At 40.3% G+C, this 137,570-nt stretch overlaps 2 protein-coding genes and 1 pseudogene across 14 annotated transcripts; all 3 read left to right on the top strand.

The window, feature by feature from the left end:
- Positions 1-4,722: 4,722 nt before the first annotated feature.
- LOC148863881 (CDK inhibitor P21 binding protein) lies at positions 4,723-23,324 on the top strand. Of its 12 annotated transcripts, none has more exons than XM_088976031.1 (12): positions 5,292-5,737; positions 9,448-9,580; positions 9,753-9,810; positions 18,919-19,108; positions 19,402-19,475; positions 19,634-19,858; positions 19,971-20,177; positions 20,301-20,366; positions 20,470-20,562; positions 20,642-20,698; positions 22,768-22,895; positions 22,982-23,324. In XM_088976031.1, exons 4-11 carry the CDS (start codon positions 18,949-18,951, stop codon positions 22,864-22,866), a joined length of 981 nt encoding a protein of 326 aa, XP_088832157.1. In that variant the 5' UTR covers positions 5,292-5,737; positions 9,448-9,580; positions 9,753-9,810; positions 18,919-18,948; the 3' UTR covers positions 22,867-22,895; positions 22,982-23,324. The 12 variants fall into 12 exon arrangements, with proteins under 12 accessions (XP_088832149.1, XP_088832150.1, XP_088832156.1 ...); XM_088976028.1 differs by having other exon boundaries at positions 5,293-5,737; positions 22,768-22,880; XM_088976032.1 differs by lacking the exon at positions 9,448-9,580.
- A 16,602-nt stretch (positions 23,325-39,926) lies between these two features.
- Positions 39,927-41,469, top strand: LOC148863880 (geranylgeranyl pyrophosphate synthase 7, chloroplastic pseudogene; annotated as a pseudogene). The gene has a single exon (XR_016109179.1). The product of XR_016109179.1 is annotated as a geranylgeranyl pyrophosphate synthase 7, chloroplastic pseudogene (transcript).
- Positions 41,470-43,128: 1,659 nt separating this feature from the next.
- Positions 43,129-134,416, top strand: LOC148863879 (translocon at the outer membrane of chloroplasts 64-like). The gene is made up of 13 exons (XM_088976022.1): positions 43,129-43,647; positions 49,357-49,509; positions 50,021-50,145; positions 57,747-57,872; positions 58,811-58,993; positions 59,104-59,248; positions 70,309-70,477; positions 108,669-108,800; positions 108,958-109,158; positions 112,584-112,711; positions 112,790-112,841; positions 133,662-133,731; positions 134,017-134,416. The coding sequence occupies exons 1-13, from the start codon at positions 43,445-43,447 to the stop codon at positions 134,097-134,099; spliced, it is 1,770 nt and encodes a 589-aa protein (XP_088832148.1). The 5' UTR covers positions 43,129-43,444; the 3' UTR covers positions 134,100-134,416.
- The last annotated feature ends 3,154 nt before the right edge of the window (positions 134,417-137,570 follow it).

The following is a 137,570-nucleotide window of genomic DNA, read 5'->3' as shown; positions in this document are numbered from 1 at the left end:
ATCAATGCACACATAATAAGAATATAATATTAGTAAATAATAGTAATAATAATATACTTATTATTATTACTGATTTCGTAATTATTAATATAGTATTAATCTATGTTACACAATAAAGACATGGAATAAAAAAATATATTCAAATTACCACTAAATAAATGCACTAAAAATCTATGAGTATTCTAATTGACTTGAATTTGAGACATCAACATACCCAAAATTATAATTTCAACCTACATTTACTATTTCTATCTCCCAATTCTCATAATTCAAACATACCATTAGATTATGCACATGTTTCCCTACCTTTTTCCTAAAGATAAATTATAGCTTGTGCGTGCATTGTGGGGAGCATAGATTTAAAATCCATAACCACGATTGACCAAAAGCAGTGTTGCCACCTAACATGGAGGTGACTTCCATACTCAGGATGGTCCCATTATTCTCCTTTCTTTCATGTTTATTCTGTTGTATGGTCTTTGGAGTCTTGATTATACTATCGATTGGTTGTAGCCATATATGATGATTTGATTGTAGTCATATATTTTTTGTCTTTTACTTCAAAGGATGGATGCATCTACAAATGTTGTTTGGCATGGATTGTTTTTTTATAGCAGCTCTTTGAATGATGTTCTTCATTCTTTGCCTCTTTGAATGGATATCGTTTAAATGTTTTTTATCTATTCATATGTCCCTAAATATTAAGCAGTATAAGTGATATTGTTGTAAGCATCCATATAATTTTACTATTTTATAAATAGATTAATGATTTCAAAGTTATTGATACATTTTTGGGGGTGGGTTGTTCAATTGGACATTTATTTTTTATTGTTAAATAGTAAATTTCAAATTAAATGATACTATAGTTGCCCCTTACTTAGTATGGGGTCATTGTCTAGATAAAACATGGTAAGCCTCTTAAATCAAATAAAGATACTACCCAAAATGTCTATTATAAATAATAAAAAAATGATATACTTCAAATTAAATAAAATATTTACTTGCTGGAAATTATTGGATTAAGTAAATAATAATAACAATCAATTATTTATTGAAATAAATAATAATAATAACAATCATCAAGTACTTAATTAAGTAAATAATAAAAAATAAAATAACAATCATTAGTTATCATCAGTGTTCATTCAAAGCATGCCCCATAATAATTACCGAATATAGTAATTAAACATTAAATAAGAATCAATATTTATTAACAATCATTAAAATTGTTAAGCCAAATCATCAATGTTTATTCTTAAATGCAAAATATGAATTAACAAATCTATTATATTATCATTATACTCGGTTAGAAAAATTATTTTAAATAAATATTTAAATAATTACAAATTTAGTTATTATTATTACTATATAACAAAAATTTTAAATTAAAATAATAAAATAAATTAATAATAATAATAATGTTTGAATTAAAATAAGAAATGGTTCAAGTTGAATTTAATGACCCGTATAATTTTACGGGTTTGACACATAAGGGTCAATTTATATGGACCCGTTGATTGTATGAATGTCTTAAAAATAACAGTTTATAAATAATAATAAAAATGGTGATAAAAACCATTAATGTTTAGATATATATATATTTGAGGGTATGTTTATATATAATTAACTTCCCCGTACTTAGTACGGGGTCAATCACTAGTTTATATACAATAGAAAAAAGCCAAGAGCTTGTTTTCTTTAACAAACAATTGAGGGTATTTTGGCCATCAAATGACAAAATGCAAGCAGCCTAAAACATTTCACTTACATTGCATATTTGTGACAAGTGAGGCCATGGAGAGGTGGTTTTAGAAAGCACATAGTTTATTCAAATTAAAGGATATATTTAAATAATTAATTTTAATAATAATTAAATTAATGGACCGAATTCGGACAATGAATACCATTTAAATCCCTAGTTTAGGTTTGAAATTTACCTGCACTACAACTCTCTTCAGCCACCTAGCACTGCAAATGGTATGTGATTATCTAAATTTGAATTCGAATTCATTCCTATTAAGGGTGGTCCTAATTTGATCCATTTATAATTTGTTCTGATATAATATGATTCCTTTCTATTTAAATATATATGCTCACATATATTTAAAAACTATATTATATTTATCATTGAAGTTGGTCCCAATGTTATATTTTCACTAATTTTTCATAGGGTTTTTGCAATAATTTTAAATTCATTTTATTTATAAAATACTATTAAAATTATTTTTAGCTCATTTTATTAATAATAAATAATGTTTTGATCATTTGTATTCTAATTTGCTTCGAATCTATTAGATAATGATCCCATTCAAATTCAAATATGAACTAAGACTAGCAATTTTGACCTTGACCCATTTGATCCACCCAAACCCATCAATTTCAATAGTGGGTCAATGTGGGTCGAGTGATCCATTAGGGTCAGGGAAAAGAGGGTTAAGGTGAGTTGGGTCGAGGGCACCTAGTGCGTGGTAAAGGGTCAAGGCAATGTTTTTCAACCCACCGTTGACCCTGCCAGTGGAATCGTTTGATCTATCACTTGACTAGGACTCCGGGTCCAGTTTAGTCGGTTAAAACTGTTGGCTTAGTCAAGAACCGCCTGACTCAGCCGGTTTGACCTTTGACTCGTTCGATATGGTGATTAAATCGTGGGTTGCACAGTAAATACATGCAAGCTTTTGGAGGCCATAACTTTGCACTCCGATTGTTTGATTGTGGTGTTTATTTATTTATTTATTTTGAATAATTTTTCGAGATTTATACATCCCAAGGGGCCATAGGCGCCCTGTTCCACTATTTTTGTAAAAAAAAACATTTTTTTTGCCTTGAATTGAACAGAAAAATAAAAAACATTTCAGACTCTTTCGCCATTTATATTTTCATCCTCACTCATTGTTTCTCTGTTCTACCAATTACTGTTTCCCTTCTCTTATCTATCTCTGCTATTTTTATGAAATGATCAATCTCCCTTCTGTTTCATTCCACGCATGTAGATTAATTAAATTGCTGGACTATGTTTTTTGAAAAAGTTGCAGGTTTTAAAATTACGGTTTGATTGTGTAAAAGAGACTCTTATCAGATTGGGTTGGGGATCGAGTATTGGACATTTGGTGTTTATTGAGAAGCTCGGGTATACGGATCAACCCCACTCATATCTGCCAAGTGACATTGTGGAGAGATATGATCTATTAAAAAAAAGTAAAGGGTAAAATACAAAAACTTTAATAAAAGTTTTTGACATCTTTTCTTATAATTTTATTGTAAGCTTCCCTTAATTTTTGAGAAACTCGATAAAACCCTCACTTTTGTCATTGACCTAGATGAAAAGCATTAGTTGATGCATCAATTTTTTTTAAATACGGATTTTAGCCTTTTACCACTAACGCAAACGGACAACAATAAGTTCCATTCAATAGCCTACCACCATGACTGAAGCAAAGCCTGTAAAGTCAAATTGAGCCCCGCTCTTGGCCTTCAATTAAAAGCAAAGTAAGCCAAGTGCTTGAATGCTGGTTTTCTTTTCTTTTGTATGTTATGCAACTTCAATCATCATGGTTTTCAAAACCGGACTGAACTGGAAAATTGGGAATCGATCATTTGGTCGGTTTTATTTTTTTTCAAAATCATCGATTTTGATCAATAAACCGTTGAACCGGCTGATTAAATGTTTGAATGATTTTGATTGTTCTTAAATTTTTTGTTAAAATGGACCAATCGTTTGGGTCAAATGATTTGACCATTCAAACCGATAACCAGACCCCTAACCGATTCAATCACCAAATAGGTTTTAAAAACCATGCCAATCATCCCATGGCAGGATGAGTTGCTTTTGTTTCTTTTTTCTTTTGGTACAGGAACTGTTTTTGTTTTGATTCCTTTTATAAATATCTAGGTGACTTGACAAAAAAAAAAAAAAAAGATGAAGAGAAATAAAAGAGATACCAGCCCTCTCTGTTTTGGGGCACGCCTGAGCCATTTATCAAAACCCAAGATTAGCACTCAGCGGTGTGGTTGCCTGAAGAGGCTGAGAAAATTTGACAGTGGCCAACTCCGAGTCGCCAGCATTACATGTTTTTTTGACGTTGCTGTGTCGTCTAGTTGTATCTTCCCTCCTCCTCATAAATGCCAAGCATTCCCAGTATAAGTTTCGATTTCAAGGTCTAAATTCTACACTCTAGCTATTTTGTGCGGTCCACAAACTTCGTAATAGGGCTACCAGAAGGCACTTTAGCTAGTGTGAGTGAATAAGACCATTTGATGAAAGTGAATTTGATATTATCTCAAAAAATCATTCAACCTAAAAATTTAAACTATTAAGTGAAGTCCTTGAATAGATTTATATTCTCTAATAGGAGTTATATTTAAAAATTTATTTCTTTTTGAAATGATATCGAGTGAAGGAAAAAAAAAAGGTTATATTTAGTTGTTAAGTTGAACAAAAGAGTTTGATTGAATTGGGGGTAGAGCCACACATATAACAGATAACAAACAAATTGCTTCAGTATGATGGATGCTTGCAAATTTGATAGTAATATCTTTGTCAACATTAATGCTCTCCATTCCATATTTCCATCCCAGTCAAAAACAATATGGCCTACCAGAGAAGAACACATGGGTTGTGGGGCCAACGGAGTAGGAGGGGTGACAGATGCCTACAAGGTGTTTGTGCAAAAGCGTTGGTGAACCTAATAACCTAACGTTTTGGACTCTTTTAGATCGAACTTTGTAGGAATTTTATTAAAATTTCAATAGGCCCAGTCCGAAACTCAAGCCCAAAACAGTGTAAACTATTAAATCGGGCCAATCCGACTTGTACCCTTACCTAATAATGGTTAATGGACATTGAAGTTGACTTTACAGGCTTTGTTTTAGTAATGGTGGTAGGTTATGGAATGGAACTTATTGTTGTCCGTCAATGTCAGTGGTAGAAGGGTAAAATCAATATTTAAAAAAAGTTGATGCATCAACTAATGTTTTTTGTTTGGGTTAAGACGAAAGGGAAGTTTTTGTTGAATTTCTCAAACGTTCATGGAAGTTATTTATTATAATAAAATCATAGGAAAGGGTTTTATAATTGTCATAAACTTTAGGAGAGATTTTTGTATTTTACTCAAAATTAAAAAATATTATTTTCAAATATATGAATTGACCCAACCCATTTATGCATTTATAGATGATGATAGGTTAGGTAATATGAGTGAGGATGGGTAAAGGTATTATAGATGGGTCAAGATGGGTTGTGACCCATTAAGAAAGATTGATGATGGGTTATGATGGATCGATATTAGTGAATTGGTATTCAACCTCAACCTTATTCACCCATTTGCCAATTACTAATTGTTAGGATGTCAATGGATCGATTTTGGGTTGGATTCCATCGATGTCGACGGTCCTTGAACTCGGGCCGGTCCGAACACAAATCGTCCATTCATAAAATGGATCGAAAATAGACCGACCCTAAAAGTTCGAACAGCCCACTGGTCCGTTCATTTTCGTTTTTCACTTTCTCAAAGTCTAGGGTTCGGCGCTCCATCTCAAAGTCTCGCCGGCGGTATTTCCCTCTCACTTTCTCCAACGGCAGCACTCCTTCTCTTAGCGCCTCTCACTTTCTCTAGCGAGCAGTACAACACTCTCTCTTCTCTCAGCGCCCTCTCACTTTCTTCAGGAGCGACAGCAGTCACAGCACTCCCTCTTCGGCGGCGACAGTCTCTCCTCTGACCTCTGCTATTTGTTCATTCAGGTATTTCATCTATCCTCTGTCATTAGAACCTAGCACAGAAATCACCATTCTCTCTTTCTTTGCTTGGATTTCAGGATGTTTCCAAAGGAAATGTTATGTGTTAGTTTGTGTTGAATAGATCACTTGTTATTTTATGTTTTAGAAATATAGCTTGGATTTTGTCTTCTACATTTGAAATAATTTATTTTTTCTCCTTTTTATTTGTGTAATTGAGTGATTAACCATTATGATTTGAATATGTTTAAGTTTGAAATCATACTATCATTTTGTTTTTCAAAGTAAAACTATATTTTAAATTCTATTTATCAAATTAGTAAGTTGATCCCAACAATGGGCAAGGGGTTGTTATTGCTATTGGTTTTCACAACAATGGTAAACTAAGAATTTTGAAACTGAGATTATATTTTTTATAAAATATGAAGTTTGGATTGGATTGTTTTTTAAATTTTTATAAATTTAAAATATTTTATAAACTGAGATTATAATTTTTTTATAAAATATAAAATATAAAACTAAGATTTTTTCACAACAATGCTATTGGTTTTTAAATTTTTCTTATATTTTTTTATTAAATATTTGCTCATAAAATTTGGATTGGATTGGATTGGACCTAGTCCATTTGTAATGGTTTATAGTGGTCTAGGTTGGGTTGAAGTTTTGAACCAATATCTAGTCTATTGATAGAAGATAAGAGTGGGGCTGTGAGGCTGTCAATGGACCAGGTTTGGGTTGGACACAATCTGAATTAAAACCAAATTGAACAAGTTGGAAAGTCCAATAGGACAGTGGATTGGATTAAACCAGTCCAATCCGGTCTAGGTTGAACATATTGAACAGTCCAATAAGTCAATGGATTGGATTGGAGTAGCCCTTTTTTTTTTCTATTTTGTATTGTTTTGTAATATTATCCACGTATGTAACAATTAAAAAAAATTTATCCACGCATTTGCATCTACTGGCATGTAATTGGAAAATCTGTTCAACCTTGACAAAAACATGCCAGTAGCAACTTTTAGTTTCTTATGGAATTTTGAAACTTAAATATACAACTGCAAATTGTCTTCTGTATTGTAATAGAAACTTCTTTCACTAGAGCCTAAGGTTAGAACTTTGAAGTGCAAGATGGTGTCACTTTTCTTTTGAAAATAGTCACACCCTTCCATATGTGCTGTGTTCTGTGTTTCATTTAAATCCATCTAATGCTGGAGATGGTTTGACGCTCCCTATATGCTCAATTTATACAAAAAGAATAATATCGAAATTTAGTTATCATTTTGATAAAGGAAATTACTATCTTGTTGACTATAGAATATAGATAGTTATGACATTTTCCTATCTACTGCTCTAAGTTTTATCAACTGTGCTAATTTAAGTAGCCATGCAACAAGCTTGTCCTAATCCCTTTCTACCTACGACAATGCTAACCATATCTAAGCATCAAGTTTCTTAAAGTTCTTCAAGCACATATTTCCCCTCAAGCTTTTGTTCTTCTTGAAGTTCTCTTAATCTTTTTTTTTTCCTGTGACATGCTCTCTCTGTTCTGAGTTTGAGAATCCTGGTGATATTTTCAATTTTCTCATATGAGATTTTGTTTCAGTTCAGGTAATTTGACTAATAGAAAGCTTGTGAATTGAATACACAATTAAAGTATAGTCTCTGGGCGTGACATTACAGTCACTAGTTTTATTTATTAGAAGTAATTTTGGGTTTGAGTTGTTGTACAAGCAATATACATTTGGCCCGGTCCGGGATATTTTTTCAGGTGAAGAGGACTTGCTCGATCGGATGTTGCTACAAGTAGCAAAGTTTCACTCTAAAATATTGTAATCTGTTGTTCAAATAACATTTGCAAGTGGAAAAAGGATGGGATATGATTTTTAACATTCTTCTAACCAATTGTGAGTTAAGGATTACTGAAAATAATAAATAAAATTGTGACTTAGGAGATAAGCCTAATCCTAGCTTCCAATTCTATGGGGCCGGGGGGGGGGAATCCTGGGAAAGAGAACAGCTGCTGAAGCAAACACCAGGTAATTTGGTCCAATTTTCTCATACAGGGTTTGGTTCTTCATAAGAGATTTGGGGGCATTTTGATTGAGAGAGGTTAATAAGGAAGTGGAATCAGTTCAGGTAAAACAGAGGTGTTCAAATCATTGAGGACATTTCTTGTTAAAAAGAGATAGTTGATGTTTCTAGTAGCTGAAATGGGATTTCTTGGTTTGCATTTTCATGTAGTTAAGTTCTGTTGTTAGCTTGTTTTGTGTTTTTCCAATTGGATTTGTTGGGTAGAATTTGTTAAACCTTGTGTTATCTTTTTCTCAGTATGGGGTAACACCAAGCCTTGTAATCTCTCTTTATTTTATATTTTAATGAAGTTTTCATTAGAGATCAGAAATCCAATGCTCTAGTAGATTTTGCTCTGGTTCTTATCTTGCATATTCAGCTTTTGTTCTTCTCATCTTCACCATTTTTTACAATATACTCTTCATTACAGTTATCAAACCATCTGTGGATGGAATAGAGTCAGCTCCAGCTCCTACTGTCTTCTTCCAACCATCCTATTTTGTTTTTTTGGTTTCTGGTTTTTTGGTTTTTGATGAACATCCCTGATTCCAATCATCCTATTTCTAGCTTACATACTTGTCTGAGTATTCTGGGCTATTCTGGGCTAAGCAGGTCTGACCAGACATTCAAACCATGTTTACCTATTAACACACCCGGCAGAGATAGTCAAACAAATGGATGCACGATTCCTGATTCATCTGGGTAAGTAACATATGGTCCAGAAACTGGGCTATTCAACTTACCGGACCAGGTTTACTGAGAATGTTCCAAGAACCAACCTTCATGCATCCCTGCTGCACCACTTATCTGGTCCTACAATGAGAACGAGTTGGCCAATATGAAGTCCTAAAGTCAAAAAACATGGCCGACTGAAAATGAGAAAGAGTTGTCCTTTCTGTTGTAAGTGTTGCAGAGGACTAAAGTCACAAGTGATGTTAATGGTAGTGACCCACAACTGAACCGACCCAGAAAACATAACTATAAAATTTGACCAACTGCTTTCACATGTAAGTGGCCCGGTCCAATTCAGACACTTCCTCTTTGTCGATGCTTTCAGATCAGATGATGCAGTAAACTGCTTGTGTGAAATGAAATCATATCCTTTTATGTTGACTTTTAAGTAGGGAAAACATTTTTTGAGGAAAACATTTAATTTGGACTGGATTGGGTCCACTCTGGTCCATTTGCATTTCAATTGGACTGGACTGGATCTGTTTTGTATGGGGTTTGGACCGGATTTGGTCCAGTCCAATTGTAAATGGACCAATGTTGGACTGGACCGGATTGGACCAAATCCTGTCCAATTGACAGCCCTACCAGTTGCCACCCCTATACGAACAAATCAAATTCGGATATGCCTGTATCGGATTCATTCCGATCCGTTTGCAGCCCTACCTCCACTTCCACTTCCACCTCCCCGCTTCGTCTTGTTTGAGAGAAAGACGGTAAGTTTGTTCAGAATTTAGATGCAACCCGTCGCCACCGCCCGACGATCCTTCTCTCCTCTAAGTTTCCACTAGGATGAACTCTTGAGTACCTGTTATATGGAATCTTGTCTAGTTTGAAAGAGATTTGATTTCTTAAGGTAAGCATTAGGCATCTTGAATTCAAACTTGTATACTAGTTAGGTTACGCAAGCGTTTTAGCCCAGGGAAGCTACTTTCTTCGTCTCTGCTTGTCGCCACACCGACTGGACGAGGGAGCTGTCGATTCAAGCTTGCGTGAACCAGCGTTCATTGTTCTTTCTTCTTTCCTTCACCTGTAACGATCTGGACTCAGGTGATATCACTTTTTTTTTTTTTTCCGTTTTCTTCCCTTTTTTCTCCTGGTATCAATTTTTCATGCCTGAAACCCAATGACTTTATCCGTAACAGAGTCTGGATTCCTCCATGTTTGGTCCCCATTTTCTCTATCGTTTTGTTTTATTTATTTATTTATTTATTCAGGTTAGGTCGATCTTCTCTTCCATTTGACCCTGTGAGCTCGACTATCCAAGCCCCTTTTCAAAGGTAAGGTTTTTTTACTCTGGTGGACTTTGTTATTTTTCATGCCTGAAACCACCATCGATTAATGTTACTGATATGCAAGCGCACCTATTTCCCTTATTGATTTATAAAAAAATGAAGTATCTCCTACCTGTTGCTTGAGTTGAGATCAATATAGTATAGATAGGGAGATTCAATCATATAGTAAACACTGTTCCTCAGGAACAATTTGCCCATCATGTCACTTGTTTCTCAAGAATAAGAAGCCAGATAATTGTTCTTGTACAGGAAATTCCTTAGGAATAGAAATACACAGGAACGGGACCAAATGGGGCTGCTATTGCTAGTATTAGTTGTTTCTCCAATCATTTTCGTTTCTTGCAGACAAGAAGTGTCACTTCAGATGAAATAGTAATGGAGAATTTTAAGTATTGATTTCTTGAGCTGTCCACATGTTGATATTTCTTTTTCCAAATGACAACATAGATATAGTTGTACATAGTGTTTGAAGGTTGGTCGAGGAATATACTGATAGGGGTAACATAGGAATGCCATTGCTAGATAGATCTGTCAAGACTGTTGGAACAGACCAACAGAAGGCAGTTAGTTAGTTTTACAAGAGGAGGCTACTAACCAGCCACTTGTAATAACCGCCATCCACTTGTAACAACTACCACCCAATTGGACTGTCAAGTCTGTTGGAACAGACCAACAGAAGGCAGTTAGTCAGTTACAAGAAGAGGCCACATAGGCAGCCACTTGTCACAACTGCCTTCCACTTGTAACAGCTGTAACAGTCAAGATTGTAACACTATAAGTAGTAGAGTCAAAAAGGAATAGAGGAGGACTCTTTCAGCATTAAACTCCCTCTCTCTCTCTCTCTCCTTCCCAAGAATTCAGGAGGTTGGCCCCTCGAAGAGCCTTGAGTTAGGCAGGTTCCTAACAATTTGTTATCAGAGCCAGCATGACCAACACAAGAAACACATCAATAGACACCCGAGTGGATCAGATGGAGGTCGAGATCCATCGAATGTCTTCAAATCTCAAAGAAATGAAGGAAAGCTTCACTGCTCTCCTCCATCGACTGGAGCACGGGGCAACAAACATTGACAGAGGAAGCCCCGAAGAGCGCATCAATGAAAACAGTCATAGAATAGGGGCGACAACACGAATAGCCAAAATCGACTAACCCCATATTCTCAGGCGGCGACCCAACCCCCTGGATTCTCAGAGCAGAAAGGTCTTTCGATTACCATGAAACACCGGTACAGGATAGGGTAGCTCTGTCTTCTACACATCCGGAAGGGAAGCTATCCTCTGGTTTCAATGGTACCAAAGGGGGCACCCTCGTCAAACCTAGGCAGACTTCATGGACGCCATGACTATCCGTTTTGGATCATCTGGGTTCAAAGATCTTGATGAAAACTTGGCAAAATTGCGGTAGGTGGGGTCAGTAAAAGAATACCAGATGGAGTTTGAAAGGCTGGCCGTGAGAGTCCAAGGATGGACTGAGAAGGCGCTAGTGGGAAGCTTCGTCGGCGGCCTAAAGGAAGAATTGCGACTGGAAGTGAAGGCGATGCAGTCCACTTCGGTCATCAATGCGACAACACTAGCAAGATTGTATGAGGACAAGTTCAGTCAAGCAAGAAAGGTGCAGCGACCATGGGGTTCAAAAGCAAGAAGGGAGCAAGAAAAGACAACAACACCAGACAAGGAGGAAGGAGTACTGGGCCCAGGCCCACTGGTTCCTTTCAAACGACTGACTTGGGCAGAGATGCAGGCCCGCAGAGACAAAGGTCTTTGTTACAACTGCGAAGAGAAATTTGGGCCGGGCCATCGCTGCAAGAAACAACAAGTGTTTCTCCTTCAAATAGATGCCGAAGAGGAAGACGACATCCCCGTGCGGAGAATCTAACCCAGGATGGGAAATACAATCCAATGGCATGCCTGAAATATCCTTACAAGCCCTTACGGGACTTGCGTCCCCTCAAACAATGAGAGTTGCAGGGCTGATTCTAGGATGCCAAGTGTCAATCCTCATAGATAGTGGCAACTCCCTTAACTTCATAACTCAAGTCTTGGTGGATAAAATGGGACTTCCGGTGCTACCGACAACGACCTTTACAGTTCATGTGGTTAGCGGTAACAGCCTCTCTTGCAATAGCATTTGCGTGGGCCTACCACTAAAGATTCAGGGTCATCAGTTTGCGGTGGACCTATATCCTCTCCATCTCAGTGGAGCAGACGTGGTGCTAGGCATTCAATGGTTAAGGCAGCTTGGACCCGTGGTCTGTGACTGGGCCCGTCTCACCATGGACTTCACATCAGGAAACTCTACAGTCCATCTACAAGGGCAGACATGCAAGGGCCCAAGGCCCATCAGTCTTGCAACACTAACAAAGCAAAGAGGAGACCCAGATCAGCCCATATTGATGCACATGGACTCAAACTTTCCTACTTAGATCTGCAATCAAATTTTCCTACATTAGACCTTGAGGGCAAGGTCACTCTAAAGGAAGGGGGGATTGTCAAGACTGTTGAAACAGACCAACAGAAGGCAGTTAGTCAGTTTTACAAGAGGAGGCCACTAACCAGCCACTTGTAATAACCGCCATCCACTTGTAACAACTGCCACCCAATTGGACTGTCAAGACTGTTGGAACAGACCAACAGAAGGCAGTTAGTCAGTTACAAGAAGAGGCCACATCAGCAGCCACTTGTCACAACTGCCATCCACTTGTAACAGCTGTAATAGTCAAGATTGTAACACTATAAGTAGTAGAGCCAAAAAGGAATAGAGGAGGACTCTTTCAGCATTAAACTCTCTCTCTCTCTCTCTCTCCCCCCCTCTCTCTCTCTCTCCTTCCCAAGAATTCAGGAGGTTGGCCCCTCAAAGAGCCCTGAGTTAGGCAGGTTCCTAACAAGATTCAAACATTCAGAGATGACATTCCTTCAAAGAATGCATTTGGCATCCTAATCTCAGATTTTATGCTTAATTGCATCTGGGGGTGGGGAGGGGGGGGCAATGCCGGATGGTGGTGGAGACATTCAAGGTTAATAAGTGGGGGTGAAATCCATGGCGGTGAAAATGTTGGAGGTCTACAACTAGGTATAGGTGGTCTATACATTAGTAGAATACTTACTAGACTTATTAGAGATGCATAAATTGGTGGATGGGAGAATTGGGGACAAAAGGAAGTGTTATAGGTAGAGGAGACTCATGTATTGGCGGTGGAGATGTTCCAAAAATGTATAAATTAGTGGAGGGAATTAGTTTTTCATCAACATTTGCTTATATATTGATTTTCAGACCATTGTTTCTTCTTATACTCGTTTTTGTTCCTCTTCTTTGTCTTTGTGTTTCATGGATTGATAGAAACAGTCTCTGAATGTGGGTTGGTTGTTTTCTACGATTCTATCATAAACTTTTGAAACTTTTCAATTGGTATTTTACATCAACAACAAGGTTCTCACCCAAAGTGATAGAGAACCACAATGTCCTCAGTTTTGTATACTCTAGAATATTAATTTCATTTAAGGCATGGAGCTTGTACCCCTGACCCATCCCCAATTCTAGCTAAGAACTTAAGAAGCACACTCCAATCAGTTTGATGGTTAAAAACCTTTATATTAATTTTTTATGGAATTGGAGGATGTGGCTTAAAAGTACTTTACCTCCCAAACAAGAAAAAACATGCCCTGCAATTGGCCACAAACATATTTTTTTTATTAATTCTTTAAGAAGACTTGGTACAACTGTCTTTACCTCCTTGCTTTAAGACTTAGTACAACGATAACTTTCATTTATGGCATGCAGCTTGAACCCTTGTCCCATCCCCAATTCTAGCTAAGAACTTAAGAAGCACACTCCACTCAGTTTGATGGTTAAAAAAACCTTTATATTAATTTTTTATGGAATTAGAGGATGTGGCTTAAAAGTACTTCTTTACCTCCCAGAACAAAAAAATATGCCCTGCAATTGGCCACAAACATATTTTTTTATGGGAAACGATAACTTTTATTAATTCTTTAAGAAGACTTAGTACAACTGTCACCTTCAAAAGCAAGGTGACCCCTCAATAAGATTACAAACACACCCCAAAAGGTTCTCCCTACTAACTCCTTGCTTTGCTAAAGTGTCAGCCATTGCATTGGCTGATCTCCTAGTCCATTTAAAACAGACTTAAAGCTCCCTTTTTAGTTGCATAATTTCCCTTACAAGTTGAGCCCCTGTAGGACTTCTACTCTAAGAGATCCCCCAAGCCTATTGGGCCAGGACTTTTCTTCCCCCATCTCTAAAGACACTCCCAATTCCAGAGGGACCTGGATTACCTACAGAGCTGCCATCAAAGTTCTGCTTTACTCCCATAGTTGAAGGTGGGGGGGGGGAGTCCTCTTGAATAGCTAAAGAGGGGCAGGAAGAACTTGCTACTGTGCTCCACCCTCTAATTAAGGCATCTAGAGATAAGTCTCTGAACAGGTCCAGTGATTTCAGCCAATGTATAACCTTGATGGTGATCCCTTCTATGACTTCATGTGCTGTTTTTTCTTGCCCTTGAAAGATTCTGTTATTTCTTTGTCCCCACACTGCCCAAATAATTGCTGCCCTTGTTGTTCTCCACATCACCCTTCCTCTTTTCTTTGGTTGACGGAAAAATCTAGATTCAAAAAGATCCACCACACTGGTAGGAGGAACCCACCTTCACAAAAAGATTAGTAAATGATTTACTGTCTCACCACTCTTCAAGCAAAGGCTACAAACATGAGGGGACAAACACCAATTTGGTCTTTTCCTCTGAAGTAAATCCAAAGTGTTGATTTTTTGGAGAACCACTTCCCAACAAAAAGCCCTCACCTTTGGAGGTACAGGAGCACACCACACTTCTTTTACAGGAAAAGAGTAAACTAAATTGGAAGAGTGCACTGAAGCACTGGAGAAAGAACAGAAAAAACAACTGCACTCTTTGGACCAAAATCTATTATTAGGATAAGATTGGTCCAAAAACACTGAGTTTAGAAGAGAGAGATGATCATTTGCCAACCCTATTTCTGACTCCCTAAACCCTCTCCTGAACCCTAGATCTCACGACTCTCCAGAAACATGCAAGGTAGAGATGACTTTAAATTTGTCCAAGGACAATGAGTAGAGGGCCGGGTACCTATCCTTAAGAGGCTGGTCCCCAATCCAAGTGTCCTCCAAAAAAAGGATCTTATTATCTAAACAAGCATCACACCTAATGAAAGGAGAAAAAGTGGGCAGGATACCAACAATGTCTTTCCACGGAGAGGAATGAGAAGCCCTTAGGTCGAGACCAGCATCCCATCCATTAGTTGCAAATTCGTGTATTTGTTTTTAATCACTCTATGCCACAAATCTTCTTGCTTCTTGGGAAACCCCCACAACTTACCTAAAAGTGTTATGTTTCTTAATCGAACATTTCCAAACCCTAATACCCCTTTGTCTTTGTCCTAGAGACCACTTCCCACTTCACTAGGTGATCCTTTTTTGACTCCCTAGGTTCCCAGAGGAAATCTCTCATTACTTTTTCCAACTAATTTGCAACCTTAGCAGGCACCTTGAAGGTAGACAAGAAGTACACTGGCAAGCTTGCTAGTGTTGACTTAATAAAAGTGATTCTACCTCCTAAAGAGATGTAATTCCTCTTCAATTCTGCTAGTCTCTTTGTGAATCTTTCCAAGGCTGGGTACCAGAAACTTTTTGACTTTGGTTTTCCTCCCAGAGGTAAACCTAAGTACTTTAAAGGTCACTCACTCAACTCACAACCTAAAATCCTAGCCAAGGAAAACACATCCTCATCTAACCTATTAATCCCAGCCTCACAACTTTAATTCCAATTCACTCTCAAGTTAGAGACCTTTTCAAAACCTTCTACCAATATTTTCAGATTGACCAGCTCCCTAAGCTCTCCCTTACAAAAAAGAATTAAATCATTTGCAAATTGTAAATGTGTGACAACTACTTCTTGCCTCCCTACTCTCCACCCACTAACAAGATTTCTGGAGTCAGCTCAGGAGATCATAACACTCAACACATCCACTATTAAGGTAAAATGGAAGGGAAAGAGTGGGTCCCCTTATCTTAGACCTCTCTTTGCAGGGAAAAAGTCCCTGGCTACCCTGTTCACCAAAATAGAGTAGTGGCACGAACACGAAGACACAACCTTTTACCCATCTACACCACCTTTCTCCAAAACCTTTGTTTTTCAAAACTTCCAGTAAAAAGCACCAATTTATCTACCAAGTCATAAGCCTTTTCCAAGTCAAGTTTTCAAATCATCCCCATTTCTCCTTTTCTCTTTCTATAATCTAGGCACTTATTTGGCCACAAACAATTTCCACCAAAAAAGAGATGATCAGAATTCAATTTGAGAACCTTTATTTTAAAACATCTCAGAAAAGGAAAGAGCCATTGAGGATGTAATGGAGTTGATACACTGGATATAAGGGTGGCTCACTGGCTGAAATCTCTTAACCCATTCAAAGTTTTCTTCTTGGATGACTTGCTGAGAAATTGGTTAGAGATAGCTAATTCTACTCAGAGAATTACGGTTTCTTCTCCCTCTTGGACCTCCCTCCCCCCTGGATTCGTGAAGCCGAATTTTGATGGCAGTAGTTTAAGGAACCCAGGGCTCTCTGGTATAGGGGGAATGTTCAGGAATGAAGAAGGGCTTATTATAACCATGTTCTCAGGCCCTATTGGAGAAGGAGACTCTCTTAGGGATGGGATCCTTGTGGCTCTGGAAGGTGCCCAAAGAACAAGGGAGTTGAACCTAAGAAAAGTGGTTTTTGAACGTGACTCAGAGGTGGTGGTGAGATGGCTAAAGGAAGATAACTCTGGTATCTGGAACTACAGCAATGAAAAGAAAAAAGTTAAGCGGCTGACTAGGGACATTGAAGTGAAATGCAGTTGGGTAAAGAGAACTGCTAACTCACTTGCCGATGGGTTAACCAAGCAAGGGGTGAATAGGGGATCTTTCTTTTGGGCTCATTTCTAATTTTGCATCTTTTGTTTTGCTAAAATGAGGGAGTTAAGAAAGTTTACCTCCCCCTCTCTTGTAATTGTAGTTTCTTATTCTTAATAAATTCTGCCATTACTGATAAAAAACCTTTATTTTAAACATTCTTCAGCATATTAGGTTTGGTTTCCTTGCTAGCTCAGAACAATTTGCAATTGCACTTTCAAATTATACCAAACAAAAAACTTCAGGGTAAGAAATTTTATTATCTGATTGTATCACACCATGTAACTTGTTAGTATAATCATATGAAATTTGTTGATGAAAGTATTTCATTTGTGCACGTATAATTAAATGTATAAAAAGAAAGATATGCCACTCAGACCGCATGGATTCCTGTTTTCCTAGAAAATCATCATGACAATTTGCATTGGGAAATTGTAAAGCATGGATTCTAGACTAATTTGAAAACTTGCATTGTTACAAGGGATCCCGCCACTATAAATGCACTTTCTCTTTATTTCTGCCCAGGCCCAGCATTTGTTCTCTAAGTAAGGACCAAGAAATAAATGGTAAATGTACCTATGGTTATTGTTAAAAAATGTACTATTTACGAATCTTATAATTAGATATTTCTTTCTCTCTCAAAGGAAAGATCCTACTGATCTTTCTATTCTTGTTGTTATTTCATAATTAATTAAAATTGATATATATATATATATATATATATTAAGTGTATTTTAAATCCATAGTTCATATTTATTGTTTATATTTTCATGCATGAAGATATATATATCTAAATATCACAACTGCATATAGACAAATATATATAATATATGTAGGCTGGGCATGGGCTTATATTTCCAGCATGGTTCAAAGCATTAATACTCTGAAAATGCAAAAATTATGTATCTAGAGTTTTCAACATTTGATATTACATTTTTTATTTTGTTTTTAATTTTATATGATCATAAATTAGGAGGATGCCTATTAGTGTTTATATATGCATGCATGTAGGTAGTCATAAGTTTTATGTATTTTCGGTTTTGGCATACTTGCACTTTCACTCCCATTCTCACTTTCTTTCCACGGTTTGGTTACGTAGTGCCACTGTTTCCATTCATAATAGAATTTCCAATTAGCTACTAAGTTCTTCTGCAAAGGCCTGTATGGTTCTTCATGGAAAACACGCAATCCTTCAAGAGGCCACTAAAATTCGTGCACTGATGGTTAGAAGAGTCAGAAGACCTTTACCTGCCCTTCAACATCTTAAATTTCTTACTTTCCAAACTGACCATATTATTGCAAAATGAATCATGCTCCAACCCCAAATGATAGAACTCTTTCCACTCAAAGGGAATGAAGGCCAAGAGAGAAGAGCTACAATAATAACCAAGGGAACATGCAGTCAATCTGAAAATGGAGCATGAACTTCCATATATCTAAAATCTTGGGATTTAAAGAGGAAAAGATTATTCATCAGTTCTTCTCACTTACGGGGCTGTTTGGTAACAGCTTAAATGGTTAAACCGAATGGCTTATTGGTTTGGCTTTAGTGGATAAGTTGTCAAGTAATAAGTGTCAGAGGGTATAGTGTTTTAGTAATCAATCCAACTTCATCTCCATCCATTAAGTCATGCAATTGACCCACTTCAGCTGTTATCAAATGGCTCCTTAGACACAATGCAAGTATTCTAGATTTATTCCATGGATTAAGATGGTCAATGGTGTGCTATTTGCCAAGAAAGAGCCGCATGAATGCATCCACACTGGGAAGGATTTAATAACCACAATGCATTTAGAATCAGTCATGTGAACCACTACATTAGCCAGGAAATTGTAGAATAATCTTGCCATTTTCCCCTACACTCTAACTATATATTTAGGCCTTTGGCAGCAGTAGCAGCAAGAAACCATCTTCATACACACAAATGCATGTCTGCACACCCAGATACATACTGATGGTACTATTTCCGATCTTTGTTTGTTCATCACATCATAGATTGAGAATTCCAAAGCTGTTCTTTGTGGTTTCTGGGTCCATGATGCTTAAGGTCACTACTTCATAAATCCATGATCTAAACGCAGGGAAATGCTTTTTCAGAATATGAGGAGCTCAAACGTCATAGTTCTAATGGTCTTAAATGTTCTGTAGATCGTTTTATTAGGCACCAGAAAAGGAGCCATGCCAAGACAGCCAGGGAGGCATAGTAACTTTTTAAAAACCAGGCCTTTGACTTTCTCTCCCTTTGCTCGTTGTGTTGCTCAACTTGCATCCACCTGCAAGCTCAAGCGCCTTATCCAGGAATCCAAGTCCCATCGAAAACTTTCCTTTACACCCTCAGGTATCAACTAAGCAACACATATTCTTTCTTCTAGGATGCCTCTTTTTTTTGTATGTTTTCATGTTTTATAATCTTGGAAGCAGCCTCTCTGTATGTGCAGGGGTTTGGCTGCATACATCTGTCCCTCCCCAGACACCATATTGGTGGGGAGCCTCATGCACTGGGCTGCCCTTTTTTCATGTTTTATAATGTGGAATGATTCTACTTAATGTTATCTACTGTTTTGCATCCTTGTTTTTTTTTTATGTTAAATTTCAATTAAAAATTCTGTCTTCCTATTAATATGTTCTTAGATAATCAGTACATCAAGCATCATTTGAAAGAGAAGATTGAACAATCTGAATCTTCTGATGATGAAGATAATGAAGTAAGTGCATTTTGTGGTTCTCAAATTTACCAACTAATTCATGTCCTTTTTTCCTTAATGTGGGAATTTTTTCTTTGTTTTCCCCTCTCTCGCTGTACTGTTAATCTGTTTTTTTGGAAGGAAATTGTCCATTTATATTAATCTTATGTTTTTGGAAGGAATTTGTTCAAGCAGATTTCGCTTTCTTTGATCCCAAACCGGATGACTTTCATGGAGTGAAGATCTTGCTACAGACATACCTTGATGACAAGCAATGGGATCTAAGTGGATTTGTAGACTTGATACTTGCACAGACTACAGTGGGGACAGTGGTAAAAGTAGAGGATTCAGAAGATGATGGACTCTTCTCTGTCATTACAGCTCTTAATCTAGGGAGATACAAGGCAAGCAATTTTCCCTATGAACTATTTTTTAATATTTTTGTTTCTTTTGCACTTACACAGTATAGAATTTCATTCGTATTGTTTTAGATGGTGTGTCTTTTAACCTTTTCAGGATCAAAGATGTATCATGGAGCTGAAGGAGTTCCTGCTTAAAGTATGTGAGGAGGGAACATTTAGTAACCTGAAATTGCTTTTGGGAGAGGAAGCATGGAATGCTGGTCTCTTGGTCTCCCAGCGTGTGGTCAATCTACCTCCCCAACTTTTGCCTCCACTTTATGATGCGCTCTTTGATGAAGTCTCATGGGCAACTGAAGATGAGGTTAGAAGAGAACATAGTTTCTGATGGGTGGGTTGATGTGGCTTGGGAGATATTTCTGTTTTTGCCTATTGAAAGAATGACATCCACAAAGGCTCTTATTTATCATTGTTCCATTTCTTAAAGCCAACAGTGGACCTCCGGAATTCCTTCCGCTTTAAATTTTATCTACTGATCACTAAGATATACAAGGTATATCATGTATCTTTCTCTTGTCTCTTTACCTTTATATTACTCTTGAATTGGCATTGACATTTTTTCCTTTTTCTTTGGTTTATTGGTACAAAAATATTAGCATAAGAACATTGGCCAACAAAACCATGCATCAAGAAGTAGCAATGAGGAGCCAATTATATATATTAAGCCTGAAGATGAAATTTTTCATAAGGTACCAGCTATTTGAAGTTCTTAAATTATTGCCATCTCTTAAAAGTATTTTCTTATTGATTCATCAAATTTTGTTATAGCTTAGCAGATGGTCCTTCAATTTTCCCTTGCGGACTCAGCAGCTGGCAACTCATGAGGTAAGTAAAAACTTTCAACCTTTCCCATTTATCTTTAAAAGGTTAGCTCCAGATAAACTGGAAGGTATATTATTGAAGTTGAAGCTTTCCAAAAAGATCAGAAACAAACCGGGTAGGCTTATTGATGGCTTGATCAATGGTAAAATAAGTTTCCAATTTGTTAGGATTAGAAAGAGAAAATTGATGGGGTTTTATGAACTAAAATACGTAGGAGATGCTGCTTAGTTACTTACCAGCACCAATTACAACTTAATCTAATTTCATAATTCAACTACAATATCGGAGTGCCTGTGAATATTCTTAAAGGCTTGGGTTGGATGGCTCTTAGAACTTATTTATGGAAAAAAATAGTAATTAAAAGGAATGCTAAATGTCTAATTCTTTTTAACGTAAGATACTTTCCTGTCACCAACTAATGCCCTGCCAATAGAATGGCCACAGTTTTCCCAAATCAGCTTAGATTCTCATGATTTTGATCTTTTAGGATAGGTAACTGAACTTTTGTAATGACACCAATGTCCAGTCAAATTAAGAAGTTTTAAACCTGAGAACTTATGTTACAAGTGATGCGATTACAACTGTTTTTTTTTTTTCTAAAAAAACTGAAAGCTCACTATGTTGCTAAATTGGTATAGTCTTTTTACTTGTCAAAATATTTGGTATAATATCTTTATCAGTCTAAATTGGTCTAATATTTTTTCTGTTTTTTATTTGCCTTTTGCTTTGAGCTTCAATGAAGCCTGTATCTACCCTGTCCCAATAAATAAATGAAGGCCATTTTCCAGGCTATCTGGGGTCTTGGCAGGGGTTGACTGGATACTATTCTTAATCTTTGCCATTTTTTGCACAAAGTGACTGCTATGTGACTCAAATCCATGTTCTCACGCTTGCCAGTCCAAGATTTTACCATCAAGCCGGCAGTAGCCCCATGTCCCAATAAATAAATATGTATATAAATAATGAATTGCTCACTTGCTGTTGTGAATAATTTTATTGTAAGGTTCTTTGACAAGTTGACTAAAATCTTCCTGCTCAATCAAGTAAAATACAACTAGAAGCCATGGGTGCTGACATATGATGCCCATAGTTGTCATGGCACCATGGTGAATCTAGACAACCAGGGAGCGCACATGGAGTTTTGAAAATCAAACCCCCTAAATTCTAGGTTGACTTCTTATTTTGCATGGTAACCCACAATCAAATCATCTACATTCTTCAATAACAATCAGTAAGAATATCGTTAAAACTACAAATTTCATATCAAGAACATAGAAAATCATCATATTTATGGAATATATATATATATATATATATATATATATATATATTTAAATGTTAATTTCAATTTGTCAAGTATATTGCATTATAATAATGAGAATTAAATAAAGCACCTAATATTTTGTATTAATAATAACACAACCACATTAAAGAGGCAAAGTAGGAAATTCACCAAGAAGGGGGTGGAGCACCGGTTTCAGTCCAAGAAGTAGGGAAAACTAAACTCAGAAAAAGACAATATATAGTGCTTGCTTATGAAAAAAGAAAAATAAAAATTATACACTGCACCTGCACCTAAGTCTTTACTTGTTGCCATTGAAGCCTTATTTCAATCAGTTGAGTCCAAGTGAGTTGAATTGGACAATGATAAAAAATATGATTAGGTTACAAGTGGTAGTAGTAATAACGAATTTCTGTACTTGGATCCATTTTACCTTGTGCAAATCTCCTTGGCATTTGAGCAAGGCAAGCTCCCATTTGCAGCTAGTCACCTTGACATCCAGTGGATTTTTTAGTCTATAACCAAATCCTAAGTATAAAAAAGGGCAAATTATAACAAATTTAGTCACTTTAGACTTCAAAAAATGACTACATGCCATGTCTTGATGAAACCTTAATCTCCATTTTACTGTTCATACTGTTCTATTAATGCAGTTGCTGTTCATTTTGTCAACTCAACTATTCTAATACCCATGGCTGAGGATGATTTCATTTTTCCTTGTTCAAAGAATTACTGTTAGTTACAGAGGCATTCACACGTGTTGCTTTGTTCTTGATAATTTTTATTGCAGCTAAGGAATTACAGGCTGGTGGGACTTACCATGGCTGTAGAGGCAGAAAAAATTTCAACTTTTCGACAGGAGTTGAAATCTCTAATAATGGAGTCCTGAGGTCATACATAAAGGTAGTGAACTACTAGGTATATTTTCTTCCAAGATTTTTTTTTTTTTTGGAAAAGTTTGCAACTTATTCATTATCATTTCTGATTTGTATACATGCTTTCAGGTTATGGTTCCTCGATTAATTTTCACATTGGGACTGGTGTATTGGAGATTTACACAATGATTTCTCAACCTTTCTTATTTTTCTTCACCCTGTAAAATGGGCCACTAATGATCAGCTCTGCATTCTATGTACTGAATTAGCCATATTTAATTTTGGAAGTATCGGAAAATTTTGTTTTTTATTTTTAATTCGACATTATAATGAAACATGCATCAAGTAGAAGTGTACCCAGGGATGTCTGCCTGAGTCTATGGACTCTAGATGCTGTGTGCCTGAGTCGAGTATGTGTGATCTGGTTTTCTTTGTTTTTATTAATTAGATTTTTCCAGTTTCATGGTTTAAAGTATTGATAAATATCAGTCTTTTAATTTACTGGAACATGACATGGGTAGGTAGAATGGTTTAAACTCCATTCCATTCCATTCCATTTGTATTCGTGGTATCTGCCAAATATGCTCACAGTATCAGCCTATATCGGCCAATACAGACTTGATAGGCCGAATACTGGCCAATACTATGGGCTTATCGGCTACTCTGTTAATCTCTTATTTTATTTGTATCAACTTTTGTCTCACATACTTAGCTCTCATTAACGTCTGTATTCAAGTTCAAATTACTCAAGTCATTAACACTTGTGTTTAAGCTTTTATTTTATTTTATGTTTTGATAAATAGTGTTTACTTTTGTATTCTCTATAACTACTTTATTCAAATTCAAATTTGGCATCACCTCGTAAACTTTGTCGCATCAACTCCCCATTAAATTTGATCCCTAATTAGCCCCATGGTTTTTATGATATGAAATTTGCTACTAAGAAGAATTGGTCTTAGTCTTATGATCACTAATACTATTCTTCACATGCTTGCCATAATTGCATGGGCTTTAAATTAAAATAGTAAAATAATTATTAAAGCTTATATGTTTATAACTGATGAGGGATAATTTGGCTTGTCCAATGATTTAATGACATGCTAAGTGGTGGAATGATGTGGGGACACCTTAGTGATACTGGTCACCTCACGTGCCTTGCGTTACCTAACCAGATTGAGGCTCGAGTGTCTCAATTGTATGCACTGACTTGTCGGGGTGCCATGTAACCTTTTAGAAGCAAGTCAATTGCCTCCAATCTCCTCAAGATCACAACTTATGCCAATGGATTTTATCTTTTTAATGCCCGATTTGGATGGATTTGAATTAGCCTTGTTAGTTTACATGGAGTCTATCTTCGGGTGTAAAACAAACTTTGGACTAGATAGGCTGATGATCTTGGACACTCATCCTGAGGCCCACAATAGCCTGCCTATATAAAGGCCTTGCCTCTAGCCTCACAAGGTACGCACGATTTAGCTCTCGAATTCCTTTATAAATAAGCTTTCAACTCTCTTAAATCTTTACATCGCTAATGTAAGTATTGGAGTGCTCACATCGAATTAAGCACATCGGACACTTTGATTGCCTTGTTTTGCATCTTGATCAGGTGATGTCACTAGCCCGACGTTCGAACTGTGCTCAGTGGGGAGCTACTAGATCGCGTTACATCAATTGGTGTTGCTTGTGGAAAATGCAACAAAAAGCTAAGTTCTCACTTTGCTTTACTTCCACAAATCTCAATACCTTCCTCAAGCAACCTAAACCAACCCACCTCCACCAACAATAGCCCTGTTATAGGGGGGCAAGACCAGTCTGTAGCACATCCGAAAGTACCCTCTTTAACCATTGGGCAGTTCACAGTGCCCTACCCTGCCAGGCTTACCAGCAATACTGAATCCAGCCTTTCCCCTTTACTAAGTGAATGCGCCTCTCCCATTAGTTGAGCCATCTGTGGTTCTTGTTGGATTTGATGTGCTCTAGTTCAACATATTTGTGCAGTACGTCCGTGACATGAACCTATAGATGAGGACATGGGAGGAGAGATTTGTTGCCCTGGTAGGAATTCAACAACAACCACAAAAGCAATAACCACCACCACAACAACAACAACAGAATCAGAATCAGCAACCAGGTAACCAATAGCTTGACAACCAGAACCAAGACAGGTTCCAAGCCCTCCTCGTCGTAATGACGACTAGAACTAGGTCTCGGTTGAAGAGCACAACCGAGTCTTGACACATCAGAACCGAAGGAAACAACTTGACCTAGGTGTAGAGGAGAAAGTGTCACTGATGTGCACGCCACAACACTAGGAGAAGCCACCTCGCTTCCACCAACAACGAGGAGGTAGAGAGAAAAGGAGAGGTGAGCCAGGTTGCCGTCCATCCAGAAACACAATAGGTGACCCGCACCTCCTCGTTAGCACCTGAGATCCTTACGACCCCATGACCTAAGGACTTAAAAGCCCCGAGCTTGAAATCTTATGACGGAACCATAGACCCAGTTGATCGCATAGATAGCTTCTAGACCAGGCCTTGATGCATTTACACGAGGTGAATTAGGCGAGCCTGTGTATGGCCTTCCTAACCACTTTTTGGGGTATAACTCAGATGTGGTACTTGGAGCTGGTCGTGGGCTTTATAAAAAGCTGGAACCAGTTCGCGAACCTCTTTACGATGCACTTCGCCATTAGCAAGAGATGTCTGAAGTCCGTGACTTGCCTATTGAATGTGGTCCAGCGACCAGATGAGACACTCCGGGATTACATTAAGAGATTCAACCCAAAGCGCCTCCAGATCCCAAACCTTGACCCGATAGTTCAGTTCACCACAACGGTCAATGGTGTCTGCCACCCCGACTTGCACTAGGAAGTAGAGTTGAACTCACCATCTTTTATGGAGGTGTTCCTCCACCAAACTGACAAATTCACTAAGGTGGAGGAGGCTCTCAGACCCCGGTTAGAGCTGAGCGGGAAGAGGAAGCGAGTAGAAATAGTGGGGAGCAACAGAGGCACAAGAGTAAGTCATCAAAGAGAAGCAGGTTACCCTGCAACAGGCAAAGCAAGTCGCCTAGAAGGAGAAGCAAATCCCCTCACTGGAGTTCCAGATTGTCAGGCCGACATCCACGGACCCCTTTAGTCCAGAATCAGAGCGATACCGCCCTCAATGCAAAAAGGAGCGACATTAATGCATATCAAGTCAACCGAGTATGTTAAGTTGCCACCTAGGATGAGAGGTGATCCCACCAATAGAAATCCAAACAAATACTACCACTTCCACTAGTTTGGTAGGGAACAAATCAGCTCGAGGAATCCATTATTCCCACGATGATGCCCTCGTTGTCAAAATGAATATTAATGACTTTGAGGTAAAGCGGATTCTGGTCGACTCTAAAAGCTCGACTGACATCCTATTTCTAGACACGTTGGAGAAGATGCAGCTTGAGAGGAAGGATTTGTAGCCATCCGACATCCCCCTCATCGGCTTTAGCAAAGATGTGGTGATACCTCTAGGCCATATCAAAGTCCCAGTCACAGTAGTCTCGTAGCCGAACTCAGCTCATTTCGAGCATAGCTTCCCACTAGTTGCGACTTCGTCCTCCTATAACACCATCTTAGGTCGGCTTATCCTGCATGCACTTCGAGCGGTAGTGTCAACCTACTACTTGTCGATAAAATTCCCGACAAGGTGACCAATTGGAATTGTACAAGTGCTACGTAGCGGTGCTAAAGGGCAAAGGAAAGCTCGTAGACAACATCGACCTAGAACTGCCCCCGGAGAATGTTGAGAAGCGAGCCCGCCCAATGGAGGACACCATCCTGGTCTTGGTCTCAAAAATTGAGTTCAAGAAGACGGTCTAGATCGAAGCTCGCCTTGTAGAACTACTACGGTCAAAACTGGTAAGTTTTTTACTTAATAACTTATATGTTTTTGCATGGTTGGCAATAGAAATGCTTGGCATCGACCCCTCTGTCATTACTCATAGGTTGAATGTCGACCCTTTAGTTAGACCAATCATGTAGGGAAAGAGGAACCTCACCCTACGAGGAGATCGGGAAGCTTCTCGTAGCAGACTTTGTTAGAGAGCTCTAGTATCTGAGTTGGGTAGCCATCCTAGTGCCCATGAAAATAGCAAACGGCAAGTGGCGCATGTGCGTCAACTACACCGATGTCAACAGAGCCTACCCAAAGGACACTTTCCTGCTCTCCAGAATAGACTGCCTAGTAGATGCGACCTCGAGGCATGAGTTACTGGGCTTCATGGACGGCTACTCCGGATTTAACCAGGTCCAAATGGACCCAACAGACCAAGAAAATTTTCATTTGTAACTAAATTATGCTTGTAATGTTATAAAGTAATGCCCTTTGGATTGAAAAACGCTGAAATAACTTTCTAGCGACTTGTAAATAAGATTTTTTCACCTTTAATTGGAAATAAAGTTGAAGCATATGTTGATGATATGGTTGTGAAGACCCAATTTTCTAGTTCTTTGAATTCTAATTTAATTTGTATTTTTGAAATTTTAAGAAAATATAACATGAATCTCAATCCGAACAAGTGTGTCTTTGGTGTCATGTTAGGCAAATTCCTTGGCTATATAGTGCACCAACGTGGCATTGAAGCCAACCCGGATAAAATCCAAGTAATCTTAGATATGAGACCACCTAGGTCAATTAAAGAAGTAGAAAAGTTAATAAGCCAGATAGCCGCCCTAAATCGATTTATGTCTAAGTTGTTTAGGCGATGTCTCTCATTTTTTAAGGCTATAAAGAAAAACAAAGACTTTGATTGGACCGAGGAGTGTCAGCTCATGTTCGACGAGCTCAAAAGGTACCTTAGTTCACCACCCTTATTGATCAGATCGAATCCAGGGGACGCGCTAAAACTCTATCTATTTGTGAGTGACGAGGTGGTTAGATCACTACTAATTATTATAATTCTCTTACAAATATATAAGAAAAAGTGGGGACATCAAGTTATATGTTGGGAACATCTCCCTATAAATTTGACATGTATGTTGTTGCCGCATGGATTGGTTAGGGGCAACGAGGTAAATTCACTCTCTAGGGTTTGAATGTTGGCCGAGGACTTCGAGGCCTCGGAGGAAGTGAGCCAAAGCCAAGGACCACAAGCTAAGGCGAGGTATTCCTTTCGAGAACCGTGGTAGCCAAGGACTGTAGGCCGAGGCGAGGTCCCTAGTGACCAGAGGTACTGCAAGACAAGGAATGTCAGAGGCCTCAGGCTGGTACCCGAGGCAGAGGCTCTGATGCTCAAGTTAGTACGAGGTTTAAAGTAGGAGAGGGTGGGGGCGAGGTCTTGGCAATAGTCCTCGGATGCACTAGATCTCATAGAGTAAATGTTAAGGAGGCAAAGTAGGTATAGGGAGTAAATGAGTAAGCTGTGTTAGGATTTTCTGTTCTAGATCCCATTTAAGGGGGAGTTACCTCTTATTTATACTTGAGCGTGCTAGAGGTAGGTGAAGATGAACGCCCCAAATGAGAGCCATACAAGGTTAGGCTGCAGGGTCTGGTAGGTACGTCTGACTGTCATGTGGTTGGCTTTGTATGAAGGCAGCAGGGCTCCCTTCTGCTATGGCTAACACTGTCAAATGTTAGTGGGTTGTGCCTCCCAGCCCGCAATGGGTTGGGCGAAGCTAACCCACACCATTTGCCCCCCACTCTCGAGGCCAAGGCGAAGCCTTGGCTTCGGTTGGCAACGAGGGTAGCAGTCGAGGTAAGGCATCGACTTCGGTCGTTGGGAATAGTGGTTGTTACACCTTTGGATTCGTTAATTGAGGGGTGTCCTGTAGTGGTGTCATTTTCACTGTGTGCATCGTCCCTCTTTGGTTTGGAAACACATGTGGTGTGGATGCCTCAGTTTGGTGGAGGTGTCCCGTATCATGCATGGGTAGGCCACATTAGGCGGCTACCACGTGGGGGACGATTATTACAATAGTTGTGTGTTTTCCAGGTTGAGCGGTCCGCCCAGTGGTTCGCAATGGGCGAGCCCTGTGGTTCGCTCAATGGGCTGTCGCGTGACATTTTCGCAGTTCATCCGGCGTCGTTTCGCCTTCCAAGGGAATGTGATAGGAGGTGCGGTGGAATTGGTTCGCAGAAATAGAGGTTTCCTACATCCATTGGATTCGCGTCAATTTGAAATGTTGCTTTAGGTGTCGTTTCGTCTTCCGAGGCCGAGCGTCAAGTGGCGCATCACAGTTGGATGGTGGGAGAAGATTCGTCTTATCCGTCGGATTTTGAGGGATCTAGGCCATCCATTTTCTTTTAAATAGGGACCCTGGCGGTGACTTTCTCCTTCATTTAAACTTAGATGTCCTTGCTCTCGAGTGAACGTAGCTCCCCAACTCTTAATTCTCCAGGACTTTCCTATTTCCTCCTCTCTTCAGGGCATTTCACCCCCTCTTAGGTAATCAAATATGTCATTTTTGGATTCCGGCCCTAAATGCCATGAACTCCCAAACATCTCGGGAGGGAGTTCTCCTGCAACCCCCTTTCCCCTGTCTTCCCTGGGTTCCTTAGCCATAGCACCCCTTCGTTGGGAGGTGGTCATCTTCAGGGAAAGGTTAACCTCGGGGAGGTTTCGAGGGCAGTCACCGGAGGAATGACTCTCCCCATGAAAGCGCCACCTAGGCATCGCCGAGAGAGCCTGAGGGATCTCCTCTCTCCAAGGATGATGTTGTGGAAGTCATCACCGGAACAATGGGAGGGAGTGCTACCCGAAGGATGGCTGACGATGGTGTCCCACGTTCAGAGTTTGACAGTTCCTTGGATGTGTGCCAGGTCAAATCTCTGGCGAGGAGGTTCCACATACCCCAGTCTTATGACCTGAGGGTCCTTGATGTGGGCGACCGGGCATGGACTCTTGAGGAGGGGGAAATCTGTGTCTACCAACATTTTTTGGAGTCTGGCCTTAGGTTTCCCCTCCCTCCTTAATCTCCGAGCTGCTGGAGTGGTATGGCATCACTATTTGCCAGCTCGTACCCAATGCCCTCAGGACCATCATGGTGATGATGGTATGGACTCGGCTCAAGGGTGTGGAGTTGACGTTGAGGCTGTTCCATGCCATGTTCACGCCGAGGAAGCACGCTTCCGAGGCCAACATGTATTACTTCCACCCGAGAAGAGGGAAGCCTGTGCATAACCCCTCATCTGTCCACTAGTGGAAGGATAGGTTCTTCTATGTCTCCTGCCCGAGGGCTAGTGATCCAGGTCCGATTGGGGGGAAGCCTGCATCATCGTTGAGAGATGTCCCCCACTGCTCTGAGACGAAGAGGCTACAACTGTAGCTCACCTGCTGGTGATGGGGACATTTCAGGTGAAACCATTGGTGGAGGAGGAGGTCGCCTTAGTTTTCGTTGGGATTAGCCCAGCCCCCCTCGATAGTAAAAGATTTTTCTAAGGCTCGACCCGAGCCCAGCCCGACCATTGGACCTACAACTTGGGCCCGAACCTGTCCCTCATAAAAAGCTGAAAGCTTGGGCCTGGGCCAGAGCCCGAAATTTAGCCCATGTTGTTACTACTACTGAAGCGACTGAATAGAGAGCGAGAAATTATAAAGAAAATAATAAAAAAATGTATACATTAATTTATAAATATATATATCAATAAATATTATATTATTTATATATTTTATATAATATATAAAATACACATTATGTATTTTATAAAATATATAATGCTAAATCGGGTTGGGTTGGGCTTTTTTGACAAATCCCGAGCCCAGCCTAAAACAAAGTTGGGCTTACTATGTTAGGCCCGAGGTCAAGCCCATGGGCCTAATTACATGACCAAGCCCAACCGGGGTGCGGGCCGGGCCATCGGGCTACCTGGCCCATGAATAGGTCTACTCGATAGGAGAGGTTCTATGGTTAGTGCGTCTTCCACGTTCTTTTCTTTTTTCACTTTAATGTACTAACGGTTTTCCTTTGTTGTTTCACCAAAGTGCCAATGGATGCCAAGCAGCGTTTGTTGGAGAAGGTCCAAGCAAAGCATGTCGGGAAGAAAAGCCGAAGGGCAAACGCTGAATAGGCCCGACGATGAAGCTACCCCCTGCCTTGTTGAAGGGAGGGAATCCATAGGTCCCTGCCAAGGGGAAGCAGCCAGTGGTGGCACCCCTGGAAGTCACTGGTGGGGTGAAGAAGCCCTCGGAGGGGGCCGAAAAGCTTACAGAGGCACCAAAGAAGCCCACCACCGGGACCGAGCGCCAAAGAAGCCCAGAAACAGGCCCGAGGCGGGTAAGAAGAGGCCCGCATCAGATACACCGAGTGAGGAGCCACCGCGGAAGGTGGTCAACACTAACAGGATGGCTGAGGAGGTGGTGCAAAGGTCCATGCCCGAGGAGTGCCCAACCGGGCCTTCATCAGCTCCTCCAACAGTACAGGGGCTCCCCGAGAGAGCCGAGGGGGCCGGGAAGCTCTTCCGCCCACAATGGCAGCTCTGGGAGGGGGACTCCATTCAAGACGAGGGAGTCAGCCAAGAGCTAGTAAGCGGGGCCATCCTGCCGAGGGATCATTACCGTCTACTGCAAAGCGACCCTAAGGCGTTCTACGACGAAGGTCTGTATCACTTGGATGAGGTAAAGTGTTCTTCGGCTTCACGTTTTCTTCTCTCCCTACCCTTTTGTTTGCTAATTGGTTTTGTTGCAAGCCTGTCTGCACTTCATCAGTTTGGGGGACCGAAAAAGATTGGCCATGTCTCACATTGACAAGGCAGAGAAGGAGAAGAAGTCTGCCGAGGAGAAGCTCCAAAAGGTAGCTGCTGCCACTGAGAACAAGTACTAGAAATTCTAAAAGGCGCTCATGGATGATCAATCAGTTCGGGAGCGCCTCGAGGCTCAACTAAAGGAGGTGCGACAAGGGCTCTCCAAAGAGCAGATGGAGTGGGTCGGCTGGAAAGCATCATCACAAATGCAGAGAGACGGGTAGTCGAGGCCAAGAAGAAGACTGTCGAGGTAGAGGCAAAAACTGCCAAAGCTGTAGCCTTGGCAGAACAATGAAAGAAGGCAGCAGCCGAGGTGGTGAGGTGTACAAGAAGTCCACTGACTACCTGGATGCGCTGACAGAGTATGCTTCGTCGTCCTACCTTGACGGTATTGAAGATACCAAGGAGGCACTCCTATCGGTGTTGCCATATTTTGACGTCGAGGGGCTGCAAGTGATCCCTGTTGCTCCCTCTGAGGTTTAGCCGACCGAAGACTCCGTTCCCCCTCTTGCCAACGATGAGGTGCATGCGTAGATTACCCCCCCCCCTTTTGTTCATTTGTTGTAATACTTTGGTGTTTGTTTTTTTTTTCTTCTTCTTCTTTTTCTTTTTCTTTTTGTGAAGGCAATACAAAATTTTTTGTAAAGGCTATACAAGACCAAAATTGAGTAATGAATGAAGCCATTTTTTGTATCTACTATGCTCTGTGCATGTTGTCTCTTACCCTTTCTTTCTCTTCTTCTTCCTCTTTCTTTTTTTTTTTGTGAGAGGTCCTTGTCCCTTCGAACAATGAAGACCACAATACACAAGGCACACACGATTCATTCGTAGTACTCGTTTACTTGCATGTTCGCCTCAAGTAATTAGGACATTGTGAGTCGAGGTGGGGTCACACGTCCGAAGCGGGGCTCACCTGGCTCCCGAATCCCATGTGTTAACTTAGGTAAGGCCGAAAGGACTTGGCACCATGTCCGAGGTATGCCGCCGAGGTGCTTGGGTAGACGAAGAGCCGAGGTGGAGCAGCACCATCGGGGTGTAGTTCCCCTGACTCGTTCTTACCAAGTATTTTCTCGGGGGAGGTCAAGGCATCCCATTGGCGAAGACAAGGGCTATGTCTTGCTATTTTTTTTACGCTAAGTGCGGGTAGCCGAGGGGGTCACCACACTCTGAGGTGATGAGGTGTAACAGGCTTTTGCCCTAGCGTGTATGTCATGGGTGAGGTGTTGTTTTCCCGCAATGGCCCGTGCTGAGGGTTCATCCTTCGAAAGCGGGCTTCCAGTAGGTCTAACTTCGTTCTGAGCGCCTCGTCATTCTCGACCTCAGTATACCGTTCGATCAGAAGCATTGGTTGGCTGATTTCTACTGGGATCACTACTTTCATACCGTAGGTCAGGCCAAAAGGGGTCTCTCCTATGGTTGTCCAAGGTGTAGTTTGGTACGCCTAGAGGATGCTATGTAGTTCATTGGCCCAAGGGCCTTTAACTCTATCCAACTTGGTCTTTAGTCCATTCAGGATGGTTCTATTCGTAACCTCGGCCAGGCCGTTCGTGTGGGGGTATCCCACCGAGGTGCACTGTTGTCTAATTTCGAGAGAGGTGCACCATTCTCGAAATTTATTGTCATCAAACTGTTTTGAATTGTATGTGATTAGCATGTGGGGGAGGCCGGAGCGACAAATAATGTTCTTCCAAAAGAAGTTCTGAATTGTTTGTGCTGTGATAGTGGCTAGGGGTTCAACTTTCACCCACTTGGTGAAGTAATACACTACAATGACGAGATACTTCCTGCCCCCCGTTGCTTGAGGGAAGGAGCCGAGGAGGTCCATCCCCCACTTGGTGAAGGGCTAGGTGGTTGCCGTAGATGCCTTAATTTCCCGAAGCATGTACTCGCCCTCTTCCCGGCAGTGGCATCAGAGGTAAGGCAAGGTGAAGGACCTCCTATACAATTTCCCTTCCAACAAGGTGTAGTGTGCTGCCTGTCGTCAGAGTCTTCTGGCTTCATTCCTGTTGTCGGGTAGCTTCCCCGTTAGTAGGAATTCGATGATAGGGTCCATTGAAGATGGTTTGGTCTCTACGGGGAGGATTTGGATGTCCCCTATGGAGGGCCAAGGTAACCTTTCCACGCGCATAGTGCGGTCAAGGGCCACGCCCGAGGTGCTTGTCAATTTGGACAGGGCGTCGGCTTGGGTGTTCTCGGCTTGCGGGACTTGTTGCAGGGAGAAACATTGGAAGTGGCGGCCTTCCTTATTCTTTCTTTTTAGCGCCGCCACATAGCATTGGCGAGCAATCTGTCGGTTCCCACGAACAATTTCGACGTCGTGCTCGGTGGGAAACTTGAGGGCCAGGTGATAGGAGGACATGGCTGCCCCTAGTGCATGAAGGTACTTAGCCATGGTTTGTTCTCTAGCCTCGTACTCACTGTTGACTTGATTCACCTTCAGCTGTGGGTCACTGAGGACTTCAATGTGCTTAGAGCCAAGATCTTTGGCGAGCTGTAACCCTGCCAAGAGGGCTTCATACTTGGCTTCATTGTTGGATGCAGGGAACTTGAATTTCAGTGCATACTCTATGACTACACCGTCGGGGGTGAGGAGAATGAGGCCTGCTCCATTCCCTTTGGCGTTGGATGAACCATCGATAAAAAGTCTTCACGCGGGGGGGGGGGGGGGGAAGGGGTTCCTCGACCAGGCGTGCTTCTTTCTAGTTCATCTTCGTGAAGCCAGCTGAGGGGCCTGTTGAAGGTGAATTCTACTACGAAGTCATCCAAGGCTTGCGCTTTATTTGTGGGCCTCGACTAGTATTGGATGTCAAACTCCGAAAGTTCGATCGCCCACTTAATCAGGCATCTTGAAGTCTCTGGCTTGGCGAGGACGGCCTTAAGGGGCTGATTCGTTAGGACTATGATGGTATGGGCTTGGAAATACAGCCTGAGCTTTTTGGCTGAGGTGATGAGGGTGTATGCTAGCTTTTCCATTTTGGGGTACTTGGTTTCGACGTCACATAGGTCCTTGCTGACATAGTATATTGGTCTCTGGACTCTGTCATCTTTCGTCAAGACTGAGCTGACTGACTCGTCTCCAGCTTAAAAGTACAAATATAAAGTTTCCCCTGATGCTGGCCGAGCAAGGAGCGGGGGTGAGATGATGTATAGCTTGAGCTCGTCGAAGGCACGTTGGCACTTCTCCATCCACTGATTTTTTTTACCTTCTTGATAGCGCGGAAGAAGGGAAGGCAGCGGTCTACCAACTTTGACATGAAAAGGTTGAGGGTGGCTATCCTACCGGTGAGTCTTTGGGTCTCCTTTACTGACCGAGGGGGTGCCATGTTTAGTATAGCCTGCACCTTGTCCGGGTTGGCTTCAATGCCTCTTTGAGTGGCAATGAAGCCTAAGAATTTTCCCGGGGTAACTCCGAAGGGACAGTTGCTCGGGTTGAGCTTTATGTTGAACTTGCGCAGAGTATCAAAGGTCTCATCCAAGTCTGAGGTGTGTGTTTCAGCCTTCAGGTTCTTCACCACCACGTCATCCACGTAGGCTTTAACGTTCCTCCCCATCTGATTCTTGAAAACCTTGTTAACAAGGCGCTGTTAGGTGGCCCCTGCATTTTTAAGGCCGAATGACAATACCTTGTAGCAGTACGTGCCATGCTCAGTGATGAACGAGGTCTTCTCCTTGTCGTCAAGGTGCATTTGGATATGGCTGTGTTCGAAGAAGGCATCCATAAAGCTGAATAGTTCATACCTTGTAGTGGCGTCGACGAGGTGGTCTATCCTCGGCAAGGGAAATTTGTTTTTCAGGTAGGCTTGGTTAAGGTCTATGAAGTCAATACGGATCTGCCATTTCCCATTAGTTTTCCTTACCAAAACCACGTTAGACAACCAATTAGGGTAATGTACCTTACAGATGAATCTGGCGTCGAGTATCTTATCAACCTCCTCTCATATGGCCTTCCATCATTCCGATGCAAATTTCCTCTTCTTTTGTCGGACTGGCCTAGAGCTCGGGTCGACGTTCAGCCTGTGAGTAATGACCGAAGGGTCAATTCTGGGCATGTCAGTGGTGGACCAAGTAAAGACATCGGCGTTAGTTCTAAGGAAGATTACTAGTTTAGATAGGCGTTCAGGGGGAAGGTTGAACCCGGCATGGATTGTCTTTTCTAGGGCTGACTCATTCAGGAGAACCGAGATGGGGTCCTCGGATGGCTAGCCTCGGCTTGCTAGCTCTTCCCAGAGGTCGAGGCCTTCCAGTGGTAGGGCCTCCTTATTCTTTCCTTTTAGCGCCACCATGTAGCATTGGCGGGCGATCTGCTGGTTCCCATGAACAACTCCGATGTCGTGCTCGGTGAGAAACTTGAGGGCCAGTTGATAGGAAGACATGGTTGCACCTAGTGCATGAAGAGTTGGTCTCCCCATTATTACGTTGTAGGGAGAGACAACCTTTACCACCAGGAACTCATGCATCTAGGTTACTTGGTGTGGTGCTGTCCCTACCATGATGGGTAGGTTAATTTTTCCTTTCTACTTGACAATGCTGCCGGAGAAGCCGATGGAGGGAATGTTGACAAGTTGGAGTCACTCTGTCATGAGCTTCATTCTCTCATAGGTGTCGTAAAAAAAGATATCGGCTGACGAGCCACTGCTACTGCTGATGCTACTGGGAGGACGAGGGGCCGACTTCTCCTTCGACGAACTGCTTGAGGTGCCTGTAGTGGATAAGGGAATCTATTTCGTTCTTTAGATCATAGCAGTCCTCGGTGTCATGCCCGGTGTTGCGGTGATACTTGCAATACTTTGTAGGGTTCCCCCTCTTGGGGTTCCGCTTTAGCTTTGTTGGCCACTTCACAAACCTCTCTTCCCCGATATGCATTAGTATTTGAGTGCGGGTGGAGTTGAGTGGTGTGTAGTCCTTGTAAGCCAAGGCCGGAACTGATGGCTACTTGTTGTCTTTGCCACTATGGTTGCCGGGGTGCACTGTCCCTACCTTTCCTCTTCTTCTTTGGGGGGCCCATCATGGCGCTTGGCTACCCTTTCTTGGTTGTCCCCAGCCAAAGCCTCTTCGACTGCGATGTATTTTTGGGCCTTCTTGAGGAATTTGGGTTTAGTCTTCGATGGGGTCTTAGCGACCGAGCACTTGAGGGTCGAGCCAAAGCGGAGTCCGTTAATGGTTGCATGCATGAGACCATAGGGTCGAGGTCTCAAACTTCGAGCTCTTCCTTTTTAAAGCAGTCAATATAAGACCGTAGGTTTTTATTCGACGTCTGTTTGAGTGACATCAGAGAGACTATGCTCTTCTGACATCGTCTACTGCTGATGAAGCGGGTGAGGAACAAGGTTGTAAATTGCTCCCACGGGCTGAGCCAAGCTAACCCACATGATATGTATAGGAGAAATTCTTATTGTACGTTGAGATTTCATGTGCACAAAGTTTTCCTAGCTCTTTGAACAATGATTTATTGCTTAGTTTTTTAATGAAATAAAATGTTCAAAGGCATTACAATCAACCCTCATTCACTTTCACTTTAAGCCAATTAAGAAACTTGTAACCTCCTTCCATGACTTACCGGAAGGCAAAGAAACAAGTTGAAGTTATTACAAATGTCCCTAACATTGAAGGCCCGTTTGGAAGCGCTGAGTTGAAGATTGAGCTAAATTGATTCAGCTGCCTTAAAGGGATTGGGATAAGTTATTCAAAGAGGCTTAAGTGGGTTATCAATCAAATGACCTACTGACAGCCGATTTGGCTCTCTGGAACATAACTTATAGGTTGTCTCATGTGTGTATAGGGTCCACCTTAGAAAGCCAGAAGCCGGTGCAATTCAACCCTTCCAAATGGACAAAAATGCTGGAGATTCTGGCTACCTCCAGTTGTCCAGACCAGCAATATGACTATACTGCTATATGGTGCCTAAGTATGTACTCATGGTCCTCAGGATTAAAAAATTCCAAAAGAGCAATGCAGCAGCTGAACACATATCAAGTGCTAGCCGTATCCACTGCTAGGCACATGTGCATCAGCTGAATAAATATCAAGTGTTAACTATAACCGTTGCCACGTGTATGGGACCATGCATGTGGAAATTGGAATGACATACACAAAAGTTACTTTCATCTCCATTCATTTTGATATTTCATCATTAAATATGATATGGTATTAAATATTAAATGCTAAAAAGTACAGTATTTATTGCATTGGTAACCAGAAATATTATATATGGATATCGCATCCGTGACCAAAAATATCATATCGATACTTAAATCTTGGTTTAGGTTGAATTGAGACAAACAATGTGATAGATGTATAGCATACGATGTACACATCCAGTTAAAAACAAAAGAAACTAATTCTTTAACATTTCTCGATGTCCCATTCTCAATGATACACTTTTATCATGTATGAATTGAAATTACCTTTTAGGACATGAACTGTTGGCCAGGAAGTAAGAAATTATACTTTCTTTTTCTAAAAAAGTATATTATACTAAAAAGATAAATAGTTTGATAGTCACTAGTCAGATACAGGAGGAAGGCATGAAGTCAATCTGGCGACGGGCAAACGATCCTTCAGTATGTTCAATAATGGTGAGCATTATTCGGTAAAAACTAAAAAATCGAACTAAAAATTTTGGTTTTGGTTTTTTTTTTTTCAATTTATTTATTTCGTTTTTCAGTTAATTTGGTTCAATTATTTTAATTTTAGAATATTTTGGTTTCATTTTGGATTTTTAGAATTAAAAATTTGGTTGACCGAAAAATTCAAAATAATTATATATTATAATATGTATCATATCATATAATATAATATATTATTTCACTACTATATATATATATATAATATTAGTATATATTTAAATGTACATATATAATACATATTAGTATAATATCGTTGAAATATTATTTTAATTGAAGTAATAAAAAACCAAACCAAAAATTTGGGTTTCGCTTTTTCAATAATTCAGTTTTGGTTCGATTTTATATTTTACAAATTCAATTTTTAAAACCGAATGCTCGCCCCCCTAATTTCAATATTCGAACATATTCGACCAACCTATGAGCTGGAACATTAAACCATCTACTTACATAAATAGTAAAAAGGAGACAGACCCAAAACCATGTAGTAAAGACTTGGTACTTGATAGTTTGAAATAAGTAGAAACATTGCCAAACAAGATGTAAATGCAATAAAAACACCGGTGCGTGAATAAATCAAATTTGTATTCATGGCTTCTACACCCACTCGCATTTATTACGTGCATCGGCGTTTGAATCACAAAAAAAACAGGAGAGACCAGATCTCTGTTCCTCAAACCTGCCGCCTCACCGCACGTCCTACTATCCATTGTGAACATCTCTTACACTTATTAATTATTATTCAAGTGAGATGTTCTCAATGCATGTTGGATGTGCATGTGAGGCGCCCATTTGTAAAGAATAGATCCCGTCTCACAGAAGGGCAAGATGTGAATGGCCAAAAGCAATATCTCATGAAGTAGGGTCCGGATCTGTTCTTCACACTAATCTCACAATGAGTCTCACTCGAAACATCTGTCATACTGGTGTATTTTTATGGGATTTTTGGACTGCAATCCCGTTTTTTTATTCATGGGATATATTTCCCATACACAATGAGACGTAGTATGAGCTGCGCTCTTGTGAAGAGCAAACCCTAATTCTATATAATGACTTTACAGAATTGGGATTTCCTGTTGTGCGCTTGAAAATGTTACAAGGTCGGTTGTGAATAGCGCTTTGTGAGAACAGATTTGAACTCATATAATCATCCGTTTAGAGATTTGCTCCTCACACCAATCGCACGGCACAGATGCTTGTATGTTATTATTCATGACAAATATTTCCAACGCACGGGAGAACGTGTTGTGTGATCCCGTGGAACACTAAGGAGCAAATCCCTATTTTCTATTGACTTTACAAGATGGACCCACATGCTGTGTGATCCCGTGGAACGCTCAGGAGCAAATCCCTATTTTCTATTGACTTTACAAGATGGACCCACGTGCTGTGTGATCCCGTGGAACGCTCAGGAGCAAATCCCTATTTTCTATTGACTTTACAAGATGGACCCACGTGCTGTGTGATCCCGTGGAACGCTCAGGAGCAAAAATCCCTATTTTCTATTGACTTTACAAGATAGACCGATGGGTCCTGTCCGGAGGACATCCAGACAAGATAATGAATGTTGGGTGGTTTTCACCGAGGTTTCTTTTGGTGGCTACTTTTAAAGTCTAAGCAGCTGTATCAAAGCCCTACCAAACGGGCCCCAAAACATGGTTGAGAAATGGGAGGGCTTAACTTGAAAGCTGCTGCTTACATCTGTTGCGAAGGTACAGCCATTAGATGATGGGTCAGTAACCATTGTAATTGTGCATTTATTGTGACTTAAATTCAAGTCATCACCGACCCGATGAATCAACACCCAGTTCAAGCTAAAATCCAAACGGCATTGAAAGGATAAACGTACACTATAGACGTAACTCACCAGAAAGGCAGAAAGTACTACCTTCAGGCTTTAGGCTTTGACAGACATTGATGCGTAGAAGTTGAGCACGACCTCCGAGGAACCACCCAAGAATCCCTCATTAACTCCATCTCACTCGACCACTCCGCCCCCATCAGTCTCTCCTCAAGACTCCCAACTTCCAACCCAAAGAGATTTTCTTTCACTTGTCACAGCCAATGGCCTCTTCTGCAACCTTATTCCCTCATGACACAATTGGTCGCAGAAGCTCCCAGAAGAAGAATAATCCCATTAACCATCTTGATGAACTTGATTCCTTCAAGTGTGCTCATATTGCAACCCATAAGGCGCGTTCTGTTTCTGTGCAATCAGTGCAGATGAATGAGCCCACAAGCATGCCACTGAATCACTCAGGCTCGGTGTTCCATTTTGAGGAATACATGGCCACAAAGGCTGAAAGGGTGAATAAGGCTCTGGACGAGGCTGTTCCTCTGAGACATCCACTCAAGGTACATGAGGCCATGAGGTATTCACTGCTGGCCGGCGGGAAGCGCATCCGCCCCATCCTGTGCATCGCATCCTGTGAGTTAGTGGGAGGGGATGAGTCGCTGGCTCTTCCCGTAGCGTGTGCAGTCGAGATGATTCATACCATGTCACTCATACACGATGACCTCCCTTGCATGGACAATGATGATCTGAGACGAGGCAAGCCCACCAACCATAAGGCTTTTGGGGAAGCCATAGCTGTTCTGGCCGGGGATGCACTGCTTTCCCTTGCCTTTGAGCATGTCGCGGCGGCTAGGACCATCGATCTGCCGCCGGAGCTTGTCGTCCGGGTAGTGGCCGAGCTGGGTGCAGCAGTTGGGTCTGACGGACTTGTGGCAGGCCAAATTGTTGACATTGCCTGTGAGGGACAGCAAATAGTGGATCTAAAGGAATTGGAGTACATTCATGTCCACAAGACTGCAAAGCTGCTCGAAGCTTCGGCCGTCTGTGGAATGATCATGGGCGGAGGAAGCATGGCCGAGGTGGAGAGGGTGAGAAGGTATGCCAGGTGCACTGGTTTGCTATTTCAGGTGGTGGATGATATTCTGGACATTACAAAGACTTCGAAGGAGTTGGGGAAGACGGCCGGCAAGGACTTAGTGAGCGACAAGGCCACTTATCCAAAGCTAATGGGGCTTGACAAAGCTAAGGAGTTTGCAGAGAAACTATTGGCTCAAGCCAAGGAGGAGCTCCTTTACTTTGATGGCTCTAAGGCTGCACCCTTGTATCATCTAGCTGATTATATTGCCCATCGGCAAAATTAGTAGTGCATTTGTGTATGGCTGTATGCAGTAGTGCTCATGTCTATGGCCTCTGAAGAAATGCCATTCACTTACATTAATTAAAAATAAAATAAAACTTTTTTTTTTCTTTTCTTTTGTCAAACAGGTTGAGGCTTCTTCCCTCTTCACTAATTCTAGTTTTTCCGAAGACAATGATGCATGAGATCACTTTGAATATGCAATGCATACAGTGGTCTTTGGACTTGGATTCCCCTTCATGGTTGCTTTCTTTTTTATGCAAGAAAATGTATCTATTTCTTGCTCTGCCTCATTGATGAATTCATGCTTTTCTACCAAAAAATAAAATCAAAGCAACAGTTATATACCATGTAGTTATATAACATTATACCTAAACATTTAATATGAAATTTAGCTGGTTAGTTATAACTCTTATTTGGGTGGTTAATGCGTAAACTGTTTTTTTACCCAAACATATGGAAGAAGGTTCATTATTTGGATCAAGTAATATGCGTGGAGTTTCCACCTTGTATGTATTTTGTATACCTTGAAATGTACATTGGCCCATCTTGTACTTTTTCCATGAGAGAGAGAGAGAGAGAGAGACTTGAGGCTTCTTTTGGATCCAAACTTATTAGCCATGGAGGCTTCTTTTGGATCAAAACTTATTTGCCATGTTTATTAAGATATTTTGGTAGTGTAGAGGGATCATATATACACACACAAACACATCTGGAAGACAATTTTGTTCTTCCAATTTTTGTCATTTTAAAAAGATAATAAATTAAGTTCCATCTTAGATCAGGTTGGAGTTTTGGGGCTCAGGCCTAGCCTGCCTGGAGTTCGAAAATTCAAGCCCATTCTTGCAAAAGCTGGGGGCGAATTGGGCCTACCCAAGTTGGAGCCCTGTATAAAGCCATTCTCAATTCAACTATTTACCGCAAAAGAACCCTAATAATCCATCAAATCCTAGTTAATGATTTCAATCTCTAATCATTGCCTATATTATCTTTTCTTTTTTTTTTTTTTTAAATACTTGTATACATGTCTCTCATTCACAAAAGATAACCATGAGTCCATGACATAAATTGATGACCAATTCCAAGCTTTTCCTATACAGTTTCTATACACTCTTTAATTTATGTTAGGTTAAGCTTCTTAATTAGCGAGTTGAATATTGTTCCCCTACACAATTTTTTGGACATTGTTGTTCCCTCCAGCATTGCTGATCTTGTTTTATAGAACTATATTTTTTTTAAAATGTTTTTTCCTTTTAACTCCATGGGACTACTCAACTTGGGGGTAGATCATCTCCTAAACCCACCTAACCTGGAGATTCACTCCTCACAAGATGGTGCTCACTGTGCTCATAGTCAATTGCAACTGTGTATTAGAAATATCTCCGTACTTATATGTTTTTGTTAATAGGAAGATATTCTCAATATACAGCTGCAAGTGACTGTGAGCAAACTGAATCCGAGTTCCCTAGCCTGGTGTAGGCGGGATTCAATCCCAAGTCTGAATACCTTAACAACCAACCAGTTGGCACTTTGCTATAGAGTTTTCTTTCTAACCTGAGTGGGTATTCGCCCATCACAAAGGTTATGGATGCATCTCTCTATTTTGCCCATCCTCCATATATCATATGGGTTAGGCCTGAAATATTGGGCCTTGGTCCCGCTTCACAAATTTACAGGTCTAATGTGGGCCTGGGACAGGACTAAACACAAACCCAGGCCCAAGCCCGAATGCTTACGGTCCATAACGAAGCCCTCTAATCAGACGACGAGCAAACCTTTGTCGTAACGTAAAAGAGCAATGCAAAATCCAGTACATCATTATCCCCACATAATTTCGTTTGCCTTCATTTGCATTTCCAAATCCAGCACACTCAGCTCTCGCCTTCCCGGCTTGGGCTTGGGTTTTCCCTCTCCTCTCTCTTTCTCTGCTTCTCTGCCTAGGTTTCGCGCTAGCTTTCACCAAAACCAGTGTTATCCTCTTTTCCCACAACACCCCAATCTCCAGAGACTCACCGCCCGAGCAAATTCTGATTGGTTTTTGAGCTCCCTGAGGCTCCGTCTCCACTTCACATAAGCGGAACGGAGGAATAACCCAGAACCATGGCATCAAACTCTACTAACTTGTGGGTGTTGCTGGGATTGGGATTGGCTGGAATCATTCTCATGACCAGAAAATTGAAGAAAGTTGTTAAAGAAGATTTTGGTGCTTTTGTCGAGAGGCTCCAGCTTCTGCCACCTCCTCAGCCTGCGCCTCCCAAGGCTCCCCATCCCCTCACGGGCCTCTCTTTTGCAGTCTCGGATGTGTAAGTAAATTGCGTGGCTTATCTCGAATGCTCTTCGGCACTCTTGTCTGTTTTTTTTGGTTGCTTTTCAATAAATTCGTTGTTTCTCATTTTTTGATCTTGAAAAATATTGTTCTGTTGCATAATTCATTCCAGTTTCTGTATGGGAAAATTGCAAAAGCACAATATTTGGAAGGGTAACATGTTCTTCACTCTTTGAAATCTAACTGAAGAAAATAAAGAAAAAAAAATTCTAATAGAAGCAATTGTATACAGGCTTGATGACTAGAATTAATAAAATCGAGGAGTTATTCTTGCAACAAAACAATTGTTTATAAAAAAAAAACAACAAAACAATTAACTAGTATTATTTAGTGTACTTTTTGTATGCCTTTTGGTTGTGTTTGGAGCCACATTTGTGTTTGTAGTGGTCCTGGCTCATGGCTTTTGTGTTTGTGCTCTATAAATTGTATTAATAGAGTAAAACTTGCCAAAAAGCAAATCTTGTTTAATCCATATACCACATTGGGTAATGGAAGGATTTGATTGTTGGAGAGATTGTAGAATGGTCGTTGGCTGGATAGTGATAGGTGATAGTCCTTGGATTGAGGGCTGTTAAATCTCTAGCCTCACGTCTAAACTGTTCTTTTAGGTGGGTATTGAGAACCGCCAATGACATTGCAGATTCCCTTGATAGGAAATTACAGGAAGGCATACTCTTTTTTTTTTTTTTTTTTTGAGCAGCAAGGAAGACATACTCTTTGAGCTAGTTGACTAACTTTACTCTTTTTCTCGTTTTGAGTTTCTGTTACCTCTTCTGGAAAAGGTCTTCTCCCCTTGGTTGCAGGGATTTATATCTCTTATTCATTTATAAGCATGAATCTTGAATTGTCCTTTTGTGCTCATGCTAGGGAATTCTCTAAAAGTGACGAGCTACACCAATGCCCAGTTGTGGTGATAAATAGGAAGGGGTTCTTGCATCTTTTGATATTATTGTAGAGGTAGGGCCAAGGGGGGCAAAGAAATTAGTCTAAGACTAAGAAATAAGAATTTGGTTAGCTACTTGGAATGTAGGGACTTGGGACATTAACAAGCAAAGTTGTGGAATTAATAGGCACAACACAGGGAAGAGATATCAATAAAAAAAGGACACAATGAAGAGGAGAATGATTATTTCTGGTCTTTTTATGTCCCCCCTCCCAGGCTTATTTCTGGTTTTATTTAATAAGATCTAACGGTGGGCCCCCTTCCACCGGGAGTACTTTAGGGTTAAAAAAAAAGAGAAGGATTAATACAGCATGCTTATAAGAAATTAAATGGAATGGAAAAAAAGCTAAAGAAATTGATGGCTAAATTGAGTAGTGATAATAGTATATAAGGATTTAAAAATCGAAATTGTAAATGCTAATGGAATTGAGGATAGAATGATTTTAATTAATTTTAATTAGACTTGTTTTAAGAGAGGAAATCATTAACATAGTTAGTGCTTATGCACCTCAAGTAGGTTTTGAAACACATCATTAAAGTGCAATTTTGGAAAAACATATAATGGTTAATTTAAGAAATTCTAAATGAAGATTTTTATAGGAGATCTAAATGGTCATGCAGAGAAAGGTAGTGTGAGATATAATAGGATTCATGGAGGATTTTAGGTTTAGGGAGAGGAATGAAGCATGGGACCTAATTTTAGAATTTGTGATAGCTTATGGTATTGGCAATGGTAAATGCATACTTTAAAAGCAGGATAAGCATTTAAAAGTGGATTGGGTTTTGATGTATTTGAGTAAGAAGGGGGTTTAGGTTTGGGCAGGTTGAGAAGCAGAAATGAGGCTCATTTTGGAATGTGGTTGTGGAGATTTCCTAGAGATTCAGACAAACTGTGGCATAAAACCAGCAAAAGCATTCACAGGGTGGCTGACAATTGCTGGGATGCCAGCTTAAACTCCAGAGCTTTTCTTTCCTCTCCTTGGAAAGCCATTCAGTCAGTTCTTCCTTCTTTCTTGCCTTTTGTCAGGATTGGTGTCCTCTCAAGGGATAAAACCAAAATTTGGAAGGACCTTTGGTGGGGGGATCAGACCCTATAAGATAAAATTCCCCCCTATTTCTCTTTTTCCGACCTTTTGGTATCTTATTGTGTCTCTTTCTCTCAAAACTGTCTGGTCAGGAATCTTGGTCTCAGAAGGGGTCTAAGGGATTTAGATTCCTTAGATCTGATATCTTTACTAAATTCTTTAGAAAGAGTGTTCCTTGATGCATCAAAGAGTGGTAACAGGGTTTGGACACTGAGTTCCTCTGGTTCCTTTTCATGTGTTTCCTTCTTCAATGAGTTAATCAGAAATTAAATCTTTTTCCTGTCCTGCCTGGTAAGTGCCATCTGGAATGGTCCTGTTCCACCAAAAATGAGAGCCTTCTGCTGGGAGGTCTATCATGATAAAATAAATATGTGTGAGAACTTACAACGAAGAAGATCTTTTGGTGCATCTCATCTCACTGTTGTCCCTTGTGCAAATCACGCGGTGAAAACTCTTTCCACTTGCTGATCTCCTGCACTTATGTATCTACTATTTGATTGTTTTTCTTTTTTCTTTTGATAAATATTTGGCTGTTTTTCTTTGGTCTCTTTGGATGTAGGTGGATTCCTCCATCTGACCAAAGAAGCTTATTCAAGCCCTCTTTTTTTCTGTCCAAGGAAGAGAAGAGGTAAGATTTTTATGGAGACACACAAGAGCAGTAGTGCTTTGGTGCCTTGGGGAGGACGGAAATGCAAGGCTGTTCAAGGATATAGAGAGAAGTGCAGAAGAAGTTTGGAAACATTTAAGTTGAAGTGGCACATTGGGTCAAAACAAGGGAGGAATTTAACTTGTTCACAACTGATGATATATTAAGAAACTGAAAATCAATTGCTGAATCTTCATCTTCAAGAAATTTACATGTGACAGTGCAGTGGGAGAGTCTGGTGGCAGATTTCATTGAATTGAACTTTGATGGGTGCAATGTGGGTAACCTGGGACAATCCGGAAATGAGGGTACCTTTAAAGATGAAATGGGGAATGCTATAGAACATTTTTATGGACCAGTTGGCTATGGAGATTCAACAACAGCAGAACTGTGGGCAGTTCTAGGAGCAAGAAGGGCTAAATCTATGGACCTAAGGCAAATCATTGTTGAAGGAGATTCAGAAGCGGTGACAGGGTGGCTTAAGCGAAATCAAGAAGACCCATGGAAGTATAAAAATCATTTATTTTGGGGACCTTAGAGATCAAGAACGGCCCTTATTGAAAGAGATTCATTGGTTATTGATGAATTTCTTCTTGGTTTGGAAATACTTAGTAATTATAGATTAAGCCCATCCTTTAGGTATTAGTTCTATACTCTCTATGCTCTAAATGGGGATATATGACTGTAGGTAATGATACGTTGAGATGGATGAGTGGTAAGAATAAGACTAGGAAGGAACATTTAAAAAAAGAATAAGACTAGAAGTAGAAAGGATATCATTAAAAGTGAGTGCAGCTGTATAGTAGAAGTGCACCATTGGGAGCCCAGGCAATGTTTTAAAAGTACAAGGGGCAATTTGTGCCTCAGGCACAAGGCATAAGGTGAGGCACACACCTTTTTGGAGCAAGGCAAGAAATACTAGAAGTACCAAAAAATTCAAAAAAGCAAAAAAATAAAATAATATTAATAAAAATATAAACTTGAATTTTAAAATAAATATTTTAGAAACCTATTATCTAAAATTAAAATACATAAACATAACATGTAAAGTGCATTCACGGTAAGCTCTTTAGCCAAAAGATTACCTAGTGGAGGACTGGATAACTTTCCTGCTACTAGAATTTGGACTCACATTCCTCCTCTCAAAGTGAATGCACTACTGTGGGTGGTGGTATTGGATAAAAATCTAACTAAACAGAATTTGACAAAAAGAGGAATTCTGATTCAAAACATGCTGTGTGAGCTGTGTGGGCAAGCAGAGGAGGACAATGATCATCTCTTCATCCATTGCCCTTTCGCGGCTGGAATTTGGAACCATTTTCCCTCTTCGGAAGGTATTTCCTGGGTCATGCCAAAACAGGTTTCAGATCTGCTAAGGAGTTGGATTTGTTAGGCCTTTCTAAGCTGGCTAGAAGCGTGTGGTGGCCTATCACTGCAGCTGTTATCAGTTCCATATGGGCAGAGAGAAACAAAAGAATCTTTCAGAATAAGAAAAAGGATGCGGACTGTCTTGTGTCTGGTGCAGTGGGAAAGCTAGTGTCCTGGACTGCAGGTGTAAATGGCATACAGCCTAGGGTCTTGGGGTCTCAGTTAAGATCTGTTAGTATATTTGAATTGTAATGTAAGCTGAGAGGCTGTTCTGGGTCCTTGCTCCCTTCTGGGAGGCCCTTTGTATGGTTCTGGTTTCTATTAATAAATTTACCTTACCTTTTTCAAAAAAAAAAAATGAAGCAAAACATTTAAACATTTTCAAGCATGTAAAACACAATTTCTTTTTTTCCTCAATGACATTACTTTAAATAGCTAATGTGATGTAAGAATCTTGCATTCTTGATTCTACAAGCCGCCTTTGTACCAAGCCCAAACAAGTCCATGTTAGGGTCTTAATTTCTCAATCTTTACAAAAAAATGATTTTATAATTTTAATTGCATTTTAGGAAGATATTTTACTATGATGAATGAATTTACAACATTAGCAAATAGGAGGTTCTTGGAGCTTCAGTGAATGAGTGAACGTCTAACATGGACTTGTTTGGGCTTTCTCGAGGGTCTTGGTTACAGCCCAACTGCTAGATTCAAAAAGAACAAAAAGAAAAAGAAAATAAAAAAGGCACATGCCTGCGCTGAAGCGCAAGGCGCACTGACCACTGGGTGCATGTCTTTTGAAAGTGTTGTGCCTAGAGCCTAGGTGAGGTGCATACCCTAAAATGTGCCTTGCCTGAGTGGCTAGGTGTGCCTTTTAAATCATTGAGCCTAGGTTGCCCAACAGGTGAAAGAATGAGGGAAAGTTGTCTACACACCAAGATGGTTTGGGTATCTTGTAGAATGCTACCAACTAGTAAAAAAAGTAATAAAATTTGAGGGTTCTAATGGATGTTGGTAAATCCTAAAGACAGGCTTTGAATTCCTGAGAAAAGATCTGGAGTTCATAAATTAATAGAGGAATGAAGATCATCTTTCACAAAATGGAATGGCAAGACAAGCTTCATGTGGTAAAGGCTCTATTTTCTTTTTTATTTATCTTCCAAAAAAAAAAAAAGACAGTATTCATGTAGCAGATGTAGGGACCCCAAGTAATTGAGGTAAGGTTTTACCCCAAATAGTAAAGGCTCTATCCCAAAATTTGAGATAAGGCTTCATTGAGTTGAGTTGAGCTCTATGCTTCTAAGGGGAAGAGCTTGCAACAGCTTGTTGTCAAGCAGACAGAAAGTTGTTTTAATCCAAACAAGCTCATTGCATGACTTGCTCAACCTACTACATCTCTTTTGGTGTAAAAGGTTTTCCCAATAATGCTTTAGTGTGCTTATTCATGAGTTGAAATTTTGAAGTTAATGGCACTTAATTTTGTTTCCTCTGTGGCAGGTCATGATCTGGTAAAAGTTGTGAATATCTTTGACTTTTTATTGATTGTTATATCCAATATTAATGCTTATGGATTTCTTTATGCTCGTGATCCCAAAATTATTTTCATTTTCTATCAATGTTAAATTCTGATTCTTTTGTGATTATCAGATTTGATATTGATGGATATGTGACTGGGTTTGGCAATCCAGACTGGGCAAAGACGCATGAGGCTGCAACTCGAACATCTCCTGTGGTTTCTCTTCTTGTAGAAGGTGGAGCCACTTGTGTTGGAAAAGCAGTTGTTGATGAAATGGCATATAGGTCAGGATTCAGGACTTGATTCATTTATTTTAATTTGTTTTTTTAATGCCATATATCATTTGTTGTGGACTTATGTACATTAGTCAGGGGATGATGATCCGTAACTAGTAGCCTTACAAGCACCACCTTCCTTGCTCCCACTGCCCCCTCCCCCAAACCTTACTTTGAGGCAAGACTCTGTGCTTACAATGATATTACCTCCTTACTGTTTTATCTCTAATTTCTATCCTCCTTTACTTTCTGATTTATATCACTTGTTTCTGAAATCTGAATTCCAATCCTGCAAGCACTTATAAAACAAACGAGCATTATGATACACCCACTAATCCATATATTTGGTTTAGTGGATTGCTGGGCCTTTTTTTTCCCATCAAACTTGGGACAAACTTTACTGCTTAAAAAGGTCTTAACCGTTTTTACCCAAAAAAATCTTAACCCTTTAACTGTCTTTCCCCATGTCCTAGTTTACGTTTGTTCTGATTTACATCATTTGTCTTTGATATATTACCAGTATCAATGGAGAAAACAAGCATTATGATACACCCACCAACCCTGCAGCTCCTGCACGAGTGCCAGGAGGGGCTTCTAGTGGATCTGCTGTTGCAGTTGCCGCAAAACTAGTTGACTTCTCTTTGGGTGAGTATCTAAACATTTCTTTACTTTGAATGCTGCTATAGTTTTACCATATCAATAGCTAATATTAAATGAAATCTAAAATAATAAGGTACTGATACTTTGATCCTCTCTAGCACTATAAAACCTGTCCTCTACATATACTATGATCCTTTTCCCTTGTCATGTATCTCCAGTGTTGTTGTTATTGTTATTGTTTTTATACAAAGTTTACATACATCCTTTAAGAAGGTAATCACCACTCATTACTACCTCTTTCCAATCATTCGACTTACACTATAGCCCAAAACAATTGATTTCTAACCACCCCTTGTTTTACTAATGCATAAACCATAGAGTTGCCAGACCTTTGTACCCATTGGGTTTTTACTTGAGTATTTTCCAGTGTTTTTAATTAACCTTATAGGCAAAATAGTTTACTTTGACACCATGGAGAGGGAATTACATGTATATGCTATCCTTCTAGATCCCTGTGTACTTTGGCTTAAAAAATCTTATGGTCTTTGTCTCCATCTAAAGACTCGTTAGTTTGGGGCATACCATGTCCAGGGGTCTGTCATGTATGACTGCTTTATTCTGTTTTTGTTGCATATAAACATATGCCTTAGTTTTATGTGATTGAACTGTCCTTATATTTAGTTTCTTTGTCTTATCTAAGAAGTGCTAGTTCTTGTATTGTTTTTCATTATGTATCTTACCAAATGACATACTCATTTCCTTTGATAGAAGAATTGTAGTCAGGATGTGGATATCAGTGGTTGCGATCCTTTAATGTATTGAAGTTCTAGTTTGCTTAGATTACAGTATTGAAGGTAGTTTAGATTTGATATTGAAGTTTCCTTGCCTGCACTAGGGACTGAATCACATGCTCTGGCTGATTAGTCTGGGGGTTACAATATTGAGACTATTGATTTGGTCTCAGTTTGTTCTTGTTGAGCAGGAGACCAAGAAAACGAAGAAAAGAAGGAGAAAAGAAGAAGAAAGAAGGAGAAGAGGAAGAAGAATAAGAGGCAACTGAGTTAAGGCCTCAACTAAACTTAGCTTCAGTCGAGTGAAGCTTTCTATTTATACTGTTTTGGATGTACATAACAATATATCTACAGAATTACGAAAATACTCCTGCGGGTACTAAGCCTGTGTACAGTACATATAATACACCAGTTAACACTCCCCCTCAAGTTGGGGCATAGATATCAATCATACCCAACTTGTCATAAAGACCTTGATGTTTGGAATAGTTTAGCCCTTTTGTAAATAAGTCTGCAAGTTGGTCTTCAGAGCTGATGTATGGAGTGTATACTTCGCCTGTGATGATTTTCTCTCTGATGAAATGCTTGTCAACTTCAATGTACTTTGTTCTATCATGTAGTACCGGGTTGGCAGCAATACTGATAGCTGCCTTGTTGTCACAAAGTAGAGTCATGGGTTTACCAATTGGAAAACCCAACTCCCCCAATAGATTCTTTATCCACATACCTTCGGCTACTCCGTGTGCCATTGCATGGTACTCAGCTTCAATACTGGATCTAACTACCACGATTTGCTTCTTATTCCTCCAAGTAACAAAGTTCCCTCCTACAAAGGTGCAATAACCACTAGTAGACCTTCTGTCACTTTGAGATCCAGTCTAATCCGCATCTGTGTAAATTTCAACCCTCAAGTGTCCATATTTCTGGAATAATAAACCAACACCCGGGAATTTCTTAAGATACCGTAGTACTCTCTCTGCTGTTTCAAGATGGGTGGACCTAGGTGCATGCATGAACTGACTGAGGACACCAACAACATATGCTATGTCTGGACGAGTCATAGAGAGGTACAACAATCTCCCTACAAGCCTTTGAAATTGCTTCACATCCTTAAGTGGTTCACCTTGACTGTCACTTAACTTATGGTTGGGATCAATGGGAAAGTCAGCTGGTTTAACGCCAATCTTTCCAGTGTCCTTAAGCAAATCTAGGACATATTTCCTTTGAGAGACGAAGATACCCCTTTTTGATCGAGTAAAACCTCAATCCCAAGGAAGTATTTGGCGGGACCTAGATCTTTCACCTCGAACTGAGTGGCAAGGAAGTCCTTCAAAATTTGAATTTCATCATTCCAGTCACTAGTAACAATTATGTCATCCACGTATACTATTAGGGCAGCCATTTTACCTTCTACTCTTTTTACAAACAGTGTGTGATCTGACTGACATTGCTTATATCCCCTCTTTTGGACTGCAATATGAAATCTACTGAACCAAGCCCTTGGTGATTGCTTCAGCCCATATAAAGACTCTTTCAACTTGCACACATTTTGTTCACTTCCTTGAGCCAAAAAACCAGGGGGTTGAACCATATAAACTTCCTCTTCAAGGTCACCATTCAAGAAGGCATTCTTGATGTCGAGCTGCTGTAGATCCCAATTCATATTGGCAACAAGAGAGAAAAGGACTTTAATAGAGTTCATTTTGGCAACAGGTGCAAAGGTTTCTGCATAATCAACCCCATATACTTTAGTGAAACCCTTTGCCACTAAACGAGCTTTATACCTCTCCACGGTTCCATCAGCCCCATACTTAACAATGAACACCCATTTACATCCAACTGGATCCTTTCCCTTAGGGAGATCAACAAGTTCCCATGTGCCATTCTTATGAAGAGCATCAATTTCTTCCTTCATGGCTTTCATCCATTCTGGTACTGAGCGAGCTTCTACCACATTCTTGGGAATGGGGATATTGTCAATGGAGGTAAGAAAAGCACGAAATGAAGGTGAGATGTTCTCATAGGAAACAAAGTTGGAAATTGGGTGTTTGGTGGTGCACGACCTAACACTTTTCCTGTGGGCAATGGGAAGGTCAAGATCATTAGCAACAGGGAGGTTGGGAGTCAAATTACCTGAGTGAGTATGATCTTCCCCCAAGGAATCTGATGGCATTTGAGATACGGCTTTTGGATTCTCCTCAGCTCTTGAGCCTGATTGGCCTTTACGACGACGAGAAAAAAACATGGAAAGGTGGAGGATCAGAAGGAGGAAGGGGAGAAGGAGAAGGAGTAGGAAGTTGAACCAGTTTCTCTTCATACCTACACTCCCCCTGAGGAGAAACAGGAAAGAAGGACTCATCCTCAAAGAAGGTAACATCCATGGAGACATAGAATTTCCGTGAAACATGATCAAAGCAACGATACCCTTTCTGAGAGAATGAGTAGCCAAGAAATATGCACGGGATAGCACGAGAGTCCAATTTTCCCCGGGTGGGGGAAAGGTTTTTGACAAAGCACTGACAACCAAAAACACGAGGAGGTATAGAAAGAAGAGGGGCCTTGGGAAAGAGAACCTGATGTGGAGCTTTGTACTCTAACCAACGAGAGGACATTCGGTTAATGAGGTATGTAGAACAAAGGACGGCCTCAAGCCAAAAACGTTTGGGAACATTCATGTGGTATGTAAACCCTGTGCCACTACAAGAAGGTGACGGTTCTTCCGTTCAGCCACACCATTTTGTTGTGGCGTGCGGGCACACGAGCTCCGGTGAAGTGAGCCATGTGAAGCAAAGAACTCCGTGAGGTCACTATGAAAAAAACTCTTTTGCATTGTCTGATTGAAATATTTGAATTTCGGTATGAAATTGGGTGAAGACCATCCGCTGAAAATCTTAGATAATTTTTGGTACTTCCTCACGGGTTTGCATTGGATATACCCAAGTGTATCTGGAACAATCGTCAATGAAGGTAATAAAGTACTTGTAGCCATTCTCAGAAGGTAAAGTAATAGGGCCCCACACATCCGAATGCACAATGTGAAAAGGAAACTCAGATTTACTATTTCTTTGAGGAAATTGAGTTCTACAATGCTTGCTTAATTGACACGTTTGACAAGAAAAATTGGAAACAGACACAGACTTATACAGTTTTGGGAAAATAACTTTCAACGACTCAAAAAGACAAGTGACCCAAACGACAATGCCATAAATACATTTTACTCTTTCTGAACTGACTCATAGACTCTGTAACAAGAAGGCCAGCCGTATTCTCCAGTATATAGAGTCCATCAACCATACGACCCCTACCAATCGTCCTCCTCGATGCCAGATCCTGAATCACACAATAGGAAGGAAAAAAAGTCACGGAACAGTTTAAGGAATTTGTAACACTATTGACTGAAAACAAATTCATAAGAAATTTTGGAACATGAAGAACATTAGGAAGAGTAAGGCCAAGGGGAAGAGAGAGAGTTCCTTGACCAGCTATGGGAGAGTATGATCCATCAGCTAGTCTCACTTTGTCTCTTCCGGAAAGAGGGCGATAAGTTTGGAAGAAAGAGGACATATCGGTCATGTGTTTTGACGCTCCAGAATCAATGATCCATGGAGAGTCAAGGTCGTGAGAAGCAACATGGAAAGCTGTGGTAGGATTACCTGATGTGGATGCAAAAGAGGTGGTGGGAGGAGCATCCATTTGGTGAATTGTTCTACCATAAAGCTCCAAATGGTCACGGAAGGAGTTGACAATATCCTCCATTGGGTCGGATTCATAGTAGTTATGTTGGCCATGTGGTGGTTGAGTCACAGTGGAGGTGGAGGGTTGATTCTCCCGAGTAACCATATTGGCCATGTGGTGTTTTTTGGTACCTTGCTGCCCGAGTCTTCTAATACCATTTGAGCCTTGCTTCTTAGGTAAATCCTGAGCCCACTTCGGTTTCCCATGGAGATCCCAACAAGTATCTTTGGTGTGCCGGGGCTTTTGACAATTAGTGCACCACAATTTTTCCTTATCTTCTGCTTTTTTTTGGAGATCCCCTCTCTTGAAAGAAGGCCCACCACTAGTAGAGGGACACCTTTTTGCCGCCAACACAATTGCATCCCCTCCGGTGCTGTTCATCAAGTTTCTTCTGCTCTCTTCAGACTTGACAAGTGCATAGACCTCCTGAATTGAAGGAAGATCCTTAGAACTTAGAATTTGTACTTTGATAGGTTCATAGATAGGATTGAGACCATGTAAAAAGGCAAACACCCTTTGCTGTGAGACAAGTTTTTTATACAATTTTGCATCTTCCTCACACTTCCACTCAATATTCTGGTAATGGTCCAGCTTCTTTCAAAAGTTGTCAGGTCAGAGTAATAAACTGATAAACTCCTCTCCCCCTGTTTACAAGTAGATGAAACTGCTTGTAGTTGATAAATTTTGGCATAGTGTCGAAGTTCAGAATATGTGGACTTTGCCTGATCCCATATCTCATGTGCAGTTTCAGCCCACATGAAGTTCTTCCTTATTTGCGATTGCATGGAGATCAAAAGCCATGACATAACCATAGTGTTCTCTTGATCCCATTTATCATGTTTTGCATTTCTAGAAGGTGGTTCTTTGATTCTTCCATTTATGTAGCCTACTTTTCCCCTTGCAGTTATGTATAGTTTGATCCCCCTTGACCACTCTAGGTAGTTTAACCCATCAAGAGGAACAACAGCCATAGGGAAGGATAAATCACTGTTCCCACTCATTCCATTCAGCATTGTGGAGATTTTGGATGTAGCTGAATCTTCACTATTCATGATTCTCAGTTAAAAAATACACAAAAACAAAGCACAGTCTTACAGAGCTACAACAGTCCACAACTAGACACTTGCTGATTTTCGTCCTCACAGAGAACCAAGCACAAACACTGCAACTGCAGTACTAGGGTTTATCACCTACACTGTGTAGGAGTCCACAGAACAATATATGAACTGCACATGTAGTGTAACCAGGTCTGAATGACCTATAGTTCACAACTTTGATACAGCTTCTCAGCCCCCAAAAAAAACACAGTAGGAGCAGCAATACAAGTTGTGAGTTACCACACCTAATCGGTTGATATTCACTTTCCAGGGCAGCCGAACAGTCACTCAAGTTCTAGGGTTCATCAACAACCTCTTAGAGTGCAGACTAGGGCAACATACAATCGGACGAAGGGGAACAGTCCCTACTCAGATTCTGGAACATTAACAGTCGTGCAAGAAGCCATAAACAGGGAAAAAAAATTCAGTACCAGCAATAGGCAGTACAGTCATGAACTCGAACTTCCCTTCAGGTCAGAAGCTTCCTTCGATCATCTGGGATGGATTTCTACAGTCCTCTTAGCCGAAGCAACCCAGTTACCAGCAAAAAATACATGTAGCCGAACCCTTTTTCTGTGCTAGGAAGTTGAATAGTCAGCATACTTGTAGCATAGCCCTACTTGGCAGTGGAGACTAACCGAAGCACTAGAAAAGCTTCATCTTCCTTGTCTTCAAGCATCAATACTATAGCTCCTTTGCAGCAGAGGAGAGAGACCTCAGCTAGTTGTTTTCTAGGCTTGGACGAACCTGCTCTGATACTATGTTGAGCAGGAGACCAAGAAGAAGAAGAAAAGGAGGAGAAAAGAAGAAAGAAGGAGAAGACGAAGAAGAATAAGAGGCAACTGAGTTAAGGCCTCAACTAAACTTAGCTTCAGTCGAGTGAAGCTTTCTATTTATGCTGTTCTGGCCGTACATAACAATATGTCTACAGAATTACGAAAATACCCCTGCGGGTACTAAGCCTGTGTACAATACATATAATACACCTGTTAACAGTTCTCAAATAAAACACCAACATTTCTTAAGCAGTTCAAGCTTGTCACTGAGAAGACTAAATAAATAATATTAGAGTGACAATATAAAGACTATTTATCCGTCCACCAAACATAAAGGTGAAGATGTGATTTCTAATTTTCCATCTCTGGTTTCTATAAAAAATTCAAATAAATTTCTTTTCATAAATGGAAAATTATGCAAGATACTCAAACGTTTTGAGTTAAAAATATTTGAGGTAGGTAATTGGACTGCTGGTCCCACACACAGATAAAGGAGAGTTGTCTCAGGTTGGTAGCTGGTGTAAAAACTTTTAGGCAATCCAGTAAATCGCGGATAGTTACATGGCTCTTGATAGTGCATGATGGTGGGAGTGGACAGGATTTGTATAGCTGACCACAAATAATTAGGATTATGGGTGAGCTGAGTTTAGTTGAGGCTTTGGACTCATTGCTTGGTTTGTGAGGGTATATGCATTGTGGTTATGAATCTTGTTTTATCCTTTCTAACACTGACTGATATAATATTAATACTTATTTGATGCAGACATGCCATATGCCATCTTCCCTTTGTTGTGGTGGTAGTGTCTCTGGGTGTTTTTATTTGGAGGTGTGATGGTTGAGATATTTCCAAGCATGACAGTTTTTGTATTTTGTTCACATTTTCATGTCAAAATTTTCAGGATGGGTTGATTATTCTGATAATCTCTTCCTCAAATTGATGAAGTTTGTCTGATAGCTTTTAAGAACAAACAATTTTTGTTTTGATACACAAATAAGAACAACAAATTAAGTCTGATGAAGTTTGTCTGATAGTTTTTGTATTTTGTTCATATTTTGATGCCAAATTTTTCAGGATGGGTTGACTATTCTGTTAATCTCTTCCTCAAATTGATCAAGTTTGTCTGATATCTTTTAAATAAGAACAACAAATTCTGTTTGTTTATATTCTTCCCTCATGGTTGTCGCAGAGGCTTATGCAGCTATTTTTGTTCTCAGACTTAATTCTTTCGACTGATGGTCTATGACAGGTACTGATACTGCTGGAGGTGTAAGAGTACCTGCTAGTTTTTGTGGCATAATAGGTTTCCGACCCTCATATGGGGCTATTTCTCACATGGGAGTCATTCCTGTTTCATCAAGCCTTGACACTGTAGGTATGTTAAGGAGAAATTCTTCTCTGTCAAGCCAGTCAAGTTGGCTTTGGTGTGTTAGCTTGTTAGTTGTAATTATTAAGTACATGTCACATTGCCACTTTCTTCCTGTTAAGGAAAATGTAAAGCTTATTGTTAGATCTGGAATTGATTGAGCTGTTGGTTTAGTGTAGACTTCTTGCTCTCTTTTTATATGATGAAACTATGACTTGATTTTTCTTGCACTGAATAAGAATGAATAAGCTAGCTGGATGTATTAAATAAAAAATGAGAGAAAAGGAGGAAAATGGGTATAAGTAAAAAAGAGGAAGATTAGAGGGTTGTTGATGTGAATAGAGTGATTTATTCTTTAGGCTCTGTTTTTCAATCCATATAATTTCATTTACATTTTTGGCTTGTTTAAGGCCATAACCTTATTTACCAAAAGAAGGCCATTACTTTGTTGTCCATACCTTTTACATGGACACAAATACAGTTAAAAAAAGAATTGCTAGTTTGATATGAAATTGCTCTATTAATATTTTTGAAAGTTTTGAAATTGATATATTTGAAATAATATTATAATATATATGATGATTTGCCATGTTTTGAGAGAAAATTTAATGTTCATAATAAAGAGAATTGCTAATTTCAATTACTGTGCATAGATGTATTTTGTGTGGTATAGAAGATTAGGGAGCTAGACAAAATTCAATTTTTTTACTCTTGTGAAATTTTGTTACCCAAAATTCCACTCATTTATAAAAAAAATTTGTTAACCAAAATGACCTGGATGCCTTGACCACTGTGGGCACCATTTCCCCTTCCCGTCTTCATGAAATCTGTATGGATAGTGCTGGATAAAATGTTTTTTTTTTTTTTTTTTTTTAATGCCTTAAGTAGTCTATTCCATATCCTTCTAACACTTTAATTTACCTGGTTTTCAATATTTTCTAATGCAGGATGGTTTGCAAAGGATCCTAGCATTTTGCGTCGTGTTGGTCATGTGTTGCTGCAACTTCCATTTGCAGATCAACGCATGCCAAGGCAGGTTTTAGTAGCTGATGACTGCTTTCAACAACTAAAGATTCCTGTGAGCCGGATTCTTCAAGTGGTTATTACATCTACGGAAAAGCTATTTGGAAGTATGTTCTTATTGCTTCTTGATCTGTATTTGTTCACCATGAACATTTTATTTCATTTTGTTGGTCATGTGAAATAACAGAGCCTTGTCTTTTATAAATGAGTACTTCAGGACAGGTGCTAAAGCATATAAACCTTGGAGAATATTTGGATTCCAAAGTTCCAAGCTTGAAGAAGTTTCATGACATGAACAGAAATGGTGAATTAAAAACTTCTACCTTAAGATCACTTGCAAATGCTATGCAGTTCCTTCAAAGGTTAGGTTATTTCCATGTAGTCAAATTGTTTGGAAATGGAAGTTGTCAAGTTTATTCTTTTTACATTTTAGCACAGATTTCTTAGTTTTTGTGCTGCATGGGATTGCATCCGCTATGCTATTCTTGCTTTTCATGAATTAGCATTTTTGGAGTAGCTTGTGTAAACTTTGGAACTGTAATGTATGGGTGTCTGATGGGGTTATGCAAGGACTCTTGGGTGATAATACAATGCTTCTTTGATAACTTAGGTGCTGTAATAGAACCAACATGACTTTTTTTTATTCAACAACGCTATTCTTTAGTTTCCCTACTTCCTTTTAAAAGTTATCTTAATGGCACACCCTTGAAATCACCATCTATGCTGCAAAATTTTCTGGTTAAATATACAAGAGATGGTCTAGGGATGATGAAATGGTTCGTTCCTTTTTGATTTTTTTTTTGTTGTATAGTTTTTGTATTTGTGATTGTATGCCTTTTAGCACTTCTTTGCCATAAAAGGAAAAAAATGCAAAAAAATCTAGCATGTTTGGACATGATAAATTGCATGTAAGAATATTGTGTTTAAAAGGTGAAGACATTGGGTGAACACTTCAAACTCCAATGTGGGAGGCAGAAATTTTGAGGCTCAGTGAGTGGTGATGAATATAATAGGAAATAAAAATTGAAAACGTGGGAAAAAATAGGAGCTTATACTTACAGAGGAACAATTTATAATGATGCAATCGTCACACCAAAATAAATTCTGAAGTGCAGAAAAGGCCTCAGTAAGGTTGGATGAAACACATCAGAACAACAGAACAATTGATTTGGAAAAAGTGGTGAACACAGAAGTTGGGGTTGTTCTTCTTGGGTGGGGAAGATTTTGCAAGGAAGAAGTTTATAGAATTGGAGAAGTATCTGTTGAAAGTTATTTCCCGGTAATGAAGTGATTGGTTTTAAGGGTAGGGGTGAAGAAGCATTAAACAAAAGGAGGCTAGAAGGAGAGAAAAAGATTGCTGACAAAGAGGGAGAGACAGATGCAGTTTTGACTTTTGAGAAGAAAACAGTTATGGAATTAGAGAAAATAACATTGTTCTCTAAATTCAAAAGAAGCTACTGGAATCCCTACTGCAGTTAGGCATTTTAGAAACCAGATGAATATCATTCTGTTAAGGTCTCAAAAGTCTTTGCCAGGTTAAGAGGGGGATTATTTGGGATTGCACCTAGCAAGAAGGTAAAGAAGCTGAAGAGAACTCTCAAAAAAAACAAGGAGATTCTGGATCAAGCCTCTTGAGATTTGGTTGTCAGTGTTTAGTTATGGTTCTGTAAATTGGGTTCTATGGGGTTTTAAATTGTTGGGAATGCATAATGGGTATTCAAATCTTTTTCGAGGCTTAAGGTTTCTTCAACTTGGAGGGTTTGGAATGAATGGGGCTAGGGGTTTTGTTTCCTCTTTTTTTTTTGGTCTGGGTATCATTTTTTGGATACGTTTTTCTTGTGAATTTATGGTGTAGGGTGGTAGGTTGGGTTTGGTTTTGTTTTCTTTCTCTCAGGTGATTACTGGTCACCTTTCTTGTATTTTCTTTTGAGCTTTTAACAAATTTTATTTTATTACCAAAAAATATGTTTCTCTTTGCCCATACTGATATTATGTGTCTGATAGGTAAACTAATGACAATTTATTCAAAAAAAAGGTAACCTAAAGACAAATTGGTAGATATGCATTGATTGAACCTTGAAAGAGTACAACAACAAGGTTTAGATGCTTGGGAGCTGGGAGAGGAGAGAAAGTTCAAGATGGCGGGGAAATGGCGTTTGGAGCTGACCATTGAAGCCTAATACTTCCTGTTCGAGCTGGGAAGGGCAATGGGGAAGTTTCACCTGAAAATCAGAGAAGGGAGCAGGGCAATGATTCTTCTTTCGGAGGAGGCGTGTTTGTGGTTGAAAGGTTTTGTGGATGGAACTGTTATTTCTTTATGGGAAGAAGGTTGGAGAAACTCAATGACTTGTGGGAGGACGAAATTTGAATCAGTGTTAAAGAGGAAAGGAAACGGGTGGTTTATAATGGTTACAGAACATTTTGGCATTAACAAAAGGCAAGTTATGTGTATTCCGGAAGGCCAGAAGAGGAGAGGGTGGGCTTCCTTCAGGCTTTTCTATTGGAGGTCGAAGGGAGAGTGGAAGAAGTTCCTGGTAGGAGTTTGAAGGGTTTGTAATCTGTCCTCTCCCTGTGCTCAGGTGCCCTGCTTTAAGCAAAGCAATGAAGTTGTGGTGGCTAGCTTGACTGAACTTCGGCGAGTTGCTATTGAAGAAGGGAGAGGGAGCTAGGAGCAGAGGTTGGTTCTATTGGCAGATAGGGCTATAGAAGATTGGACGGGGGTCTCAGAAGTAGTTGCCGAAAGGTTGGGCTTAGAAGAAGATGTTTTATTGCCCTTTGCTGAAAAGAAAGCTCTATTAGTTGCTGGCGATAAGAAACTGAATCTCGGCACATTCAGTGTAGAGGGAAGTTTGATACAGGTTCAGAGCTGGACTCCAGTTTGCAACGAAGTCGTACCAAGAGTTGGCAACTTCTTGATCAAACTTCTTGGTCTTCCTTTTCAACCTTTGGAATGAACAAATCCTAAAGAAAATTGTCAAAGCATTGGGTGGAGGTCTGCTGGAGGCTAACTTAAGAAACCTGCGAGCTGTGGAACTTAAGGTTGTAGGGATCTTGCCTGAAAACTTGCCTCGAGCCATTGAAGTTCTCTCAGATGCCTGGTATAAGGTCTGGCTAGCCTCAGAAGATGAAGCGTCGCTCTGGGGAAGACGAACAGAGGTTGAAGGAGCTGAAGAGTCTATAGGGTGGTGTACACGTGGCCTTTAGGGGATGGCAGTTAAGCCTGGTGCGTGTGGACGGGCTAAGGAGGAAGGGGAACAGTCGTAGGGGCGCCCCAATCCTCGAAGCTTTCCTTTTAAGGGTGTTAATTCAAATTTTTTAAGGTGGGTTATTTAAAGCGGGTGGCCCGTCCTATGCTGACGTGGCTAGAAGGGGTAAGGCCCAGGCGAACTCTTTTAAAACCTCTGTCTGAACCGGCCTTAATGAAGTCTGAGCCAACCGGTTCAGCGGGTGAGCCTCTCATTACGGGTAGCCTTTTAGCTTGCCCACGTGACAACTTAAGTCATCACGTGGGGCGGGGCAGGCCTAGGGTGATGGTAGATGAAATCTATCATCTATCATCGTCTAGGTCTCGATCTCTCGACTGTGGAGGGGGGCACAGGAGGCTAGAACGACAGAAGGTTGCCGTCCTCTGAGCTGGGTTCAACGGCTGGCCGGTGATGAACAAAAACACCACGTTTCTCATTGTTCAAACCCGCGTTATTTGAGACTTAGTACAGAAGAGAAGGAAGAGGCTGACCAAGGATGGATTAGCTGTGGTTTAGATTCTGACTTTGATGAAAGCTCGGAAACTTGTGAGAGTCTAGGCTGTGCAGAAGACGAAGATCGTTTTGAAGAATAGAACAGGGATGCTTCCAACCTAGATCATTTGTTCATAGGGGATACGGTGGGGGAGGAAAAGGAGGGGGAGAAGCAGGTGATTGAAACTTCAGTATGCAACAGACCCATTCTTGGCTAAGCCCCTCCCAGGTTCTAGTGCTTTGCAAGAGGCCGAAAAGAAGGTAGATCAGGTTGTTTTAGAGCTGAACAAGGGTACTTCACAGAGAGGTACATACTCGGGTACAGAAAGGAGTCTTTGTGTTGATACAGTGACAAGGAAAATTTCCCCCCAATTCGGGGAGACAGAGTGCTCCAATTTCTCAAAAAAAGGAAGTGACAACCACTTTTTCTCCTACGCTTTCTCCTCACATCCCAGCCTCAGGTAAATCCTTCAACTCTGTCAATTTAGTTTTTGTTACTGATGAGTGCTCTATGTCCCTTGTTCCAGATTCTCCTCTCTACCAAGAGTCGGAAGCCCATGGTTTGAAAGCCACAGTGAGTCTACAAGGGGAGGAAGTGGGTGAGAAAAATGGCAAAGAGACAATAATTTGGGAAATCATTGAGAGCTTTTTGGGTGAACTGGAGAGGAAGGAATTACAGAAAGGGACCTTAGAGAGGACAGAAAGGGCTGGTGAAGGAGGTAAGAGTAGGAACGAGTTGTTCCCTATGAGTAGGGAGTGTGCAACCTTAGAAAAAAAGGAAACTAGTGGGGAAGAGTCAGTTGTAGAGTTTGTGAAAAAGTTGGGGTGCAAATTGAAGAATCCGGATGACCTAAAAGCCTACTTGCAAAAAAAAAGAGGACAGCAAGATGAAGAAGAGAAAGATGATTGAAGTGGAGAGATTGAAAAGAGACATTGAGGGGGACAAGAAGTTTGAGGTGAAAGGGGATAGGAGAAAAGGGCTTAAATAGATCTTGGAGGAGTTAGGGTTCAGGCCAAGAGTTTAAAATGAGATTCTTAAGTTGGAATATGAGGGGTTTGGGCAGCATGAGGGAGAGAGCAACTATTAAAGAGGTAATTAAGAAGTTTAATCTGGATGTGGTAATGCTTCAGGAGTCCAAAAGAATGGACTTTGATTGCAGATGGGCTAGGAGTGTGTGAAGATCCATGGGAATAAAGTGGGTGGCTGCTCCCTCGTGGGGTTCCTCAAGAGGGATTGTGACCTTGTGGAAAGAAGAATTACTCATAGGAGCGGAGGAGCCAATCGGAGATCATTCTGCCTCCCTAAAGTTCAGACAGGTGGATGATGGGTATGAATGGGTACTAACAAACGTATATGGCCCCAATGACCATAGGTAGAGGGAGAAACTTTGGGAAGAATTGAGTGATATTAGAGGCCTTTGGGAAGGTCCTTGGTGTGTGGATGGGGATTTTAATGTAGTGAGATTTATAGAGGAAACTAACAACCCTAGATAGAGAGTGACAACAAGTATGAGGAAGTTCAACCAATTTGTGGACTCCTTTGAACTTAAAGAAATTCCTCTCCTAAATAATAACTTCACTTGGTCCAACCTTCAATCTAGGCCAATTTGCTCTAAGTTGGACATATTTTTGTTCTCAACAGATTGGGAGGAACATTGGGGTAATCTAACTTCTAGAGCTCTTCCAAGACTTACTTCAGACCACTGGCCTATAGTGTTGGTTAAGGAGGAAATGAAAGGAGATGGTCCTACCTCATTCAGGTTTGAAAATATGTGGTTGACTTTGACGTGTTAATGAAAGTGTTATTGATAAAAAAAATATGTGGTTGAAAGAGTGGTGGGAGCAAGCTAATCCGACAGTTGAATGGGAGGGAATGAGGTTCCACAAGAAACTCCAATACTTAAAATCACTATTGAAGGAGTGGAATAGGCTAGAGTTTGGAAGAATAGAAGAGAGAAAACAAGTGTTGATGGAGCAGATTGAGGATTTGGACATGAAGGAAGAGAGAGGCTCCTTTGGAGAGGAAGAAAGGAAGTTGAGATGGGTGTTGAGGAGGCAGATGGAGGACATTCTAGTTAAGAAGGAAATCAGCTGGAGGCAGAAATCTAGGTGTAAGTGGCTCAAGGAGGGAGACAAAAACACTAGGTTCTTCCATTCAGTGGCAATTGGGAGGAGAAAGAAGAATTTCATCTCTAGTTTGGAAGTTGAAGGAGTAGTGTTGTCCCACCAAGTAGAAATTGCAAAGGCTTTAGTTAACCACTTCAAATCTATTTTTAGAAGACCTCTGAACGGGAGAGTGGTTGGAGGGATTGGATTGGCCGAGTCTAAGCGCAAAGAAGAGAGAGTGGTTAGAAAGGAGTTTTGATCTGGAGGAGATAAAGGAAGCAATATTCTCAATGGATAGGACAAAAGCTTTGGGTCCAAATGGCTTCACAATGGCCTTTTATCAGGATTGTTGAGATATACTGGAGAATGACCTTAGATCAGTTTTTGAGGAGTTCCATAGAAGGGGAATAATAAATCCGGGTCTGAACTCAACTTTCACTGCTTTGGTCCCAAAGAAAAAGAAGGCTTCTCAACCAAAGGATTTTAGACCTATCAGTCTGGTTACTAGCTTGTACAAAATTATTGCTAAAGTGCTGTCTCTTAGGATAAAGAAGGTGCTTCCCTCCATTATTGCACCCAACCAAGGTGTTTTTGTGGAGGGAAGACAGATCACTGATCAGATTTTCATTGCAAATGAGAGCTTGGAGAGTTTTAGGAAGTCAAAGAAGAAGGGTGTGGTTCGTAAATTGGACTTGGAGAAGGCTTGTGACTTGGTTGATTGGTCTTTCTTGTTGGAGGTTTTGAGGAGCTTTGGTTTTGGAGGTGGATGGTGTAAGTGGATTTGGGGCTGTGTCAGGACCTGCCATTACTCTATCCTGGTAAACGACACTGTGGTTGACTTCTTTCCTGCGTTGAGAGGCCTAAGATAAGGAGATCCTCTTTCCCCTTTTCTTTTCACCCTGATTGCTGATTTTTTGGGAGATTGATCCATAGAGCAGACTCGAGGAATCTGATAAGAGGGTGGAGAGTAGGAAGGGAGGAGGTTCCTTTAACACATCTACAGTTTACAGATGACACAATTCTGTTATGTGAAGGAGGAAACCTTAATTGGATCCAGAATCTAAAGTTGGCAGTACATCTCTTTGAACAGATTTCTACCCTCAAGGTGAACTTTGATAAGAGCTGTGTGGTGGGAGTGAATGTGGATGTAAGGGACCTAAGGGAATAAGAGGGTGGAGAGTAGGAAGGGAGGAGGTTCCTTTAACACATCTACAGTTTGCAGATGACACAATTCTGTTCTGTGAAGGAGGAAACCTTAATTGGATCCGGAATCTAAAGTTGGCAGTACATCTCTTTGAACAGATTTCTACCCTCAAGGTGAACTTTGATAAGAGCTATGTGGTGGGAGTGAATGTGGATGTAAGGGACCTAAGGTAATATGAAGGTGAGCTAGGATGCACAATCTCGAACTGGCCCTTTGACATACTTGGGCCTCCTTTTAGGAGACAATCCTAAGAATGTAAGCTTTTGGAATCCGGTAGTGGAGAGGTTTGAGAAGAGGCTGGCGGATTGGAAGAGAAATTATCTTTCTCTAGGTGGGAGAGTCACTCTTATTAGGTATACCCTAGCTAAACCTACCTATCTACTATTTGCCAGTGTTTAAGATACCATCAAAGGTTTCCAATCTTTTGGAAAAATTAATACGAAATTTTTTGTGGGGGCTTGGAGAGGAGAAGAGAGATCATAGGGTGAGTTGGGAGGTGGTTACTAGGTGTAAAAAACTAGGTCTTGGGATTGGTAACTTCAAGAAAAGGAATAAGGCTCTACTGGGGAAATGGTTGTGGAGGTTTTCAGTGGAAAGGGATAAATTGTGGACTGAGATTGTGGTTAGCATACATGGGATGGAAGACAATGGTTGGGATCCTAGAATCATGACAAGGGCTACAACTGTTTCTCCTTGGAAATCCATTTGCAATCTGCTTCCCGTCTTCTCCCCTTGGATAAGGTATGGTCTAAACTCTGATAGTTGAATAAAATTCTGGGAACAACTTTGGGTTGGGGATTCTCCTCTGAAGGACCAATTTCTTTCCTTGTATGCTCTATTAGATTTGAAAAATGAACCTATCTCTTTTTTCTTGGTTCCTTCAGATTCCACTTCTGGCTTTAGGTGGAATCTAGGCCTGCGTAGGGAAATTTGGGATACAGACTTGGATAGCTTGGTATCTTTGCTTGCCTCCCTTGAGAATGTTTTCCTAAATCCTGCTAAGGAAGACACCAGATTTTGGACTCCTAGCTCTGGTACTTTTTCTTGTGCCTCGTTTTTTGAAACCTTAACTTAGCCTCCTATCCCCTTTGGGTTGTCCTTTCCGGCTAAAGAAATTTGGAGTAGGCCTATTCCTCCTCGGGTTGGGCTTTTTTTGTTGGAAAATTTTCTTGGAAAGAATTCACACATTTGACTTCAAAGAAAGAGACCCAACTATTGTCTACTTCCTAATTGATGTACTCTTTGTAAAGCCGATGGGGAATCCGGCTACCACCTCATGGTCTCTTGTAAGGTTGCTAAAACTGTTTGGGAGTGGGTTTTCTCCCGCTTTGGGTGTTCTTGGTTTCCTCTGGAGAGTGTCCAAAAGTTGTTCTCTCCTTTTTTCAGATGGTCTAAGAAGCGAGGGAAGACTATGTGGAGTATTAGGGCAGCAGTGTGTTGGTCATTGTGGGAAGAAAAAAATTCACGTATTTTTTTAGACAAGGAAAGAACCCTGGAAGAACTGTTAGACCTAATCCTTTTAAGGGCTGCCCATTGACTGAAATCTTTGGAGTTGTTTTCAGACTTTCCTGTGGATGACTTGCTAAGAAATTGGAAAGAGATTGCTTCCACTGCTAGATGCAAGATGACTCTTTGTCCCTCTTAGTCCCCTCCCCCCTCGGGTTTCAATAAGTTGAACTTTGATGGAAGCGATGTAAGGAATCCAGGACCCTCTGGGATTGGAGTTTTCAGGAATGAGGAAAGGCTTGTTATTGCTCTATTTTCTGGCCCTATTGGAGAAGGTGATTTTTTTAGGGCTGAGATCCTTGCAGCACTTGAAGGAATTCGAAGAGCAAAGGAATTAAATGTCAGATGATTGATCCTGGAAGGTGATTCGAAGGTGGTGATTAACTGGTTGAAGAAAGAGGACAGTAGTTTATGGAACTTTAACAATGAAAAGAAGCAGTTCTTATGGATGTGTAGGGACATTGAAATCCAATACAGCTGGGTGAAGAGGAGTGCCAACTCATTTGTGGATGGGTTGGCCAAGCAAGGAGTGAATAGGGAATCTGTATTTTGGGCTAGTTTTTAATTTTTTCTCTCAGTATTCTCTTTGTATTCTGTATTTAGGGAGCTAAGATATTTTATCTCCCCTCTTGTATACATACTCCCTCTTTTCTCTTAATTTAATGAAGCTGGTGTTATTGATAAAAAAAAAGGACAAATTGGTAGATATGCCTGTGCTTTTCATTTCGTTTACTATGGTTATAGCTTATGGTGATGTTTCATAATCCCTTTTTTCCAGTTTAATGTATCAATCATACTAACAGAGAAAAACTTTTACAAGTACACTAAAATTGGGCTGAAACAAAAAGGTCACCAAATAGATTTTCAGTGGCATAGAACTGGAACTCTATATTCTCTTTCTATCTACCCAATTGTCCTTTGCTAATGAATCAATATCATAAACTTCTCAATGAAGTTGGACGGACTGCCACTAAAACTTTATCTCCATAGTGTGTTGATTGGGTAATGATGGTCCTGGAAACACAATTAGGATTATGCATTTTTTTTTTGTGGAAAATTAAGTGGATAGCATATTGTTGAAAACTAATTATATATGTTAGTTAGTCATATTGATAATGATGAATTGTTGCGTTTTGTGATAGCAGCTCTTTGGCAAACCTGGGGCCTTCAGAAGATTGGGTTTTTATTTCAGAGAGAAGTTGGTGGTCCTATTGGGAAAGGCTGATTTTTTTTTTTCTGATCAATAACTGCAAATTTCATTAATAATTAAAAACAGGTTACATAAAAAGCAAAGAGCGTAGGAGAGGTAGTCTTTTAACTCTCCTCAAAGTTGAAATAATGTTACAATTGAGCCCAAAATAATTGATTTCTTCCCACCCCTTGTTTTTCTAAAGCATCAACAAAGGCATTAGCTGTTCTTTTAATCCAATTTAATGTCACATCCAAAGTCTAGCTTCTTCCTTTTGCAGCCATCCCATCACCGACTTCGAGTCACTTTCTATAACCAACTTGCTAATGTTCATGTCCCTTTCCCTTTGCACTAGTGTTTTAAAAGCGCAAGGCACAAAAAAGGCACATGGGTCAATTTGCGCCTGAGGTGCAAGGTGGGGCGTGCACCTTTTTAAGCAAGGCATAAAATTAAAAAAAAGGCTAAAAAATAAAAAAATAAAAAATGCAAGATAAAAAATTATTAAACATAATATTAATAAAAATATAAACTTTAATTTTAAAATAAACGTTTTAAAAAACCTATTGTCTAATATTAAAATACATAAATATAACATGTAAAGCATATTCAAATGAGAATTTAAAAAATAAAATCAAATATATAAAACGTTTTCAAGCATATAAAACCCACAATCTCTTTTTTTTTTTTTTTCTCTCAATTGCATTAATTCAAGTAGCTAATGTGATGTGAAACATATTACATTCCTGATTCTACTAGCCGCCTTTGTACCACACCCCTTATGGCAAGCCCAAACAAGTCCACATTAGGTCTTAAATTCTTAGTTCTCACACAAAAAATAATGATTTTATAGTTTTAATTGCTTTTTAAGAAGACATTTTATTAGGATGAATGAATGAATGAAGAACATTACCAAATAGGGGGTTCTCGAAGCTTCGGTGAGAGAGGGGTGTGGCACAGGGGTCCAGTGGCTGCGGAGCCCCTCGCAGCCCCTGGCCCAGCCACCAGACACAAAAAAAAGCAAAAAAGTGTCAAAGTTTCAAAAGGTGCACGCCTGGGTTGAGGCACAAGGTGCACCAGGCGTGTGCCTTTTGAAAGGGCTGTGCCTAGGACCTGGACGAGGCGCCTACCCTGAAATGTGCCTTGCTTGTGCGCCTAGGCGCGCTTCAGGTGTGCCTTGTAAATCACTGCTTTGCACACCTTCCATTAGAACCATGAGTGACTTTTCTCTTTGGCTTTGGGGGTGCCATTTGATGGAGGTTGTGTTTGGCTTTGATTAAGGGGATTCTACTAAATGGCATCAGATGGGGCAAGATTGTAGGTTGTTTGGAAGGGGTTACATCAGTTACTTTTCATGATTCATGAAATCTGGTAACCATTTGGGTTTTGTGTTACTGTTTTCAGATGGATTTCTAGGGAATGAAATGCCACTTCCGATGACTTGGTGAGATAAGGGGTCAATCAGTATAGCTTGGATGATGATTTTTTTTTTCCATAGAAAGCATTTATGGCTGATTTACTTGTACATTTTGCACATTGAGTAAATATGGGCTTGGCATTTATAGCTTTCTATGAAAATTGAGTAAATATTATGTGGAACTATTGGTGTGTTATCAAAAGCATGGAGTACTTGACATGTTTTCTAGCCTATCAATTTTCTAGTTATTTGCATTCTTGAAACAGGCATGAGTTCAAAACTAATCATGGACAATGGATCGACTCTACTAAGCCAGTTTTAGATCCTGTTATATTAGCAAAAGTTCAGCAACCAATGGAGTTCACAGATGCAAAATTTGACAGTTGCAAACTAATAAGGAATGAAACACGGTCTGCTCTTAGCTCACTATTGAAGGTATTGCATTTCTTTAAGAATTCTGTTGTACTTCAGATTCCTAGCTGCAGAAACTTGATGTTTATTATTAGCTTTCATGCTGTAAGAAATAAGGTTTAATGTGATTTCTACCATATCAGAACCTTACAGTGGAATTTCCCCATCTGTAACCAAATCATTGTAGTTCACAGCATTCAAACTTGGCTTTTGACTGATGGAAGCCACAGATGTTGACAGCACTTACATGGGAAGTGGAGAATGGCTAGGAGGTTCGTTATGGATAAAGGTATTCGGGATTTTAGCAATTTAGAGGTTAAGCATGACTGCCAAATATTACAAGTTAGGTGGGATATCAGAACATAGTGTCAAAAGGGCTGTGATACAAGTAACTAGTGAATGAGGGTTACTTAAACATAGGATGAAGCTTGTGCTGATGTTTAGTGATTATTTTGGGTGGGTGGGGAGGTGGTTACACCTAGGGGTTATTTGGAGCTGAGTTAAATGCAAGAAGGATCTCCTTTGGAGGGTATGGTCTGGAATAGACTACATCCCTGTTTGGTAGTGCTTCTTTTAAGCGCTTATTGGGAAAAACACTTAAAACATTCCAAAAGCACTTGAAAGATACCTATACTACCCCCATTTGAACGAAGCACTTTTTCATCAAACACTCATAAGATAAGCACTTAGACAAAATTCCTTTTAGAAACAATAAACAATCCCATACATTGCTTAAGGTATGTACCTTCATAGAGTTAGACCTACTGAAGTAAAAAAAGGCACTAAATAAAATGAAGAAGGGAAAGGTGGTCCTTATGGGGAAATGGTTGTGGAGATTCCCACTAGGGAAGGAGAAATTATGGGCTAAAATAGTGGTAAGCAAACATGGCCTGGAGATAAATGGATGGGATGCTGGAATCTGGGCTAGGACCACCAGCGCTTTGCTTTGGAAAGCCATTCATGATCTATTACTAGTTTTTTCCCCTTTTATCTGATATGATTTGAATTCAGGTAACTCCATAAAATTCCGGGAACAAACTTGGGTGGGGAATGCCCCTCTAAAGGACCAGTTTCCTTCTTTGTATGCCCTATCTGTTTTTAAAGATGAGCCAGTTTCCTCTTTCATCACCCCTTCCGCTTCCAATTTTGGGTTTGGTTGGAATTTGGGTCTAAGAAGGGCTATGAGAGACTTAAACCTTGATAGTATTTCGAGTCTTCTCCAACTTCTTGATGATGTTTTCTTAGACCCTGTTAAGGAAGACTCTAGAATCTGGATCCCCACCCCTACTGGTTCCTTCTCCTGTGCCTCATTCTTTAAAGTTTTAAGCCAGTCTACCAATCCTAGGATTGGTAGTTTTTGCTGGGAAGCCTTTTTGGAAAGAATCAACATTAGTGATTTGCTCCAAAAGAAGAGTCCCAATACTTGTCCCCTCATTGGTGTGTTCTTTGTAAAGCTGATGGGAGACTGGTTTTCATCAATTGGTGTCTTGCCAATTTGCAAAATCTATTCGGGAGTGGGCTTTATCTCTGATTGGGTGTACTTGGAATCCTCCATCAAATTTGCAAAGTCTTTTTGCTCCTTTTTTCAGGTGGCGTATGAAGAGGGGAAGGACTATGTAGAGAGGACTGAGGGCAGCAGTCTGCTGGTCTTTATGGGAAGAAAGAAACTCTAGGATTTTTTTTGAAGAAGAGAGAAGTGCTGAAGATCTGAGGGCTCTAATCCATATAAGGGCTGTATAGTGGATGAAATCCCTAGAGCTATTCACAGATTATATAGTGGATGACATGCTGAGGAAGTGGGGTGAGATTGCTAGCTATACCTAGACTAAAGTAGTAATGAGTGTCTTGGGCTCCCTCACCTGCGGGTTTCATGAAACTAAACTTTAATGGAAGTAGCAAAGGGAACCTTGGACAATTAGGGATTGGGGATGTTTTCAGGGATGAGAATGGGGTTTTTCTGCCATGTTCTCAGGCCCAATTGGAGTGGGTGACTCTCTCAGAGCTGAGATCCATGCAGTTATGGAAGGAGTCCAGAAAGCTAGGGAGATGAATATCAGAAAACTCATAATTGAAGGGGACTCGAAGGTGGTGGTAGGGTGGCTGAATAAAGACGGTAGTGGTTTATGGAGTTATAGCAATATGAGGAGGAAATCCAGATGGCTGGTTCGAGAAATGGAAGTTAAAATCAGTTGGGTAAGCTAATTCTTTTGTTGATGGGTTAGCTAAACAAGGGGTGGACAGGGAGTCAATGTTCTGGGCACAATTGTAATTTAAATCTCTTTTTTTCTTTTTTCTGTTTCTCTCTTGTTTCCTTTCTTGGGGCTCAAGTTGAAATTGGAAGATAAGAAAGTTTGTCTTCCTCTTTGTAATTCTTATTGTGATAATTAATGAATTGTGTTATTGATAAAAAAAATGAAGAAGGGAAAGGTGTTAGGACCTGGTGGGATTCCAATAGAAGTATGGAAAGGTACGAGAGAGGTAGGCTTCTTATGGATAGCCAAGCTATTTAGTGAAAGAAAAGAAGATGCCTGATGACTGGAGAAACAACAATGTGGTGCCTATATTTAAGAACAAAAGTGATATACAAAGTTGTAATAACTATTGAGGGAGAGGATAATTGAACAAAGATTATGATTTGAAACAAGTGTATTGGAGAACCAATTTGACTTTATGCTAGGGAGACCAACCATGGAAGCTATATTTCTTTTGAGATGATTGGGAGAAAAGTTTAGTGAGAACAAGAAAGATCTTCATATGGTGTTCATTGATATAGAAAAGGCACATGATAGAGTTTCTAGAGAGATAATATGGTGAGTCTTGGAAAAGAAAGGGGGTTCAAAGTAGGTGTATAGACCTAATTAGACCTGTTCATGGGCCGGGTGGTCCGATGGGCTTAAATTCGGGCCAAAAAGCCCGACCCGCAATAAATTCGAGCCGGGCTCGGGTTTTGTCAAAATAGCCCGGCCCGACCTAATATTAAACTTAAAATTAGTTATGTGATTATGTCCATTTGAATAAATTTTTTGATTTAAGAATGTAAAATTGTGTTTTAAAATATAAAAGAAAGGGAAAAATACCATCTTGTAGGCCCATTGTTCATTTAAATAGAAAAAGAAATACTATCTGAATTTTTAATTCTAATTTGGATAGGGAAAATTGTTTTTTTTTTTAATTAGGTCGGGCTTCGGGCTCGGGCTCGGGCTCGAGTTTCAGGCTTTTTACCAGGGCCGGGCTCGGGCCCAAGTTATAGGCCCGTTGGTCGGGCAGGGCTTGGGCTCGGGCCTAGTATATTTTCATTATTGATAAGTGAAAGCCCGGCCCGGCCCATCCCATGAACAGGTCTAGACCTAATTAAGATATGTATGAGGGGTAACAACTAATGTTAGAACACTAGTGGGATTGTGGGAGGTTCTTCAGATTTTTTAGTTACTATTGGTCTTCACCAAGGTTCAGCACTTGGCCCTTATCTGTTCACACTAATCCTAGATGAATTGATTAAACATATTCAGGAGGAAGTTCCATGGTGCATGCTGTTTGTGGATGACATTGTTTTAATTGATGAAACTAATGAATGATTAAATGCAAAATTAAGCTTATGGGCAAATGCCTTATAAACAATAGGTTTTAAAATAAGTAGGGCTAAAACAGAGTGTATGACATGTAAATTTAGTAATAATAGGCGTGTAAATCAAGATACACTTAGGATTAGAGACCAAGAAATAACTCAATTTGACCATTTCTGGTTCCTTGGTTCAATAATTCATAACAAGGGAGAGATTGACGAGGATGTCACCACTCACCCGAAGAATAGTAGGATGGGCAAAATGAAGAGGTGCATCTGGATTTTTATGTGATAGGCGAATACCACTTGGATTAAAAGGAAATTTTTATAGAACAGTTATGAGGCCAGCTATGTTGTATGGAGTGGAGTGTTTGGCTGCCAAGAAATAACATGTCTAGAAAATGAATGCAGCAGAAATGTGAATGCTAAGATGGATGAGTGGAAAAACTAGAAAGGATAGGATTAGGAATGAAGTTATCTGTAGGAACTTAGGAGTAGCTCCAATAGGTGATAAAATGAGAGAGACTAGACTAAAATCACTTGGGCATATGGATAGAAGACCACCAAATATGCTGGTTAGAAGAGATCGGGGTAGACGAAAAAGGACATGGATAGAAGTAGTGAGAAATGATTAAAGCACTAATAATTTAGCAGTGGATATGGCTTTAAATAGAACGGATGGGCGGGATAGGACTCATGTTGCCAACCCCATATAGTTGGAACAAGGCATGGATGATGGTGATGATGATACATTGGTTAAGATCTAAGGCACAATAATTGTGGCTTATCTGGATTGGGAGGTAAAAGAATAGGGCTTCACTAGTTGGCAGTTTCAAGGAAGATTTGATGGAAGCAGAATTTTGGTGGCAGGGATGCCCACTTTCTCCTTTCCTCTTTACTTTGGTGATGGACATCTTCAACTATCTCTTTGAGAATTCTAACCATCTAAATCTAGTGAAAGGGTTTGAAGTAGGGAGAAATTTGGTTCATATTTCACATCTACAATTTGTTGATGATATCATTTTGTTTTTGGATGCCTCCTTGGAAGACATCACAAATGTGAAAAGGATAATCGACTGCTTCGAATTAATCACAGGGTTGAGGGTCAATTTTAGTAAAAGCAACATTGTAACCATAAATTCTGTAACAGAGGATCTCCTATAACAATTCAAATCAGTGCAGGATTGTAAAGTGGAAAATCTCCCTATCTCCTACTTGGGGGATGCCTTTTAGTGGAAATCCAAGATCTTTAAGTTTTTGGGGTCCGGTAGTGGAGAAATGTGAATAGAAGCTAGCATCTTGGAAAAGATGTTACCTCTCTAAAGGGGCAAGACTCACACTTCTAAAGGCCTCCCGTGCAAATCTATCTATCTACTTCATATCAGTTTTTCAAATCCCGATAAAAGTGAGGAATTTAATTAAAAAAATCCAAAGAAACTTTCTTTGGGATGGAGAAGGAGAGAAAAGAAACTATTTGGTAAGCTGGAAGCAAGTATGCAAGCCAAAAGGGGGATTGGGAGTTGGACATCTAAAAGAGAAAAATACTTCTCTTCTTGGCGAAATGGCAAATGACTATTGGAGGTTCCCTATCGAATCCAATACCCTTTGGACAGCTGTAATCACAAGAAAATATGGTTCACGCAACAATGGATGGGATAGCAATCTCCTTTTGAACCGGATAAAGTCATCAAATCCTTGGAAAGGTATTGTCTCTTCACATTCCGTCTTCTTTTCTTTTCTTTAGATACAGATTGGGGAATGACTATAAAATAAAATTCTGGAAGAACCTTTGGTGGGGGAATTCTACTTTAGCGGCCTCCTTCCCTAGACTCTACGACCTCGCCCTAGACAAAGACTCAACTGTCTTCTCTTGTATTCCTAACCTGCCTGTCGACAACAACCTGAACCTACAACTCAGAAGATTGTAGAGGAGATGGGCCGAATGGCCCATAGACTGTTACTTCATGTTATGTTATGTTTCTCTCTGTTATGGGCCTTATTCTAGGCCCATACTCTGTAGTGTTCTGTTTTTGTATTTTTCTGCCCACTCAAGGGCCTCTCTGTAATTTATCAAAGATTAACTTAATAAAAGAGTATTAGAGTGTTAGAGGGAGGTTAAGTTCGAACTCCTCATCCTCTAACTCTCCTTGCCGCAGTTCTCTCTCTCTCTTCTTCTTCTCTAATCTTCTCTTGTTAGTTTTTCGGGTTTTCTAGTACAATCCCATACTTCTAGGACTGTTTTTCAACTTGGTATCAGAGCGGGTCGTTACTTGGTGTGTCCTTCATGTGGTTCTAGTTCATCCAACTGCATGAGGAGGTTCTAGGGCTGAATGTTTACAGTCATTCGCCTGGTTCTTAGAGGTCATTGGAGGGTGCCCAAGTTTCTATACACTTGGAGAAGGGTTCGGTGACCAGGAGGAATCGGAGAGCAAGTTTTTTCAGCCTGATTTGAAATCAGAGAAAAGGGATTTCGAAGCTAGCTCAGAGAGCAAAGAGTTCGGCCTGGTTTGAAGTTCAAACCAGAGATATTGTAAGTTGTTTTCTCAGTTCTTTGCTGAGTTATTTTTTGTTATTTGGGAGGACTGTTAAAGCATTCAAAGCACACCTCCATTCGGCCCACTGTTGCTGGCCTGATTTCTGGGTTATTCTGGAAGTGTTGTTCGACTGTTATTGGGCTTCCAAACTGCTAAAAAAACTGATTTAAATTAAGTGGTACAAGCCTCTACTTTAGTTCAGTTGCTTCTTGGACCTAGACAAAGTGTTATTGAAGTGATTTCTGCTTGTTAACAGTGAAGTGTTGACTGTTGCATACATAGTGTTTGTAAAAGGTCCTCTTAGGTATTGTAGACTGTTTTCTTTGTTCTCCTTGGGAAATTATTGTTGGGAATCAAGAATACATATTGTTTGGAGGCATGTTGATTGTTCCTTGAAGGCTGAACCAGGGTTTCTTCTCTTTGAAAGTGCTGCCACTGAACTTGGTTCTCACGGCTGTCAGTTCTGAACTGAGTTTGTGTGTTGCTGTGTTTGCTATTATTTCAACTCAATCTGAGTTCTTTGAAGTCAGATCACTTTTAAAGGCTTGTCGAAACCCTAATTGAAGCTGTTACATAATGGACTACTCAGAAATTGAGAACAAGAGCACTGCTGAATATGGACATAATTCGGGAACTACAACTGATTCCTTGTTGGCTGTAACTACAGTTAAATTGGATGGAACCAATTATTTGGCCTGGTCACAATCCGTAAAAATTCATATTTGCGGTAGAGGAAAGTGGGGGTTTATCTCTAGGAGCAAGAAAGCTCCCCCAGAGGAGGATCCCTCCTATGAGAAATGGGTGCAGGAGAATTACATAGTGATCAGGTGGCTTGTGAACTCAATGCAACCACAGATTAGCCAACATTACCTGTGGATGAACTCGGCTAAAGAAATTTGGGATAGTGTTGCAGAAACTTACTCCTAGAAGTTGAATGTTGCTAGAGCTTACAAATTGAGAAGTGATGTGAAGAATCTAAGGCAAGGGGAGAAGTCACTTGCAGCATACTTCTCAACCCCGAAATCTCTATGGCAGGAGATTGATTTGATAGAGGCTGTGACATGGGATACCCCCAAAGATGCTGAAACATACAGGAAATTGGTTGAAAGGAATAGGGTCTTTGAGTTATTGACAGGGCTGAACTCTGAATACGACATTACAAAGTAAAACATCTTGTCCAAGGAAGATGTTTCATTGTCACAAGCATATACTTTGGTCAGCAGTGAAGAAAGTAGGAGGCAAGTGTAGGTTCAAGGAGTCGGTATCAATGATCATTTTGCAAATATGGGAATTAAACCCAAAGGGGTTACAGAGACTTCATACTTTGCCTATCTCTCTTCTGTTGCTTCTAACCCCATTCCTAGGTCTGTCTCAGAAGCCCTTGGGATTCCAGAATGGAGAGATGCCATGGAGATCGAAATGGATGCTCTACATGCAAATGGTACTTGGGAGGTGGTGGATTTGCTTGAAGGGAAGGATCCAGTTGGGTGCAAGTGGGTTTTTACCATTAAATACAGGGCTGGTGGAACTATTGAGAGGTACAAGGCCAGACTTGTTGCGAAAGGCTACACACAGACGTATGGGATTGACTACTTAGAGACTTTTGCCCCTGTTGCCAAGATGACATCTGTGAGGGTTCTTTTATCTCTAGCAGTTCATTTTGTTTGGCCTCTCTATCAGTTAGATGTAAAGAATGCATTTCTGAATGGTGACTTACATGAGGAGGTCTACATGTGTCTTCCTCCAAGGATGTATGGGAAATATATGCAAGGAAAGGTATGTAAACTGAAGAAATCTCTTTATGGCCTCAAACAATCTCCTAGAGCTTGGTTTGAGAGATTTAGAGCTGCACTTGTTAAATTCGGCTATGTTCAGACACAGTCAGATCATACTCTGTTTGTGAAGAAAAGTAGATCTCTAGCAGTGTATCTCATTGTGTATGTTGATGACATTATAGTGACTGGTGATGATGCCTCAGGCATTCTGGCCCTTAAGTCTTTCCTCCATATAGAATTTGAGATTAAGGATCTGGGGGAGTTGAGATACTTCCTTGGCATAGAAGTTGCCAGATCCAGGGATGGGATTCTTATTTCCCAAAGGAAATATGTTCTTGATTTGTTGTCTGAAACTGGAAAACTGGGTGCATGACCAGCTGCAACTCCCATTGATATAAGTCACAAACTTTCAGCTTCGGATGGAATTTTTTTGGAAGACAAAGGGGTCTTTCAGAGACTTCTTAGGAAGCTTCTGTACCTGTGCATGACTAGGCCAGATATTGCGTATGCTGTCAGTTGCATTAGCCAGTTCATGCATGCTCCTAGAGATACTCATATGGCAGCAGCATAACGGATTTTGTGCTATCTGAAAGGCTCTCCAGGGAAAGGAATTCTATTTACCAAGCGTGGTCATTTGAAACTTGAAGCCTATACTGATGCTGATTGGGCTGGAAATATTGATGATAGAAGATCTACTTCAGGGTATTGCAGTCTAGTGGCTGGTAATGTTGTCTCTTGGAGGAGTAAGAAACAATCTGTTGTGGCCCGATCCTCCGCAGAAGCAGAGTATAGAGCCATGGCACATGGAGTCTCGGAATTGTTGTGGCTAAGGTCCTTAATGGAAGAACTTGGGATTGATCATGACAAACCCATGATGTTGTACTGTGATAATCAGGTTGCCATCAACATTGCTCACAACCTGGTACAACATGATTGAACCAAACATATTGAAGTTGATCGACACTTTATTCGAGAAAGAGTCTCCTCTGGAGAAGTGTGTCTTCCATTCTTTACTTCTGAAGGACAATTGGCAGACTTTCTCACCAAGGGAATTTCCAAAGCAAGGCTTCATCATCACACTGGCAAGCTGGGCATGATTAACATCTATGCTCAGTTTGAGGGGGAGTGTAGAGGAGATGGGCCGAATGGCCCATAGACTGTCACTTCATGTTATGTTATGTTTCTCTCTGTTATGGGCCTTATTCTGGGCCCATACTCTGTAGTGTTCTGTTTTTGTATTTTTCTGCCCACTCAAGGGCCTCTCTGTAATTTATCAAAGATTAACTTAATAAAAGAGTATTAGAGTGTTAGAGGGAGGTTAAGTTCGAACTCCTCATCCTCTAACTCTCCTTGCCGCAGTTCTCTCTCTCTCTCTCTCTTCTTCTCTAATATTCTCTAATATTCTCGTTAGTTTTTTTGGTTTTCTAGTACAGTCCCATACTTCTAGGACTGTTTTTCAACTAAGACCTTTAAGGGACCAAGAATTTTCAGATACCCGAGTGTGGACCCTCCACCCAAATGAAGAGTTCTCTTCCAAGTCTTTGTTCAAGGCTCTTTCAATAGGTGAACAACACAGGTCCTGCTTCCCCTTCAAGAAAATTTGGTGCAAACACATCCCTTCTAGAGTGTGCTTCTTTGTATGGGAGGCATGCCTACAGAGAATAAATACATGTGACCTCCTTCAGAAGAAAAGTCTAGGAAGACTTTACATTTCTCCTCATGCTTGCTGTTTGTGCCACACCCCATGGACGTTTAAACATGTGATTAGGGAAGTGGAGAAGATTGCCAAGGAGGTTGAGGCTGAATTTAAATGGGTCCAAGGAAGTGCAAACGGGCTAGCTGATGGATTAGCAAAACAAGGGGCATTGCGGCAGCAATTATTTTGGGCTACACTGTAATGAGGGATGAATAGAGTGAGGAAAAGGGATCAACAGTCCCATCATCAAATTGTATGAAATGATTACAATCTGAATTTTAATAAAACATATATTTACTGATAAAAAAAAAGAAGGAGAAACAGCTGACCACCTTCTTATCCATTGTAAATTCACTTGAAAGGTCTGGCTGCATTTCTTAAACCTGATAGGGTGCCATTGGGTCAACTCAGAACATATTCAAGACTTACTTCATCAGTGGCAAGGCTGTGGCCTAAGCAAAAGAGGCAAAGCCTAGTGGCAAATGGTGTTACATGAAGTTATGTGGGGTGTCTGGGAAGAAAGGAACAAGCGGGTATTTGAAAACAAGGTCAGAACTCTAGAAGAGTTACTCTCGGACATCACCTTTCACTGTAACTTTTGGGCTGCTAATTCGGAGCTGTTCCAAGATCTCTCAATCAATGACTTCAACAGGAACTTACAAACTATTCTCTTCCTCCCTCATTCCGCTCAGACTCCCTTAAGACATCTAGTTTCACTCAGTGAAGGAGGAATGATGTTACATTTTGATGGGAACGCTGCAGGCAATCCAGGGTGTGCTGGAATAGGGGGATTCTTAAGGGATGAAAGGGGTAACATTTGTTGGGTTTATAGTGGACCAACCAGTTTCACTGACTCAACTAAGGCTGAAGTGTTGGCTACTCTCATTGGAATCAGAATAGCTAAAAGTTTGGGTGTTCAGAATCTTTCCATCGCAGGGGACTCGGTAAATTCCATCAAATGGTTAAGGGACAAGGAAGGGGATCCTTGGAGGTTAAGCCATTATTTAAAGCAAGGGATTCCCTTGACAGTTTAAATGCAAACCTTTTTTGGATTCCGAGGGAACTTAATCCTATTGCAGATGGCTTAGCTAAATTGGGTGCTTGCTTAGAGAATCTGTATGGTGATAGGATTCCTCCTTTGTACATCCTCTCATGTACTCCTTTTTATTTTAATGAGATGTAAATCAGTCCTCTAATATCAAGATTAAACTTAGTGATTAGCAGAATAGAACATATCCGAATAACTGTATAAGAGAGGAAGATGGCGAAGAGAAGAGGTAAGAGAAGAAGTCGAATTAATCACCCTTCTCATCTAACCCTATTTTATTAATCTCTAATATACCCTTAAGTGGGCGACTAGCTTGGCAGTTACATAAAGAAAATAAAATAAGAACAAATAACAGGCTCATTAAGTGAGGCCCATCAACATAAAATAAAAGATAAAATAAAGTATATCACATGAAAGGCTATTAGGGCGCATTCGGCCCAGTCTCTTTACACTCCCCCTCAAGCTAAGCATAGATGTCAATCATGCCCAACTTGCTTATATAGTGTGTCAATTTCCCCCTGGGAACTCCCTTGGTCAAGATATCAGCTAATTGCTCTTCTGATGTGAGAAATGGTAAACGAACTTCTCCTGAAGAGACTCTTTCCCTTGTGAAATGCCTATCAACCTCAATGTGCTTAGTTCTGTCATGTTGAACAAGATTATGTGCGATGTTGATAGTAGCTTGGTTGTCACAATAGAGCATCATTGGTTTCTCGTAATCCACCCCCAATTCCTCTAGAAGGGATCGTAGCCATAGTATTTATGACACACCACGAGCCATTGCCCTGTATTCTGCTTCAACTGAGGATCTAGCAACTACTGATTGTTTCTTACTCCTCCAAGACACAATATTCCCAGCAACCAGAGCACAATAACTAGAGGTGGACCTTCTGTCATAAATACATCCTGCCCAATTTGCATCAGTAAAGGCTTCCAGCTTCATGTGACCATGCTTATCAAATAGAATACCTTTCCTTGGAGTACCTTTCAAGTAGCACATAACCCTTTCTGCAGCAGCTAGATGAGTATCTCTGGGAGAATGCATAAACTGACTGATAACACTGACTGCATAGGAAATATCTGGCCGAGTCATGCAAGGGTATAACAGCTTCCCAAACAGTCTCTGAAACACTCCCTTATCAGACAAAAGTCACCATCTGTGGCAAAAAGCTTATGATTAGGATCAATCGGAGTGGAGATGGGTTTAGCTCCAAGTTTACCAGTTTTAGCAAGAAGATTAAGGACATATTTGCGCTGAGATATGAATATACCATCCTTAGATCGAGCAACTTCAATGACCAGGAAATACCGAAGATCTCCCAAATCTTTGATTTCAAATTCATAGTTGAGAAATGCTTTTAGTTTACTGGCCTCTTCAATGTTATTACCCGTGACCACAATATCATCAACATAAACAATTAAGAAGGTCACTAGAGAGTCATTTCTCTTCAAGAACAGTGTATGATCAGATTGTGTTTGAATATAGCCAAAAGAGACAAGAGCAGCCCGAAATCCCTCAAACCAAGCCCGAGGAGATTGTTTGAGACCATAAATAGATTTGTAGTTTACACACCTTGCCTTTCGTTTCTTTCCCATACACTCCTGGAGGTAGAGACATATAGACCTCTTCATGCAGTTCTCCATTCAAGAAGGCATTTTTAACATCGAACTGGTGTAGGGGCCAGTCAAAAGTAGCTGCTAAAGAAAGTAAAACCCTGGCTAAAGTCATCTTAGCTATAGGAGCAAATGTTTCAAGATAGTTAATGCCATACATTTGGGTGTAACCCTTAGCAACCAACCGAGCCTTAAACCTCTCAACAAAGCCATCAAAGTGATATTTAATAGTAAACACCCATTTATAACCCACTGGTTCCTTCCCTTCTGGCAAGTCCACAATATCCCAGGTATGATTCTTATGCAATGCATCAAGTTCGGTCATCATAGCTTCCCTCCATTTAGCTTGAGATAAAGCTTCTGGTACAGACCTGGTATCACATGGGAAGAAACAGAGGCAAGAAAAGAGTAGTAGGAAGGGGAGTGAGGGCTGTAAGATAAGTGTTTGGAGATACAATGGGCTGTACACTTCCGCTTGCCCTTGCGAAGAGCAATAGGAAGGTCAAGGTCTGGAACAGTCGGAGATGGGAAAATAGAGGGCTGGCCTGTTTCCTCAGGAATGATGGGAGTGGCAAGATGCTCTTCTGAAGGAGTGGAAACACCCTGCACATGTCTGAATCTATGCCTTTGGTACCACCTTTGGAGAGTAGGAGCAGAAGCAGGAGGGGGAGCAGGGACATCAGGGGTAGGTCCAGTGGAAGAGGTGGACACCCCATGATCAGACTCACAAGGGATGGGAAGAGGAACAACTGGAGACATAGCAAAATACTCATCAATTTTCTCCCCCTCAGGAGGAATACTAAAGAAGGGAGTCAACTCTGCAAAGGTGACATCTTGAGATACAAAGTGGGTGCCACGAACTGGATCAAAACAGTAATAACCCATCTGTGTGGAAGCATATCCCAGAAACACGCACTTATGAGCCTTAGGTTTAAACTTGTGCCTTTGGTGACTATGAATATGCACATAGCAAGTACACCCAAACACATGAAGAGGAAGAGAAAAGAGATCCTTATCTGGGAAGAGAATACTAAAAGGGGTTTTAAAGCCAAGGACCCGAGAGGGCATACGGTTGATCAGAAAGGTAGCAGTAAGGACAACATCTCCCCAAAACTTTATAGGAACATGGGATGCAAATAAGAGGGATTTGGCAACCTCAACCACATGCCTGTTCTTTCTTTTCGCCACCCCGTTTTGTTGTGGAGTGTAGGAACATGAACTTTGATGAATAACCCCAAAAGTTTCAAGATAGGTGGAGAGGGTTATCTCAAAATACTCCTTAGCATTGTTAGAGCGGAATATTTTGATACGTGTATTAAACTGGGTGAGGATGAGTTCATGAAAATTTTTCACAATAACTGGTACTTCATCCCTGGATTTCATGAGATAAATCCAAGTGTAACGTGAATAATCATCAATAAAAAGGATAAAGTACCTGTAACCCCCCATGGTTGGCGTGTGATATGGTCCCCACACATCAGAGTGAACAATATGGAAAGGAGAAAAGGACAAGTGACCAAACCGAAAATGACATAATACAATTTTGATAACAGGCTCTGACACGACTGACTCTAAGGCAACTCCATTAGGTGGTCCCAAAGCTTGATCTGGTGTATCCAGCAAGTATATTCCGTTTGCCTCATGGCCACTCCCAATCATCCTTCGAGACTGCAGGTCCTGAAAAATACAATGAGTGGGAAAGAAAGTTATGCTGCAATTCATTGACTTTGTTAAGCTACTAACAGATAAGAGGTTTTTGTTAAGCTTAGGGACATGAAGAATAGAAGATAAGAATAGGGTTTCAGAGGTCTTTATATCACCTTTACTAGAGATGGGGGCAAGGGACCCATCGGCAAGGGATATTTTCTCTTTCCTAGAGAGGAGGTGATATGAGCAAAACTCGTTAGATAGGCTGGTCATATGGTCTGATGCACCGGAATCAATAATCCAAGGGATTTTATGATTACTTGAAGCTGAAGCATGATTCGCAGAAGCACGAGTACCTGAGTGAGCAAAAGCTGATGAAGATGATGTACTGTTGGAAGGGTGAGTTGAAGAAACCATAGCTTCCAGGTGATTTAGGAGCCTCCCATACTTCTCAAAATCCAGCTTCATTGCAGCCAACTGCTCAATAGTTGATTTTTCTTCACTTTCCTTACTTCCCCCTTCAGGCACTGTAGCAGCATTAGCAGTTTTGGAATTTTCCACTTGACTGCCCTTCTTAGGGTTATTATTGTTCTTAAACCTATCAGGAAGAAGTTCAGGATGAAGCTTCCAACAGGTGTCCTTTGTATGCCGTGGTTTCTTGCAATATTCACACATCTGCTCTCTTTTCTCAGTAGGGCCCTTCGGTTTCATTCCCGCATGTGCAAAATGTTTTGTAGATGGATTCTGCAACTGCACATGCTGCCTACTTTCCTCACTACTTATCATAGCATATGCCTGTGAAAGAGTAACCTCATCCCTGGCCAAAATGTTCTGTCTGATAATATTCAAACTCAGGGTTGAGTCTAGTGAGAAACTCAAACACCCTATTTCTCTCCACTAGCTTTCTATACATTTCAGCATCCTTTTTACTCTCCCACACCACTGTCTTCATAACATCAATTTCCTGCCATAGGGATTTTAGTATAGAGTAGTAGATTGCCACACTCTTCTCCCCCTGTCTCAGGTTCTTCACATCACTTTTCAATTTGTATGCTCTGGCTACATTCAGTTTCTGTGAATAGGTCTCAGTTACACTGTCCCATATCTCCTTAGCCGAAGACATCCAGAGATAGTGCTGGCTTATATGGGGTTGCATAGAGTTGATTAACCATCCAATAACAGTATAGTTATCTTGCATCCATCTTTCAAATTCAGGGTCTGTCTCTTCGGGTTTCACCTTGCTGCCTGTGGGATACCCGAGTTTTCCTCTACTACAAACATAGATTTTTATAGACTGTGCCCAAGCAAGATAGTTCATCCCATCTTGCTTAATTGTGGTAACACCAGTCAAAACGGAATCTACTGAAGCAGGTCTAGAAACTGGCACCTGCTTGAACTCACTTCCGTATCCCTCCATTAATCAAACAGAAATCAAAGAACAAAAAATTTTGACTATGTAAACCTACTTGAAGTCAAACCAGGACTTGGGTGCTTGAAAAACTAGGGTTTTGCTCCGTCCAGCAGATGGGAGGAAGAGAGAAGACATTGCCGCACCCACCAGACTAACCCAAACTCTTCCAAATCTGAACCGCCCTCCTTTAGTAGTCACAAGACACCTTCCAAGCACAAAGCGCCACACCCAAGCTTCACCTTTCCTGGTAACCTCGAAAATCTCTAGTAGGCTAGGGTTTTGGGCAGCAGCAAAACAACATCACTTCTTAGAAAAATCTGGCCAGAACTAAACTCTCTAAACCCTTCTACCAACTAGGCAAGTGATTCTCTATACTATAGAGAACCTATCTCTCCATACACTCTCTTGATTTTAGAGTGTACAGGAACAAAGAAAAAAGAAGGAAGAGGAACTGAACCTGCTCTGATACCAAGATGTAAATCAGTCCTCTAATATCAAGATTAAACTTAGTGATTAGCAGAATAGAACAGATCTGAATAACTGTATAAGAGAGGAAGATGGTGAAGAGAAGAGGTAAGAGAAGAAGAAATCGAATTAATCACCCTTCTCCTCTAACCCTATTTTATTAATCTCTAAAAAATTGATGATGACAAGTATACCCTTAAGTGGGCGGCCAGCTTGGAAATTACATAAAGAAAATAAAATAAGAACAAATAACAGGCCCATTAAGTGAGGCCCATCAACATAAAATAAAAGATAAAATAAAGGATATCACACAAAAGGCTGTTAGGGCCCATTCGGCCCAGTCTCTTTACATAATGAAATCTGGTTAAATTTTTCTCAAAAAAAAAAAAAAAAGAAAAATAACATTTTTCTTGAAGATTATAAACATTTGTATTAACTTCAAGAATTGCAGCATAAATACATCACACCAATGTACACTAGAGGGGACTGTACACTGGGAATATCCAATGGTCACACTTAATTCCTTTTCTCTTTCTTAATACGGTTTCTTTATAAATAATGGAAGGAATCATGATAAGACAGATGCAAGAATAGAATTGATGGGTAGCAACCAAAAATTGAAGAAATAGGAGAATAGAGAGAGAAAAAAACATACTTGAGAATAAGCAAGCTCAAATGCAAAACTATATTATATTCTGTCATCCATATAACCATACCACATCTTACAAATTACAGTTTAGCCTTGAAAAGGGATTAGAAACTCATGAAGGACCCCTAATTATCCCTAAGAAGGAAATTGACTTGTGAATGTGATATGGAACTAATGTAAGGCAAGACATGACCTGGCTGCAAGATGCCTGATTAAATAATTAACACTCTTTAAACCTTAAACAATTGACTGCATAAACTAATAGTCTAAATTAAAGTCCAAAACATGAAGCTGACCCAAATAAGGAAAACAAGAAAATTAGTGCACTGCCAGCAGGAGAGAAACCAGGAGGGTTCTGATTTCTCCAAATTAGATAGATATTCTATACACCCGGGAAATGGATGATCACATCTGTGCTCCACCAGGATGCCTATTCGTATACGTACTGTCAGAGCCTTGTTGAGCCATGGCAAAATTTGCCCAGGTTTCCTCTGTTGACAGTTCTGTTTTGGGGAATGAACCTCTATTTTGTATTTATTCTTCATTTATAAATCACCCTTAGGATTCCATTGTGGTCTCCCCTTGGATCATGCTTGTCTAACTGGATTATCAAAATCTTAAAATATGATGCTCGATTTGAATCATGTATCCTAAGGGATTCAATTTGAATCTTATATCTGAATCCTTTTCTATAAAATTTTTACTTTTATGCGAATCCTAACAATTTTTTTTTTGATAAATAACATGTAACTTAATTAAAACTTTAGGAAAAATTACATACAAGCAGAGGGAGGTAAACTATCTTAACTCCCCTACAAACAAAAAAAAAAAAAACAAGATTAAAAATGACTCCAAAACAAAGAATACCTATTCAGCCCTTGCTTTGCTAGCCCATCAGCAAATGAGTTAGCAGATCTCTTCACCCAGCTGTATTTTATCTCAATATCCTTAGCTAGCTATTTGAATTTTTCCTTTCGTTGCTGTCGTTTCACATTGCAGTCTTGTCTTCCTTTAATCATCTTACCACCACCTCCGAGTCACCTTGAATTACCAGCCTCCTAATGTTCAAATCTCTTGCTCTCTGACTCCTTCTAAGGGTGCAAAAATCTCAGCCCTGAGAGAGTCACCCTCTCCAATTGGGCCTGAGCAAATAGCTGAAACAATCCCTTTCTCATTCTTGAAGACTCCCCCAATACCTAGATTCCCTAAGCTGCTGCCATTGAAATCCAGGTTTTATGAAGCCAGAGGGGGGAGGTATCCAAGAAAGACTTGGAACCCTCTTAAATTTGGGCAGAACTTGCTATCTCTTTCCAACTTCTCAACAGGTCATCCAAGGTAAGTCTGAATAAGTCCACAGATTTCAGCCATTGTGCCTCCCTTATATGAATCGACTCTATTAGATTCTCTATGTTTCTCTCCTTTTCTGAAAATATTCTTGAATTTCTTTCTTCCCATAAGGTCCAGCAAACAGCAGCCCTAAGACACCTCCACATGATCCTACCTCTTTTCATTGGCCTGCTGAAGGAGGGGGGGAAATAGGCTTTGTACATTGGGGGGGGGGCACCCAAAAAGTGAGAAAACCCACTTCCAAATAGTTTTAGCAATTAGGCAAGGCACCAATAGTTGGTACCCAAATTCCCCATCAGCTTTGTAGAGAATACACCTATGTGGGGATAAACAAGTCTTGGGTCTCTTTCTTTGGAGTAGATCACTTGTGTTGATTCTTTCCAAGAAAGTTTCCCATTGCAATTTGATTCATGAACTACATAGTATTCATGTCATTTGAATTAATTCAATTAAGAATTTGTTCTCTGTTCCTTTTAAGATTTGTCAAGGGAAACTTGTTTTAAATCCTTTTCTAGAAAATGATTTGTTTAGGTTATTAAAGACCTTCTAGAAACCATGGCATCATATGAAGGTCAAAGGGTCATTGTATATTGATTATTTCACTTTCAAGTTCAACTTGATTATATCATCTTAGGCTTCTAGAGGTAAACACTATTCCTTTAGGTACACATGGTAGATGCGAAATTAAAAGTAGGGTAAAATCAGTTTCCTATGTATATTTATATATATATTTATAAATATATATATATATATATATAATTTTTTAATTTTTTTGTCAAGTTTGTAAAATCCAAAAACAATGTTACAATTTATACACATTATGATTTTTGGAACATTGATATTAGCCCTCCATAATATGGTGCTACCACCATCTCTTTATAATTTTCACAGCTTTCTCTTTTAATTATTTTGGATGTTTGGTGCTTTCCTTAGAATGTTGTATCAGTGATTTAAAAGGCGCACAGGCTAGGTGCATTTTAGGGTATGCGCATCACCTAGGTCCTAGGGCAGCACTTTCAAAAGGTGCATGCCTGATGTGCTTTGCGCCTCAGCCCAGTCGTGCACCTTTTTAATTTTTTTACGCTTTTTTTGTCTTTTCTGAACATAGCGGCTTGTTCAAAAAAGGCAATTAAAGTTTAAAAAGGCAATTAAATATCTTCAAAAAATATCTTCTTAAAAGGCAATCAAGAAGATATTCATTCATCCTAATAAAATATCTTCTTAAAAGAGAATTAAAAATTTTATGCTTTTTTGCTTGCTTCACTTGCTCACCGAAGCTCCAAGAACCCCATATTTGCTAATACTGTTCATTCATTCATCCTAATAAAATATTTTAAAGGAAATTAAAATTATAAAACCATTATTTTTTGAGGGGCTTGGTACAAAGGTGGCTCATAGAACTAGGAATGCAATATGTTTTACATCACATTAGCTACTTGAAGTAATGCAATTGAGGAAAAAAAGAGATTGTGGGTTTTTTACATGCTTGAAAATGTTTTATATCTTTGGTTTTATTTTTAAATTTTCATTTCAATACACTTTACATGTTATGTGTCATGTATTTTGTAGTTGTATGAGACTACTGATAGCCCAAACTGTGGTGTATAATCAATGGGAAATTATGAGGATGAGAGGAGGGAATGAGAAGAGGAAGAGAAAAGAAGAGAAGAAGATTTCGAAGGAAGGATTTCAGAAAAGGAGGATGCATAATCTGCCATCCCCTTCTTTCTATTTATATTAATTCTGAAGTAAGGATAAGACTGGTTACATGGCAAAATTAAAATCCTAATAAAAGACAACAATTAAAGTCCTAATAAAAGACTAACAACTAATTGTGGACTGACACTTAAGTAACTAGTAGTTGTATACGAGTACAAGAGAAAGAGGTGGGGACCACATAGTAGTTGTATACGAGTACAATAGAAAGAGGGGGGGACCACATCAGTGGTTTCTACACTCCCCCTCAAGTTGGGATAGATGTTTGTCATTCCCAACTTGCAAAGATCTTCTTCTAACTTCTTTGAAACTGCCTTGGTGAGAAGATCAACAAGCTGCATGTTGGAGCTGATATATGTTAGACAAACTTCTTGAGATGCAACCCTTTCCTTAATAAAATGTCGATCGACTTCAATGTGCTTGGTTCTGTCATGTTGTACCGGGTTATGAGCTATATTAATAGCAGCCTGATTATCACAGTACAACATTAGAGGTTTCTCATAGGTAATACCCAATTCATCAAACAGTGATTTCAACCATAGTATTTCAGCCACACCATTTTCTATGGACCGATATTCAGCTTTAGCATTGGAACGAGAAACAACGTTTTGTTTCTTACTCCTCCAAGAAACAAGGTTACCTCCTACAAAGGCACAATATCCAGAGGTAGACCTTCTATCATCAACACTACGGGCCCAATCTGCATCTGTGTAAACTTCTATCTTCATGTGATTATTATCCTTAAATAGTACACCTCTACCTGGACACCTCTTTAAATATGCCAATATCCTCTCAACAACAAGTAGGTGGGTAGTTCTGGGAGAGTGTATATACTGACTAGCAACGTTGACTGCATAGCTGATGTCTGGTCGTGTAAGACAAAGATATAGTAGTTTACCAACTAATCTTTGGAACATAGCTTTATCTTCAAGAGGCTCTCCACCTTCTACACTAATCTTGTGATTCTGTTCAATAGGCCTATCAGCTGGCTTAACACCCAACTTTCCTATTTCTTCTAACAAATCAAGGACATACTTCCTTTGAGAAATAAAGATTCCATGCTTGGACCGAGCTACTTCAATACCCAAGAAATATCGTATCTCTCCTAGGTCCTTAACCTCAAATTCTTGATGGAGAAGTTTCTTAAGAGACTCAATTTCGTTGTTATCACTCCTTGTTACTACAATGTCATCCACATATACAACAAGTAGAGTCAAGGAAGTATCAACTTTCTTAATAAACAAAGTGTAATCTGATTGAGCCTGCACATAGCCAAACTTTTCAAGGGCTTGTTTGAATCTATCAAACCAAGCTTTGGGGGACAGGAGGTAACTGCATGTACACTGTTAGACAGTTTTGTATGCCCTTAGCTTCAATCAAAATTGATGTACTTTATGAGTTTATTGTAAATGAATAAAAGTGCATATTTGATTCATGTTCCCTTGGTATGTTTCTGTGTAATACCCTTAAACTGGACACTTATTGAGACTCGTGTTAGTTTAGAAAGTTCACAGCCAGTGGGTCGGTCTGGAGAGACCTATCCTAACAAGGCTGACACTGTGGTGCCATCAAGTCGGTTGAGGTGGCTTGTCTCAGCTACCGGGGTGAGACCCCAGGCACATACAGTGTGGGATTAATTGAATCTTTGAACTGGACCAGATTTCTAGTATTGCCCTGGACCTTGGAGATTGATGGGTAAAACTGGAAAGTTACACCCGACCCCTAGACTCGATTATGATACTGCACTAGGTGTCGGATCGGGATGTCTTTGATGTACCAATCAGTGAGATCCTTAGCGGGGGTCAAAACCTGGGTATGTTGGGACAATCCGAGAATTCATCTGAGTGGGTGATCATAGTGACAGGATCAGCCCCTTTGTCGGACAAAGGTAATGATCGGGGAAGCGCTCTCACTGTTGGAAACCAAGACTGCCGGCAGCCGATTTCAACCGTTGAGATTTGTTTTGCAAAGTATATTTTATATGAGATATAAAAGTATATATGTTATGGTTTTTAAAATGTTTGCAAAAGGTTTTAATTCTCGGGATCCATATAAGTGGAGAGTGCAACATTGTTCCTTGCAGCCGAGGGAGAGGTCCTCTCTTGTCGGGCAGTGTATGATCATTAAGGGCTGAGAGGTTAAGTGTAAGACCATTGAGGATAATACTTGATGGGCTAATCTTGCATCTGCCCACAGTCCCTGGGTGTTACAAGGTGGCTTGGCCCAGGGACCACTTAGGGTAAGTGTTGGGCCCATAGAGCCCATTCGATGGGTTTCAGGGGGTGCACTGTCTTTAACAGTGTATTCGACCAGGCCTTGTAACAAAGGCTGGGCCGAACCCATGTGGCTGATGTGTAGATCAATGCTTGGGTCCCACGCCATACAAGGAAGCCCAACTGGGCAGCAGTTAGGAAGGTTGAGTGAGCACATAAGCTTAATGGGCCTAAAGCCCATTTCGAACTGGGCTATTTATTTAGTTAATTAAAGGGGCGAATTCTGAGATGGATTACCCTATCCACTAAGAGAGTCCAGATCTGAATGTGATTCAGATCTAGAAACCTCCTAATGGGATTAGGAGAAAGCTAATCTAATCTGCAGATAAGATAAGGGTTTATCCTTATCACTAGAAGAGAAGGTTGATCCAAATATGATTTGGATAAGCACCTCCTAGTGGGATTAGGAGCTGATCTTTTAAGTTAACAAAAGGAAGGAGGGGGCGACAGCCTTGAGAGAGACCAACAAGAAAAGATCCTCTTTAGTGCTGAAATCAAGAAGAGAGAATTCTGCACCCTGCGAATACTCTCTTGCCGCCTCCCTGCTCTTGTCGCCCTGTTTGCCAGTTCGATCTCCAGTTGTGGGAGAAGTCAAGATTGGATCTTGACATCAGTTCTTTGAGAAAGGATTGAAAAGGAAGCTGTGCTCACGTACCAGTCTACTGATTCTTGCGAAGGACAGAGTTCTTGGGGAAGAACACTACTGATTCTGCTCCATCCTGCACTGCGCCATCTTCAGTGGGAGCAGTCTTTGGATCCTTCCTTGGGCGTGAACACCTTCGTTGGGAGATATTACTTCTCCGTATCAGGTATTATTCTCTCCCATTCCTTTTGGTTCAGATCTGGTTCAGTTTAAGGTTCAAGATTTATCCTTGAAAATATGATTTTCTAAATAGGGAATGTGATTTCCAGTTGAAGGGAGAGGAAAAATTTTTGAAATTCGCCCCTTATTCCGCAATCTTTGGGCGTCCATGTGATGGACGTTTTTGCTATTGGTGCAAAAGTCTCCAGGTTATCTATACCATAAGTCCGAGTAAATCCCTTTGCAACTAATCAGGCTTTATATCTTTCAATGGAACCATCAGTATTATTTTTCACAGTAAACACCCATCTACATCGAACTGGTTTCTTCCCTTTGGGTTGATCAACTAGCTCCTAGGTATTGTTTCTCAGAAGGGCATCAATTTCTACCTTCATTGGATCTTTCCACTCAGGAATGGTCAGGGCTTCCTGTACTGTTCTGGGAATGGGAATATCAGCAATTGATGTAAGAAAGGACTTGTAAGAGGGAGACAGGTGATCATAGAACAAGAATTGTGAGATATAGTGGGCTGTGGATGAGGTGCAACGGCGTTTGTCTTTACGGACTGCAATGGGAGGGTCAAGGTCATTCTATGGAAGTGAGGGCTTAGAAGATGGAGAAGGCTCAACAGCAGAAGGCTCATCTGTAATAGGAGCTGGAAGAGATGTAATACTTGGTTCTGGATCTTTAGAAGGAATTGGGGCTGGCCTAGACTGTTGATGACCGAAATCAACCTGCCTCTATCGTCTGTGATAAACTCTCAAATCCCGACATTTTTGACAACCCTCCCCATTACACCCCTTTTCACTTAATGGAACAGGTAAATGGACTTCAGATGTGTTAACCCCAATTGTACTACTCTCCCCCTGAGAAGAAACCCTAGAGTAATAAGGTACATCCTCAAAGAAAGTAGCATCCATGGATACAAATCTCTTTCCTGAAGCAGGTTTGTAGCAACAATATCCCTTTTGAGTTTGTGCATAACCAAAGAAAATACATTTTGAGGCTTTAGGGTCAAACTTGGAACAGTGAGGGCCAAGAGTTTGCACGAAGTAGGTACAACCAAAGGTTTTAAGAGGGACAGAAAACCACTCTTTATCAGGATATAAAAGAGTGAATGGGGGTTTCATGTCAAGAACCTGTGAAGGAATTCAATTGTTGAGATACACAACTGTGAGAATGGCATCTCCCTAGAAATGTATAGGAACATTGGAGTTGAATATGATACTTCTAGCTACTTCCAATATGTGCCTATTCTTTCTCTCAGTCACCCCATTCTACTGAGGGGTATGAGGGCAGGTACTCTGATGGATAATCCCATGGTCAAGAAAATAAGAGGCTAGTGATGTTTTAAAGTATTCTCTCGTATTATCGGATCTGAAAATTTTTATTTTTATCCCAAACTGGGTTAAAATCACCTGATGAAAGGTCTGGGTTAGGGTAGGGACCTCATTTCGAGAACACATCAAGTAGACCCAAGAAAACCGGGTGTAGTCATCAACAAGCAACAAGAAGTATGCACAATGTCAAAAGGAACATTGCTTCTCTTATTACTTAATGAATAGGTTGTTCTACAATGCTTTGCAAGTTTACAACTTTCACACTTTAAACTGGACATTTGGATAGATTCAATTAAACTAGGAAACAAGCTTTTCAAAGACCTAAAGGATAAATGACCCAATCGGTTATGCCAAAGCATGACTTGACCAATAGACTGAGAAACAAAGGACCCTCTAACTTCACTACCGTCCCACTGTGAACTTCTTCCAAGCAGATAGGTTTCATTTATCTCACGACCAATCCCAATCACCTTCCTTGTCTCTAAGTCCTGAAAAACACATTGAACAGGAAAAAATGTTACTGAGCAATTCTGGTTTTTAGTAATGCTGCTAACTGATAGTAAATTGGTGCAAAGTTTAGGAACATGCTGAACAGAAGACAGGGAAATGGCACTAGACAACTTGATGTCTCCCTTGCCAGAAATGGGAACAAGTGATCCATCAGCAATAAACACCTTGTCTTTATTAGAGGATAAGTGATAGGTAGTAAATAGTGAAGTCAAACTAGTCATATGATCAGATGCACCTGAGTCTATTACCCAACAATGTTCATTGTTATCTGGAGCTGAAGCATGATAAGCTGAGGCCTGTGTACCTAAATGAGCAAATGCTGAGGTGGGAGGAGCTGATGTTGTGACTGGCTGAGGTGATGATGCTGAATTACCAACCTCCTTTTCCAACCGAGTCAAGGCAGCTCGGGCAACAGCTAGAGTGTCTAGTGGTGTTGCTCTTGTGCCTGATGAGGTTGCACAATCAGTAGTAACAGCTGTATTAGCATTCCCCTTTTTGTTCCCGAGTTTTGCGGGAACTAGATGAGGATGTAGCTTCCAATAGGTTTCTTTGGTATGCTTAGGTTTCTTGCAAGGTTCACATATTAGGTCCTTCTTGTATTCCTTCTTCATATCTCTCTCCTTATCCCCCCCCCCAAACTTGGGTTTGGTTGCTGCTAAGGCTGATTCAAGTGGCGAATGCTGTAACATAACTTTCCTTCTACTTTCTTCACTGTGCACTAGAGAGTAAGCTTGTGATAGAGTCGCACTATCTCTTGTTAGAAGCTGTTGTCTCAGAATTCAGACCAGCTAGAAACTCAAATACCCTATTGGTTTCAACCTGCTTTTTGTAGGTTTGTGCATTATTCTGGCTTTCCCACTCAATTGTTTCTAAGTGATCAATCTCATGCCACAAGGATTTCAAGGTGGAAAGATAAACCGAGACTGGCTTCTCTCTTTGCTTAAGGTTATTCACCTTACATTTTAGCTCATAGGCCCTAGCAACATTGAGGGTTTGGGAGTAGGTTTCTTTCATGATATCCCAAATTTCTTTAGCTGTTTTTTGCCCATAAATAATTTCGGCTGATATGTGGTTGCATGGAGTTACACAGCCATGTCATAACCAAATAGTTCTCCTGAACCCATTTGGTATATATTTGGTCCTCCTTGGCTGGTTCCTTGACATCTCCCAGTAAATAACTTAGCTTTCCTCTACCCCCAATAGCCATCATGGCTGATTGGGCCCACTCTAGGTAGTTTGACCCATCAGATTTTACAGTGGTAATCTGAAAACTGTTCTCAGGTATGCTATCAGCACCACCAGCCCCTAAATAGTTTTCCCTTTGGCTCTTAAACTCCATTCTTTGTCAAGAAAAGATTAACAAATGCCTTTTGTATCACTGAGACTGGGTAATAACACCCAGAATTTGCTATCAGCCGAACCTACTTTATCCTTCTAGGTCGGCAATCCACCCAAAAAAGATAACCTTCCAAGTACAACTTAGAGTGCAAGGCTGAAACTAACTGCAACCCTAGAATTGGCGACAGTTAAGAAACTAGAATCTTGAACTTAGAACCAGTCAAAGGTGAAGAAACAAGCCAAGAACACAACCAGTTCAGCCACACCTCTTAAAGTAACCGAAAAAACTATTCTTTTAATGTATGAAGAACAGTCAGGAGGAAAAAAACTTTCAGTCGAGCCTTTGAAATAACCAGAAAAGGTAATCCTTTTAATAGAAAAGATTGACTGACTTCAGCAAAACTCTGGCTGCAACCTTCAAAGATAAGTCTGAACACAAATCTTGAGGGTTCTTCCTTCTGACTTTTTGATTGCTTGTCATCCTCTGATGCTTCACCAACAATCTCCAAGACTCAGCCAATGATCATTTTTTGCTGGAAATTTTCCAACCCTATGAAATTCTTATGCAGTCGGCCATGTCAGACTATCATAAGATTTCCTAGGTTGGCTTTGATACCATGTAGTCGTATGAGACTATTGACAGCCCAAGCTGTGGTATAATCAATGGGAAATTAAGAGGATGAGAGGAGAGAATGAGAGGAGGAAGAGAAAAGAAGAGAAGAGGATTTCGAAGGAAGGATTCTGAAAAGAAGAGGATGCTTAATCTGCTGCCCCCCTCTTAATGCTTACATGGAAAAATTAAAATCCTAATAAAAGACAACGATTAAAGTCCTAATAAAAGACTAACAACTAATTGTGGATTGACACTTAAATAACTAGTAGTTGTATATGAGTACAAGAGAAAGAGGTGGGGACCACATCAGTGGTTTCTACATATTTTAATTTTAGATAATAGTTTTTTTAAAACATTTATTTTAAAATTTAGGTTTATATTTTTTTTAATATCATGTTTAATATTTTTTGTTTTATAATTTTTTTGGCATTTTGATTTTCTGACTTTTTTTTTTAATTTTCGGCATTTTTTTTTGTATTTTTTGTGCCTTGCTTCAGAAAGGTGCATGCTTCGTCTTGCACCTTGCACCTTGGGTGCAAATTTCTCCTTGTGCTTTTTTTTTTTTTTTTGGAAAAGGTAAAGTAATATTTATTGAGAATTAAATACACACTGGAGGCTGAGATCAGTCCCTAAACAGGCTGACTGATCTAAACAGCGATTACACAAGCCATCAAGACAAGGAAAAAAATACATCTGATACATTACCGTTTCTAAAATCTGCCGCCACTGACAACCAAGAAATCAGTTTGCCCACTAACTTCTGGGTTAGATCCTCCAGACTTAGAACCTTGTTGCTGAACACTCTTCTATTCCTCTCAGTCCAGATACACCACATTACAGCACTTGGAATCATTTTCCATAAAGTCTTCTTTTTCTTGCTCCAGCCCACAATATGCCAGCAGCATAACAGCTCTTTTACTGACCTCAGCATCACCCAACAAACCTTCAAGGACTTGAGGAGGTGGTTCCACAACTGAGCCAAGAACGGGCAGTGTAAACACAGATGATCAGTAGATTCAGCACTGCACCCACATAAGCTGCAAGACTGGTCCGAAATCTGAATTCCACTGCTTACAAGGTTCTCCTTGGAAAGGCATTTGTTAAGAGCCATAGTCCAAACAAAGAAACTGGCTTTAGTCGGACTGATAGGATTCCACACTTGCTGAACTGGGAAATCAGGAACACCCCTCCTACCAATCCTAGCCACCAAAGATTTAACAGAGAATATCCCATCAGGATTCCACTTCCAATGCCACTTATCCTCCATACTAAAGTCCATCTCTTGATGGTTTGATGCTGTAGACAGGTCAAAAGATTCACTGCCTCATCCACCTCCTAATCAAAGAGATTTCTTCGGAAAGAGGGAGTCCAAAGAACAAAACCCCCAGAAATACTATAGCACTCAGCAACTGAGGCCTCTTGGTCTGAAGCACACTGGAAGATGAGAGGGAAGGACTCAGCAAGAGGAACATCTAGGCACCAAGGGTCCTTCCAGAATTTGATCCTATTACCATTACCAGCCCTGACTGCGATCCCCCAGGCCAACTCTGGAAAGTGCTTCATTATCCCCTTCCACAGAGAGTTACACCAGTTAGGAAGGGGGGTCCTTAGATCTCCAATTTCCCCAGCTCACACCATATTTGCTAGCTATGAGAGATCTCCACCAAGCATCAGATTCTACAGCAAATCTCCAAATCCATTTACATAGGAGGGCATAGTTAAAATATTTCAGCTTCCTTATACCTAACCCCCCATCAGATTTGGGGAGACAGATTTGTTCCCAACTCACCAAGTGCGCTTTTTTCTCCTCCTCCCAGCCTCTCCAAAGGAAATTCCGTTGAAGCTTTTCAATCTGATTTGCCACCTTCTTAGGAATAGAGAAAAGAGACAGGAAGTAGGTAGGCAAATTGGAGAGAGTACTCTCTTAATCAGAGTCACCCTCCCCTCAAAAGAAAGGTATTTTGCCTTCCAAGAAGCCAACTTCCTTTCCAATCTCCCAATAATTGGGTCCGAAATAGTGGACAGCGGAGGAACCACTACTCACCCCGAGCGGGAGTCCCAAATGTTTGACCGGGATACCAGCAGACTCTGCTAAATTGGAAACATGTCCAACTAGGATAATTTGGCTCTTATTCCAATTAACATTCAAACCTGTAATCACTTCAAACCAAGAGAGAATCCCAAGAATTATCTCCACCTGAGTGGGGGAAGCATCCACAAAACATACTGTATCATCTACAAATTGAAGAATGTTCACCTTCTCTCCCCTTGACACCCTTGCCAAACCTTCCCAATCCCCTGACTCAGCAGCCTTCTTACAGAAAAGAGTGAGGATCTCCATTACACATAGAAATAATAAAGGAGATAGAGGGTCTCCCTGCTTAAGACCCCTAGAACTATCAAGAAACCTGCAAACTGTCCGTTTACCAAGACTGAGAACTTTGGGGAAGTGATACATACTTCCATCCAATTCCTCCATTTCTAATCTGAAGAAGCTCAAGGTCTACACATCTCCAGTTAACGTGATCGTAGGCCTTCTCAAAATCAAGTTTACAAATCAAACCCGAAGAATCTTCTTTTTTCCTAGAATGAATGAGCTCACTGGCTATAAGAACTGAATCTAGCATCTGTCTACCCGGAATAAAAGCACTTTGGTTATTTGAGATAACCGTACCAATAACTGCTTTCAATCTTTCTGCAAGGACAGATAGGATTTTATAGAAGCTATGCAACATACTAATTGGCCTAAAATCCTTAATATTCACTGCACCTTCAATCTTTGGAATGAGGGTTATAAAGGTAGTGTTCAGACTTCTCTGCAATGAACTCCTCTCAAAAAAGTCCTGGAAAACATTCAATATATCCTGTCTCACCACGTCCCAGCAGTTAATGTAAAAGAGATTTGTAAGACCATCAGGCCCTGGAGACTTTTCATTAGCCAACAACTTGATAGCTTCTTTAATTTCCTCCTCGAAAAAAGGTCTCTCGATGAAAGAAGACTGCTCATCACTCAGCTGGTTAAAAGAAAGGGATCTTGGAAAAGGTCTGAATACCCAAGATTCCTTATAGAACTTCTTGTAAAAGCTAGTTGCCACTGGCTTCATATTAGACTCAGTGATACCTACCCTGCCCTCTCTCTCCAGCCTGGAAATTACAGAAGCTCTAGCTTTGGCATTTGCCATTTTGTGAAAATAATGTGTATTCCTATCCCTCTCTTTCTGCCACACCACTTTGGCTCTTTGCCTCCATTTAATTTCTTCTGCCACTGCCAATTTGTCAAACTTCAACTTGGCCTGAAATCTTTTTAATCTGAGCTCCTCAACAATATGACCTAATTTTTTGGCTGTGTCAATCTCCTTTATGGTACTTAGTAGAGCCTTCTTCTCAGTATCTAGATTCAAACTTTTCTCCACTTTCCAAATCTTTAGCCTTGCTTTAATAGCTCCCAATTTCTTTGCTAAGATGAATGAACTGGTACCTCCCACCTGCATATCCTCCCAAACAGACTTCAACAACGGAACTAGACAGTCATCCTCAAACCAAGCATTCTCTAATTTGAACGGAACTTTTGTTCTCACTCTATCACCATAAATCAGTTGAATGGAAATATAGTCTGACACTGGTCTTGGAAGGGTAATCTGCTTAAACTCCGGAAAAATATCCTCCCAGTTAGAAGTAACCAGAAACCTATCCAGCCTAACTAGGGTAGGAAGGTCTTGATTGTTGGTCCAAGTTTACCTATTGCCATGAAGGGGTAAATCTTGAAGCTCAAATCTGTTGATAAAATCAGCAAATTGCACCATATCCCTAGATCTTCTTCCCCCCGAGCTTCTCTCCTCCCCAGAAAGAGTGACATTAAAGTCCCCACCAATAACCTGCGGACAATCTAGACTTCCCCTAGCCACTGGCAGCTCCTCCCAAAACTCCTCCCTCCGATTTAGGTCATTAGGACCATACACATTAGTAACCTGACACACATTGCCATTTGCAAGTTTCAAGACAAGAGAAATTGAAAAATGTGCAATCTGATGAGAGATCAAGCTGCAAACAATTGGGTCCCACATACTCAGTAACCCCCCTGCACTACAGTTGCCGACTTTGACCTCCACGTCACAAGCTACCAGCCTCCTAAATTCCAAGATAATATCTTAAGCTCCATAATAAACTAGGAACAACAGAATACTTGGCACTTAAGCCTTTCCCCCCTCACTCCTACCAACTTTATCATTAAGGTTCCAAGTCAAGCGTAGCAATTCTCTACTTCTTTTAGATTTGTTGCCACCCTTCTTTACTACAGCTTTCCCCCTTGCCATACTCATTCTTTTCTCTACCCCCTCCAAGTACTTAATTGTTTCCTCTTCCAAGCCTTCTAGTGAGATCCCCAGAAACTTTCCCAATCCCATCAACTTAGAAGAAACCCATGACGAATTAGAAGCACTTTCAAACTGCTTCCCTACCTGGTTCGACTGATCCACTAACAAATTGTTATTCTTCTGAGACTACCCAACTGTGACAGCAAACCTATCCGTAACACAGAGTTTGCTACCTCACCTGTGGCCCAACACCCTCAAGAATACCTTCACCACCTGCAATTTGAGAATCTGTAGCCACCATCACTATCAGATCCACCTCTGTTTGCTGGAACACAGCAACCAAAGAAGAAGAAGAAGAAGAAGAAGAAGAAGAAGAAGAAGAAGAGGAGGCGAAGATTTGAGAATGGCGGCTCACACACTTCATCCGGCCCTACAATCTTATATAGATGTTTACAAAATAATGTTACATGAATGGACTAGAATGCCCCTGATTAGTGATGGGACACCTAGACAAATAAAACATTAAACAAGTTTAGGCCCAATAACTAAGGACTTAAGACACAAATATGACTAACATAAAACTAAACCAGTCAAACCAACACTCTCCCTCAAGCTAAGCATGGATGTCAGTCATGTTTAGCTTGCCAAGTAAGTCTAAGAATTTCGTTGAAGCTAGTCCTTTTGTTAGCACACCTGCAATCTGCATCCCAGAAGGAGTATAAGGAATGCAGAGTTCCCTTGAGACTATTCTTTCTCTAACGAAGTGTCGGCCAATCTCAATGTGCTTCGTCCTATCATGTTGCACTGGGTTATTTGCAATGTTGATGGCAGCCTTGTTGTCACAGTACATCCTGAGAGGACACTCGACCTTTATCTCGAGCTCACCAAGAAGGGTCCTAAGCCACAGTAGTTCAGCAACACCATGAGCCATAGCTCGATATTCAGCCTTTGCACTTGATCTAGCAACCACATTTGGCTTTTTACTTCGCCATGTAACCAAATTCCCTCCAACAAACATGCAATACCCAGAAGTAGACTTTCTGTCTCCAACAGAACCAGCCCAATCTGCATCAGTATACGCTTCAATTTCAATTTTATTGTATTTTTTGAACAAAATTCCTTTTCCTGGGCAAGTCTTCAAGTACCTAAGAATCCTTTCCGCTGCTCTCATATGAGGAATCTTTGGAGAGTGAGAGATAGATATATCAACTTCCCTACCAGTTTTTGGTATCTCTCTTTATCAAGGTATTCCTCTCCTACTGATTCCTGTAGACCATGGTTCTGTTCTATTGGTATCTGCTGGTCTACACCCCATCATACCTGTCTCCTCTAGAAGATCAAGGACATACTTCCGTTGACATATATAGATGCCCTGTTGTGACCTAGCAACTTCAATTCCAAGGAAGTATCTCAGATGGCCCAAGTCTTTGATCTCAAACTCAGAAGCCAAGAACTCCTTTAATCTTTTTATCTCTTCTAGATTATCCTCTGTAATCACCATATCATCCACATAGACGATGAGTGTCGTAAGTCTGCTATTCTGTTTCCTTATGAACAAGGTATGATCTGCACCAATTTGAGTGTATCCCACTCTCTTCATGGCCCCACAAAGCTTCTCAAACTAAGCCCGAGGAGACTGCTTAAGACCATATAATGCTTTCCTCAGTTTACGCACTTTCCCATCAAAGTCATAACCTGGTGGAGGATCCATGAATACCTCTTCACGTAGATAGCCATTTAGGAAAGCGTTCTTCACATCCAACTGATGTAGCTCCCATGAGAAGTTTGCAGCTAATGACAATAAAACCCAGATTGTGTTGAGCTTTGCGACTGGAGCAAAGGTCTCTTTGTAGTCAATCTCTTCCTTTTGAGTAAACCCCTTTGCCACAAGTTTGGCCTTATATCTTTCAATGGACCCGCCCTCCCTATGCTTTACAGTGAACACCCAGTTGCATTCCACAGTGCTCTTCCCTTCTGGTAGAACCACTAATTCCCAAGTCCTTGCTTTCATTAAGGCTTTCATTTCTTCATTCATAGCCTTTCTCCATCTTGGGTCAGACACTGCCTCTGAGTACCTAGTAGGGACATGCACAAAGGAGAGAGCAAACACAAAGGAATAATAACAAGGAGATAAACGTGAGTAAGAAACAAATTCAGCAATGGGGTGTCAGATAGTACAAGAACGGGTAGACTAACGAAGAGCAATAGGGAGATCCAAATCAGAAGTATGAGTGATAAGATTACCTGGAGTTGTTGAGACAGATTGATCCGAGTCCAATTGATTACTGCCATGAGTTAGAGGGTCCTTTTTCCTTTTGTTGTAGGTGATTCTTATATCTTTTTGTTGCTTATTGGTGTCCTCAGTTACATCTGCAACATCAAGAGTGGTAACAGGTGCAATGGGAGCCTCACTAGGTTCACCCGGGATGCTACAACTAGGAGGATCAGGAGAAGATGGAAGGCCCGGGGCAGAAAGAGGCAAAAAAAAGGAGGGGGAAGAAGAATCCTCTTCCATCCCACTAGTCTCCCCCTGAAGAGGATTATGGGAAGAATGAAAATAGGATTGAGACTCAAAAAATACCACGTCTTTTGTGACATATTTCTTCTTGGTGACGGGATCATAACACTTGTAACCCTTCTGTGTAGGAGAGTACCCTAGAAAGATTCCTTTTGTAGCCCTAGGATCCAACTTGGTCTTCTTTGGATCCTTTACATGTATAAAACATACACAACCAAAGGCTCTAGGTGGAAGAGGAAAGTCTGGAAGATTAGGACAAAGGACAGAGAAAGGAGTTTTCATACCCAACACCTTGGATGGCATCCGATTTATCAGATATGATGCGGTAAGGACTGCTTGAGACCAATAGTGCTTGGGAACCTTGTGCTGAAATAGTAAAGCTCGAGCGGTCTCCAATAAGTGTCTATTTTTGTGCTTAGCAACCCCATTCTGTTGAGGGGTACTAGCACAAAATGACTGGTGTAGCATGCCAGCATCCTCCATGAACATGTTCAAGGATCTTTCAAAATATTCAGCAGCATTGTCTGAACGGAATTGCTTAATCTTCTTGTCAAACCGAGTTTCAATCATTTTACAAAATGCCATGGTTATCCGTGGCATTTCAGCACGTCCTTTTAACAAGTAGATCCATGTGCATTGTGAGTAGTGATCAATAAAACTGATAAAGTAACGAAAGCCATCTACAGAAACATGAGGTGAATGGCCCCAAACATCAAAATGGACCAAATCAAAAGGAGCTTGAATTTCATTACTAGAAATTGGATAAAGAGTTCTACATTGTTTTGACAACTGACACACTTCACAAACTAAACTTTGACTTGAAATACCCTTGAATAATTCAGGAAACATCCCTTGCAATGATGAAAAAGGTAAATGACCTAGGCTAGCATGCCACAAGTGTAACCTAGCTATTGACTCCTCATTATTCTGACTACTGGCAGCAGTTGATTGTAAGGCCGAACTGATGTCTACATCAAAATAGTAGAGACCTCCACACGCATGACCGCTCCCAATCGTTCTCTTCGTCAATCTGTCCTGAAAGACACAATGAGTAGGAAAGAAAGTTATGCTACAGTTTAAATTCTTGGTAAGCTTCAAAACGGATAAGAGATTGGAAGATTGGGAACATGTAGAACAGATTTAAGAGAGAGGTCCTTGCTTAGGTCAACCCCTCCCCTCCCCACTCCCCCCCCTCCCCCCCCCCCCCTCGAGATGGTGGAGAGAGAACCGTCAGCAACTCTCATCTTATCTTGGCCAGACATCAATTGGTAAGAAGAAAATAAAGATGACATGTGTGTCATGTGGTCAGTTGCACCGGAATCAATAATCCAAGAAGTAGAGTCTATAGAACTAGTTGCACTATAAGCAGAGACAATACCTGATCTGGCAAGAGAGGTGGAAGCAAGGGAATTATTCCTTAGACGGGTTAAGGCCCGACTAAGGACCTCTACCTCATCAACAGTGAAACCCAAGAATCCGGATGTGGAGGAATTAGCAGTCTGTCCCATGGGAGAAGATGCAACTGTAGATGTGTTCTTCGAGCTATCACCACTATGACTAGTAACAAAGTTCCCACTTGCTGCTTGATTCTTCAGGGGCTTCTTGTCTTTCCTTAACGCAGCTGGTTTCAGATGAGGATAAAGAACCCAATAAGTATCTTTTACATGCCTTTCACCTCCACAATGAGTGCACTTAAGATGCCTCTTGTCCGAATGCTTGCTCCCCTTTTGGTTTGAAGAAATCAGGGCTGAATGTTCAACAGGCTGTCCAACTGGCTGTATTTGAGTGTCAACATGCATCTCTTTCCTCCTAACCTCTTCATTCCTTACTAGATAATAGACATGGTGTAAATCTGGCATTTCATCCCTTCCCAAAATTTGAGACCTTATGCTCTCATACATTGGGTCTAAACCACCCAAGAACTTAAAGGCTCTACCCTATTCAATTTGTTTATCATGCCTCTCCTTGTCTTTTGCATTCTCCCAATCGAGAATATGATGGTGATCAATTTTTTCCCATAGTCCTTCTAGGGTTGCAAAATACGTTGCAACTGTCATATCTCCGTGTCTCAATGCAGCAATGTCTTGGTTTAGCCTATAAATTCTGGCATTGTTCTTTCTCTGTCCATAAGCTTTAGACACTTTCTCCCAAATCTTAGTAGCAGTGGGAAAGTGTTGAACAATCCTGGCCACTCTTGGAGTCATCGAAGCAAGCAGCCAGGACATGACAATAGCATTTTCCTTACGCTGTACTGCGTACACCACACTACCCACCTCAGGTTCCTTCTTCTGTCCATCTAGATAACTCGTAAGTTCCCGGGAAGTAATGAAGAGCATGGCTGAAACAGACCATTCTCTAAAGTTATATTCATCCAACAATACACTAGTGATCTGCAAGCTGTGCAGATTTGGATTTTTCAGATTAGGAGACCTCCCATCAGTTCTATTATCCCTAGAAGACACTTCTCCCGATATTGAGGACATCTCCGTCCTCTTACAGTGATCACAATTGAAAACTTAGTACAAAGAACACCATTTCAGACTTACCGAGGCTGTTACAAGTCTGAGAACCCCTTGTAACAGGTCTGAAACCAAGAACAATCCACCTCTGTACTGTGCTGAACTCTTCTGAACTAGGCTGGGCTTTGACTTCTGCTGTCGTAGACTGTGATCACCCTTACGATCAGTACTAGGACTGTCGAAGTTAGTCCTTCCACCTGGATTTGTTCCACACAGATCTCTCTTAGTAGCCGAATGGCTACTACTTGCTGCAAGGTGTCTAGTAGGGCATCGACTTCTGGAACAAACTCCCCTTGGGCCCTACAATCAAGGGAAACCCTAGACATAGACCTTGCTGTGTTCTATGGTCAGCCCTAGGGTTTCTTCATAGCGGCCAAGATAGGAGAGAGAGAGGGAAAAAAAAGGAATAGAGAAGAGAAGAAAAGTGGCGGTTGTAACCAGACAGTCGGATTAGTGCTCTGATACCATGTTTGCTGGAACATAGCAGCCGAAGAAGAAGAAGAAGAAGAAGAAGACATCAACTCCTCTTCCTCTCTTAGCACCGCTAGTTGGTTGGACTTTAGCTGAGTCTCGCTTGCCAGAGCAGACGCTTGGGAAGGCAAAGATTTCACAACCCCAACACCAGGATCTTAAACTCCCTCTCCACCCTTCTTCTCCCTACAAGCAACAGTCCCCCTTCGTTCCTGAGAATTCCGAGCCTCCTTAGAACCCACACCCTGAAGACCACCGCCAACCTTAGGACTGAAATCTGGCGTCAAGTTCGTCCTTCAAACAGAGGAGGGACTAGACTCAATATAACCATTGAGCCCAGGCCCAACTTCCAGAATAAAAGGTTGAAGAGTCGGTTGGGCTGAATAAAGCATTCCAGGCCCATTAACTTCATCTGAAGTCCCATGGGCCTACTGAGACTCAAGTGGGGGAGGCTGACATCCCTTCTAACAATTCTCTGGCGCACTAACTTCCCTAGGGGCCAGCTGGAGATCTGCAAGGCATTCTCTAATTAAGGCTTTAATGGCCTCAGTACCCCAAGTTTGCCCGCTGCCCCTCAGATTTGAATTTCGAATCTCCTTCACAACTGGATCCTGGGTAAACCCATCTGTACCATTCGAAGTCACCAACATCGAATGGTTCAAAAGAAACCCCAAACCTGCATCTTCTTGTCTAACTATGGTCACCAGAGAAGCAACTCGCATCTTCGTCTTCTGATACCTCTTTGCTACTGAAAAACCGGGAAGCTCACTTTCGCCAAAATCTTCCAGGATTAACGTTTTGGAGCAGTTCGAACTCTCCTTGTCTTCTTTAAGGACATTGCGAGACAGCCCTTCTCCACCTCTCCAACTTTGAACAGACGGCAGAACTTTTTGCCAGATCTGAACCTTGAAGACCACTTCCCTTGCTACCACTTCAACCTTGCTTGGAATTTGGTTTCCCTTGCGGATTTTCATTCTTACCCACTCGCAGGTCGCAATCTCCAGTGGGGAATGTCTCTATAAAACCCCCACAAGCATCCCCAATAGCCCTTATGACACTTGGGCACCAGAGCAGGAATGGCAGGCCGTAAACCCTAATCCGGCATAACTTCAGGTCCTCTCCTACTTCAAAGGGATCAGGGTAATGGCATCCCGCACTCGCCCCCCACCAGTCCAGCAAAAGGGGGTTTCTTCCCATCTGCCACGGACCTTGTCTTAAAACCCAATCCGCACCAGCTCTTGACGGACAAATAAAGAAGATTAGACCATCCGCCGTTTTCTTCACTCTCACACCCCCACCTCTCTCCAGACGCCGTTTTCCCACCTCTCTACCTCCTTAATCTCCACCCTCCATCGGAACCTACCCACCAAATAGTTCCTCAAAAACTCTCTTCTCGCAGTCACCCCCTGAGGATCCGTTGCGACCACCCTATTACCATTAACCCGTTTCACCTCTGACACCCCAAAAGTAGGCCAAACCCCCGCCGCCACCACTTCTCTGTAGGAAAGATTGCATCTTACCCTCCCTTCGTTCTCCAATCTACGGTACCAGGCAGAAGCTTCCCATCTTCGCTTCCCCTCACCTGCTCTATTATAAGAGAATCTGTGCTCTATCAATAACTTCAGGAAAGAGACCCTTCACCAGCGAAACAGACTGTAATCATCGCCATTCGAGCTGAAACATCTGATTGAAAACAAAGCCACTTTGACTTCAAGTGGTGGCTAAGCAATTCAACCATCTAATGAAACATCCGAGCTCCTTGTGCTTTTTTTACACCTTGCACTTTTAAAACAGTGTTTTATGTAGTCATTACATCTCAATGATACTTTATTCCTGAAATTTGTCTGCTCATTTGTTTGTCTTTTGTCAATTGTCATACTTGTGCACCATGTTGGTTGCTGAGTTTTTGTTTCAAAATTCAAAACATAATCTTTTTATGATTTTGTTGAAGCCACTATGCATACCAAATTGGTATATTCTATCTTTGCTGTTGCTACTGCAACTTCTTGCTTAAATTTAGTGAGTGATATTATTTATTGCATTATGATATACAGGATGAGGGCATCCTTGTGCTTCCTACAGTTGCTGATCCTCCACCAAAACTTGGCAAGGAGCTTTTATCAGAAGAGTACCAAAGTCGTGTTTTTAGTTTGTTGAGTATTGCTAGCATATCAGGCTGTTGTCAGGTAAGATTTCTCATCCATGCTCTTTGGAAGAGGCAAAGAGCAGATGATTTCTCCAGGCATGTTCATCAGTGTGCTAATTGGTTATGGTTTTCCTTCTGTAGTCCTGAAGTTGCACTCCCTCAGTGTAGGTTTCTAATGTTTTTTCATCTATCTGCAGGTGTCTTTACCATTGGGATTTTATGATAAGTATCCTGTCTCAGTGTCCTTCGTGGCAAGGCATGGTGGTGATCGCTTTTTACTGGATATTGTGCAAATTATGTTTGCCTGTCTGCAGGAGCAGGTTGATATAGCTGCAAATTCCAAAGTGTCAGCTAACACCATCAGCCAGGAAGAATCTGCTGAGATTGCTAAAGAAAAGGTTTCTTTTATCTTTCTTTATGAAGTTGTCTAGATTCGTGTAGGAAATTGTTATAACATGCTGTAGTGACCTACTATCAGTGTTGTATGGACTCTCCTAAATGTCACACTTCTGTATGACATTTTTCTTTTTCTATAGGTTTATAATATTAAAATTCAACAAGATAATAGTTTATACTTTCCATAGATGTTTCTCCGTGTCCTTGTTTATTTGTTTTGCCCAGTCAGGTTTTCAGATACATGTTAGATTCTGATTCCCATGCCCTTATCCATGTAACACTGCTTACTCTCTTGAATACTATGACTAATTTGAGTATGAGCGCACAAGTCTTTGTGAGGGTACCATGTGTTATTGTTCTTTACTTTATTTAGAATTGCTACTACTGTAACATTTCTTGTAGTGGACATGATATCTGATAGGCATTTATAGTTGCTTGCTGAGATAATTGCATTTATTGATTCATTACCTGGATTATTTTTTTATGTGGTTTTAATTATTATTTCATGCTTTGAACTCTATGGTACATTCTTCAACATTGTTGAGAATGCAGTTACCTGGTTTGTGTTTTATTTTCTTTTATTCTCTTCCATTAATCTTCTAATATTAGCACCTAGGTGAACCTCAGTATCATGGTGCTGGTTCCGTTTGAACCTTTTCATCTCCTCCCTAAAGGCCCAAATGCTGGTCTCTGGATATTCCAACCACCTTGGGAATCGCCTTCAGGCTTCAATAATCAACTTCACCAAATTTAGCACTCTCACAATCTGAACCTCTTGAAAGACAGCAAGTTCAGCTCTAATGGAATCTCCAACAACCAGTCCCAAAAACAGAGCCATCACATTTACCAAATTTATCTCTGAAAATTCTCCCTACTCCTGAAAGACCTGGTTTGCCCTGACTACTCCTGTCAAAAAATAAGTTTAATGTAACCTGCATCAGGAGATGAGCAATCTATACTACTCAATACCAGTTGATTGGTTATAAGTTTCTCCAATATCATAGTCAAACCCTTGTTTCTAATAGTGAAGTTATGAAATTATAATGATCGTTGAGATTAAATCAAATTGAGTCATGAATCTTATTGTAAATTATAGGGTTATTTCTGCTTTTAGATTTTTTTTTTAAATTTAAAACATAAATATAAAGATTATTGGTTTCACCTCATTTTCATTTCACATCTACGTAATTATTGCAACAAAATTTACAGCTCAACTGACACCGTAAGTATAAGATGATGTAAAGATGTAATCATGTTTGACTTCAAAGTCAATTAACCCACATATAATGGCTCTTTAACCTACAAATGATGGAAATTAAACTCTAAAAGTTAATTCAGTAGGTTCACATAGCCCAAATAAGTCTCACTCTGCCAAGGGTTTTAATATAAAAGAACATTGAAAAAGGGAGAACAAAGTACACAACTAGGCCCCAGTCAAAATGAGTTTAATCGTCCAAACTAAATGGAATCATATTATTTTTATGTCAGTAATTATCAATATTTTATTAATTAGTGAAAATATAAGCAGGATTACAATAATTAGCTATCAATATAGGCAGCTACCTCAGATAATCACCATCTGTGAATCCCAATAATTACAATTCCCCTCAGAGTATAGCACCCCAAAACATTTGCTCTCTTTCTGCTCCCTGCTTTTCTAAACTATCTGCTAGACTGTTAGCATTCTAATCTCTCATATCATGTATCGTAAATGGAATCATATTATTCAAACATATTTTCTCAGAAGAGGATTCAATAACAAAACTTCAAAGCCCGGGCGGGTCTGGCCCTTGATCACCCCTTTTCTTATACCAATTCCTTGAGCCCTCATGGGGCTAGAATCAAGATGATTCTTGAGTTTATTAGTAGGAATTGGTTTCCCTAGGGTAGGGACCCATTTGGGAAGTATATGTATATGATTGCTCCCATGCTTGTGTGTTGGGGAGATCTTTATCACATGCATTAAGTCGAGCCGAGCTGAGTCAGGCCAGGTTGGTGTGGGGTGTGGGTGCATGTACACGTGCACCAAAAATTTACTTTTTAAATGGTTTTTGTCTTAAATTTCAAACTGTCTTTTCATATTCTAAATGTCCTTTCATTTTAAGCGCCTATTTTTGTCAGCACATTTTAAGTCTCTTTTAGAACATGTCTTTTAATTTTAAACTTCGAAATATTTCAGTGGTGCTTTTCTTTGTTTGGTGTCTATTCTCACGGGTGTCATTGAGTCTTTATAATACCCAAGGATGTTTGAGACTTAAGACACAGAAAACGGTCTTTTGTAATTCTTCTAGGGATATTAATAGGTCGGGTTAAGTGATAAAACCTGCCTTGGTCTGACCCTATTTGGTTAGGGCCAGGTCAATCTTAATCGGGTTTTGGGTTGGGTTGGGTTGAATCTGACCCATGCTGAACCTGATCCGTTAGCTTTAATTGACTATATGGATATTATTCATGGAATGGGGTGGGTTAGGTCCAGTATTCCCTTTTGGTTTGTTGGGTTTGGGTCAAGCCAAACCCATATTTAGGATGCTAATGGGTCAGGCTTAATATGACCCTGACCCAAAGCCACCCCAACATGTTTATGTGTGGATGGTTATTGAGAGCCATCAAGGTTGTTGAATCTTGGAGAAAAACACCTATAACCCTGTATGCACTATACTTGATCTAGAGGAGGCAAAATTTTGCTTAAAGACGGTGTCCCCGGCATGCCTCAGCTGATAAATTTCTTCTTTCTTTTCTCTTACTTTTCTATCCTTGCTTGTCTTACAATAGTGCCCTTCTATACTTCCTACTAAGAACCTTCCCTTTTTGTTCTTGATCCATCCCCACTACCACCTGAGAATTTCTCTGTAAAATTTGATCCCTATCGTTGAGGGGTTTGGCAAATTTCAACTCCTATATATTTCATTAAGGCTGTTGAATCCTGGAGCAGGACACCTGTAACCCTGTATGCACTGAACTTGAGCTAGAGGAGGTGAAATTCTGCTTAAAGATAGTGTCATGTGGATATTATATATATATATATATATATATATATATATATATATATATATATTATGAACTTTATAGTTTTAATTTTTGTTCACTTTTCATATTTTGACATGATATTTTCCTGGTATTTGGAATTTAATGCACCATACATTTTTATAAATTGGTAGTATGGCCTTCTGCGTTTCTGGTTCTGGTTTTGTGGTCATCATAATTTACTTGGACTTCTTATTTGATTATACACAGCCAAGTTTCTCCTTGCCAGAAACATAACTATGCATGCAATTGCATTTGAGATACTTGACTTAATTGTATATTGACTTCTCATGCTTTTCTTTTGTACTTCGTCTATTTTTTTTTTGACAATAAAAGAAAATTAGTCTATTTTCTTGTTTGGAATCTATTAGCTTATTTAACATTTGATACTTTCTGTACTTAGGGCAATGCTGCTTTCAAAGATAAGCAGTGGCAGAAGGCTATTGGTTTCTATACAGAAGCAATCAAGCTTAGCAGTAAAAATGCAACATACTACAGTAATAGGGCTGCAGCATATCTGGAGTTGGGGAGGTATTACTAGCTTGAGTTGTTTTTGCTTCATCTCTCAGTTTATTGTCTGTGTGTAACGATTCCATTTTATTCTTACAGCTATCACCAAGCTGAGGCAGATTGCAGCAAAGCCATAATTCTTGATAAAAAGGTAAGATAAAAAACTGTGATACCTGTACCATCACATTCTTAGCATACATGTATTGGACACCATACATACCCAATACAACATTGAATACCTGTAGAATTAGAGTATATTGTATAGCTTGAACATTTTAGAATATGTAAATGTCATACTTTATTAAAGAAAAGAGGAAAGTTTATGTGAAGATGCACAAGGGAAGCAATTCTTTGGTCAGTTTGGATGGAAAGAAATGCAAGAACATTCGAGGAAGATATCCACATTAAATTAGTGATTGAAAGTATCTTAATTAAGATATTGGTGGGGTATTCAGGAATTAATTTGGCACCATAAAATAGTGAGTGAAAATTTCCCTATTAAGGTATTGGCTGGGTATTCAGGAATTAATTTTCCTTCTTGAATAAAATTACTTGTACCTTTAAAAAAAAAAGCTCTATACTCAGGACCTGTAAGTCATTGTGACTTGTTAAGAACTGAATTGAAATCAATTGTAAATGGGCTGAAGATGTCAAAGGCACTCAACCTAGTGAATATAATGGTGGAAGACGATTCCAAGATAGTGATGGGGTGGCTGAAAAACAACAATGAAGGAATCTAGAAATACAAACATGCCATGAAAGAAATTAGGCAGTTGGCTGGTCAGCTGGTTCCAAGCACTTGAATAAAAGAACCAGAAAAGACTGTTTTCTGATGGAATTTAGAGAAGAAGAGAAGTCAACCTATATTTGAAGAGAAGAAGAAGAGAGAAGAGAAGAAAGAAGAGAAAGGGTGTGGATAGAATAATTCTGGCCGCCCCACTAAATCTTATTTATATTCATGACTTTACAAGAAGAATTACTCTAATACCCGTACTTAAAACAAAAGAAAATAAATATGGCCCAACTGGCCCAAGTACCATAACTGTAACATAAAGGAAATAAGCAGTAAAGTAAAGTGTGGGGCTGGGACCACACACACACTAATAGTCTATCAACTATCTCTACACAAGCTTCAATGGATCCGATGATTGGGAAATGGTTTGGCTGACACTTTAGCCATACACGGGGTAATTGTTTTGGACACAATTGTAACTTGAGTGAGGGTATAATAGTGAAAATGGGATAGGGATGAATGGTCTGCCTATATAAAAGGGATGCTTTGCATGTTGTACATCATACATTCTTTCATTTAAAGTAATAAAGTTCTACATTTATTGATAAAAAAAAGAAAATCTCAATTAAGAGGACTTATTGGATCAAATCTTTTCCTATTTTACCTCTTTTCTAGGAATAACAGTATAAGAGGATGGTAATGTGTTTCTTCATCAACTGTCAGGAGCATTGCACCAAGTAATTGGTCCCCTCCAGATTTTAACTTCATAAAATTAAGCTTTGATGAGTAGAGCATGGATAATCCAGGAAACCCATGCATTAGTGGAATTTTCAGGAATTGTGATGGTGTTGTTCTGGTTATATACGTTGGACCTATTAGCCAAGGATATTTTTCTAGGGCCCAACCGATAGCAGTGCTTCAAGGACTGAGATTAGGGAGGTATTTCTCAATTACAAAGATCTGGAGGTGGAGTGCTCATGAGTAATAGTAGGGTGGTTCAAAAACAACAGTCCAGGATCTTTTTAGTATATATATGCGTGTGTGTGTGTGATCAGCAAATTAATTTCATTTTTAAGTAACTGAAACAAAGTACTAGTGTTTTAGCAGTTCAGTAGCCCAGATTACATCAGGTTACAACTTTTCCCAAAATAAAGTAGGTCTATCTAGAACATTTGCTGTCATTTTTAACCAGCCAAATTTAGAACTAAACCTTTTTGCAAGGAGATAAGTTTCCCTGAAGGCAAATCTATATTTTTCAGGGTGCTGAGTTGATTTGTTTAGCCCAACAAATGACCAAAAGTGAGTCTCCTTCAACTTCCAACTCACTAATTCCAATTTGTACTGCTAGTTTCAATCCTTGTAAAAGAGCCAATATTTCAACTTGAATTGACTCTCCATAGCCAATTGGTCCTGAGAACAAAGCCACTACTACTCCTTGGTGGTTTCTAAAGACTTCCCCTATGCCTGCCCTCTCCGGATTGCCAAAGGAGCTGCCATCTAAGTTCAGCTTCAGCTTATTTAACTCTGGAGGTTTCCATTCCAGTATTAACACTTTCTTATGTGTTTCTATTTATGCCACTTGAGCCCATTTCCTTATTATGTCATTTGTAGAGACATCTCTGAAGAGTTCCTCTGTTTTTACCCAATGTGCAGATTTGACTTTTATGGCTTCAATCACTTCCTCCTTAGACTTACTTTTCTCATTGAAGATCCTTTGGTTTCTTTATTTCCAAAGAGTCCACGCCTATGCTGCTCTTGTTGCCCTCCACAATCATCTTCCTCTTTTTTTTTGTTGCCTCAAGAAGTTGGAGTTGAACAAACTGACCACATCTTGTGGGGGAGCCCATCTGCAACTGCAACCAAAGAGAACAAAAGTATTCAAAAATGCAAGACACAAAAGAGCGGGAGATTAGTAAATGAGGAAGGGTCTCGCCACTATCCTTACAAAGGATGCATACATGAGGGGAGAGACATTTGGCCTTCTTTTATATAGCATGTCACGGGTGTTAACCTTTCTAAGGAACACTTCCCAACATAGAGCTTGTACATTAGGAGGGATTGGTTTGCACCAAATTTCAGTCATTGGGAAATTCACCCCCAAAGGTTTTGAATGGATAAGAAGGTTAAAAAGGGAGGCACTAGGTAAGAGGCCATTAGGGGAGGGAGATCAGACTCTACCATCAGAAGAGTTTTGGTCCAAAAAAAAAAAAACCTTTTCCAAGCTTGAAAGTAGAACAAGGGAATCACAGTCATTATCCCTCAAACCCCTTCTAAACCCAAAGTTCTAATTTAACCCATGTTTTGAGGGTAAATCAAATCTAGAAATGGGTTCAGCCTTGTGGTTTGACAATGAGTAAAGTACAGGAAATTGCAATTTTAACGGGCAAATCCCTAAGCTAGAGGTCTTTCCAAAATAAAACTTTGTTCCCAGACCCTACAATAAAACTGTTGAAATTAAGAAAGGTTGGCAATACCTCAAATATTTCTTTCCATGGGGGGTTTGAAGCAGTGTGAGGCACTAGTTTTGCATCCCAACCATTGTCCTCTGCACCATGAATGCTTCCAATGACCCTATGCCACAACCTATCTCCTTCTAGAGGAAATATCCAAAGCCATTTCCCTAGAAGAGTTGCGTTCCTCTTAATCAAATTCCCTACTCCATTTTGTTTCTTAGATTTACACACCTATTCCCAATCCCATTTTACCAAGTGATCTTTCTTTTTCATCTCCTGTCTCCCACAAGAAATCCCTCATTATTTTTTATACTCCTATTATTTTTAATGCTCTTGAAAAGATTTCTAATGTTGTAAGAAGATTCAAGAGTTGGAACAACCATCTTACAGTGCAAGTGTCAGACTTTTTGCTAGATTGAGAATGGGACTATTTGCGGTTGGGCCCATTAAGATGGTGATGGATTCAAAGAAAACGAGTAAGAGACTTAAAGAGTTCTCTTTTCAAGTTGATGGTCATGTTTTGTTGGGCCTTTTTAGGTTGGTATTTGTTTAGGTTGGGTGCTCAAATTGTAAGTGTTGTAAGGCTTATTTAATTGTTACTTTATAGTTGCTGTTAGTAGGCTGATTTCTTAAGATACTGTCAGTTAAGTACTTGTCTTTTTTTTTTACTTATTAGTTTGGCTCTAGGGTGTGTCGCCAGGGGCATACTTGTAATTTTTATTCTTTTTATTAAGTTAATATAAATAGAGAACTGGCGGCAGCCAGTAGTATCTTTTTTTTCCTTCTCAATTGTATCTCCCTCTTCTTCTCTTTCTCTCTCTCTCTCTCTCTCTCGTCTCTCACTCTCCATGAATGATTACATGGTATCAGAGCAGATTTTTTGGGCTGTAAAAGACCTACGACCCCTCCTATTTTGAGCAAGGTTTCAGTTGAAAACAGCCCACTTGATGTATGGAACTGTTTGAGATTAGATGCAAACCAGAACAAAACAAACAAGAAATGAAGAGAAGAGAGAGCTGGCGGCAATGAGTGTTAGAGAGTAAGAGGTTCGAACATAACCCCTCTCTAACACTCTAAACATCTTATTAATAAGTTAATCTTTGACAAATTACAGAGAGGCCCTTGAGTGGGCAAGAAAATACAAAAACAGAACATTACAAAGTATGGGCCCAGAATAAGGCCCACAATAGAGAGAAACATAACATAACATGAAATGACAGTCTATGGGCCATTCGGCCCATCTTCTCTACAGTTTCCTTCTTTAAATTCTTGGATGTGGAAGACAGAGAATCTCTAGTAGGTTTTTTGGCGGAAACTGTAGCAGATTTTTGGTGGCACTTCTTGTGGTTTTTTTCCTTGGTCGTAATACCAAGGAAACCCTAGTCGGAGAAGGGCGATGTTGATAGAGACTCTCTTCCTTCTCTATTCGATGTTGTGAAGTTGATTTCATGTTGGTACCTTCATACAAGTGATGGACAGGTGTGTTCTTGTTTGTGTCTTCTTTGGCCAATGGTATGAAGGGCTTATTCCTTGTGTATATATATTTGCTTGGATGTTGGATTGTTAGACTGTATGAACTGCAGTCGGACTGATAGCAATGTTTGCCTTGGTTGTGTTGAACTGATTACCGGGCTGGTTTAATGACTGAACTATCTCAGAGTTGATTTCAACAGTGTCTTGTTCTCTTCCTCACATCCTAGAAGTAAATTCCTTGAGGGTTGGTTTTCTGTTTGTGGCTGCTGTGTAGTTGTGTGGTGTTTGGACTGGTTTTCAGCAATATCCTTTGGCGAGTTATGAATCAACCTCATCGAGGGTTACACCAACCCGCAACACAGCTGGTATGGAAAGTGAAAACATGATTTTTCCCATGCCAATTACCCCTTTAAATGGTCTGAACTACCTGGAGTGGGCTAAAAGCGTAAAACTCTATGTAACGGCAAGGGGTAAAGCTGGTTACATTAATGGAAGGGTGAAAGAACCCAAGGGTGAGACAGCTGAACATGATAGGTGGGACCAAGAAAACAGTATGGTGATGTCTTGGCTTCTCGCAGCCATGGAACCTGATGCGAAGAAGAACTTTATGTGGGAAGACACCGCTAGTGAGATATGGGAACAGGCCAAAACTACATATTCTGAGCAAAGGCATTATACCAAGGTTTACTAGTTACAAGCTGAATCTTCAACCTGTAAACAGGGAAACCGTAGTTTGTCTTCATATTATTCAGCCCTTACCTCCATATGGAAAGAATTGGATCATTATCAGGCTATAGAGTGGAAACATGATGATGATGCTAAGGCCTACAGGAAGCTGGTCTCTCAACAACACGTGTTTGCCTTCTTGTTGGGACTGAACCCTGCATATGAATCGTTGAGGGTTTAGATCCTAGGAAGCAAAGAGTTGCCTACGGTTCACAAGGTATACTCCCTTGTTCAATCGGAAGAAAGCAGGTGAAGTGTGATGGTTATAGCCGAGGGGGAGCAACAAGTTGCGGCTGCTTATGTCATCAATCGCATGCCCTCCAAAGTGCTGAACTACATGGCCCCTCATCAGTTATTGTACCCTCAGTCTCCTTTATTTTCTATTCCCATGAGTCTTTGGTTGTCGTGCCTTTGTCCATGATTTGTCTCCATTTTGAGGTAAGTTAGACCCTCGGTCCATTCCTTGTGTAAAGGGGTATCCCTCCTCTCAAAAAGGGTATCGGTGCTTTGATCCCATTAGTCGTAAGTTTTTTGTGTCTATGGATGTGTCATTCTTTGAGTCTGAGCCATTCTTCCATGCTTCTCCTCAGGGGGAGAGTAGTAGCGTGGAAGAGGAGAATCAGGTTCAGGTATCTCTTCCTTCTATTCCGGACCTTGCTCCCTTTCATGTCTTCCAACGTACAGGCCATAGAGATTAGCGATGTGATAGAGATGTGGAGCAGCCAAACACTGAGCAACTGACACCGTTAGACTCCTAGGAGGTAAGTCCACTCCCTAACCCTACTCCTATTGTAGATGACCTTGACATTCCTATTGTCAATGAAAGGGAGTCAGGTCATGCACTACCAAACACCCCATTACCCATTTTGTCTCCTATGGTCACATTTCCCCCTCATGCCGAGCCTTCCTATCTGTAGTTGATTGCATCCCTATTCCCAGAAATGTTGTAGAAGCCTTAAAATACCCTAAATTGACAGATGCCATGAAGGAGGAGATTAATGCTCTTCACAAAAATCAAACTTGGGAATTAGTGGATCTTCCAAAGGGGAAAGACCCCGTGGGGTGTAAATGGGTGTTCACGGTTAAGCTCAAGGCAGACGGAACAGTTGAAAGGTATAAAGCAAGATTAGTAGCTAAAGGGTACACACAAGTATACAGGGTTGACTGTGATGAGACTTTTGCTCCAGTAGCTAAGATGAACTCAATTAGGGTTCTCCTGCTCTTAGCTGCTAATTTTGATTGGGAATTGCATCAATTGGACATAAAGAATGCTTTTCTGAATGGTGACTTAGAGGAGGAAGTATACATGGTTCAACCCCTTGGATTCTGTGCCAAGGGAAGTGAAAATAAGGTGTGCAAGCTGCAAAAGTCTCTTTATGGCTTAAAACACTCCCAGAACCTGGTTCAGTAAGTTTCACATGGCGGTTCAACAGATGGGCTTCAAACAGTGTCAGTCTGATCATACACTCTTTGTGAAGAGATGCCAGGAATAGGTTGTTGTATTGATAGTGTATGTGGATGATATCATCATTACAGGAAGTTGGAGCTCAGAGATACAAAAATTGAAACAATTCCTTGCATCTAAATTTGAAGTGAAAGATCTAGGTCCCCTGAAGTATTTCCTTGGGATTGAAGTTGCCTGCTCAGAAAAGGGTATCTTTATCTCTCAAAGGAAATACACACTTGATCTATTACAGGATACAGACAAATTAGGTGCAAGGCCGGCAGATACTCCCATGGATGTTGACCACAAGTTAGGTGACCATGTTGGTGAACCTTTGAAAGATGTGAAACAGTTCCAAAGGTTAGTGGAAAAGCTGATTTATTTGTCCATGACCCGTCCAGACATTGCCTATTCCGTTGGGGTCCTAAGCCAGTTCATGCACTCTCCTAAGAAACCACACATGGAGGCAGCGAAGAGTGTTCTTAGATACTTGAAGAAATATCCCAGAACAGGTCTACTATTCGGTAAACACAATCACCTAAAGGTGATTGTCCACAAGTGGGTATTGCACATTTGTGGGAGGAAATCTCGTGACCTAGAAGAGTAAGAAACAAAGTGTGGTAGCGAGGTCAAGCGCTGAAGTTGAATATAGAGCTATGGCACATGGGGTGGCTGAAGTCCTTTGGCTAAAGAATCTTCTAGGGGAGCTTGGAGTTGTTATTCATAGTCCTATGTCTCTTTACTGTGACAACAAGGCTGCAATAAACGTCGCTAGCAACCCTGTCCTACATGAGAGGACCAAGCACATTGAGGTGGACAAACATCGCTAGCAACCCTTATGTCAACTCCAAGGAACAACTTGGCTCTAGGGTGTGCCACCCGGGGCATACTTGTAATTTCTATTCTTTTTATTAAGTTAATATAAATAGAGAACTGGCAGCAGCCAGTAGTTCTTTTTTTCCTTCTCAATCGTATCTCCCTCTTCTTCTCTTTCTCTCTCTCTCTCGTCTCCCACTCTCCATGAATGATTACAATAAGGATGTTTTACCTATTGGGATGATTAGATTGTGGAGGGGGCAAATGGGCTTTGTGGGAAGAGTTTGATTTTAGTTGAGATTTCTGTTATTGTATGTTTTTGTTTTTTTGTTGTCCTTGGAGGTTGAGAGAGATGTTGTAAGAGATTTTTTTTTTTTTTCTAATGGCTGGTGATTTCTTATCACCATTTTGCACTCTTTTCTTAATAAATTTCCTTATTTATTTACTGCCAATTTTTTTTCTAGCTGTCTTGCTATTTTTGCCGAGATTCTAAAGGTGGACAAATAGTGGGCAAATTGGCTAGGGTAGATTTGATCAAAGTGATTCTTTTTCCCATAGAGATTAGCATCTCTTCCACATAGCTATCTTTTTAGCAATTCTTTCTACAATTGGTTTTCATAAGCTATCTGCTCCCAGGTTTCCTCCCAATGGCATACCAAGGTATTGTAGGGGCCAAATTTTCACCTCACAGCTTAGTGTTCCGACCATCAACTGAATGTCTTCCTCTCCCATGTTAACTCCTGCCACAAAACTCTTTTTCCAATTGACTTTTAACTTTGAGATCCTTTAGAAACTATTGATTAAGGCCCTATTTGGTGTGTCTTTCTATGCAGTCTGTTGGCTATTTACAAGCCCGACAGACCGCGATTTGGTCTCTTCCCGTTTGTTTTGCAGTAGATCTGGCTGTCAAAAGCCAACGCGCCAAAAAGATGCGAAAAGCCCAAAATGGGTGATTTTCGGGAAGCTCCAAATGGAGCTTTCGCATTTTTTTCTATTCGTCTTTGTGCGGAAAGACATGCCTTAACCAAACAGGCTTCAAGCTGCTCAAATCTTAATGTAAAGGCTCAATGCGTCTTTTGACTGTCAGAGTTACCAGAAGATCTTCCCAAAAAGACTTGACAAATGACCCTTAAAGCTTTTTAAATTTTTCATATTGAGTTCATCATAGTCCTAACAAAAAATGTTTATGTTGTTTGCAAATTGCAAGTGAGTCACAACAGCTTCATTTCTACCAATTCTCCAATCCTTGCCTTAGACCTCTTTTAGTTGGGAAAAAAAATCCTTAGCCACTCCATTTATCAGTACCAAGAAATGTGCCGAACTACTACAACCTTTGATCTACTTTCTCCATCTCTCTCCTAGGCCAATTTTTTCTAGTAGAACCAAAAGGAAGGATTAATCCACCATATCATAGGATTTCTTCAAGTCCAACTTGTAGATAAGGTTTTTCCCTCCCTGCTTTTCCTTTTTGCCGCACACTCATTTGCCACAAAAAATTGGTCCACTATTTGTCTCCCCTCTACAAAGGCTCCTTGATTTTGGGAGGTTACCAAAGCTAGAGTAGTCTTAATCTTTCTTGCCAAGACTTCAACAACGATTTTGTATAGGATCCCCACAAGGCTTTTAGGTCTACAGTCCTTTGGAGTTTTGGCCTCTTTCTTAGGCACTAGGGCTAGGAAGGTTGCATTTGCTCCTAGTGAAATTTCCCTTTTATGATGGAACTCAACAAAAACATCCATTGAATCATCTTTTATGATTTCCCAACAGTCTGCTAGAAAGCCATTTAGAAACTATATGGTGCTGGAGCTTTAGATCTTTCCATTGAGAAAATTGCTTCTTGAACTCTTCCACATTGAAACTTCTTTCTAAGAGGGCTAGTTGGGTTCCTGACACTCTAATCCAATCCAACTCCCCCACATTTAGGTTCCTTTCTCCTATGGAGGAAAATATTGACTTAAAATGACGCACAAAACTCTTGACAATTTCCTCCTCCAAAGTAACCTTCAATCTCAATGCTAGAGATCATGTTTTTTCTTCTCCCATTTGCCACTTAGTGTGAGAATTTTGTATTACCATCTCCCTCCAAAATCCATTTACATCTTGATTTTTGTCTCCAAGATATTTCTTCCTTCCTAAAAATCTTCTCTAGTTCCACTTTTAGACTCCATCTTTCTAATCTTTCCTTCTACACTGCACTCTCTTCAGGCCTCCTTTTGGTCTAACTCCTCAATCCTTTTAATAATTCTCTCCTTTGTTTCTTCTTGTCTTCTAAATTCTTTTTTATTCCATTCCTCGATTCTTTCTTTTAGTTCTTTAATTTTTTAGTGAATCCCACCCCCTCTATTCCTTACTTTGCTTCCACCTTCCACCCACCATTCTTTTATTTTTTCAATAAACTTTGGAACTTCCAACCATATATTTTCAAATCTAAAAGGTGTAGAGCCCCCAGGTTCTCTTAGTTTAGACACAAAGGACATTGGTTAAAGGTTATCCTAGGGAGTGCTTTCAAAACTAGGTTTTCCCACAACTCCTCCCAATCAATGGAGAAATGGAATCTATCCCATTTGGAGCACACTTGATTTTCTTGAAAATTGGACCAGGTAAAGGAAGCTTGCAGCAAGAGGGTTCTTTTAGCTCTAAGGAAACCATAAACACACATGCATATACTCGGTGGTTATAATTTGGTTTGGGTCATTTGTTTAACTTGTGTATCTTATAAAATTGAAGTTTTCACCCAAACACCAAGGTCCCTCCCACAAACCCCCAATTGCAGCTAGCTCCTCCTAGAAAAGTTCCCTGTCTTTATATGAGTTAGGGCCATACGTATTCGTTAAAACCCACTCTTTCATCACTCACTTTTATAGCTTTTATTGACACTGGAAATTGTCCAACCAATTCTTCTTGACATTCCACCTCCTCATTCTTCTACATCCGTATACAACCAGAAGCACCCCAGGATGGAGTAAAGGACAGCTCATCCCTCTACTATTCCAAATGCTCCTTATCCATCTTCTGTTCAATTCTGAAAGCTTTGTTTCTTGTAACATTAGAACATCTGCTCTCTCTTTTCTTAAAACATTCCTGGTAATTTTCCTCTTTTTTGCACTCCCTATACCCCTTCCTTTCCAGCAAAGAATCTTCGTAACACAGTTTGAACAAACCCAACCCTTTTCCTCCAACTACTGATCTCCTCTCTTTTTCTCCCTCTTGTGGTTATCAACCTATCTCCTCCCACATCCTTCCTGAGATAGACTTTCAGCTTAGTGGGCTCTTTTCCAAAGGTCTTTGGTTTCTGCTCCTTTTTGGGTGGATCACTGTTTTTTTGCCTTCTTTTTATTATTTAGATCAACTTCTCCTCTGTCTACCGAATCTAAAGTGATCCCCTGCACCTCCACTCTGTTCTCTTGCTCTTCCAAATCAACTAAGGTGGCTAAATTTCTTAGGATCAAGTCCATAATCTCCTTTTCCTCTAAATCCAAACCTCCACCTCCTCCTCCCTTTTTTGTCACATTCGGATCAATATCCGCAACAGGTGAGGTTTCAAAGATTGGATCTGCAAAGCCAAAAGGGGGTTAGCACATAGTAGGGGTGACAGGGGGACAGGGATAGGAATGACAACGGGGTAGGTGTTAGTATCAAGTATGTAGGGGTAATTTTGTCTTTGTGCTTGTGTTTAGGTGCTGATGTGCAAGTTTATGTTAGATTTAATGTCCCTAACTTAAGTAGGGGCATATGTGACTTTTCCACATTATTTTAGTAATATAAAATACATCTGGCCGAATGGGAGAGTGAACTTTTTCTCTCATTCAAACCAGAATCTGTTCTCCTTGTTTCTCCTCGCTCTTCTCCTTTCTCTCTTTCTTTCTTTCTTTCTTTCTCTCCTCTCTTCTCTCTCTCTTCCTTGACTGTTATCAGTCTAATGGGAAGACCGAACACCAACATGGTATCAGAGCTTAACTGAGCAAATTGGATCTGCCCAGAATTCTGTTATCTGCGCACCCAGCCTAGGGTTTTCTCTTATTTTCTTTGCCATCAGCTAGTGATAAGGGACAGGGCTGAAAGGGAGTGATTGCCCTCGTCCCTTGGAGGTTTCTATGCCTCCAGTTGTGGTGTTTGTGGTTGGTTGCTGCAGTTTCCAAGAAGCCCTCCCCTAATCGATGAAGAGAAGAGGGCTGATTCGTGTGGTGCAGTGGGTGTCGTGTGGTCTGATTTTCGGTGATCAGGTAAGAGGTTTTATGCATTTTTTTTGGGTGTAAATCAAATGAGAAGTCTATTTCAGACTGTATGGTGGGATTTCAGATTGTAGTGTGCTAGGCTTTGTGCACCCTTTAGTGTGATTCGAAGGGGGGGTGTTCCTCAAACAGTGTTGGGAAGTTTCAGGCAGTCGTGGAGTTGGGTTTGTGGTGTAAAGAGTACAATTTGCAGCAGTAGTAAGTGCTGAAATCAGGGTGTAGTGTGATCTAGTGTGTAGTTTGCCGAATTCAGCAATGAGAGACAACAGTGATAGCAAGACTAGTGTGATGGTCCCTACTAACTACCTGAATGTTCAAATGACCTCCATTAAGCTGAATAGAGACAATTATGTACCTTGGGCCAAATTTGTAGAAGTCTTTCTTAAGGCAAAGAAGAAGGTGAAGCACATAAGGGATGAAAAACCTTCCACCGATTCTCCTGAGTATGATGATTGGGAGCAGGTAGATGTACAGATCATCACATGGTTGTGGAATAGTATGGAACCCAAGATTAGTGTAAATTTCATGTTTCTTGATACTGCCAAAGAAGTGTGGGACCATGCTAAGAATTTGTATTCGGGTTAAGACAACACAACCAGAGTATATTAGTTGTACCAGGAATACTTTAATCTACAACAGGGTAATAAGATTCTTGAAGAGTACTATGCTAGTATGAGAAACATTCATAATGAATTGAATGTTTATCACCCCCTCACTTCTGATGTCCAAATTCAGCAACAACAAAGAGAACAACTTGATGCGACTCGGTTTTTGGTGGGGCTGAAATCTGAATATGAACCAGTGCGGACTCAGATACTAGGAGGGTCAGCTCTCCCTTCCTTAGAAGAGGTGTTTGCTGGACTCAGGAGGATTTCCATTGGATCTACCGAGAACCCTAATATTTTTGATAGATCAGCCCTAGCAGTATCCAGAGGCCGTGGTGTTAGAGGTGGAGCTCGGGGAGCCTAGTCTGGCCATAGTGGTAGTAGTGGACCGGCATTTGGCCGGAGTGGTGGTAGTGGACTTACATATAACCGTGGTGGTGGTCGTACTGGAGGTCGAGATTCAGGGGGAGCCTGTGGCAGAGGACGTAGTTCAGGTCCAAGGAGGTGTACACACTATGGTATGGATGGACATACCATCAATTATTGCTATGACTTGCATGGTCCACCTTCAACTTGGGCCAATCATGTCGTGACCAGTGACAGTAGCTTTGGACAGGAGAGCCATTTAGCCGATCAGGTAACTCTTACATCCATAGATGTTGGGAAGGAGAAGATGAGTATTCCCCGTGATGAGTATTAGAGGTTAGTACAGGCCACATCTTAGCAGAACACGGCCACTCTCGCATACTCAGGTACGGCTTGTCTGGCATCCACACCCCATCCCTGGATTATTGGTTCTGGAGCCTTCGATCACATGACTGGAACTCCAGGTGTGTTTTCTTCCCTCTCTCATTGCTCAACATCACAATCTGTTACCCTTGCTAATGGTTCCACATCCTCCATTTGTGGTGTTGGTAATGTTGACCTAGACCCTGTATCCCTATCCTCAATTTTGTATGTCCCTAAATTACCTTTTAATCTTATGTCTGTTAGTAAGTTGACCAAGTCTCTTAATTGCTCCATTACCTTTTACCCCTCTTCGTGTGTTTTTCAGGATCTCAAGACGGGGATGAATATTGGTGGAGGGCATGAAGCTGGTGGATTGTATTATTTTTATGGTGGTGGAAGTACGTCAACAACTCTCCAATTGTCCCTCTCTCCAGTGGCACTGTCGATTTTGTCATCCTTCATTGAAAGTTTTGAAGTCTTTGGTTCCTTCATTGAGTCATCTTTCTGTTTTGGATTGTGAGCCGTGTCAGTTGGGGAGACATCATCGTGTTCCCTTTAGTCCTAGAGTTGATAATCGTGTATCGAGTCCTTTTTCTTTGGTTCATTAAGATGTTTGGGGTCCTTATAAAGTGATGTCATACAATGGATATAAATATTGTCATTTTTGTTGATGATTATTCAAGGATGACGTGGCTCTATTTAATGAAAGAAAGAAGTGAACTGCTTACTATTTTCCAAAAGTTTTATGTTGAGATTCGCAACCAATTTGGTGTTCACATTCAAATTTTTCATTCTGATAATAGTCGTGAATATCTCTCTTCATCATTTCAGGACTACCTAGACCAACATGGCATTATTTATCAGACTTCATGTACCTACACCCCACAACAAAACGGGGTGGGCTGAGAGGAAGAATCGTCACCTCTTGGAAACAGCTTGGTCCCTCATGCATCACATGAATGTCCCAAATCCTTTTGGAGTGATGCAATGCTTACTTCCTACTTCTTGGTTAACCGGATGCCCACGTCCATCCTTGATGGTCATTCCCCATTCACCACACAGTTTCCTACCTTGTCTCATTTTCCTCTCTCTCCTCAAGTTTTTGGATGTGTTTGTTTTGTTCATAATCTGGGGCCAGGAATGGACAAGTTAGATGCACGGTCTATTAAGTGCATCTTCCTTGGTTATTCCAGGACTCAGTAAGGGTATAAGTGTTATCACCCTAGCTCTCAACCTTCCTTTGTATGTGTTGATGTTACTTTCTTTGAGTCTACTCCATTCTTCTTGGGGTCCAGTGATGTTTCTTCCTCCTCATCACCTCCTCCCCTTCCTCTTCCAGTTGTGGACTCTATTCCTCTTGTTTCCGCAGTGACCAAGTCTTTGCCTCCGGTGCCACCACCTGTTGAACGACCACCAATCCATCATGTGTATACATATCGCCCACATGTACCGGCACCTCCTCCAGCTTCATCATCGTCGACAGATCCGGTAGTTGTTACCACACCAGCCTTGACCCCAGTATCTGATCTTGATCTTCCCATTGCCTTGCGGAAAGGTAAGCGCAATTGTACCCTTCATCCTATTTCTAATTATGTTTCACTAACTCACCTTCCCACTTCCCATTGCCAGTTTATCTCTTTGTTATCCTTTGTTGTTATATCTAAGGATGTCCAGGAAGCTCTTGCCTCTCCCGGATGGTGTCGTGCGATGGAAGAACTCTCAACTCTGGCTCATAATCATACATGGGAATTCACCACTCTTCCTCCTGGTAAGCAAGTTGTCGGCTATAAGTGGGTTTATACGGTTAAGTACTTACCTGATGGTAGTGTAGAGTGGCTGAAAGCTAGATTGGTTGCCAAAGGGTATTCCCAAACCTATGGTATTGATTACACAGAGACTTTCTCCCCGGTTGCTAAGATTGGTTCAGTCCGTGTTGTGATTTCTCTTGATGCGATGTATGATTGGCCCCTCTATCAACTTGATATCAAGAATGCCTTCTTGCATGGTGATCTGCTCGAAGAGGTCTATATTGGAGCAACCACCAGGGTTTGTTGCTCAAGGGGAGGATGGTAAGGTGTGCCGGCTATTGAAGGCCATGTATGGGTTTAAACAGTCTCCTCGAGCATGGTTTGGTAGATTTAGTGAGGTAGTAAAGAAGCTTGGTATGAAACAGTGCCAAGTTGACCATTCTGTCTTTAGTCATGGCTCTCAGGCAGGGAAGATCCTATTAGTGGTGTATGTAGATGATATTGCCATTACTGAGAATGATAAATGGGCATTGGCAGGTTGAAAATCTTTCTACAAGATCATTTTCAGACAAAGGACCTTGGTAAATTGAAGTATTTCTTGGGGATAGAAGTAGCAAGGTCCAAGCATGGTATTAACTTGTGTCAGAGGAAATATGCTCTTGATTTGCTTGAAGAAACAGGTTTGTTAGGTTTTAAACCAGCTGAAACTCCTATGGAAACAAACACTAAGCTGAGCAGTGATATGGGTGTAGTGTTTGAAGACCTTGGCAGATACCGGCGACTAGTAGGAGCTGAACTACCTAACCATCACTCGGCCAGACATTTCATTTGCAGTTAGTGTGGTAAGCCAGTTCATGTAGAAACCTCTGGTTCCACATTGAGATGCGGTTCTAAGGATTGTGAGGTATTTAAAGGGAGCTCCTGGTCACGGTTTGATATACAGAAGTGGTAGAAAACTTAAATAGAAGGATATACTGATGCTGATTGTGTTAGACAATGTATGCCCTTACCTCCAATCAGAATGATGTACATTATGACATTTAATGTAAATGAATAAAGTACATATTCGATTCATGTTATTATGGTGTGTTTCTGTGTAATACCCTTAAACCGGACACATATGAGACTCGTGTTAGTTTAGAATCTTCACAGCCGTTGGATAGATCTGGGGAGATTTATCTTGCCAAGGCTGACACTGATGTGCCGCCAAGTTGGTTGGGGTGGCTTGTCTCAGCTGCTAGGGTGAGACCTGAGGTACATGCAGTGAGTTTTCTTGAAACCCTGAACCAGACCAGAATTCCAGTATTGCCTTGGACCTTGGAGATAGATGGGCAAAACTGGAATGCTACACCTAACCCCTAGACTCAATTATGATACTACACTAGGTGTCGGATTGGGTTGTCTTTGATATGCCAATCAGTGAGATCCTTAGAGGGGGTCAAAACTTGGGTATGTTGAGACAGTCCGAGAATTCATCTGAGTGGGTGATCATAGTGATAGGATCAGTCCCTTTGTCGGACAAGGTGAATGATCGTATATATATATATTATGGTTTCAAAATGTTTGCAAAATGTTTTAATTCCCGGGATCCATGTGAATAGGGAGTGCAACATTGTACGTTGTAGTTGAAAGAGATGTCTTCTCTTGTCGGGCAGTGTTTGATCATTATGGGCTGAAAGGTTAAGTGTAAAACCATTGAGGGTAATACCTGATGGGCTAATCTTGCATCTGTCCACAGTCCTTGGGTTTTTATAAGGTGGCTTGACCCAATGACCATTTAGTGTAAATGTTGGGCCCATTAAGAGCCCATGGTGATGGACTCAGGGGTTCATTGTTTCCTACAATGAATTCGGCCAGGCCTTGTAACAGAGGCTGGGTTGAACCCATGTGGCTGATGTGTAGATCAATGTTTGGGTCCCATGCCATACAAGGATAACCAACTGGGCAGCAGTTAGGAGGCTAAGTGAGCAGATGGGCTTAATGGGCTTAAAGCCCAATTCGAATTGGCTTAATGAGATTAATTAAAAGAGGGCGGTTCTGGGATTTAGATCAGCAGATAGGATAAGGGATTGTCCCTATCCACTTAGAGAGTCCAGGTCCAAATAAAGATTTGGATCAGGAAACTCCTAATTAGATTAGGAGGGCTGATCTTTATCTGCAGATAAGATAAGGGATTATCCTTATCTCTTAAAGAGAGTCCAAATCCAAATACAAGATTTGGATTAGGAAACTCCTAATGGGATTAGGAGAACCTCCTTTAAGGCTATAAATAGGAGAGCAGGGCGAACCCTTAGAGGAGAACAGAAATCATCTAACAGACAGTTGATTTCCAGAGAGAGACAACACAGTTTGATTGCACTATCTTCTTCTTTCCTGCTCTTGTCGCCCCTGTCAGTTCGATCTCCACCTGTGGGAGTGATCAAGAAAGGTTCTTGATATTACTTTTTGGTAGAAAAGGTAATTTGAAGTTGTGTTCACCAGCCCTCCATCACATTCTTGCTAAAGAGCCATCCTGTTGATTCTGCTCCACCTCACACTGTGTCATTTTCAGTGGGAGCAATCTTTGATTTTCTCCTTGGACGTGAACACCTTCGTTGGGAGTTACTGTTACTCTGTATCAAGTATATCCCTCTCCTACCTTTTGGTTTCAGATCTGGTCCGGTTTGGTTTCAAGATTGATCATTGAAAATGCAGTTTTCTAAAATAGGGAATGTGATTCCCACATGGGAGAGAAATTTTTGAAAATTTTCCCAACTTTCCTGCAGGGTCCAGCCATCCATACGATGAATCTCTTATCCCTTCAAATTGGGCTGGTTCTGTATCTGATAGGAGATTACCACAGGCTATTGCACTTTTCTTTGGGGTAATCTGGTGACATGGAAAAGCAAGAAGCAGACAGTTGTGGCAAGAAGCAGTGCATAGGCAGAATATAGAGGTATGGCACATACTACTTGTGAATTAGTGTGGCTAAGGAACCTTTTACAGGAGATGGGATACACTGTTGATACTCTAATGAAGCTCTTACTGTGACAATCAAGTTGCAGTTCACATTTTCTCTAATCCGGTGTTTCATGAGAGAACCAAACACATAGAGGTTGACTGTCACTTTGTTAGAGAGAAGGTGCTAAGTGGAGTGATAGACACCGCATATGTCAACACAGGGAACTAGTGGGCAGATTTGTTTACCAAAAGGTTTAGTCGAGAGAGAGTGGACTACATATGTAACAAGTTGGGATTATATGATATATACTCTTCAGCTTGAGGGGGAGTGTTAGTGTCAAGTATGTAGGGGTAATTTTGTCTTTGTGCTTGTGTTTAGGTGCTGATGTGTAAGTTTATGTTAGATTTAATGTCCCTAACTTAAGTAGGGGCATATGTGACTTTTCCACATTATTTTAGTAATATAAAATACATCTGGCTGAATGGGAGAGTGAACTTTTTCTCATTCGAACCATAATCTTTTCTCCTTGTTTCTCCTCTGCTCTTCTCCTTTCTCTCTCTCTCCGCTCTTCTCTTTCTCTTCCTTGACTCTTATCAGTCTAACAGGCAGACCGGACACTAACAGTTCGGGGTGGGGATCATATTCCCCGTCCCCGACCCCGACCCCGATTATGAAGTTAATCCCCAACCCTGTCCCCGATCCTTGCCAGGGATAAAATTTGTCCTCCATCCCCAATCCCCGATGGGGATAGGTTTCCCGTGGGAACCTGAATCCTCGATTTCTTTTAGATAACAATATTTACCTGAATCCTCGACCCAACCCCATCAGGTCAGGGTAGTCGGGTCCCCGCCGGGGATGGGGAAAATTGCCATCCCTAGACAAGGAGAGGAAAAAAGTGGGGAAGAGGCTCCCTGAGCCAGGTGAAAACCTTCCTTCCCAGAGGCAGACTTTGAAGGGCTGAGTTCTTTTCAGCAACAACCTGTACAGCTGAAAGGATCTGTTCCTCAACTGAACCTAAGTTAAGCTCATTTTGGAGATCCAAACCCCAGTTACAGACACCCTGTGTTTGTGCTTGATTTGTTCCTACATCCTCTTTGCTCTGGAGTTCCTCTATAGATCCCCACAAACCACAGCTGAATCTCCCATTCCTACTCTAGTTCCAGAACCTTGGTACCTGAGTCTTCTCCAAATAATTAGTTCAGTTCCCAATTCATAGCCAAGGAATTTAGAACTATGTTAATTTGGAATCAGAAGTCAGTAAATAATCTGGTGGTTGCATTGTTTGTTTGGATAAGGAATTTAGAACTTCGTTAATTTGGAATCAAAGTCGGTAAATAATCTGGTGGTTGCCTGGGTGCATATGCTAAAGCTTTTTAAGAGACAGTAGGTAATCCCGAAGGATCTAACAACTTATATCTTCTTGGCCATGAGCTGGACTCAGCACAAGGGGGAGTTATCATGTGCATGTTGGCTCCTCTTTCACTATGTTGGGGTATCTGGCATGAGTGAAACAACAGAGTTTTCAACAGTTGAGTCCCAAGAGAAGTGGTTATTGCCAACATTGAAAGATTTCTAATCTTTGGTCTAAAGCCCATAAGGAGTCTATAGGTTTGAACTTTTAAGTGCCGGCGTTTCTGTAATCTTTGGCAAAGCATTATTTTGACACAGATTTCATTATATAAACAGTACATAAAGACGGGAACAGCTCTACTTTTTCTAAAGCTTTCTCTGTTTTGAGGGATCCTCTGCTTTTTATAAATTCATGTACTGCGAGTTTTTTACATGTTTTTGCAAGATATAAGTATTGGAAATGATATCTGTAATTGTGTTCTGGTTCTCAAGAAATGGGTGTCATCCTGTTTCCCAGATCTGAATCCATGTCCATACCCATATCCGTTTTGGGGCTTCTTAGTTCACAAATATGTTAGTGGATTGAAACTTGCAAATCCGTATGATATAGGACTTGTCTTTGCAATCATGCTGGCCTTATATTTATTGTCATTATAAAACTAGTATGGTACTAGTTACGTGATTATTTTGTTGTATCATATGATGCATTTGTAGATGCTATCTAGAGGATCTGAACATGGGAGCCAGGAAATCAAACTTAGGTGGTGTTTTGTAGCATCTATTTGACCTCTAATCATGGAAAAAGTTGCTTTCCACTGATTTGAGTGTAGTTTGGTAATACCTCTGAATGCAAGCACTGAAGGGTGAAAATGTCCCTGTAAGCTTCAGCAGTCATGCTACCTCCAAACATGGTTCAAGGAAGTAAATGATATTTCTTAGACAAAAAATGCCCCTTAAACATTTTATAATCCCACATTACCCTCTTTTTTAACATTACTTGAACTCTACCATTTGTTAATTTCATATTGGTAGTTTAAAATAAGGGATTTTAAAAAGTTTTAAATAAATTCGTTTGCATCATAAAGATGAACATGCTATCAAAAAGAACACTTTTAGATGCTGTAATACCTTGATATGTGGTGCTTTGTGCAAAATATGCAGGTCTCCACAGTTGTCCACTATTCCAACATTGAAAGTTTAGGATACGAGTTTTTCCCCCCTCTTGTGATACCATGTTTAGGAATGCTGAGTGCTGAGGTTTTTTTGTTGAGCTTCAAATTGAAGCCTATTAATTATCCATTTTGTGCCTAGTGTGCACAAAGAAGGATCTGTTGGTTTCAAGTCTATATTATGAAACTAAAGGTTTTATAGAATCTTTACAATTCTGCAAGTTGTGTGCCATTGTGGGCACAGCAAGATCTGTTAGTTTTGAGGTGTCTTGTAAATCTCAGTTACTGGAAGTCGGTTTTCTGAAACTAAGGTGCTTGGTGCCTTGTGTATATAATACTAAATTATGGGGCTTTAATAATACTTGGTCTAGGTATGTACCGAAAAATACTTGGGTTTCATTGTTGAAATTAAAAAAAAAAAAAGAAAAACTCGTGTTAATAAGAAAAAGAAATATCATGTTAGTCTTCAAGAAGTTTTCTTTAAAATTGGAACTCTACTACATTTTGACATTTACTTTTGCTTTGCTAATCTACTTATTTTTGTTTGTTTAGAATGTAAAGGCATATTTAAGAAGAGGAACAGCACGGGAGATGCTTGGTTATTATAAGGAGGCCATTGAAGGTAAGTCTACTATCTTAAAACTTGTTCTACTATTTGATGCTATGCATAGGTTCTCACGCATAGATGCATTATATGTTTGGTATTAAGCAGTAGGAGGATAATAATGTACGAAGTGAATGCATGATAATTTGTAGAGTTCTAGGTGTCTATAGTAGATCCATTATATAGGAAGAACTGGATTCCAAAGGGCTTTGTCTGCATGGAGCAAAATGCTTCTTGAGTGTTTCCCTCTGACTATCTAATTAAATGATTAAATTCATATGATGATACGTTTGTTCTTTACAGATTTCAAATATGCACTAGTTCTGGAGCCTACCAATAAGAGAGCAGCCATTTCTGCTGAAAGATTGAGAAAGTTGTTTCAGTAAATACTTGAAGTTGTTCTAGAAAGAAGTTTCTGAGATGGAAGTTTTGTTTTCAATGCCCACTTGTTTACCAATCAGGCTTTGAACAGCTTCAATTACAACCTCTCAAGAAACCCTATCAAGAGCCTCATGAAAGATTTTGTTCTATGTCGATCCAAGCGATCTTCGAGGGCATTACATGTATTTGCGATGACTATTAAAACTAGTTTCTTATTGTTTCTGGGGTTTGTAAGTATTATGCAATTTTGTTTTCTTCTCAGTGTTTTTACTTTGCAAGTGTAATTCAAGCATTCAACGAGTTTTTGAGCTTTTTGATTCAAGTAGCTGTACTCCGAGTCTCATTTGGGTACTGTAGCATTGGCGGCAGATGATGACGTATCTTGAGTGCCTCTTCTCCAAACCCACTTCGAGATGACATTTATTTTAAAAGTTTTTTTCCTGATGCAAAATTTCAAGCTTTTTTCCAAATGGGCTATTGGGCTTGTCTAATTGTACAGTTTTGACCAATTGACCAATTAAATCGTCGCCGTGAATTTTGATGAATACCACCTGTTGATTGGGTACAAGTTCTTCTAGTATGATAGTGGAACTTATCGTATCATAACACTCCTTGCTCTATTCCAAAAAAATGTCCATCCCCACCTCACCGTATGATGTGTATTGTTTTGTGGTGGGGGGGGGGGTCACTGATGTTTTTAGGAGACATTCCCCTATTTGAGGGAATGACCATTCCCTACCCCTCCCTTGGGAATGAAATTCTATTCTTGCTTATTCTAATTCTCATTCTCATTTTTGTTTGAACCAAACAGACTATAAAAATAGATCATTTCGATTTTGATTCTGATTCGAATTTCAAATTGTAATCCAAACAGATCCTTAGTGATTTTGATTGCTTTATAAAATAATTTATTACCTGTTATCTCAATTGATAAGAGGTCAAAATGAAAACATAATAATAGAAGGCCTTTTTATGGTCCACCTCAGAATTCATTTATTAATTTCCTCAATGTATTTATCCCCACCCCCTTGGGAATCTTCCCTCTGACATTGACCTGAACCGTTCCATTGCATTATACCCTAAAAAGGGAGTTCCATTTGTTTGGAACTTGGAACTCTCGATTATCATTACCTTGAACCTTGGTTATCTCAAGCTGCACACTCTATCTTTGTCTTCCATGTCTATTCCTATGAACAAAAGCTAATTGCCTTACGTATCTGTTCACATTCCCGGATCTGTTGCTGCTCAGTGCTCAGTGCTCACAACTTGCTACGTAATTAATATCAAGTGAATATGTCAATGTTCTGTACACTGGCATATAAGCTTGATGTGCATGAAATGTTGGCGTGTTCACTCGTGATTGATTATGGAACAACTGATACGCAGCTGTGCGAGCAGCAGATCCTGAACATATGATTTTATTGAACCCATCCAGAAGCATTTCAACTTACCAGCCAATGGATCATCCTAGGATTGTTTCATGTTTTATGACATAAACGGGTCAATGTCTAGTCTGACTTATCAGGCCGAAAGCTTTATCTTTTTTGCAATTGTTCTCAGTGAGCCAAGGGGATTGTCACTTAGCTTGTAAATTGAATAACATAATGTTCATTCGGCTATACCTCGAAAGCTTGAAATTGGAACTTGGATTGATCAAAGTGTTGTATAGACTTGGGCTGTATATAAAATGAGAGAGAGAGAGAGAGAGGATGGCTTTGAACCTAGGGTCTGGCCTGGCTGATAGGCCCAAGTGGGGCAATTAATCAAATGTGTGCCACAGTGCCAGTGCTGCTAGACCATGCTTCAAATACAATTTCTCCTAAAGTTGAATTCCTGCCCGTGCGCACCTACTTCTATAGAGTTTGACATAAAAAAATAAAAATAAAAAAGGTTATAATATATGGCTTCAATCTTGAAACCGGGACACGGAATCTGGGTTTGAGGCTTTGTCCTTGCCATGGTCTAGCGGCAAGGAACAGGAAATGGTGTAAGAAACTTTCAAGTATAAAAAATAGTGGACCTATACAGTAATCTTTGGTTGGATGAAAACAGTTACTTCGGTTGTTGGTAAGGACAAAAATGAGATCATGGCTTTCTACCTTGTGGAAAACCAATCTCTATAAAAGAGGCAATAAGGAAGGCTTGATTTCATAGAACTCTTTTAACGCAAGTGCGTCTAAAGTATTCCAGCCCATAACCTTGATTTCCAAACTTGTTTATGGATTGTGATCAAACATTATAAAATTTTACAAAGGTAATTTTTCACAAGTAATCCCTTTACCTTAATAAGTATTTTCCTTGGCCCAAATATCTGTTGGTGATCCAAACACAGCGTAACTAGGGGTCCTTTTTCCAAATTGAACAGGTTCTTTGGTTTTTCGTTTATATATAATAAATATAACTACTATATATATATATATATATATAGGTAAAAAGGAATGCATGCCAATAAAGCCTGGACCAGGACCCATTTTTGTAATCCTAGAAAACCTTGGAAACCAGCTTTAGACCCGTTTTCTTGAAGAGATTAAGTTTTACTGGAAAACTAACTGAAATTGATCAGTATTTTACTGCCTATAACACAGATAGCATTAATCCAAAGCAAACAATTGACTAAACAGTTGTATGCAACATCAAAGTAGTCCAGAATTTCAGGGGAAGGAAGTAAAACAGATCCACATAGTTCTCATTCCTATATAAATATACGGAAAGAATGAAGAATGCAGTTCTCATTGATGCATTCATTGTATGGCTTTCACTCTTTTAATGCAAAGTACACACAAAGTGAAGATGAACTGGAATATAATATTTGACTTAGTAGATATCCATCTTGAAGTCTTGGAGCTGTGTAAGAACCTGGGCTGATGTTGTTTTCCGAGGTATTATGCAGTCCTTTTTTTTTTTTTTTAATATATACCATGTGTCCATGTTGACCCATTAACCCATATGAATCCATGGATTTCATTCATCATAGGGATTTAAGGGCATATTACCAGTTGGCGAAAGCAACCGACCAACAACCATGTTATCTAGAAATCCATCCATCAATTGGCCATTATTTTGTGATATCAATCAGACTGAAGGGGCACAATCAACATTTTATTATTTAAATCCATTAAAGAATTCTATTACAGTCTACAGAGGTTGCTTCTATTAGCTTCTTCTAGGGTTTTCAGTCAAATGAGGGCGATTGGACAATCTTGAGCCCTAGGATTGGAATCCATTGGCACCCATCATGGCATCATCATTGACTCCCATCTGACAATCTCATGTGAGAGAGAAGGGCAGGCACACCCACATATTTTAATTATATATGCGCTTGGGCTGGAAACCTTCACTACCTGGGACCTATTATTTATTCAAAGGGATGAGAATGAACAACTGTACTCATCCCTTCCGAAGGTGTGGAAGTTTGAGCCCCGATTTGAATATTCGCTGACCAAGAATTGGCCCAATTTGAGGTGATGGCTGGTGAG

The sequence above is a fragment of the Nelumbo lutea genome, chromosome 3 (assembly GCF_056320005.1).
Source record: "Nelumbo lutea isolate HS-2025 chromosome 3, American lotus-T2T, whole genome shotgun sequence".
NCBI lineage: Eukaryota > Viridiplantae > Streptophyta > Magnoliopsida > Proteales > Nelumbonaceae > Nelumbo > Nelumbo lutea.
This window is presented reverse-complemented; position numbering and strand designations above follow the sequence as displayed.

Coding starts and splice junctions, on each gene's coding strand:
- LOC148863881 (XM_088976023.1), top strand. CDS start 18,949: ATGCCAAGACAGCCAGGGAGGCATAGTAACTTTTTAAAAACCAGGCCT. Junction 19,476..19,633: donor CTGATGATGAAGATAATGAA/GTAAGTGCATTT, acceptor TGTTTTTGGAAG/GAATTTGTTCAAGCAGATTT. Junction 20,367..20,469: donor TGATCACTAAGATATACAAG/GTATATCATGTA, acceptor CAAAAATATTAG/CATAAGAACATTGGCCAACA.
- LOC148863879 (XM_088976022.1), top strand. CDS start 43,445: ATGGCATCAAACTCTACTAACTTGTGGGTGTTGCTGGGATTGGGATTG. Junction 50,146..57,746: donor ACTAGTTGACTTCTCTTTGG/GTGAGTATCTAA, acceptor GGTCTATGACAG/GTACTGATACTGCTGGAGGT. Junction 112,842..133,661: donor CCATAATTCTTGATAAAAAG/GTAAGATAAAAA, acceptor TTGTTTGTTTAG/AATGTAAAGGCATATTTAAG.